Genomic DNA, 107966 nt, shown 5'->3' on the forward strand with positions numbered 1-107966 from the left:
CAGGTTGCTAAGCAATCCCCTGACTGAATGAGGAAGGCCAGCTGAGGAGGAAGGAGCTGGGTTGGAGCTATACAGCCAGGAAATTGGCAGCAGAAAGGCGGCTGCAGGGAAGGAGTTTGCAGTCACTCCCTGGGAGAAGGGAGGTGTGTCTGGGGCTAGAGGCAAGTACCCTACAGTTACTCAGTGGGAGGGGGGAGTTTGGGCTGGCAAACGCAGAGAGGTAAGCAAGGCTCATGGAAAAAGCCACAAAGTATGAGGTAGGTCAGACTGGCTGCCAATGAGAGGGCCCCTGAGCTGGGAACCAGAGTAGAGGGAGGGCCCGGGTCCCCCTACCAGCCACTGGAGGAGTGGCAGGTTTCAGCAGTAATGGGAAGACTGCCATTTCATATGGAGGAACTTTGATACACACACCCTGGAAGGGGGAAAACACATGGTGACTTGGCTGGAGGGCCAAGTCATGAAAAGGGAGCCCCTTGAGTGGCAGACAGCAAGAGGACAATGGGAGAGACACTGACGGAGGAGGGCATAATGCCTGGCCAGAGCTAATCCCCAGGGCGGCCAAAAGGAAGCATCACTAGTGGTCAGTGCCCCCCTGGTGACGCGCCCATATAAGTACCTGACTCGAAGGAGAGGTAACCTGTCACGGAGCGTGACACCTCACGTGCATCGGCTGTCTGTGTTACTCCGCTGTAATTTGGACTCCTGAACCTCACATGGATGGTATTTTCCTAAAACATAACCTTGTCTTATTGGTCAGCCCAGCAAGCTAAGAGCACAGTCACCAAATAAACATGCTGTCAGGTACAATCACTTCTTCTGACTAATCTACTTGTATTGGAGGTGCCTGAACTGACTTGCCTGCAGCACAGTACCTCCTTGGTAATGATTCATGGCAAGACTAACATGGAACTCAAGAGGGCATCTCTGTGGCCCCATTAGGTAACACTGCTACTCACAGCAAGTTGCCTCATTTGAACATTAACATGCAATGCAGAACCTGACCCTGCGGGGGACACAGAGATTTAATGGTAACACTAGACAATAATCTAGTTCATGTGGCATGTCTGGGAGGTGAAATTCTGGGTTCCCTCTAATACCAGACATCTTGCAGACCTAGCACTCTTCAATAATTCGTGGCCTGCCCTGCAAGGAACACTGCCCCCTGTGGCCACAGCTCCATCGTGATGACTGTCACCGTTCTGAAACAGAGGCAGGATTTGGGTCCTGGGTGGGTTTTCAGGTGTTGGCCGCACAGTCAGGGGAGGTGGCAGGAGGCTCGTCTGAAGGACAGCGATTTGGAGACACATTTTCATATTTGGGTTCCTCCTCAACAACAGTCTGTTCATTTGTTTCTAGGCTTCTGGCCTCTTCAAGACTTTCACTCTTCTTGGGGTCCCCTGTAACCCCATCTTCTCCTTCCTGAGCCACTAGTCTTTCAAATATAGGAGATGTGGGGATGAGAGGTTCTCTCTTCACAGGAACATCTATCTGGTGTCTATCTGTAAGGAGCACAGGTGACTCACAGGGCTCCAGACCTGTTGTCTTGGAGCTGTCCTTGTGTGGAGGGGCTGGCTGGGGGAACAGGTCTCTGGAGTCCCTCTGTGGGCCCAGGGCCCTGCGGGGAGGTTTCTGGATGCTCTCAGTACTTTTCCTCATCATGGGCTCCTCCCTGAAAGCCCTTTTTACTCTCTGGAAGCTACCCAAACGTTTCAGTACAGCCTGAACTGTCCCCTCTCTGCTTCCATTGGCACTCTCATTGGGCTTGGAGGATTTCCCTGCTGTCCCCACAGTCACGTAAATGGTTGTGACATTCTGCTCCTTCCCCCTAACATCCAAAGTGTTTGGATTCAAAGCTGACTCAAGGGCCTCGACTCTCTGGGCCACATGACTGCCACTGGACACTGCCATCCTATGGCCTCCTGGGGTACCCCTGGGGGAGGGCCGGTGGCTATCCTCAGCCTCGGAGATGGGCTCTGGGTTTTCGTAACAGTCACCTGGCGACCCACCCTGCTGGGGCCCCTCCTCTGGGTCAGCATGGTGCTGGTGAGAGGGAAGTTTGGTGAGACCCCAGGGGGCTTTGGGCTTCCGAGTGGTATTTGGTGTCTCCATGGGACCTCTTTGACACTGAGGGCCAAATTTAGTTCCTTCTGCAAAAGACACCGAGGGCCTCTTGGCTCTGGCAATGCTGGATGTGCGGGGGATGGTGAAAGGCTGGGAGACGTCCTCGGAGTTAAATGCTGATGCGTCAGGAAATTCATGACACTTGGAGCTGCCTTCCTGAAGCTCAAAGCCTGCCACTGCAGGAACATCTGGAGAAGAAGGAAGGAAAGGGGGGTTAGGCTGCTTCTCCCTTGGCTACACAGGCTTCCAAGAACTAAGTCACCAGCACACCAACAGGCTTCTCCTTAGTTCAGGGCTCAAGGTTAGAGCATGTGGCCTTTATCCTCTTCACCATGACTGAGGGCTTCTAGGGACTAGAGTATCCAGAACTGGCACCATTTGGGTTGCACTGCCTTCTTTACTCCCAGACTTGATTCTAGATTTATGAGAGTGGATGGTGGGCAAAGGTGCTGAGTTAGCTTTTTACACACTGATGCCACAGGGAGCCCAGGGCAGGGGAGGTGGGGGTGTCTTAACTGGGGCAGCCATGGAAGCACAAACAGCTGCAATGAGCTCTGAACTTATTTGAGGGAATGCGTTGTAAAATCAGCACTTTTCTGAGGACATGTAGTTCTGGGACATACAATAGCATATTTCCATTTCACACTAAACTGATGGGAAGGCCAGAAACAGAGCTCAGCCTCCCTGTACGGAAAGGAAAATAAGGAACTAAAAATAATTGGTGCCTGTGTGTAACCCAAGTCCCTTGCAAATCCCTCCCCCAAGTACACATGGAATGAAATTCACCCTGAGCAAAGGGCCTCTGTCCCACTGGGAGGGAGAGTTGAAAATGAGCCTTAAGGAAATGGTGAAGCAACTGGGCAGCGTTACCTTCTCTGGCAGGGACACAGTAGGCTGGGCCCTCATCGTCCGTGTCAAAGGAAGAGGAGAAGGAGCTGTCTGAGGCCCAGGCAGCAGAAGGCGGTTCAATGAAGCTGGGATTGAAGGGAATCTCTGTGTCATGGTGGGAGACTGGAAGGGAAGCAAGACTATGAGGAAGAAGCAATCCAGCTCTCAGGATCACATGCTGGTCTACATGTGTTCTAGTCTGTACTGTACCAGGGATGTTCCATGGGGCAGTCACCTGGTATCTGGCTGGCACAGCTTGCTCGTTTGCAATGGCACTTACAATACAAATGGAGAGATACAGTTCCTACCCTAAAGAACTCTGAAGACACAGACAAAGCAGGGCATAATAAAGAGTGCATCAATCAGGGATCAGTGCTAATAATCCTGTTCTTACCTGTGACTCGGGGGAGTTTGTAGCCACTCAGTGAGAGGCAAGGTAACATGGAGCTGAGATTTGCCAGCACCCCCTGCACATGATGTTTCATTCTGGAGACCGCATCACCATCAGCAACAGCCATCCTTGGAAAGAAAGAACAGAGATGTGTGGCAGAGATGACTGGCTTTCCAATTAAACAAAGCTCACTCCTGTCTTGCTGGGAAATGGAGTTGGAATCAGTTTGGGAGAAGCCTGCACATGTGGCAGCCCCATTTCTGACCAAGTCCTGCAACCTATCAGCTAATGCAGTTTGAGTCATGGGCTGATTTATCCTGTATACAGAGCTACATGAGTTAAAAAAGTAAAAGTAAAATGAAGAAACATGAAATTTTGAAGTAGTTCCCTGTCAGGCAACAGAACCCAAGGAAGATGCTAATGACTCTTTATATGTCTTGAGGCTAATTTTAACTGTCCAGAAAAGGTTCCTCTTGCTTCTAGGGCCTTTCAGAAGCAATGGGCCCAAGACAGGTGGCTCTTCTCCTTGCCGCTACATTTCTACAGCACCTGACACTTTTCAGTAATACCTGTCTCTGGCATCCAACTGGCTGGTTCCACAGCAACAGCAACAGCAGGTGACACAGAGTAATAGGAGGAGTAATGGGATGAGAATGCCAGCTATCAGGGCTCCCTGGTGCTTTGATCCTGCATGGAGAAACAGTGTGGAACACAGTGAAATTCTTACTTGGCTGGCAAGTTCAGAGCACTGGGAAACTGAGAAAGCCATCCTGGAGGAAGGATCTCTGATCTGGGGGTCTGCCACAGTGGTCTCAGAATGTACTAAACAGATCCAGTCCTGTCCAAATCGTCCTGTGCATACCGCTCCACATCATAAGGACAGTTAGGGAACTCAGCCCAGACCTAGCACCCAGCTCGCTGAACCAGCAGATCTTTTGGTATCTGCAGAGAGAGAGTCTCTGAGTGAGCCCCAGAGCTCTCACTCCTCATCCAGGGAGAGGCGGGAGCTCAGGACAGGCTAAGATGTGCTCAGTGCTGTTTGCTCCTGTATGCTCTTTCAGTATAACACTGATGATACTACATTATAGGAGAGTGTATTTCCACCAGGCACAGCCCAGTTAGCAAAGCCATAAGCGAGATGGGGTGCTGATCTCACCACTCCCAACCAGGAATGTATCTGTACATTAAAATCAAGTGGACTCTTGTCCAGACACATTTTCTATGCTAAAGAGTCTTTGACTTACTATGGCACATTCAGGAACATAAGGAGTTGCTCTCAAAGATCAGACCTTGGGCCATCTATTCCAATTGTTTGCCTTCAGAAGAGGCCAGTGCCAGATGCTTCAGATTGGCACTTACCAATGTGGCCAGAATCACCCTTCCTAAGTCTCCTATTAAATTTCAAACTTTCCCCTGCAATATTTTATTCAGATGCATTTCCACATTTTTTAGAACCTGGGTCCACACCTGGATGATAAAGTGAGTGTGAGCGCTTCTCCATAGTGCAATTATGTCCTTCAATCAACTGCTACAAACCAAGCAATTCTTCATCTATCTACAAAGAAATGACTTTACAATCAAGGCTGGATCCATCTCTCTGCTGTAATTTCATGTGACAGACTCAAAGAAACACCTTCACTCTAAACATAGTTAACCATTTTAGTTCCACTCTGACATACTCCTGATGAATGCTATGGATGAAAATATCACCCTGTGCTACAGGATGGAAACAAGGACACAGGGACAGAAATATCAAAGGCCCAGAACAAGATAAAAGGCTTGTGAGGCACAATGAGCTTCAAACATGTGGGCTCTGGTTTTCTGACTAACTTTGAATCCCAGTCCAACCTGTTGTGGTACTTGAATCTGGCATGATAGCTCCACTCAGCTACACAGGCTTGGACAGTGCAGAGGGGTTACAACAAGGAAACCAAAGCCACAGAAATGAGATAGGAAAGAGCTCATTTCCTTGATCTACAGAGACAGAGGAGAAGAGGGAAGGGAGTTTCCTGGAGGCTCATGCTGCATGGCAGTAGAGGTACTGCATGACACTGTGCAGAGCATCTTTGCTGGGAACCAGCCTGCGTTCTGGAGCCCAGAGGGCACCTTGGCTTCCACAGCAACCTTTGGTGTCTTGCATGGTTTATATTGGGGGAGAAGGAACCAATTCTCTCCTCTGGGCAGGAGAAGAGCTGGTTAATAGGGAATGAATGAAAAGGTGCAGTGCAGGATATCACTTACTGAGCACACAGTCCCCAGAGTGTGTGTGGCAGGGGGAAGAACAGTTCGCTCCAAAAAAACCCTCTGGGCAGGTCTCATTGCAGCTGAGGGGAGAGACAGAAAGAAATGGAAAATGCTCGTTTGGAAACATCCCAGCCTCTGCCCACTGCAGCTCCCTTCGCTTTTACCTGGTGCCCCAATAGCCAGCCTGGCAGATACACTCCCCAGCCACTGGATCACAGCTCCCATTAACACAGTCTGGACAGGTGAACCGGCATCCATCTCCAAATGTTCCAGCAGGGCAGGGTGCGTCACAGCTGCAAAGAGAGGGGAGAATCTGGCTGCTGGCTCATGGGAGAGAGACTGGCAATGCAGAGGGGCTGTAGCTTAGTCTGAGGGTCAGCAGCTCTGTCACGGTGTCACAGTGCAGAGCCTGCTTTACATTTGCACTGATATTAACGTTGTTCCACAGGGCCCTGGCTTGTTCCTAATCCTACTTGAGGATGGGAACAGTGATCTGGTGGTTAGGGCACTAGAGAAGGACCCAGGAGTTCTGGGTTCTGTTCCTGGTTTTGACAGACTCCATGAGTGACTGTGGGAAAGACATTTAGCCCTTCTGTGCTTCAGCCCTTCTGTAAAATAGGGATAATCTTCCCTAACTCACGGCGGGGGAGGCCAGATACTGAAGATACTACAGGAAAGGGAGCCATAGACAAGCCTGTAAATATATACGGCTGATTGTGTTGTAGAGTCCTACTGGGGATGCACGGGGCGTCTCTGACTTCAACAAGACAAGTATTGAAGAGAGGTTGGTTGCTGTTGATTTTCACTGTTCTCTGGTATCACATCTGACGCCAGGATTTCTGCAGACAGCACGGAGAGAGACATCCCAGCGAGTCTGAACACTGCCTTGCTCTGCACACATTAGGCCAGAAGGGAGGCCATGCCACTGAACAGCTTGCTGGGTAATCTCCGGCCAGAATCCCTAGCTCAGGTGTCTGACAGCTGTCCGTCTATCCATGGATAATCATCACACAGTGTCTAAGCTACCGTACTGTGAATGAAGCTTTCAGACAAATATTTTCTACTTTACGCTCAAGGAAACCTGAGGACAGAGGATGTCTGCTACAACAGAGAATTGAGCTCCACAAGGTAAACATCACACAGGAAAAGAGGGGTCCGTACCTGGGTCCTGTCTTGCCAGGGTCACAGTTCAAGCAAGCCCCTGTCTCTGGATGACAGGTCTCCCCTTTTCGACAGCTGGGACACATCTGTGCACAGTTCTCCCCATGGTATCCAGGCGTGCACAACTTCTTACAGAGGGTACCGTTCCAGCCAGAGTCACATGCCAGGCAGAACCCATCCACAGGAGAGCAGGGCTGGCTCTGCTTGCAGTGCCCACAGCTGTACAGTCAGAGGTGTAAGGAACAATCAGCATCAGAGCTGGGGGAACAGTGGCCCCCACATCCCAAACCAAAAGAAATCGGGCAGAGAAACAGAACATGCTCCCACCAGCAACAGCCCTGGGAACAAAGCAATCTGCTCCCAAAAGAGCTCAGGTCGCTGACAGCCTGCACAGCCCTCACATACACCGGCCACAGTGCTTCCACACACACAGCAGTAGGGCAGAGGCATCAGACCCTTTCTCTGAGACAGGTGTCCACTGCTGGCATTCCTCAGAGGTTTCCCTCTGTACAGCTGTGATATTGTCCCCGCTGAGCCTAAGTGACAATGGAGGCAGTTGCACCCTATGGAAACATTCTACAGAGTTTAATAGGAATGATAACATCCCATGAGGTCTTACTGGAATTTAACAGGGTTTTGAAGATATTACTCGAAAACCCTATAGAATCTAACGGAGAAAGAAATCCTCTCTGTAGGCCCTGAATCAGCCTACAGAAGAGCTATCTATAGTTTTCTACTAAAGTCTACAAGACTTTCCCATAGGGGGCAGTCCTGTGCCCCATTCCTCAGCTGATCACGGCCAGGCCTCCCTGGCCACTGGCTCAGGAAAGGCTCTCCCTCACCAGCCAGGAGACCAGCTCACAAAATAATATCTCCCCACACCCCTCCCAGAGTATGAATAGGGCAGCCAATCCAAACCCTAGCTGCCCCTTTCCTCTCAGTCCCTTTATATGCAACAGCTGCAGCCTACAGTCTAACAAGCATCAGCTGCCCACTCCCTGAACTCCTCCCAGTCTGGTCCTAGACTCTTGCATACCCAGCAGGGAACACAGGCTTCTGGGCATTGGCACTCCCTAGGCAGCCCAGATTTGTGCAGTCACCTTTGGGCACTATACCCTATCACAAGCACGCAGAGTGATATTCCTCTTACCTGTATCTGCACTGAGATCCGTAATAACCGGCAAGACAGGGATCCCCACAGCTCCTGCCCTGATAGCCAGGATTGCAGCTGCAATGCCCATCAAGAGGGTTGCAGTTCCCATGCAGGCAGTCACAATGATGTTGGCACAATGGCCCCCAAAACCCAGCCCTGCACTCACACCTGCCTGAGTCTTGGGCACAGGGTGAGAGGTGGCAGTTGCATCTCAAGCTGCATCTCCTGCCCCACCAGCCCTGGGTGCAGACGCACTGCCCTGAGACAGGGTCACAGTGGGAGCCGGCCACCCTGCACAGACACTGCTTCTTGCAGTTCGGTCCCCACCAGCCTGGCTCACAGTGACAGGCTCCAGTGCGGGTGTTGCAGTGGCCATGAGGCCCACACTGGCATGGGAACTCGCAGAGCACTCCCCAGCGGTTGGCATTGCAAGTGCACTGGCCGCTCACAGGGTCACACTTCCCATTGGGATGGCATGAACAGCTCTTCTTGCAGTCCGAGCCCCAGTACTGGTCAGGGCAGCCTACAAAGGGAACAAGACAGATAACAGATAGCAACAGGCAGGAGTACAGGAGTCTCTGTGCCACAGGGAGGAGAGCAATCTGGCAATGGGTTTGGTGTTCTTTCCCTAGGGGGCGTTGTAAGCCATGGAAGGGCACAGGCTGGTAGACCCTTGTAGGTCCTATGCTGCAGGGAGACTAAGGAGTGGGGACTACCAAAGAGACACCCCACACCCAACTGGGAGGAGACATCAGAGCAGCATGCCCCAAACACTGGATCTGCTGTGCTGTAACCTGTGGGTGTAACTGCTTGTGCTCATGGATGGGCCAGAGGCTGCTGGGCACTCGGAGCACTTAACTGTGACCATGTGCCATCATGCTGGGACCTCTGGCCTGAGCTCACCTCCTGGGACCCAGCCAACGTCCTGGTGGGTGCAGTGAGCACTGTGTCACAGATGGAGTCTCTGGGATCACAGGGGATTTTCTGTATGTCTAAGGGTGAGAGTCTGCCCTGCCCCCTCCATGCCCATACTCACGGGAGTTGCAGTTGGCTCCAAAGAAACCAGGTTTGCAGAGGCAGATCCCAGGTCTCACACACACTTCATCCACCTTGCAAGCATCCTCCCCTTCACACAGCGCTGTCAACAGCAGGACAAGCTAATCAGGAGTCAGGCTCCCCCAGCACCAGGCCGCTGGCAGGCACTTAGCCAGGGAGAGGAAGTGCAGATAGGCTGAGCACCAGCAGCTTCTCCAGAGCCGCCAGGGGCCAAGGCCCTTTGGCCTCCAGCTCCTTGTCCCCGTGGATTTGGATCAGCCACCTAACCTGTCACTGACTCCATCTACACATCAGCACCCCCCTGTGCCCTCATGTGTGGGCTCCAGAGAGAGGTGGGGGATTCTGCTCCAAGCCCTGTGGTGCCTGGGACACAATCTGCTCCAACTGGCCCCAGCCCTGGCCTTCAGCCAGGAAGTTGAGACTGAGGCTAGAAACAGCCAATACCTAGAATACCTTGAGACTGAGGCTAGAAGTGACCTACAGGTGATGGCTTCTGGGAGGCTTTTTGAGGAGAAATGGCTGCCTCACATCCTATGGAGTGAACAGCTCATGCAGCACTTAGATGCTGGGATGATGGGCTCTGTAGCAAATCCTGAGGGAAGGGTCATTTGAGCAAGGGTTAAAGGGATGGGGGCGGAAAGCAGCATGGCTCCCCTTTTCTGTGAAGAGCAAATGGGAGGTTCCCCCCACCTCTCCCCAGCTTGGGAGAGCAGCTCTCCCACCGGCATGGCTGGTGCTCGGAGTGCTCCCCTCCTACTTCAGCCTACGTTAATCCTGCACATGGGCGCAGCTGGACAGATGCGATAAGGCACAAAGCTGCACTTCACGAGAGGCCTTACAGCTCTGCAACCCTTGCCTTGGTTTGCATCATGCCCCAGCAGAATATCCTGCACCTGAAATGAACACCCTTCAGCCTCTAGGGAAGAAGCAGGAAGTGGAAATGAGGTATAGCCAGGGGGTCACAAATGGCTCCCTCATCCCCCAAAAGCTCCTGTAGATAGCTCAGTGCAGCCAGGGCATAGCTTTAGTACTATGCATAAGGTTTAAACCCCCCTCACCCTCACTTTCCCACAATATCGTTGGACTCTGAGCAACAAAGAACTGAGATACAGGAAATGCACACCAAACAGCCTGAAACGGGCTGGTCAAAATGACAAAGGCCTGAGATGTAAAGCCACTGATGACTCACCAGCTGTGCAGTCCCTGCCTTCCTGTTTCCAACCTCGGCAGCAGACCAGACCTGCAGAGAGGCTGGGGAGGGGAGAGACCCATTAGCATAGGAGCAGGGTGCTGGGTAGCAAGGGCTCATGAAAGGGGCAATACTGGGGTGGAGAGAACGCTCCTATGTTTGCATTAAAGCCCATATTATCTAGGAGGAACTAAGGATCAGCCGGAAGTCCCTCTCCCAAGGTTCAGCCTGGAACATGCTGAAGGATGGGCATGCTTTTGGAGGCATTGCCCTGGGAAGGACACCAGAGGAACGGGAGGAAGTAATGGGCAGGCTGCAGGACTAAGGCTGTCCTGACTGGTTCTGTCAGTGCTGTCTCCCTGTGCTTAAGGAGACACCCAGTGTTTGCAGCTTATTTGTATAGGAGTCATGCAAGTCTTTAGATTCTTTCACCTGCTGGTAGCAGCCAGTTGCATAGGGGCCACCGAGTAATAAAAAGAATAGGAGTACTTGTGGCACCTTAGAGACTAACAAATTTATTTGAGCATAAGCTTTCGTGGGCTATAGCCCACTTCTTCGGATGCATAGAATGGAACATATATTGAGGAGATATATACACACACATACAGAGAGCATGAAAAGGTGGGAGTTGTCTTACCAACTCTGAGAGGCCAATTAAGTAAGAGAAAAAAACTTCTGAAGTGATAATCAAGATAGCCCAGTAAAGACAGTTTGATAAGAAGTGTGAAAATACTTACAAGGGGAGATAGATTCAATGTTTGTAATGGCTCATTCCCAGTCTCTATCTATCTCCCCATGTAAGTATCCTCACACTTCCGAAGAAGTGGGCTGTAGCCCACGAAAGCTTATGCTCAAATAAATTTGTTAGTCTCTAAGGTGCCACAAGTACTACTGTTCTTTTTGCGGATACAGACTAACACGACTGCTACTCTGAAACAAGTAATAAAAGACTCTCCTAGACAATACCCCGATGGTCGAGAAAGAGGGAACCAGGGCCAGAAGGCAGGGACTACAGGAGGCTTCTGCAGGTAGGCTCCTATTGAGTTCACAGAACAGAGCAATCCCAGGCAAAGAAATCAGGCAGCTCTAGGCCCTTTTTGTTTGATGGATAATATCTAACTCATAGTATGTAACAGAGAGTGGTGTTAGGGAGCTGGATTTGCCTCAGTTCCACAGACTCATGAATACTGTGATACCATAAGGTTAGTTTTATGTAGTTACAGTTTAAAACTCTAAAAACCATGGCAGTACTCTGCCTTCTCACCACGTGGTCGCCTGGTGCTTTCTGGGCTTTAATTGCTGTCTGTGTTAGATAGTGAACTCCTTGGGATAGGGACTGTCTTACTCTCTCTGTGCAGCACTAAGCATATTGACGCCACCTGAGATATAACAGACTAAAAACTAAACCTACCCACACATTCAGCTATCTCTGTGCTATTAAACAAACCCACACTTCTGCCTGCATCATCCCTCTCACACACCAATGGATTTATAACTGCTATTAAACACACACTACTCTGCACATGTGATCCCTCTCTCACACACACACACAGAGCTATCCCTGTTATTAAACAAACAGTCCTCTGCCTGTGTGATCCCTGTCTCTCTCACACACACAGAGCTATTACTGTGTCATTCACCAAACACACATTTCTATGTGATCCCCTCGCCGCACACACAGCTATCTCTGTGCTATTAAACAAGAATATTTTCCTTGTGCAGTTATACTCTCTTGCAGAGATCTCTATGCTGCCACACACCCATTCCCTTTTATCCCTGGGTCATACAGTTCCAGCTCAGGGAGCTTATTCTATTGAGTATGTTAGTCAAAAGATGAGAGTGAATTAATCTCTGCTGCAGATTTATTTCTTCTCGCCCTGTTGTGGGAAGGGAGCGCTGAGATGGGTATGGAGCGAAAGGGGAAGGTGGGCAAAGAAAGGTATCGGGCACCTACCTGGTGGCCTTGCACACATTCTTCCCATTAGGGTCCAGCTCTTGAGCAGAGCTCCCAATCCATGGCCAGAAATGGAGACACAAGAGTAACAACAGCAGCTGCGCCATCTCGGTCTGGATACTGGGTGCTGCTGGCCACAAGGGGCTTCCAAGCCAAGGCGTGGGCTGTATGCAGCTTTCTTGTCCGTTGGTTGGTTCTGTCTGCCTGTCTTCCTCTCAGTTTCTGCCTCACCCTCTCTTTGGCCTCAAGTTTCCTCCTTGCTTTTTCCTGAGGAAATGCAGGAGGCGAAAAAATCCCTCACATCCAAGGAGCCAGAAGGGGTGGGAAGGGAAGTGGGGGCAGGGCAAACGCTATATCCCACCGCTCACTGCAGGGCAGAAACAGGGGAGCCCTTAGAGCCAGCGTCATGGTGAGGAAAGTTACTTGCTGCTGGCAAAGCCCAATAGCTGCCACAGCAGCAATAAGAGGGACAAAGCCAAGCTCCCCACCCCCCACCCCCAAACACCATCTCAGCCTGCCCCCCTCCACTGCACTGAGTATCACGTTCCCTACCCCCATCTCCGCACATCCCATCCACGCCCCACACCACGGCAGACCCCACCTCATGCCTCCCTCCACCTGGCACTGGGGCTGGAGCAGCACATGAAATCAGTGGTGTGGCCAGGGTCCAGGGCCCTATGGGCTCTGGTGGGGACTGCTCTCCTTGGCAAGACAGAGCACGCCCCAGTTTTGCCCTTTTAACTAGGCAGGAGCCAGTTTGCGGAAAGCACAGAGCACGGACCGGAACGTTTCCGGCAAACGGCCATCCGGCTGTCTCCCAGGCTCTTTCTGTCAGCATTTTCACAGGAAACACCTTTTTCCTGCATGGTGACCTGGAGGAGGTCAGGAGGTTCATTCAGTCCATGGGGAGACTCCTAGCTACAAGGGGAGGAGGGAGGGCAGGGCACTTCCAGGCGCTGGCCTGGACTTTTACCTCCTCACAGAGCAGGAGCCGAGGGAACAACAAATCCAAACAACCAAAACCAGCTCTGTCCCGGCATGGTAGCTGGAACATGGTCTGAGGGCTCTGCTCTGCCCCAGAGAGGTGACCAGGCAAAGCAGTGCTGGCTGGACTCCTGCAGCCTCCAAAGTTGATCCCTGGCAGGGTTCCCAAGGAAAAAGGAGCACAGAGCAGTGTGGTAGGCTCAAGACCATGGAGAGCAGAGATAGCAAAACCATTAGCTCCTGCCTGGGCCATGTCTTCAACCAGGGGAGAGCTGTTCTTTACGGGAGATTTCTTAATGCTGTGTGCAGTATGGTTTTCAGTCTCCCGAGGGATGGGACTCCCATCCCTCCCTCTGGACACTACCAGTCCAGTCAGCCAGGGAGTCCCTACAAGAGCAAGAAGAAAGCACAGGCCATGCCAGGCGCTTTGAGCAACACTCAAAGGATTTATTTCTGGTGCTGATCTCAATTCTAAAGCCAGACAGTAATATACCCAAGAGAGATCCCCATCGCCCCAATAATAGAGAAACTCCCAAAGACTAAAACACCTCTATTTCCTGAGCACTCGCCAGTGCCATGCACTAGTCACTGTTACATGTTCCTAGTGAAACACAGACGAGCCCTGGCCAGAGGCTCTATTGCACCTTTTCTCTGGGGTCAGTGTATTGCAGTGTCCTGCCGTGAGGTCATGAAGCAAATACATCCACCGAGCCATAGTTTGGGTACATTGGTGCTAGAAGAACTGGTGCTTGCCTGAGAGCAGCAGCCAGCAATGAGGGAGCTGAGCTGCAAGTGCAGCCTGGCTGCAGCTGCTGGCTGGGGCAGCCCAGCTGGGGTGTGAGAATACGTGCTGGCCACAGTGGCCAAGGCATGAGTGCTGGTGGAGCATGGGTGATGGCTGGGGCAGCTGGGGTGCAAGCTCAGGTAAGGCGCAGACTTAGGAGGGTGGCCAAGAGACAGCATGGCCAAGCACTGGCTGGGGTGGCCGAGCCGCGAGCGCACAGACGGTATGGGCATTGGCGGAGGAAGCTGAGGCGTGAGCACAGGTGCAGTGCAGGCATTGGCTGGGGCAGCCAAGCCACAAGCAGATGGGGAGTGGACATTCAACAGGGGCTGAGCTCCAAATGCAGATGGGGCACAGGCATGGATGGGGCCAAGCTGCAAGTGTGAATGGAGCCTGGGCATTGACTGGGGCATCTGAACTGCGAACACAGATGAGGTGTGGGAATTGGCTGTGGCCAGAGCCATCTAACCCTACACACATCAGGCTTTCACTGTGTCTTGTGCAGCTGCATCTCCAGGGCTGACTGCTGCGATGGGGGACCAATGTGTCTAAAGGAGCTGAGGGTACTGAGCCTCCCATGAAATTGTCTCTGAGAGAGGGGCCGGGAGGGGCAGGTGCTGCTGATGGGCCATAGGCTGGCATCCTGTTCAGCTGAGGTCAGGGAGGAGGCACCACTCTGTCAGGGGAGCCATGTGTGGGTTTGTTCTCTTCCTCCTGCTCAAAATGCACATCCTGTGAGTCAATGATTTCCCACACTCCTGAGCAGCCTGGGTTGGGGGGGTCTTTGCTGCTGCTGTGATACCACAGACCAAAACTGCAGGGAAAGCAGAAAGAGAGTGGATGAGCAGGGGCAGTGAACTTCCCACGAGAGAGCGACATCCCCAAAGCTGCTGTCAGAACCACTGTTCATTGGAGACACCTGGCAGCACCAGGGACAGGTTCATCCATGAACACCTGGGGCCAGTACGTAACGTGAGGGGTCCTGTCATAATCCGGGAGCAGCAGCTTTGCTAAGACGGTGCTTAAGTGTGTCCCTCAGCTAGATTTAATTTTTTTTATATTTTGCCAGGTCTGTGACCCCCCCCACTCACCTACACACATACTTTAAGCACTGCCTGGCACTCCAGAACCTGTGTGATACAGGCTGGGACTGTCTTGTGGCATCACTGACCCTGGAGGAGGCAGCAAATCACACTAGGGCTTGAGAATCAGAATGGCAAGCCTGGAGCAGGCCTCTCAGAGCACTTGGCACACACACCAGCCCCTGATGCAGTGTGTATGCACAAGCCACTGGCTCCTCCGTACGAAGGTGCCAACTCTTCAGGGCAGGGACTGCACCTCCTCATACAGTGCTCAGCACACTGTTCTCAACAGATAAAGCCTCACAGGTACTGTAGTAATTTATAATGCCCTACGGCAGTGGTCCCCAAATTTTTGAGGACTGTGCCCACCCTTAACCCTCTCCACCCCTCTCCCCCCGTGGCCATGGCTCGGGGGGGGGGGGGGCGGAAACAGGGGTAAGGGGCCTGAGACTGGGGCCGCAGCTGGGGATGGGTCTGGGGCCAGGAGCAAGGCCAGGAACTGAGCCGCAGCCAGGGGGGAGGGGGGAATCGGAGCCGCAGCTCGGCTGCTGTGGGGGCCGGCAGCCAGATGCAGCTCTGCTCCCGGTCCCACCCCAGCCCCCAGCCTTGGCCCTGGGTGGGAACAGAGGCACTGCAGGGGCCAAGGCTAGAGGCAGGAGCAGAGCCGCAGCCAGGCCCCCAGCTGGGTGTGGAGCCATGCCAAATCTGGGGATGGGGCCAAGTGCAGTGCAAGGCATGGCTGGGGGCGGGACCATAGCAGAGCTGAGATGGGTGGGGAGGGAAGGCACTCCCTCCCCACCCCTTATGGGGGCTGGCCCAGACCCGCTGTGCCCCTGGAAGGTCCCTGGGGGGGCACACCCCACACTTTGGGGACCTCTGCCCTAAGGGCTAATTATTCCTCTAACCATACGAATACCTCCTCAAATCAGTATATCGGATGCAAACTTACAAGCTCTTGATTTTGGATTCACGTGGCTGAGAGTCCACACAATCTGCACTCTCATCTTCATCACTAGGGTGCAAAAGAGCAGAGAAATGGTGAGTCACAAACCTTCTGACCTGCTCACTTATGCTTGATACCAAATCAGTAGAAAGGAGATTGCCAGATCCCCCTTCCCAAACCACAAATAATACGCATATGGGGGAAAGGAGGGCAACAGCCCTATCACACAAATCATCATGGGAATCCTGCCCAGCGCAAAGGATACCCATAGCCAGATTCAGCTCCAGAAGGGTTTGATTTCTGTAAGTTGTTCCCTAGAAAACCCCACAGCGTGTCCAGCATCGGACATTGCCTTGTGGATGCAGTGCAGAACTGAGGCCCTGACCATGTGTGCCCAGTGCAGATCCCAGGGCACTCTGCAAGAGTAAAGGTTTTGGATGCGATGCAGGATCCTGGCCAAGTTCCAAAGGGCAATCACCTTCTGCCTCCTCCCTCCCACATGTTCAGCTGGACAAGGATTCTCCTTCATTTTCTGCCCTAAACAGGTGAGCAGGGCTGCTATGTGGCTGTTAAATAGCTACTGCAGTTTCAGTATTTGAAAGAACTAGAGATCTCCTGGGTCCCACCCAGTCCATTTCTTGAAGCCAGGGCAGGATTGTTCCCTACAGTCTAGGGTCTCTAGCAACAGAGCTTCCACTGCCTCCCCTGAGGGACCATGCCATAGCCCAATACTTCTTATTGACCCGGAGGTTCTTCTTGCCATTAAGCCTATGTTTTTTGCCCTTAGTTATTTTTCTGCCCTGATTCCTAGCTACTCCACCTTCTACCACCTTAAATATTCCCCAGAAGTTCATCAGGGATGGGAAGAGTCAGGAACTGCTCTTTCCGTTTTGGAAGGACTGTGCTGCGTTTTCTCGTCTCCAGGTTATTTCTCAAAATGAAGAGTCAGCAGCACCATTGTTCCACTCTCAGCAATGGCTGCATGTCAGTGGTGGGTGCAGAGATTCTTTTCCAAGTTTCATACAGAATCACAATTTACACTCGGCACAATTCCGCTCAGTGCTCTTCACCTGCAAAGCACTTTGCAAACATTAACTACTTCATCTCCAGCGCGCCTCCGAGAGCAAAGCACTTTCAGACTTTTCAGTGTTCACATTGCTGTATAGGTGGTCACAATGTTTTTATTGTTAAATATTTAAACACATGTAAGCAAATGAGCCAGACACACACATTCCTCCCCAGAAGCTTAGACCAGGCACAGCTTTGCATTTTCAGCACTTGGGCAGTTTGGCTCCAGGGTAACTGAGGTTCAAGGAGCTAAAATGGCCTTCCCATGATCCCTGTAAGTGGCTCACCCCAGAGCAGAAGCCAGTCCTCCTAGTCACCAATCCTTTCTTCTAACCACTCCACACACACACACCCAGCTTTCTACTAGCTGAGCCAGCTGAACAGAAGTGACTCCAAGGCCTAGTCCTTCACTACCTGGACTGCCCTGTGATGGCAGGTAAGGCACAAGCGCACCTCCTTTCTTGGTGAGCTGGAGAAATTCTGAAGAAATTTTCACCATTATTAGTGTGACATTAGCAGGCGAGATGCCAGCTCTTGCCCAGGCTGCAGGCATTAGCTAAGGACTGATGACAACCTCATAACTGGAGACCAGACCAGGTCACCTATATGTTAGTTGTGCTCTAAATAGGGATTAATTTTATAAGAATGTATTTAGTTTAGACTCTATTAAATGCTTGTATATTGCTGCATGTATTAATCTCACTTATAATATCTATAGCCCCTGTTATAAGGTAATATTTAATATGGGAGAGAGATTCTGTAACTGTAAAAATGTTTGCTCTGAAACTGTAGCCCCCCTCCTCCGTCCAGTCAGGAGAGAAACATTAGCAACTGTGAAATACTAGTTATTGCTCAATCTCGGGTGGCTGAACGCCACTTGTCCCTCTAAGAAGTTGGAAGCCGACCGCTCGGGGGTCGCATAACTAGTTAGCATGCCAGAGTCTCGTTCGTTATCGGAATTACTAGTTTGCCACAGGAGGTGTTATCTCCAGCCTAACAAAAGAAGGCCCATAGCATAGATACCAGACAAACCATGGTGGACCATCAGAGGATAAAAGACTTTGTTGATTGTCCCCCACACCCATGAAGGGGAGACAAACTCTTCTCATCATGTTGAACTCTGGGGGACAGGAATAAAAATCCCTGACAAGAAGAAACTGCATCTTTTGGCTGTTTGAACTCTGAAGAGCCAGAGACTCTAAACTAAAGCCAAAGATCCCCAGAGGCTGCCACCTGGGTCTGCCTTGAAAGACATTTTGAAAAGAGATCACTACAACTCTGTCATGTTTAGGATTTAGATGGTAACTTGTTTGCATGGATACATTTGCTTGTTTTAACCTGTAAATAACGCTCTTCCTTTTTTCTTGTTAATAAACCTTTAGATAGTTTATTACAGGATTGGCTATAGGCCTTTGTCTTTGGGGTAGGATCAAGAGTACCAGTTAATCTAGGTAAACAACTGGTCTCTCAGGACTGGAAGCAACCTAAACGTGGTGTGGTTTTTGGTGTAAGTGACCATAAGTCCAGTTTGTCTGGATGGCAAGATCGACTGGAAAGGGTAAGGGGACTTTCTGTGACTCCATAGTTAGTAAGACTTCTATAGTGATCCAGTTCACATTTGTTACTGGCTTGGTAAAATTGCACTATAGAACACACCACCAGTTTGGGGTGTCTGCACTCTCAGTCATGAACCATTCCAGACACCATAATATTTGGCTCAGATTCTGCTTCCCTGGAGTCAGCTCTGCAGGGTTCCTTAGTATAGATGGGCCTCTGTCTGCAATGATGAGAGCTGCTCTGTGCAGGGTTCAATCACACAATACTGAAAACGTCAGCAGCTCAACTGCACCGGGGCTCACACTGCTACTAGCAGGGCCCAATACAGCATCACAGGGGTCCATAGGAGTAGGAAAGGAGAGCTATGTCAGATGGCTAGTGGTGGGCACCAACGTTGAGGTTCTCAGCAGCATCCACACTTGAAAATCCTGCTCTCAGTGACTGTTTCAAAGGTCTACATTGACAGCAAAGGTGTGAGTGCAGCATGACATACCTGTGTTAGCTTTCCTCTAGCTGGCACAGCTAACCCTGGCAGTGAAAAGGGGGCAGCATAGGCTTCAGCACTTACTAACCACCAGAGTACAAATGCAGTGAGGAGCCTGGGCACGTACTCTGGTTGCTAGCTTATGATATCACATCTTCACTACTATTTTAACACCTGTTAGCTAGATCAAAGCTGGGGCTGGGGTAGATGCCTATCTGTGTTACAATCACATCTTCACTTGCAGCATGGGGGTACCTTTAACAGCTAAGTCTCCTTGCTTTTCAGTGGGACAAGTGATCCATCCCCTGTCGCCCATTCCCAGCTTCTAGCAAACAGAGACTAGGGACACCATTCCTGCCCATTCTGGCTAATAGCCATTGATGGACCTATCCTCCATGAACTTATCTAGTTCTTTTTTGAACCCTGTTATGGTCTTGGCCTTCTCAACATCCCCTGGCAAGGAGTTCCACAGGTTGACTATGCATTGTGTGAAGAAATACTTCCTTTTATTTGTTTTAAACCTGCTACCTATTAATTTCATTTGGTGACCCCTAGTTCTTGTGTTATGAGAAGTAGTAAATAACACTTCCTTATCTACTTTCTCTACACCAGTCATGATTTTATAGACTTCAATCATATCTCCCCTTAGCCATCTCTTTTCCAAGCTAAAAAGTCCCAGTTTTATTAATCTTTCCTCATACGGAAGCCGTTCCATACCCCTAATCATTTTTGTTGCCCTTTTCTGAACCTTTTCCAATATATCTTTTTTGAGATGGGGCAACCACATCTGCACACGGTATTCAAGATGTGAGCATACCATGGATTTATATAGAGGCAACATGATATTTTCTGTCCTATTATCTATCCCTTTCTTAATTATTCCCAGCATTGTTTGTTTTGACTGCCACTGCACAGTGAGTGGATGTTTCCAGAGAACTGTCCACCATGACTCCAAGATCTCTTTCTTGAGTGGTAACAGCTAATTTAGACCCCATCATTTTATCTGTATAGTTGGGATTATACTTTCCAATGTGCATTACCTTTGCATTTATCAACATAAGTTTCATCTGCTAGTTTGTTGCCCAGTCACCCAGTTTTGAGAGATCCTTCTGTAGCTCTTCACAGTCTGCCTGGGTCTTAACTATCTTTAGTAATTTTGTAACAGCTGCAATTTTTGCCACCTCACTGTTTACCTGTTTTTCTGATCATTTATGAATATATTGAATAGGACTGGTCCCCATACAGACTCCTGGGGGACACCATTATTTACCTCTCTCCATTCTGAAAACTGACCATTTATTCCTACCCTTTGTTTCCTATCTTTTAACCAGTTACCGATCCATGAGAGAACCTTCCCTCTTATTCCATGACCGCTTACTTTGCTTAAGAGCCTTTGGTGAGGGACCTTGTCAAAGGCTTTCTGAAAATCTAAGTATACTATATCCACTGGATCCCCTTGGTCCACATGCTTGTTGACCCCCTCAAAGAATTCTAGTAGATTGGTGAGGCATGATTTCCCTTTACTAAAACCATGTTGACTCTTCCTCAACAAATTCTGTTCTTCTATATGTCTGACAATATTGTTCTTTATTATGGTTTCAACCAGTTTGCCCAGTACTGAAGTCAGTCTTACAGGCCTGTAATTGCCAGGATCACCTCTGGAGTCCTTTTTAAAAATTGGCATCACATTAGCTATCCTCCAGTCATCTGATACAGAAGATGATTTAAATGATAGGTTACAGACTATAGTTAGTAGTTCTGCAATTTCACATTTGAGTTCATTCAGAACTCTTGGGTGATACCATCTGGTCCTGGTGACTTATTGCTGTTTAATTTATCAATTTGTTCCAAAACCACCTCTAATGATACCTCAATCTGGGACAGTTCCTCAGATCTGTCACCTAAAAAGAATGTCTCGGTTCAGTTCAGTCTGCAGGGGGTAGAAGGCTCCCTTTCCCCCACTGGCCATGACAATGCAGAGCCACAGAACAGAGAGGGAAGGGCTCTTTGCTAGTGGAGATAAGTGGGGCAGGGGTGCTGCTGACACCAAGACCAGGCCTTAGCAGGAGGAAGATTAGCTCACGTACTGCAGAGCACAGCTTCATGGTCAGCATAGGCAGGGACAGACTGCATCACGCAGCCCTGCTCATGGGAGGGTCCGACCAGGGCTTGCTTATGACAATGATCATAGCGGTAGGGGCAGCTGTGGATGCTAACTTGATGGGTAACAATCCCATTCAAAAAGTAACAGCTCTAGTCACAGGAAGAGCCGGGGCTAGCCAAATCCCAGAGGCTGCAGAGATTAGGAACCAGCAGCCTGCCATATTCAGCCAAGACACAGGTTTTGGAGTCTATACTAGGTTTGTTAGGGCAGGTCAATAGTCCAACCGCTGCTTGAGAGGCTGTTAGGGACACAGCCGTGCTAACCCTAGGCCATTGATAGCCCTCATAGGGCTCTGGGGGTAGCTGCTGCTTCCCTATTTATTAAAGGATAAGATTCCAACAATACAAGGGCGGCTAAGCAGGCTGCGGGGAAGGGTATGCATGCAGCCAGAAAAACTTTCTCTTTCTTGCTTTGCCAGAGACCTGGCCAGGGCTAACCCCCCCTCTGTACCCAGTCACTAGGGGACTCCCCCTTTAGACCTGCATTAGGAAAAGCCACACACACCCTACAGTACCCCATGCTGAGTCTTCAGCAGGAAAAGGTGTTAACTTGCATTAAGAACACATGAGGTAAATCCTACCAAAGAGAAGGCAGCTTGTATTTTCACATGAGTGCAGATGTTGATTTAAAGCCTATGGGGGAGCCACGGGTTGACCTTGACCTATTAATTCAATGAGCACTATGAGCTGCTTTGTCTTTGCTAGGAGTTCACCGGTTAACTGGAGCTAGAACACACTTTCTCCCCGGTGAAGAGAAGGCCTTCGCCTACACAACCTCTGTAGGTTCTGGTCCCCCATGACAAATGTTTGTTCCAGGGCACAGATAAGGCTGTAGGCAAGTCTCTGGTTCCTTACATCTGGTCACTCCCTACTGGGAGTCTAGTCCCCATGGGCACTATGATGCTTCCTTCTATCATGTGCAGTTATGTTAGGATGTTGGCTTCTCCCTTCCCCTCTGTGGATCTCTCCCCCAAGCCAAGAGTCACCTCTCTGCAGAAGAGGGTAAGGGAACAGCAGTTATCAAAGCCCTGTAGAAAAGCTAGGCCCATTTCAGATCTTTATTCAAGACAGTTTAAAAACCATTGAGCTGCATTCCACACACACCCCAGCCAGTCCGTTCCGGGGTGATGAGGACGCAGCCTGCAGAGCATGGAGTGGAGTTATGGACAGTTTACAACAGGTACTCATGAGTCGCTCTGTACTTGCAGGAGTGGGTGCTACTCCCGTGAATCCTGCAGACCCTCCATGGAACATCCCAGCTGCCATCTTCAATACCACCCCTCAGGACAGCTTCTGACAGCATCATGCAGGACCCTGCTCATTGGCCAGTCCTTCCCAGCACTTCTGGCTGCCCCAGCCTCACACTCCCTTCACCAGACTCCACTACAGCAATGAGTGGTGTCCAACAGCCCAGCAGGCCACATATGACCCAGTGACAATGAAACATACTGAGTGCCCTGTGATTAGGAGTTTCTGGTGCCCAGGCATGGTGATACCAGGGACTCCTGTGCTGTGCAGCAATGCTCCTCCTTGAGTCCCAGCTGGCACGCGAGGCAGGTACTGGAGGCCCTTCCCAGGCAGAGGCAGTTCTCTCCTTCCTTCTGAGCAGCAGGAGAGGTGTCGTACCACGGCCGCCAGTGTCAATCCAGTTGTGGAATGAGCAGGAGCTACCCCAGCCCGAGCACCCAGGCCCCTGCAGCCAGCTGCAGACTCACCTGCTTGCTGGCTCCTCCACAGTCCCCAACATCTTGGCTCGGATTTTTTTCCGCTGTTTTTTGATGGTGGATTTCATGGCCTCCAGCAGGAAGCTTGGGATTCGCTCATCATTCAGCAGCTCCCTGGGGAAACAAACCAGCCAGTGCACAAACGGGCTGGGAGACACCCAGCTCCACAGCCTCCGGGGAGTAGGCAAGGAACATCCCACAACTAGAGTGACCTCTCCAGGGCTCTCAGCCTTCAGCAGAGACAGGAACAGTCACCCCCTCCCCTGAGAGTACCTCAATCCGGGCACAGAGGAATTCAATCCCAGACAGGTCATCCTGTAGGCCTCTCAGCCCAGGCAGGGTGAGATGAGAGACTAGTACATCCCCCATCCCTGGGGAGCGAGGGGCAGCAGGGCAAGGTGTAAGGACTCCAGTCAGAGACCTTAACCTAGACCATCTACAGCCACACAATTCACCCCTGCCATGGGTTGGGGGTGGGGCCTGTGAATCCACCTCGAGGGTGCCCAACCTGCTGGGTGAAGCAAAAGGGAAGTGTCAATCCCTCCACTCCCCCAGGGGCCTGTGTCTAGTTGGCCAGGGTTACAACCATCTCAAGGCAGCCCAGCACTCAAATGCCAGTGATGCAAACCAGAACCTTAGTCCATCTGGATGGCACAGATGCAGCCCACCAGGGCCAAGGGACCCCCGCAGCAGAAGGGGAAAGTGTTTTGTTCTTTCTTGAAGTGAATGTGGTTCTGGTCACCCAGGAACATGCTTCCCCTTTCCCTATAATCAGGCTGCTCTAGGTATGCTGGATGGTGCCCTCTCCCACGCTCTGTGGTCCTGCAAGATCCCTAGAGGTGCTCGCTGTCTGTGGAGACTTCCCTACAGTCAGCGCCATGCCCCACAACCTCCAGTCTGATGCAGGGCTACGGGCATGCCAGCTCTCTGCCCTGCTGCAATGCTCACCGTTGGTAATAGGCCAGCTCCTCCTGCACCAAGAACAGACTGGTCTTGAGCTCATTCCGCTCCTGCAGGATTTGCTTCAACTCTTCTTTACAGAAGCAGCTCGGAGCAGAGTTCCTCCCCCAGTCTTGGTGCTGCAGCTCCTCCACGGGTGCTGCTGCTCCATCCTAGGGATTCAAAGAGAGGGAAAAGCTGAGCAGAACCTGGGAAGACAGGTAAGCAAAGGCCCTGGCAGACCCTCTTGCTACAAACAGGGTGCAAGCCAGGTGAGGAAGCTTGCTTAAGATGCCACAGGGTCCAGGGGAGATGCCACTGCTGACGAGAGTCAGGTGCAGATGGGGGAGCACATGCAAGACAGTCTCCTTCCCCTTGCGATCACTGATTAGCTATAGAACTAACATATAGCTAGACTTCATTAGCTAGGTATTTAACGAGTCTGGGCTCTAGTCTAAAGCTGGGATATTTTAAAGCGAACAATGTTTGGTTTTCCAGCACCTATCTAAAATGTAGAGAATCTCTGGTTGCGAAGTGGTCTCATGTGCATCACACCTAGCCATCAGGATTTTCTTGAAATGCCCTCTCTGGCTCCTCTCCTTCACAAATACACACTGACAACTTGAGATAGAGCAGACGCTGCTCTGGCCAGCACAGCTCTTCAGAGGTCAGGAGGATTCTTGTCACTGTATCGGAGAGTCTCAAGGATAAAGTTTACAAAGAGGCAGTGATGTGCACAACCACACAACAATGCCATCTCATGTGAGAGCCATCTCATAAGGACACTGGACTCAATTCTTTACTGTTTACGTCCATTTGAAGACCATGAAATCCAGTGGGGTATGGGGAGAGCAGAGGGAAGTTCACCTCACTCTGCTGCATCACAAGCCTGTCCCAATAACGCCCCACTCCCTCTCCTGAGGGGCAGGAAAGGTGCCAATTAAGTCCAAGGCAAAATTCTAATGAGAAGCTATTAATAGGGAAATTGGTTAGCTCATAGAGGGCTAAATATTAACTCTAGGAAACCGTTTCCACAACAGAGTTTAGACATGGTCTGCGATTCCCAAGATGACCACTGATGCTTCTTAAAGATAGATGTGTTTGTTTCCCTCCAGAACCCTAGGATATCATCAGATTTTAATGCTATTTCAGTTTCTCCAGAATTCTTGGGTATGAGCCATCTGGGCCTGGTGACCTGTCCTTAACTGTATCAATTTGTTCCAGTAGTTCTTCTGATACATAGGTCTCTGATAGCACCTCTACTTTATTACCTGAAAAGAATAGGTCTGGGGCAGATATCTTGCCAGCATCCTCTGTGGTGAGGACTAAAGCAAACAAGTCACTTTATCACTTCAATATCCTTACCTTCCTTAACTCCTCCTTTTACTCCCTGCTAAAGCAGCAGACCCACTGATTCTCTCACAGGCTTCCTAACACCAACATCAGTCTTTGGTTAAGCCCTGAAGTTTAGAGACTTAGAGCCCATACAATGATCATTCTGACACATCCTGACCCATTAGTGATTTACTGCAGCTTCATGCAGTGGCTAAGAGTTTATTCTGCACTAGAGATTCCCCAGAGAATGGATATTGCAGGGCTCTGGCTCACTCACCATATTGAGCCTGGGGGATGCTCCAGATGCAGCCCTGGTCAGTCTGTCAATTTCCCTCTGATTTTCCAGCACCATGGTCTCCAAATCCTCCTTCTTCTCCAGAGAACTCTTGAGCTGAACCTGGACCACAGCCAGTTTATGACGCAGGTCCTCATTCATGGACATGAAACGATTTAACTGCTCCTGCAGCTGAGAAACCAGATACAGGCAAGTGTGAGACAGCTGTGCATACAGCTGCAGGATCTGCTCCCGCACAGGGACACACAAGTGTGCGCACGGCCATGGGCCACTCCCAGGAAAGGCAGAGGGTTATGGGCACATATAGGTGCTCAGATACTACAATACTACTATAATCTGCTCTTATAGCAAACACTTTGACACATATTACAGGGAGACAATGGTGCGTGTAAGAACAGATCACATAGCATGGCTCTCCCACTCTCACAGCACTGGAATAAGCCACGGGCACTCTGCCTCTTACCGCCTCTGTGTCATGGTTCTTGCAGACTATCTCGTGGGCTTGGGCCCGAATCTCATCCCTCTGCTTGTCCACCACCTCCTTCAACCGCAGCATCACTTCTCTCTCCTTCCGTAAAGTGCTGTCTAAAACCCAACACCAAGAGATCAGTTGCAGCTCTGCCCTCCTGCTGAGCTCCATGCTTACAGACATGGCTACTCTAGAGAGTTTCACAGAACCCCCCCTCTTGCACCATTGCCAACACTGTCTCAGCTGCATTGATGTTTGCAATGCTGGCAGCTTCAGAGTAAATGGGCTCCTGCCTCCCACAGCCATTTTATGTAGCACATGCTAGACAGGCTGCCAATAGGGTTAGATGACAAATTTCTGAGAATGGCTGCTGGAGCCAGAGCCATCCACACTGGGGCTCCCAATGTGGCTAACCCTCGTGAGCCTGAGTCAGGGCTAGCTACCAGGGAGTCTGCAAGATCCTCTACTGAAAGTGAGGCCATAGTACCTGCTGCTGGAGTAATTCAGATTAAGGCCAGAAGGGACCATTATGGTAATTTGGTTTTAACCCCCACACCATCACCTGCATAACACAGGCCAAAGCCTTGTAAACACCCTCCCCTCATCTCTTCCCTATGAAGGAGCCAGACTGCCCCCACACCATGCATCATCACCCAGTGGAGGCAGAAGTCACTGTGTAATTTTCTCAAGCACCAGTGAAAGATGGCAACTGAACTGTGACCACAGCCTCAGCAACTCCTTCCTCTCCCCCTTCGGGAGCTGACATTACTGGCACTGCCCAGTTAAATAACCAACTTACAGAATCTAGATATCACAAAGACTCTCAGATCACCCACCCTCAGGGTATACACCTTCTTGGTATTATCCAAATATTTCCCCCTTTATTTCCTCCCATTGCTCCTTGTATTACCCTCACACAGCACCCTGAATGCCTCCTCCCTGGTGCGCCCCCATGTTACATGGCTAACTCCCAATGGGCCCTTCTAGTCCCCAGCCACTTAGGTGGTTCTCTCCTAGCTTCTTCTCTCTCACCCACTGTATCTTTCTTACATTGGGGTACACAGTAGAGAACATGCCTTTCCACACTCCACCTGGAGGTGCAGAGCAAGACCATCTCCTCCATGACAGGCCAGTCAACACTACACTCACCATTCTTCTGCATTGTCACATTGCCAACTCCTTCCTGACCCTAACCAGGCAGGTAGACAGCAGGGACTGACATCACTGAGGCCTCCTGTTAATTTATATGTTAAAGCCTGCCAACCGTGCAAGCTGCCAGCCCATATAACACCTCCCCCTCACAGTTACCGTTGTCCTCACTGTTTCTTTAAACACACTTATTACTTCTTTCTTTAAGCTGTAAGCTCTTTGGAGCAGGAACCATTTCTTACTATGGATTCAGGCATAGTGGGGTCTTAATTCAATTAGCTCCCACCAGCTCCAATTTGGTAGTAACAGCCACCACCTCTGTGGCTCCAATTTCAAGTGCATTGCAGTAGAGAAGCAGGCCCTCTGCTAAGTCACGCTAGTGGGTGCTTCCTCTTGTACTATTACTCTATTTCTTCTTTTTACTTACAATTTTAAGAGTTGGTTAGTTTAGATTCTGACTTACTCATCAATTACTAGACTCCCTGGTCACACGAAGGGTGGCTTTACCAAAGGAAATACAGTCAACCACCCACACTGAAAGATGCAACTGAAACAAACAAGCTAGTATGGACAAGGGTAAAATTCCCAAACAGTAGCTGAAGCTTTCTTGGGCAAGGGACGATAGTCCAGGAGTACATTCAGTGCATAACTACTACAGTGATGGGTGCTCTGGAGCTACTCAGGATAGAGGGACACTCATTTTGAGCTTAACATGTCCGATCCTAAGGGTATGTCTACACTGCGAAGTAGTCAACAAAACTTTTCAGAGTAACAGCCGTGTTAGTCTGTATCCGCAAAAAGAAGAACAGGAGTACTTTCCTTTTGAAAAACTTTTTTTTTTTTTTGAAAAACTCAAGAAAAACTTTTGTCTTTCACAGGTACTTAAAGCCCCCCCCCCCGCGAAAGACAAAAGTTTTGCCAACGCAAGTGGAAGTGTGAACGCGGCTCCTGCTGACAAAGAGCATTTACACACGCCAACTTTTAGCGACAAGGCTGTCGACACAATCTTGTCACTAAAAGCTGTGTGGTGTAGACAAGCCCTAAGGAGGATTTGACACGAATACCTCAGTTAGGGAAAAGGTAGAAGTAGCTCCAACCTCTGACCAGAAACCACTTCCCCAAAGCGCAGGCAGAACAGCTCTTGAAACAAGACATGAAAGGGACAGGCTGGGGTGTGTTTTAAAATACAAATTTTACATTTATAAAGACATGCAGATTCATACAACCACCTCCCTGAATAACTTAAGGGGAAGAATGTCTTGTGGTTGAGACAGCAGCTGGGACCCTGCAGACTTAGGTGCTGCTCCCAAGCTCTGCTAGATGCTTTCTATGCAGTGACAACTTTAGGGTGGGTAAAGGGTGTGTTTAGTAAGAGATCCTACAACCCATGAACCACTGCTAGCACCTCTGGGAGCCCTAATATAGACAAGGCTTCTAGTTAAACTTACTAGAAACTGTCACGCCCAGCCTCGTTCAGAACTCCCCAGTGCTAACACCTGTGCAACTGAACAAGGGGTATTTTTCCTAAGGTCTCTAGTATAGACAGCATTACTCTGTGCCTCAGTTCTCCACCCACAAAGTGGACCACCACCACCACCCTGCCTCCAAGGCATTACACGGACCCATTCAGAGTTTGTAGCTGCTCAGAAACCAGAGTAAAGCCTTTACACAAATATAACCAGAGAATCCCAGAGATCAGTGGCCTGTGAACAAGGGCACTAACTTGATTTCTGTAAGCAAGATATGCATTCAGATAACTACAGCTTCACCACCACAGAAGGAACATCACTGCACTGACCCCCAGCAGCAATGACAGCCGTGGAAGGGATTCAGCAGCAGCTCTCCACCCTCCTTCCCCAGGGACACCCACCTTCCTGGGAGTGGCTTTCTGCAAGTTGTGCCAGAAGCTTTTGGTTTTCTTCCTCCAGCTGGGCCAACCGGTTCTGGAGAACATGCTCTTTCCTCTGAGCTTCAGACAACTTCTGCTCCAGGTCCTGAAGGGCAAACCCAGAGAGATCAGCTCCCTCCCTGTGCCATGCCATATCTACTACACCTTTACTGATGGGGCACCAATGGGGATCGCACATGGGGCACACTGCTCCCATGGCCCTTCGGCTCTGCAGCCAGACTGCTGTGGCGGTCCTGCTACCCGGCACAGCTGCCAGCCAAGCGACCCGCACAGGATGTCGCGAGCAGCCTCCTGGGAGGCGGGAGGGCTTGGGGAGAAGCCAGACTCCGCTCGCCGGGAGAGCTGCCATTACCGGGCACCGGGCAGGGAGGGTGTCCCGAGCCGAGCCTGTCTGCCGGGGTCTCTGCAGGATTCCCTCTGGGGCCCCGGGCCCGGCCGCCGTGGGAAGAGCGGACACTGGGTGGGTCTGATGACGGGCACCGCCAAGCCCGCCACAGGCGGGTACCAAACCCGCTGGCGGAGGCCCCGAGCCCGCCCCCAGCCGCGGCGCTCGCGCTCACCTCAGCCCCGGGGGCCGCCGCCTCCTCTCGCCGCCGCTCCCCGCGCAGGCTCGGCCCCGTCCGCAGCAGCGTCTCGGCCGGGTCGCGGCAGCCGGACTCAGCCCCAGGCGGGCCCGCCAGCGCCTCCAGCAACTCCAGCAGCCGCACCACCTGCGGCACCAGCCCGGCCACCGCCTCCGGCCCGAAGCGCCCCGAGAGCCGCTGCAGCTCGGCCCCCAGCGCCCCGGCCATGCGGTACACGTGCTCCGGGGCCAGGCGGCCGGCTGGTGTCCGCCACAGCGGCTCCTCCATCGCCCCGGCCGGCCGCCCGCGACCCGCGACCCCCGGCCGCCTTAAAGCCGCGGCGCCGCGCACGCGCCCGTCCCGTCCCCGCGGGGCCGCGCGCAGGAGGGGCCCGGTCGGAGTGAGGGGGAGGGAGTTTGCTCCCCCCGCCCAGGGCCCGCGGGGCGGAGCCGGGACACCGCCCCGGAGACAGGCGCCGCGCTTCCCTCCGCGCGGCCCTGAGGCGTTCGGGCCGTTAGCGCGGCGCGCGGCAGCCCCGCCCCCAGCGGCCTCTCGCGCGCCCCGCCCCGCCCCGCGCGGGGAGCGCTGCGACCTCCCCCCCCCCCCGCTCCGCCCCGCCCCGGAGCGCTGCGACCTCCCCCACCCCCCGCTCCGCCCCGCCCCGCGCGGGGAGCGCTGCGACCTCCCCCCCCCCCGCTCCGCCCCGCCCCGGAGCGCTGCGACCTCCCCCCCCCGCTCCGCCCCGCCCCGGAGCGCTGCGACCTCCCCCACCCCCCGCCCCCGCTCCGCCCCGCCCGGGGAGCGCTGCGACCTCCCCCGCCCCCGCCCCCGCCCCCGCTCCGCCCCGGAGCGCTGCGACCTCCCCCACCCCCCGCCCCCGCTCCGCCCCGCCCGGGGAGCGCTGCGACCTCCCCCGCCCCCGCCCCCGCTCCGCCCCGCCCCGGAGCGCTGCGACCTCCCGCCCCCGCCCCGCCCCCCGGCTCGGTCCCGGGCGGCGCCCGTAGCCGCGCTGGGCCCAGGCGGTCAGCGCTGGGGCAGGTGAGGCCGGAGCGTGGCCCAGCCCAGCCCCTGCTGCAGTGTCTGACCCCCCCAGCGTCACCCCCGAGCCGGGGCAGAGCTGGCCCCTTTCAGCAGGAGCCTGCGCAGGGCTCTCCGCGAGTTCGGCCACGTTCTTCCGGACCATCCTCCTCCCTGGGCGTCGTGTCCTGCTCCGGTCCATGCAGCAGGCTGCTCCCAACGCTTATGCTCCTAGCCCTGAGCTTTGACCACCTCCCTCTTTCCATCCCTCCCCTGGCTCCACAACACAGGGCTTGTGTCCATGCTCAAAGGCCTCCATAGCAAATCTCACCCCATCATTTCTCATTCACTGAAGCACTGCCACTGGCTGCCTCTGATCAGTGCAGTCTCTATCACCGCCTTATGTTTTCAAACAAGCCCCTTCATGCTCCGATACTGCCCCACGTTTGGGAGGATTGAGAATAAATGTGAAATTAAAGAATGGGTTCGCTTGAATTTGGTATAAAGAGAATGTGTTGTAAAGAAAAGGCCTTCCTTCCACGTGTTAGTCAGGGCCTGAAACTAATGAGTTATAAGACCAGAAGAATGGAGTAGGGAGAATGTCTGGTTTAAAAAACAATGAGATAAGGGAAAGTTTCTAAAACAATACGGATGACTGCAGATAGTTTAAACTAAGACAAAGAATCTGGTCTCCTACATGGACCTTCCCAACCCAGAGTGTTATCTTAAAAGTAAAACTTATGCAAATCCCGATCCAAGGCAAAAGCTATTGGTCAGCAGGAAGGCGGGGAAGGAGGAGAAAAGACTTTGGAAGAAAGGAGGTTGTAAATCTTATTAGAGTAAACTGTCTCAAATTAGTTGAGTGGAATTGGCTATGACATTTGTTTGTTGAAGGGTATGAAGAGTTATGAATTTGAGGGTTCTTTGTCAGACCCCTACCTACTCATGCTGGAGCACACCAGGATGAGATGGTTTTCCCTAAGTCTGGCCAACGTGTAAGCAGACCAATCACATGCTCACAAATACTCTCTCTGTATTGGATGTAGTGACTTATTTTTAGGAAGTTTAAAGTAATTGTATAAATACCATTCAGCCTTTGGATTTAATAAAGAAATTTCTGGTTAAGTTAGTGTTGTGGTAATACCTTGCATCATAAATAATGCCAACAGAGGAGCTCCCCATAAATATGCATAACACTACCTCACCATTATCCTCCTCCAAATCCCTCTTTAAAATTCCCCTTTGCTGGGATGCTTACAAAAAAAGAAATTGACAACAGCTAAGCTCCTACTGTGCTGGGACCACATACTATGCTGATCAATGTGGTCTCATCGTTTCCTTGTACTCCTGTCTGTCCCCATCTGTTTCATCTTTTACTTAATGGTAAACTCTTTGGGACAGGGACATTTCCCCCCACCCCCATTTGTACAATGCCTAGTACAATGGATTCCTGGTCCACAACTAGGGCTCCCAGATGCTACAACACTTAAGTAACAGGCACAATTAAGAATCTTCGCATGAATGACTTCCAAGGTCACCGGAAATTGGTGGCAGAGCCAGACACTGAACCCAGCTTTCATACTGATGAGGCGCAAGGACAATATAGAGTTCCCAGTTATATAAAATTTATTAAGCCATTCTCCAAAATCACAAAGTACATTTGGACTGACACTTTACACAAATCCTGCCATCAGTGACTAGACACAAAAGCATCTAAAGCAATGAACACTGAAAGCCATACAGGGGAATGCCTGCAGATCACTAACTCTTCTGGGGCAAGGTACCCACTGTTGAATATCAACAGTACTAAGTCTTTTCTGTGTCTGGGTGAGTTCTCGGAGCCCAGGTCTATGCATAGAGATCCTCTCGGTCTGCAGAGTAGACCTCCCCTTCCTGCAACAAGGCGAAGTTGAGGAAGTGAGATGGGCGATGAACCTCATGGTAAAACTCCTTGGGATTCGCTAGCTGCAGCTCATACTTCATGTTGGGATCATGACGAACACCTGGAATTAAGCAGTCCCATTTCAGTCCCCATGCCTGAGACTTCAGCCATTTCCACCCACACAGCTTACCCTGTTCTTCACAACCCCCTGCAGGAAGCTACTAATCATGTTTAAGGTACAAGACTGCTGTGATTAACACATGATGAGCTGGACAGGTTTCCTTCCTCTTTAGCTTTCATAGAATCATTGCAAGCCCCTACTAGAAAAGAAATCTCACCTGTAGTTGGGCGCAAGTATCAAGAGACTTGAAACGGGGAGGGGGGTGGGGGAAGAAGGGGGGAGTGAGGCATGTTCTCACGCACACACCCCGTTTCTTTAGGCTGAGCTCTTTGCATATATCAGAAGTGACTTGCATCTCTTCTGTCCCCCTCTATTTCAGGCACTCCTTGGAAATTCCAGGCCCCTTCCTCATGCCAAGAGCTGTGTTCCCCATTCTTGTGCCATGCCACCCCTATTCCCCCTATTATTGTTCTTGGTGTGGGAAGTCATTCAGGGTGTCAATGTGTTAGAAGCTATTAGGAGGATGGGCAGAGAGGAGACAGGGATACTGTTATCCTGGAAGGCATTAAATGGTACCATCAGCCTGTTTGATCTACAGACAGATGTGCTTGAAACTGGCTCTACTAAACAGATAGCAGGAGCTCTGTGACCCATTTCTCCCCTTCCAGTTTTCTAATTTGCCAAAAAACAAACAAACAAAAAAAACCACACATACCCCTCAATAGGATTCTGCCCACTGATGCCTAGAACTTTCCCTGAAATTCTGGCCTTCATCAGATGAGGCATTCAAAAGTTACCATGTCACAGACAGACACCATGGAATTGAGTGTAGGGCTTTGAAAACTCAGTCAACAAGCTGCTCAGATGTGATACAGGGCTCAGAGCACCAACCACATTCCCATTTCCCTTCCCCTAACAGCCTGAGGAGGTGCACAACCTCCACTTCTCCAAGGACAGTCGGCTAAGTAGGGACTCACCCATGAAGTTGTAGTTCCAGGATCCCTGTGCTGGTACCATGAAGAAGCCAAGGAAGCGGTCTGACAGCAACATCTGCACCCTCTCATAGTGGGATGGCAGGTAGCCCTTAGGGTTGTTTCCTTTGTCTGTGTTCTGCCTGCCCCACTCATAGCCACTGGGAGTCAGCTTGTAGGCGGTCAGAGTACAGGAGCCTGGGGTAAAACTGAAGAGAAGGAAAGTGGTAGTGACCAAAACTGCAGATCAGGTGAACCCTGAGATTGAAGGGAGGAAGCTAAATGCAAACATTTCCCCCCCAGCTGAAAGAATACTACCTCTAGCTCAGGGATGGGCAAACTTTTTGGCCCGAGGGCCACATCTGGGGATGGAAATTGTATGGCAGGCCATGAATGCTCTCAAAATTTGGGGTTGCAGGAGGGGGTGAGGGCTCTGGGGTGGCGCCAGAAATTGGAAGTTCAGGGTGCAGGAGGGGGCTCCGGGCTGGGACCAAGGGGTTCGGAGGGGGATCAGGGCTGGGGCAGGAGGTCGGGGCACGGATCCAGGTGGCGCTTACTTCAAGCAGCTCACAGAAGCAGTGGCATGTTCCCCTTCTGGCTCCTACGCGGAGATGCACCCAGGTGGCACTGCACGCTGCCCCATCCGCAGGCGCCACCCCTGCAGCTCCCACTGGCCGCGGTTCCTGGCCACGGCATGCACAGAGCAGGGCAAGCCCCAGACCCGCTCCCTAGGTGGAGCTCGAGGGCCAGATTAAAACCCCATAGTTTTCCCACCCCTGCTTTAGCTCATAGTCAAAGTGATCCACTTCCAGAAAATGAGTGCAACATGTTGAGCCAGTCTCCTACACCATACCTCCCAGTCTTATCTTACTTTAATCTAGGTGCTAATCCTGCAAACACAAAACAGACTATGATATCCACCCGTGCTCCCAAAGACAAGCAGCTCACAGCATGCACATTCCAAACCTGGCCACAGCTTATCTTCAGAGGCCTGGATTTAGATTATTTTTCCTGTATCTGGCTCAGGCAGCCCACAGAAGCCAGGACCCAGGGGATATTTCTAGTGAAGACCTGGCTGCCTTGTGCACCTGCAGGTGATGATGATGGTTTTCTCCCCATCCCATGAGGGATTGTCAGCCATGACCTTGGCATGTGTGGTGACATCCTGCGGCGAGAGCTGAGGGGACTCATTCGGTTGCGTGTGAATCCACCCCAGGGGCTCCATTTCCTAATGAGAGAAGGCTCGTTAGAGGCAGCAGGGCTGGCTCCAGGCACCGGAGAGGGGCGGCCACTCCGGAGAGGGGCGGCCACTCCGGAGAGGGGCGGCCACTCCGGAGAGGGGCGGCCACTCCGGAGAGGGGCGGCACGTCCAGCCATTCGGTGGCAATTCGGCGGACGTTCCCTCACTCCAACTGGGAGCAAAGGACCTCCCGCCGAATTGCTGCCGCAGATCGCGGCTCTTTTAGTTTTGTTTTGTTTTGTATGGCTGCTTGGGGCAGCCAAAACCCTGCAGCCGGCCCTGGCACACACACACACTATAGCCTCACTGTCTATCAATCATTTGATTAAAAGCCTCCCTTTCCCCAAAGCGGAACGGGCCCCAAGTGAGGGACAGAGGAATGAGACTCACCTTGAGGTACTCATGTTGCGGCAGCTGGCCAGGGAGATGCACCGTCTGATGAGTTCCCCACTGGGGCACCATCACAATGCACCGGATCTCCTTCACTTGGGGATTATCTGGAGGGCTCACACCATACAAGTACCCTGCAATCTAGAAATACGCACAAACATCAGTAAAATCCCTGGGTATTTTCCCTGTAAGGCCATGACAACAGGGTGCACCCACTCTACCTTGCGTTTCCAAGGTCAACAGCCCTTTGTTTGGGGATCCTCACAAGCAGAGGGAACATCCCAATTTTTTTCAGTGGTAGAAATAATTACTACACAAGATTGGGGACATGGAGTTTTTGGAGCTGAACTGGAATTCAACTAGTGTGTGTAGCGCCATCACTGATGCTCAGTGGAATTCTCCTCCACCTCTGGGCCTTAGAGAATCAGAGGCAGGGTTGAGCCTCCAGGACTGGCATATCCCAGTGTGATGAGCTGGCTTTTAAATGTAGGCTTGCTGCACACACTCACTTGGGCCCTGAGGTCTGAGATGCAGATGAATTTCTTCAGCACATTCTTGGGAAGGATGTAGGTGTAGCCAGTTTCCTTGATGTCATCAGACGAGACATAGATGTGGTTTGTTCTCAAGTGGAGATTGGCAGCAGAGATTGCTCTGTGAATAAGAGATTATCCAGCAGCTCAGTAACAGACCTCACCTGACTGCACTCCTCCTTCCCACCCAGCACAGCAAGCCCCAGACCCCTTCCGTTACCTGACTCGCCACTCCGTCTTGGAGGAGAAGGTCTGAGTTTCATAGTTGCTGGTCGTGGAGGTGATGATTTCGTCACCATGCTTGTTAACAGTGCGGGTTTGCGTGGCCGTCAGCTGCGACTGCTCCTTGGTTTGCTTCTCAATCTCTGCAATCTGTTGTCTCTGCTGAGAGGGGGCAGAGATCTCCATCCCCAGGATAATATCTCGGATCTCCGACTGCGTCAGGGATGCCACATTCACGCTGAAAAAGAAAACTCACCTGTGTGGCTAGATGTTTTAAGATGTATTCCTGAAACCCCCTCCCCCACTGAGACACGAGCTCACAGAACACTAGCTGGGGGAGAGTGGAGCAAGACCCAATCGGGGAGAGGAAAGTGGCTCACAGGGACATATTGATTGCAGCCTACACCTCAACAGCCCTTCAGCGGATGCAGGCACAAATGCTTGCACTGTACACTTGCCATGGAAGTTTGGATGCAGACACTTCATCTTCTTAGCTGAAAGTGATTAACAGGAATAACTAGCTTCCCTATTGGTCCAGCACTTCCAACGATTTATGGGGGGAGAAAGCAGGGGAGGCCAATGGGCCCCCTTTCAGCCTCCCTCTGCCAGGTGGAGGAGTCTGGAAGTACAGTTGTTACTGTGGCAGGGAAAGGGGTGGTAAGGGCTGGTCCTATGCTGACAGATCTCTGCTGCTTACTTGTTCTTTTTCCCATAGTCAGCGAGGATCAGGTCCTTGAGCTGCACCTCCACCTTGATCCACTCCTCATCTGTCAGGGTGGGCCAGATGTGGTGAGGCTCTGTTATGGTGGTCTTGTCTGGTTTCAGGATCACTTTGGCACGGTCATTGTTTACATGCAGTGCCCGGAGAATCAGGATCAGACGTGAGAATGCCTATGGGAAGAGAGATGCAGCCATTCAGCAAGGAGAAAAGCCTGACATACAGGAAGATATTGGTGATTTACTCCTGCCTCAGGGGACAGTTATGTTGCAGATACAACACAGACAGTTCTGAAGTGAACTGTCATTGACTTGGAGAAAAACCCAAGCACAGTCTGGTGCCACTGCTGGGACTGAGGCTTCCTGGTACAGCAAGTCCCTAACATAAGAACGGCCAGACCAAAGGTCCATCTAGCCCAGTATCCTGTCTACCGACAGTGGCCAATGCCAAGTGCCCCAGAGGGAGTGAACCTAACAGGCAATGATCAAGTGATCTCTCTCCTTCCATCCATCTCCATCCTCTGACAAACAAACAGAGGCTAGGGACACCATTCCTTACCCATCCTGGCTAATACCCATTAATGAACTTAACCAGCATGAATTTATCCAATTCTCTTTTAAACACGGTTATAGTTCTAGCCTTCACAACCTCCTCAGGTAAGGAGTTCCGCAAGTTGACTGTGTGCTGAGTGAAGAAGAACTTCCTTGTATTTGTTTTAAACCTGCTGCCTATTAATTTCATTTGGTGGCCCCTAGTTCTTGTACTATGGGAACAAGTAAATAACTTTTCCTTATCCACTTTCTCCACATCACTCATGATTTCATATACCTCTATCATATCCCCCCTTAGGCTTGGTCCACACTGGGGCGGGGGATCGATCTAGGAAACGCAACTTCAGCTACGAGAATAGCATAGCTAAAGTCGACGTTTCCTAGATCGAACTAAGTTTACTTACTGCGGGTCCACACGGCGCAGGCAAGCTCCCCCGTCGACAGCGCTTCCTCCTCTCGGCGAGCAGGAGTTCCGCAGTTGACGGGGGAGCGCTTCTGGGATCGATTTATCGCGTCCAGATGAGACGCGATAAATCGATCCCAGAAGATCGATCTCTACCCACTGAATCAGGCGGGTAGTGTGGACCTAGCCTTAGTCTCCTCTTTTCCAAGCTGAGGAGTCCTAGCCTCTTTAATCTCTCCTCATATGGGACCCGTTCCAATCCCCTAATCATTTTAGTTGCCCTTTTCTGAACCTTTTTTAGTGCCAGTATATCTTTTTTGATATGAGGAGACCACATCTGTATGCGGTACTCGAGATGTGGACGTACCATCGATTTATATAAGGGCAATAATATATTCTCAGTCTTATTCTCTATCCCCTTTTTAATGATTCCTAACATCCTGTTTGCTTTTTTGACCGCCTCTGCACACTGCGTGGACATCTTCAGAGAACTATCCACGATGACCAAGATCTTTTTCCTGACTTGTAGCTAAATTAGTCCCCATCATATTGTATGTATAGCTGGGGTTATTTTTTCCAATGTGCATTACTTTACATTTATCCACATTAAATTTCATTTGTCATTTTGTTGCCCAATCACTTAGTTTTGTGAGATCTTTTGAAGTTCGTCACAGTCTGCTTTGGTCTTAACTATCTTGAGCAGTTTAGTATCATCTGCAAACTTTGCCACCTCACTGTTTACCCCTTTCTCCAGATTATTTATAAATAAGTTGAATAGGATTGGTCCGAGGACTGACCCTTGTGGAACACCACTAGTTACCCCTCTCCATTCTGAGAATTTACCATTAATTCCTACCCTTTGTTCCCGGTCTTTTAACCAGTTCTCAATCCATGAAAGGACCTTCCCTTTTATCCCATGACAGCTTAATTTCGCAAGAGTCTTTGGTGAGGGACCTTGTCAAAGGCTTTCTGGAAATCTAAGTACACTATGTCCACTGGATCCCCCTTGTCCACATGTTTGTTGACCCCTTCAAAAAAACTCTAATAGATTAGTAAGACAAGATTTCCCTTTACAGAAACCATGTTGGCTATTGCTCAACAGTTTATGTTTTTCTAGGTGTCTGACAATTTTATTCTTAACTATTGTTTCAACTAATTTGCCCGGTACGGACGTTAGACTTACCCGTCTGTAATTGCCGGGATCACCTCTAGAGCCCTTTTTAAATATTGGCGTTACATTAGCTAACTTCCAGTCACTGGGTACAGAAGCCGATTTAAAGGACAGGTTACAAACCTTAGTTAATAGTTCCGCAACGTCACATTTGAGTTAAGAACTCTTGGGTGAATGCTATCTGGTCCCGGTGACTTGTTAATGTTCAGTTTATCAATTAATTCCAAAACCTCCTCTAGTGACACTTAGATCTGAGGAACTGTCACAGATTGGTCACCTACAAAAGCCGGCTCAGGTTTGGGAATCTCCCTAACATCCTCAGCCGTGAAGACTGAAGCAAAGAATCCATTTAGTTTCTCTGCCATGACTTTATTGTCTTTAAGCGCTCCTTTTGTATCTCGATCATCAAGGGGCCCCATTGGTTGTTTAGCAGGCTTCCTGCTTCTGATGTACTTAAACATTTTGTTATTACCTTTGGAGTTTTTGGCTAGCCGTTCTTCAAACTCCTCTTTGGCTTTTCTTATTACATTCTTGCACTTAATCTGGCAGCGTTTATGCTCCTTTCTATTTGCCTCACTAGGATTTGACTTCCACTTTTTAAAGGAAGTCTTTTTATCTCTCACTGCTTCTTTTACATGGTTAAGCCACGGTGGCTCTTTTTTCGTTCTTTTACTGTGTTTCTTAATTTGGGGTATACATTGAAGTTGGGCCTCTATTATGGTGTCTTTAAAAAGCGCCCATGCAGCTTGCAGGGATTTCACTTTAGTCACTTGTACTTTTTAACTTCCGTTTAACTAACCCCCTCATTTTTGCATAGTTCCCCTTTTTGAAATTAAATGCCACAGCGTTGAGCTGTTGAGATGTTCTTCCCACCACAGGGATGTTGAATGCTATTGTATTATGGTCACTATTTCCAAGCGGTCCTGTTATAGTTACCTCTTGGACCAGCTCTTGCGCTCCACTCAGGACTAAAGCTAGAGTTGCCTCTCCCCTTGTGGGTTCCCGTAGCAGCTGCTCCATGAAGCAGTCATTTAAAGTATCAAGAAATTTTATCTCTGCATTTCGTCCTGAAGTGAAATGTTCCCAGTCAATATGGGGATAATTGAAATCCCCCACTATTATTAGGTTCTTAATTTGCTAGCCTCTCTAATTTCCCTTAGCATCTCATCATCACCATCACTGTCCTGGTCAGGTGGTTGATAATAGATCCCCAATGTTATATTCTTATTAGAGCATGAAATTTTTATCCATAGAGATTCTATGGAACATGTGGATTCACTTAAGATGTTTACTTCATTTGCTTCTACATTTTCTTTCATATATAGTGCCACTCCCCCCCTGCATGACCTGTTCTGTCCTTCCGATATATTCTGTACCCCGGAATAATTGTGTCCCATTGATTGCTCTCAGTCCACCAGGTTTCTGTGATGCCTATTATATCAATATCCTCCTTTATCACAAGGCACTCTAGTTCACCCATCTTATTATTTACACTTCTAGCATTTGTGTACAAGCACTTTAAAAACGTGTCACTGTTTATTTGTCTGCCCTTTTCTGATGTGTTCGATTCTTTATGTGAATGTTTATAATCTGATCTGGCCCTTACATTATCCTCCTTCCATCCTCTGCTCCTGACTATAACCTAGAGAATCTCTATCAATAGACTCTCCTCTAAGAGAAGTCTCTGTGCGATCCACATGCTCCTCCGCAGCAGTCGGCTTTCCCCCATCTCCTAGTTTAAAAACTGCTCTGCAACCTTTTTAAAGACTATCAACTATAATACAAATAATTCGCAAAGCAGCCATTCAGGGTGCATCCCAGACCTTACCGTGTAGGAGGAGATGGTTTTCAGCCAATCATCATAAAGATTGAAGAGAACCATTTGGGGCTCAGTAGCCTTCAGGATGAGATCTCCAAACTTCTCAACTTTCAGGCAGGCCTGGAAGGGCAGCTGCAGCTCTGATCCTTTGATCACAATGTTTGGGAAATCCAGCAAGTGCACCTGGAGTTCAGAGAGAGAGAGAGAGGGAGAGAAAGAACAGGAATAAAACCACACATTCTTCAGTATCTCCACCTGCCCCTATAGATTGTAGAACCCTGATCTAGAGCTCCACCATGGAGCTGCTTAAGGGATTAATGCCTGTGCAACACCATATTTAGTGCATTGATACAGAAAACTCACTCCTCACTTGCCCACTCTGAAGTAAAACAGAGAACCCCCTGCTCTACAATGTCTAAAGGATTTTATAACAATGCCCATCTCCATAGTATCTGATCCTTTACCTCAAGTGGGTCCAGCATGCCCTTCCTGGTGACTATGATCTGCTTGGGCTGCTCCTCCACAGGGAGGGAGCGAATCAGGGCAGCCACTTCCTCAGCAGTCTTCCACTTGGCCAGCTACAGAGGAAGACAAGGTTAGAATACGATTGCACACACCACCCACCCTTCACAGGAGAAAACAGCCTGACCTTTGGGGATGAGAGGAACCCTTGAGTAAGCACCACAGCGTGGGTCAGCACAGTGAAATGCTCCTGTTAATGAGTGTACTGGGCAATTACACCATCTCGCTGTGCTCCACCAGCACATCCCCAGTCTGGCTGGGGAAGTGAACGGATTATAGAGCCTAAGGGGAGTCAATTCAACCAGTCACTTTGTGACGAGCCCTCTCAGCCTCATGTCACTGGCACTCCCTCCGTCTGGGAGGGCTGGAGGCACAATCCACTAGAACAGCTGCTGTGAGTGAACTATTTGCCAAGCCCTAGTGCTGGTGGGGGAAGGCAGACAAGTTAGGATTCCAGCCCGTGGGCCCTGCTTAGGAGTGCAGGCTCTTTACACCCCCAAAAAGCCCAGAGCCCCGACAAAAATGCACCACTAACAGTGAAATCAAGTAGTCCTGTCCTATAGTAGAGATTAGGCTTAGATCTCATTTTATTGGGACTTCCCAGTGCTCCAGAGACCTATCAAGCTCCCACATGGAGAAGCCTCCTGCTCACTGTTACTAAACAAGTCTCTGGAAGCAGCTGTGTGATTCCCTGGTCCTCTGTCCCGCACACGGTCCCTGGCTCTTACCTGGCCCAGACGCTTCTGTCCTGCCCACACAGATGTATGGATGATCTTTAGGAAGAGTTGCCCAGTCCTGGGATTGAAGATGAAAATGGCCCCATTGATGGGCTTTGTGGTCAAGTTCCCTTCAAAGGTCTGGAAAAAAACACCAAGGTGAAAACGCTAATGTGAGCTGTATGTGCTGGAACCAAACAGTGACAGGACAGCAAACACCTGTGTAATGAGTTCTGGTTCCCAGCCCCACATAAATGTAACAGCTTCTGTGTATGCATTGCACAAACTTCCATGTCCATTAGTTCCCAGGCTCACCAGAATCCAGACTATGTCATCCCTGCCCCCAACTCCCGTAGGCACAGTACATTAGCAGACAGCCCTCCTTCCTATTCCCTCGTCAAAGGTTCCTCCCACCTTCCCCGCTCACCTTGTGAATGGTAACTCTGTACACGTTGGTGTCATCTACAAACCAGATGATCTGATTGGAGAAGAGCTCCCCATAGTTCTGGGAGGAGAGATAGGGTTCTGTGGGCTCTGATGAGTAAAGCTGCAGCCCCTTGCGGATACGCTCCCTCAGTACGTACAGTGCCGGGTTTGCCTTCATAATCTTGGCCATGGCCTGCTGAATCAGAGGCTTGCTTCCAGGGAACCAGTTCCCATAAGCACTGGGGAGGAAGCAACACAGCACTGGGTCAGTAGCAGATTTCACCACAACTCCAGCTCAAGATCTGAAAGGCTGCTGCAGCCTTTTCCCAGAGAAGAGGCTTGGAGCATTGCCCCTCCCCACACGGAGAAGAGCAGATGCTGCAGCAGTCAGCATGTCCCATAGCAGAGACGTGGTCCATCTCCGGCCCCAGCGCACTGCTCTCCTCACCATGTCTTTGGGAGTTGTTCATCTGGCTACCCCTCCCTTTGCTTCTCCACACAATGACAGGGGGGAAGCCATAAAGAGCACAGCAGTAAGTATACACACAGCAGTCCCCAAAGCAGCTGCAGCTGCTCCACTGGTGCTGGGGATCCCCATGGAAGTGGCCTGGCCTTCAGAAACTGCTCCCCATTCCCTTAGTTAGCACTGTAGACAGACATGGCTCCATCTTTCAGGCCCAGAGTGAGCCTGCAGAGAAATCCCCCAGTTAAGAATGCAAGCGACCCCAGGACTGGGCCAGTAAAACGGATTTGCTGTGACCCAACCCACCATTATTAAAAACTTAGCAGTTAGCTAGGCCTCACCCCATTCATTGCCTGTATCCTTCCCGCCTCACCCCCTCCCTCTCTGCTACCCTTACTGGCACAGAGCCTGCTCTATTTGTTCTGACACAAACCCAAGGCGCCCTTGGCACTGTGAAAGTTTTGGCAATAAAGACGTTGAAGTCCCAAGGCTAGGGGTCATACCTGTGCAGGTTATAGGCCAGGTCAATAGCAATGAGCACGCCAGTGGGGGAGGGGTAGATACTCATGTTGTCCGTGGTGTAATCCAGGAACTTGGCTCTTGCGTAGCGCTCAATGTCATGGGAGTCATAGTCGCCCCAGCGCAGCTGGATATCAATCCAGTATTTCTGAGTGGTGGTACTGTCCATCACATCCCTGGGGAGTAGAAAAGAAAAACAGCCATCAACTCCTACCTCCCAAAGGGCAGCTGCAGCCAGACCCTGCTGCAGTTGTGGCAGCATCACCTTTGGCAAATAGCACTTACTGCCAAGTCTCAGCACTAAAGCCAGTTGTTAATTATGCAGAGGCAGCCAGACCCAGTTTAGGGAGACTTCACTGTCACTTCGGTGCAGAGATGCTTGATGGGACAGTGATCTGAAGGAAATCAGCCTCAGTTTCATATTGGCTCAGATCAGGAAGAATTGCTATTGGTCTTACATTTAAGTGGAAGGGGTCACCACCCCCTGAGGAAAGTCTCAGGTGAGGGCTCAGCCACGTGAAATCTGGGGTGAGGTGCACCTGTAAAGGGACCGACTCCAGTCCCTATCTTAGGGCCCCAGGACAGCAGGGTCACCAGCAGCTCTACGTTTAGTGCTGTAGCTCCTTTAATGTTGAGTGGTGGAAGTGAAGTGCTTCAGGGAGAGGGACAACAGCAGAAGTGGCACACAAAATGCTTCTGGCAGTGCCCTCTCTAGAAAAGCCAATGCAGATGCAGAGGAAGAAGAACATTGAATGTCCTGAACCAGAGCCACAACTGTCACCAAGTCATTGCTGGTGGGCAGGCCTCTGTCCTACTAGGAACCCAAAGAGACCCCTGAATGCTGAGGGACATGGGCTCCATGCTCAGGGGCTCTGCACCCCACAGAAAAAGGGAGGAGAGAGACTGGACAGCACTTACTTAGAGTCTGCAAGCAGCGACGGCCGTGACACGTTCCATTTATAGGAGGCAAAGAGGAGGATATCTGCACAGGAAGAGTTCATCTTATAGGACTTCCTGGGGTGGATGGTCTCCTTCTGCACGGTCTCAATCTCTAGAGCATCCAGCTCCTGATCGAACACCTGGGGAGACAGCAATCTGAATGAGGCAGAGAGCAGTGCATGGGAGGGCAGGAAAAACCCCTACCCCAGCAATAGCAGCAAGCACAGCACCAGAGAAAGCCAGCTGTGTCCCCCCTGCCATCTCCTTCTGCCTGAGGTCACTGGGGGAGGTGCAGTCCTGCTGAAACTCCCACAGCAGAATAGATGCTAAATGATGGGATTTCCCGGGCAATCTCCACTGCAGACGGCAGGCTGTTGTAGGCTAACTCCTTGTTCCCCAAAAATTGGAAAGGGGCTTTCTGGGGGCACAGCTGGTAACAAAAAGCCTCCTTCCAGCACTGCAGAAACAGAATTATACACATCTGCACCCCCTTCCTCAATGCCCCACTCACTTGACACAAATCCATTACAATGCTCTCGTGAATCTTTTGCCACAAGTGGGCTCGGAAGATCTGAATGAGGGAAATCTTCAATGTGGGGATCTTGCCATGCATGAAGATACCTGTCAAATCCAGTTGCACCTGAAACCCGACATACACCTGACAAGAGAACAGCAACCATGAAAACATGTCACATCACAACCAGCCCCAGGCCTGGGTGAGCCCAAGATCAGAGGATTAAGTCAACTGCTGCTCTAAGGAGACATGTATTTTTACAGGTATTAGAATCTGAAGTTACCCTTTAGAGTGTGCTTTGAAGGACGGTGAGAATTAAAGAACTTGCCTCAAACACAACTCATCTAATTGTCTTCGACAGAGATACAAGTCCATGGAGAAGGACTTTACTTACATTGGCTCTGTTAATGGTAGGAGACCACCAGAGGGTGAATCGTCTGTTGGGGATCTGGTTCAAACCCGATCTTTGGGCATTTGTCAACTTCTTCCACTTCATTGACTCCTCAAAGCCACTGGCCTTCTCCCTGAAAGGAACAGATGCAATCAGCTCTGTAAGAAAGCTATCCCGCCCCAGGGAAGGGAGAGTGGCTTACTCGCAGCGAAGACCATATATAGCACAAAGTCGGGAAACGTATGGCTGGAAAGGGCCTTGAGAGGTGCATCGGCACAGGAGGCTGGACTAGGTGGCCCTTTCAAGGCTCCTCCCAGCCCTGCATTTCTAAGATTTTAGCAGGAATGTTGAAAGACACAAGAAGTAATTCTTCCACTCTACTCCACGCTGATTAGGCCTCAACTGGAGTATTGTGTCCACGTGTGGGCACCACAGAAGAGCAACAAAAATGATTAAAGGTCTAGAAAACACAACCTATGAGGGAAGATTGAAAAAAATCGGGTTTGTTTAATCTGGAGAAGAGAAGACTTTGGGGAGACACGAGAATAGTTTTCAAATACATAAAATGTTATTACAAGGAGAAGAGAGAAAAATTATTCTCCTTAACCTCTGAGGATAGGACAAGAAGCAATGGTCTTAAACTGCAGCAAGGGCAGTTTAGGTTGGACATTAGGAAAAACTTTCCAACTGTCATCGTAGCGAAGCACTGGAATAAAACTGCCCAGGGAGGTTGTGAAGTCTCCATCACTGGAGATTTTTAAGAGCAGGTTAGACAAACACCTATCAAGGATGGTCTAGATAATACTTAGTCCTGCCATGAGTGCAGGAGACTGGACTGGATGACCTCTCGAGTCCTACGAGTCTATAAGGTGGGATCAAGAGTACCTAGACCATCCCTGACAGGTTCTTAAAATTCTCCCATGATGGGCATTCCACAATGTCCCTTGAGAATCTATTCCATTACGTAACTATCCTTAAGAGTTAGAAAGTTTTTCCTAATCTCCCTTGCTGCAGAATAAGCAAATTACTTCTCATCCTACCTTTAGTGGACACAGCCCTTAAAATATTTGAAGCTTTAGCAGGTCCCTACCTCAATCTTTTCTCCAACCTAAACATCCTGTCCCCACTCCACCCCTTTTAAAACTTTTTTCCCCCCATGAGAGGTTTACAAAACCCGACTTATTTTTGTTGCTTTCCTACTGACTCTCCCCAGTTTGTCCACATTGCCCAAAACCAGAGAGAATACTCCAATCAGAGGCCTCACCAATATTGAGTAGAGTGGGACAATTGCCTCCCGAGTCTTAAATACAACACTCCTGTTAATACACCCCAGAATACTACCTTTTTTTGGGGGGGAGGGGGGGGGGGGCAACTGCACTATGTTGTTTCAATTTGTGATTCACTATAACCCCAGATCCTGTTTAGAAGTACTATTGCCTAGATAGTTATTTCCCAATTTGTATTTGTACATTTGATTTTTCCTCCCTAAGCGCAGTACTTTGCATGTGTCTTTGCTATGCTATAGTGAGACTGTGTTGGGGGAGAGGGGTAGCATTAGCACTACAAAGGAGAGAGAAGTTTTCTGCAGAAAGTCTTCAGTGACTAACAGGCCTTTTCCTCACCAGAAGAGACCCTCCCAGGTTGGGAAGTAGGTTCCCTTGAAGAGGGTGTGCTCCAGGATCCCCTCCACTCCACCCAGTGCTTGGATCATATCTGTGCGGTAGTTGTTCAAGTTCCAGAGCTTCCCATCATGGCGCTGATGTGTCCACCAAAACGGGTTCTGTTTCAGGACCTGTATACAACAGAAGAAGGATGTCAGTGTAAAGAGGCTCTGCACTCAGCCCAGCTATTGAACCCTGCAGCACCCACACTGGATCTCTCACTAGAGCTAGGAACCAAGAGGCCGGTGTTAATGAGTAAATTAGCTGACCCACTGGTGGAAAAAGGAGGGCAGACCCAGAACGTGAATTCACAATGGACAAGTCAGCCTGGATTCAAAAAGATGTTTAATGGCTTTCTACTGGTCAGTATTTTAAAAGTGATAAATAGGGAGAATTTATATTAGGAAGCCAATATTTTGCAAAGAGTGCCACTGAGTCCACATGCCGATTCTCAAGATCTGGTCACTCAGCACCCAACAGAGCTGTGTTCTGTATGCCCCTGCATACTCCCAGCAAGGAGAGTGCTGTTTAAGGATGGGGCAGGTTACATTTCCTGACTTTTTTCATAAAGGTCTTTAGCAGTCCCAGCTCATGGGTCTAGTTCCTTCCTACAGCAGAGAGACCAGGAAACGGCACCTGCTGTAGTGCAAAGGGGAGAGGAGAAATAGGCTCCTCCACCTGGGCTGGCAGGTGCCTGGCACCCAGTAAGTTTCAGAGCTTCCAAGGGCAATTCCCTGTTGGTACCTGGTACTGTTTGAAGTCTGTCCTGACCCTCCAGCCTTTATCATAAGCAAGGGTGTGCCGGTCTTTCTGGAAGAGGGTATTAATGCGAGGAATCCCTCTGTCCCATGAGTCCTCTAGATCCTCCAGAGTCAGACGCCTTGAGAGAGAGAAAAAGAGAGAGAGATTTCAAAACAATGGATTTAAGCCCAAAGACTCCAGCCAAATAAGATCCTGGCTTCAGGAGTTCTTAGTAACGGAGAGGTTTCTGCTATGTAAAGCATCTGCAGGTTCATAAAGTATCTGCTGTAGGCTACTATGATCAGTGGAAGTTGGACTTCAAAAAGCTGCCCCAACATTTGTACCAGTGATCCATCCTTGTGCTGTTGCTCCATGATGAAAGGAGATTACACTCGCTAGCATCAGTCCTTTCACCAGAGCCTCATGTCCCAGTGTTTCTCAGACGTGGCCACCAGGGCCTTTTCTTGCAGCCACAGCTATCTTAGCTGTGATTGGGGGAGCGGGGGCGCACAAAGCAGTGGCCCCTCTCCCAGGGACACCAGCAGCGGTGGGGCCCTGCCCCTCTCCAGAGGGGGGAACTCTGGACATGCAGGCAGCTGGTGAATTCCCTACTTTCCCAGGGGTAAGGGAGGCTGGCTTCGGCCACAGGGCTTTGTCCACACAGTGGCAGGCTCTGGTCCCAGGCTCACCACCCCCACCATCATCCCTGGGCCCCGCTGCATCCCTGCCCACCTCCCCATTCAGGGCTTAAAATTTGTCCCAGGGCTTATCGGGGCTGATTAAGTCTGCTGTGAAAAGTGATATTAACATACAAACAAATATCACTTTTCACAGTAGAAGACTTACCAGCTACCAAGTCTTAGAAGAAGAAAAAAAAAAAAAAAAAGACAAGAACATGCAAAGCGCCTTTTGTGTTTCCATTCTGTTTAGGTCCAGTAAAGAATAAAAATGTACAGTTGTCTCTATTACTGAGTCTGAAAAAACCCTACATAAATAAATTACAATGATTTGGATATGCAGATGTGCATATTTAGTTGTTTTTCTTAAAGCTAATTAAGTATTTTAGGAAAAATTGTCAGCGCGGCCATCAGCAAGAGTTGGTGGCCACATTCTGAGGCCACCAAAAAATTTGTTTCGAGAACCCCAGCTCTAGACTGTCTTTCTGCTGGGAAGCATCATCCATGTCCCAGTTACCTTGCAGAGGCTGGCCCCACCAGCTCTGGGAGATGGAATGTGCCATTACAGAAACCCAGCAGGGCCTTTACGCTTGTAGTTAAGCAGAGTTCTGAAGACAAGCGGGGTCTCCAGGATTCTGCTTCCACGCCATTCCATACTCTGCCCCACAACTAACCCATCTGAGTTCAGAGTGGAAACGCACCTGTTCTGGGCAATAGCCTCCTGCCTCTTGAGGGCGTATTCTGCCCACACTCTCTGCGAGTCAATGAACTCGCTCTCCCATGGCTGGATGTAGCGGTACAGATTTGGGATCAGCTGGTCTTCCTCATGGCTCATCCCTGAGCGGAAGTGAGTGATGCCGACATCTGTCTGCTTGGACCATCTGTAGCAAAGAGGCAGAGGCAACAAGTGAGGGAGGGTGGTGGATCTGTCATGGCTAAGTACACCATCAAGGTCATGATGGAGCTGACAGACCCCTATAACAGGGCACAAAGGTTAACGTACAGGGCGGAAGGTCCCAGTAATACCCTACAAATCCCGCCAGAGCCCCCAACCACTAGTGGCATTCTTGGAATAATTATTTCCCTTCTCATTCTCAGAATCTTGCACCGAGCAGTGTGACTCACCTCAGGTCAGACTGGGGGATAAGAACATGGCCCATGGACAGCATGCCCAACCCCCCCAGCTCTTTGGGGGTGTAGAATACCACTGGGGGGAAGCGGCTTGGCATCTTGGAGTTCAAGCCAATTTTGATTCGGGTCTGAATCTTGTTCTCACACTTCACCAGCAGGTCAAGCAGCTCCTGCGTGTTCACGACAGCCTCCCGGAAATATGTCATCAGGCCAATCAGGGCTGTGTTCCATTTGTTCACAATCTAGAGACAAAAGCAAAGGGTCGTCATCTCAGCAACTCCAGACAGTGCCTAGGGATAGCCACGTCAGACACCCTCCTTGTTACCTTTGTGAAGGTTGTGGAGCCGGAGGCCATGAGTATCTGCCTCACTCGGTTGTGAAACCTCTGCATAGACTCATCATCGACACGCAGAAAGCACTGAGCTGTGCGCTCCTTGGTCACCTGCAACAGAGGCACATGGACAATCAATTCAACTTAACTGGGAGTCCCCTATCCAACAAACATAATGAGATGATTTCCACCCCTTCTACACCATCATTGAAAGGTATCACACACACCCTCTCTCCAAAGGGTGTAGGGGGGTGCCGGTGAGAACTTCAGGAGACTTCTCTGCCCTCATACTGCAGTTAAGAAGTTACCTTTCATGGCACCAGCACAGCTTCTCTGCTCTTCAGTCTTCATGCCCACCCACTTTCTAGTTCACGCCAAGATCCAATCAGACCCTCGATCTCTTCTGGACAAGAGCTAACCCAGCCAGCCACTTGGCTCTAGCATACGCACTAAACACGATTAACCTTAGCAGCCGATGCTCTAGGCCAGCGGTGCAGAACCGACAGCCCACCAGAGTATTTCGTAAGGTCTGCTTCAACACAGTATATTAATGGCCGAATCATTACTGTCGGTCATCATGTTTACATCATTTTAGCTTACACACTTGTGTAAACAGACCGGATGTTTTTATGTACAGCATTATCTAAATACATACGAAACAAGCTGAACTTAAAACAGCAACCAGTACAGGTGACCGGAAATCTTATTAAAACATGCAGAATCTGCTTGACCCACACAAAGTTTATTTGGGTCTCCTGCATAATAAGGTTGGGCACGACTGCTGGCTACCTCTATTACCATCTCCAAGGGCAGCATGAGCCAGCAAATCAGTTCTACTCAACCCACATTAACGCAGGGCATGACCACCATCCACTCTGAGCCCTGTTCTGGGACAAACTGCTGTTCCCAAGCCTGCCAGCCACTTTCCCTACCTCATTCTGCAGGTTCCACACACCATCCTTGTGGGTGAACTCCTCATAGCTGGTGCGGCACTTGGGTAGGATGCGGCACTCAAAGCCACACATGTTGAACAGCAGGTTGGGATTGTCCTTGCTATAAACAGATACAAAGCTGTTCTCCCACTGCACTGTGGTGACTGAGCGAGGCAGGCGATTCTTAATGTCCCAGAATACAGCACGGCCACTGAAAGGCAAAGAACACAGTATGAGCCCTGGCTGACAAGATACCCAATTAGTGGGGTGAAACAGAAACATGGGTTAGTTCCTCAATCCCCCCACACCCTCAGCAGCAAAGTATGAACACAGCCCATCCCACATCCAGCACCCCATTAATAGGGATTAGAGCATGAAGCTCTGACAGATCCAACACCATCTTTCCCTGATGAGGGGGGTGATGCAACACTAGCTAGGGTTATCCTGCAGCTGCCCGACTTCTACGGCAGAGCTGCCCATGCACCCAAATCCTCCTTGATGCTCATGTCAGATGACTTACAGATTCACATCGTGCTTCATGAGCCGCATCCGGGCATCTCGGGGCCAGCACTTCTTGTTGTTGTAGCCCACAATGTTCTCATTGTTGGGATCGGGATGCTCTGTCAGGTAGCGCTGGATCAAGTCCCTTGCCTCATCTGCTGTAAACCTGGAAATTCACATTAAGGGAGGAGTGGGTTACAGGATTGAATTCACAGGGCAATCCCCATTCAGCCTGGACAGGAAAGGAGAACCCCGGAAAAAATGGTGAATAGCAAGGGGATGTTTGTGGACCACACTAACAGATGCACAATTTCTGCATCCTCCCGCATGAGGTGCGTTCAGAAATTGCATTAACACAGACAGTACATGTCATGTTCTTTCATGCATGTTTCTGTGACTAGACATCCAGAGGTCAATGTCTGCTCACTGCAAAATCAGAAAGGCTACACCCAGCACACGCTGAGCCAATTTTAAAAAAAGTGATTCCTCACGTAGAACTATGGACCTGCCATGCCCGAGCTTTGAGAAGCCGGTTCAGTTACTGCAGCTCAAGAACATGAACTCAAATGGGGCCAAAAATCGGCTTTACCACACAGGCTGAGAAAGAGCAAGAGCAATCTCAGCCAAAAGGGTCATTTCTCCTCAAGGGTATAAGCTGCTTTTAAGAGCTTAAAATGGAAGCAGCCCTGACATGTGACATCACTGCTACTGCACTGCACCCATGGAGCCGGGTAAAAGCTTTCCTGGTCTCAATACAGTTGGCTAGCACACAGGGCAGTATTCCAGGAGGCAGAATGTGCTACAGCACCAGCCACTTCATTCCATCCGCTGGAAGGGAGCACTGATAGTCCTAGGTTTGGACTGGAGAAGAACCAGAGCCATTGCTCTGTGGATCAGTACCGTCTCTGCAGGCACAGGAGAGCAGCAGGCAGAGAAGGGAAGGCACCCAGGCAGTGTCTCCTACCTGAAGAAGATGTGAATGCGATCAATGTATCTGCAGAAGAGGCGGATGGGATGAGCCACCTCAGTGGCAATATCTTGGAAGCTAAGGAAGTCATTTGGCATCTGTGGTGGGCCAGCCATCTCGCTGGCTCGGTGAAGGCCCAGTACCAACAGGTCCATCACCAGCCCATAATACTGAACGATGAAGGAAGCAAACTGCAACCCCCGAATAATCCCGTAGGAGTTGGTGTGGTTCATGTCCTGAGGAAACAGAAGAGAGCTGTGAGACTCTGACTCAACTACGCCCCCACAGACCTTTCAGCAGGGCTCTCACCCATCTGATGCAATTAAGTTAATGGCAGTTCAAGGGCTACTCCAACAGTCACTCTTGAGCAGAACTCTGGTTGTGCTCTTAGCTCCTCAATCCTTCAGCCTGCTCCCCTCTCACCCTGGCAAAGTCTCAACTTCCCCAAGGAGATGTGTAGACAGGTGAGAACTCTATAGCCCTCCCACTCCTCCCCCATTTCCCACAGACTAATTGGTACCTTGTAATTGATCACCACATTGTTCTTAGCTGTCATGTAGTCAGCAATGTTATGATCAACGATAAGACGCAAGAGCCTGTTGAGCAGCGTCAAATCAATCTTCTCATACATCTTCTCAAATCGGGACTCCAGCATCACATTACATTCACCCTCACATGTTTCCCAGACATCCTGCAGATTGTTAATGCCTGAGGCAACACAAAAAAGCCAGTTGCACCATCAGCAATGATGCTGCTCCCTCACTCCATTAGCACCATCCTAGGGCGGGACAGAACATTTTCAAGCTCTCCACTGTCATGCCTTTTAGTCGGTCTAGTCTTTTATTGAAGAACCGTACAGAAAAACGGGGACTAGGGAGGAATGTAGCAAATCAGGAATCTTCCGAGAGGGTGCCCTCACAGTGTATAAAGGTGTTTTTAAATTTACTGAATCCAGTTTCTGGCAGAATATATAGCTACTGTGCTGAAAGCAAGCTACACGCTACTAAAAGAAAGACATTTAAACCACTTCCAAGAGGACACTCTAGGAATAGGCAGCTGACCCCCACCTCCACCCCAAAGAATCCTACCTACATGCAAGACAGATGCCTACACTGACCTTGGCACCATTTGTACACCAGCAGTGGAGGCGGTTCAGTGTCCGCAGGTTTGATCCAAGGAGGGAAGAGTCTTCGCTTGTCAGCCTCATACCACAAGTACTGATCCAGATAGGCATCTGTAATCTTCTCCAGGGGTTCAACATCGTAAACAGGAACCAAGTGACTGTAGAGGTCCATGAACTCAATACCAACCTAATCAAGAGGAGACACCAGGCTGGCTCACACTGAGGACAGGGAAAGTAAGGGGTTGATCCAACAAGATTCTAGGTGCGAATTAATCTCTGCATGCAGAGAGGTAACTCAACCCTAGGCACTCTGAAGATACTGCTAGTGGCTAGAGCCAGAGTATAGACCAAGACATTTACCTCTTTAAAGGCTCTCTGAGTCAGAAGGTGTCGCTTGATTCTGGACAGAGCTTCGTGGGGATTATCATACGCCTGCTCAATAAGACCCAACTCCTCTCTCTGCGACTGATTCAGACGGGATTTCACACTGAAAACAAAGAGAATTGCTCCTATGTCCACACATTGATAGACAGAATGACAACTACTCCATGACCCTCAAGGGAAGATTCTCCACAACCCGATTGGACTGTAAGGCACCCTCGAATTACAACTGCTCCCATATGCCCACGCTGCACACGACTCCTATGAGATGTCCAGCACCTGTTCCCACCCATGAGGAGAGCCTGTATGAAAACTCAATAAGCCACACTAAAAAGCCTCAGTACTACGGTATATGCTGGAGCTTTCATTAGTCTATCAAGAGAAGCAACTATCATGTTCAAGCTCAGCTATAAACTGATAACCAACAGCTTCAAGGGCATTACCCAATGCAGGTATCAGGCATTCGGCAGCCAGCAGCACCTTTTCCAGTCCTTACCTGTAGGCTTCCTTCAGCCTTTCCAAGGCCAATATGAGTAGCTTGGTGTCATGCTTGTAGGAGAGCGGAGGGAAGGGGATGGGTGAGAACCTCCTGCTTTCCAGCCAGTGCACAGTGGTGGTATATACTGCGACAGCCTCCTCCGCAGTGATGTAGGGGCCATCCTGTAAACAAACCGCAGCAGCACTGTCAGCAGCCATCAAACCCCACTACAGAAAGTCCCAAGCTCTGGCCACCCCTAGCCAGCATCCCAGCCCCACCTTCAAGTAATTATGCTGCCTCTCCTGCTCAGCTTTCAGGTAAAGCCTGGTCAGCCGACCCAGGTTCTTCTTGCACACAGTCTTGTCCACAGTGGCACCCCGGCGGATCCGCTCTCTGTTGTAGTGAGCTGTGTTAGTCCACCAGTCAGCTTTCGCCTTCACGTATCTCAGGATCATGTTTTCAATAGGAGTTGGGAGCCCAGGAACCTGGGGAGGAGCGGTAGAGTTAGAGAAACAGGAGTTCTCCCCATGACTGACTGAAATTAAACTGAAGAGAAAAGCCATGTGAGGTACTTGCCTTCCAGGGAATGTTGGCCTTCCAGCACCTCCAGGCCTCACTCAAGTGCTGCAGGATGGTCCTAGCTTTGTTCTGCTTGATCCCCTCTGGCATCATGTCTAGAATGTCATGCATAACTGCAGCTCTCAGCTCCAGGTCAAAGTGAGATTCCACACGCTGCTTTGTTACAGTCTTTGCAACGCCCTTTGAGTGTCGGCCTGGAAGAGAAAAAACACTTCAGGAACCTGGAGACCAATGAGGCAGTGTCATTTTGCCTTCCATTGTGAGATCCACACGCAAAAAGCTGCTACAGAAACTCTGTAGCACAAGACAGCTGGAGTCCAAGCAAGTGGCATAGAAATGAACTGCACAAACAGCAAAAGTGAAACACCCACAAGACCCCAGACCACTGTGCTGAGGGGAGGACAGTTAATAGGCTATGGGCTTCACAGAGAACTCTATTAAACATCAGTTCCACTGGGAGTCTATATGGACTCCCGGGAAACTGATGTGCCCTAAAAATTAGTGAATTGCTCTCACTATTAACATGGAACCTGGGCATGAAATCTTAAGTGCTTTTCTTGGACAAGGAGGCTGGAATTAGAGCTGACAAGGAAATAGCATTTACCTTCACCAAAGCGCCCCCGCCATCTCAGTTTCACTTATTGCACATACCTTCAAACTGCCTGGCCAGCAGGTTGCCCAGCCACCGCTCCAACAGTGGGGTAATGCCTCTCATGAAGAACAGCCATACTCTCCAGCCTGGAGCCCAGAAGCCACAGCCGGGCCCCTTCCCCACAGGCCCCTAAAGAAGAGAGGCACAATAACCGCGTTAGACATTCCAGGAGGCCTCCCTTCCCACACAGCTACATTGGGGCAGTCACTAATGCATGAGGAAGCAGTACTCACAGTGTTAAATCTGTAGTAGATGAGATGCTTCAGGTCCTTGCACATACGAATCTGCCTCATCAGTTTGTACTTGTACCTGTACATTCCTGTCAGCTGTCCCACATGGGCAAAGATATACTGCAAGCCATCTGCCAACTGAAACACAGCGTGCATGATTAGGAGATGGCAATGCACATTACCCAGAGGCACTCTTTGGAAGCCACGCTCTTTACACTGCCAGAAGTAAAGAGTGCACTGTGCTGAGCAGAACTCCTGGGGGGCGCTCAGCCCTCACCACACGTAAATAGATCAGGAATTGAAGTGTGATTAAACTGCCTCAGTCTGAGCTATTCCTTAACGGAGCGTCAGTCCACTCCCAAGCCTCTCTCATACTGCTCCAATTGCTCCTCCAGGGCAGTACACCAGTCAATGGCAATCATCCACAGAAGTCAGCCACCTGTTCCCCTCCCCCAGCCCCTGACCACTTTTATTACCAAATTAGGCTCACCTGAAATGCATCCACATTTCCCAATCTGTACTGGACATGGCTATCCACCACCAGTTTGGTCAAACGCAGAACCTCTCGGCACAGATGGAAAGCATTACCAAAACGAGACTTCTTTCTTTCCTGGGAAGAGAGAGACCAGGGTACAGGGATTAGAAGACATATTGCTATGTAGTGGCCAGGCAGCTTCCAGTCACTCAGACAGTTTGCAAAGTGAACAGCTCAGAGTCAGCAACAATAGCCCTTATATAGCATTTTACCTCAAGGCACTAAACAAATAAGCAGCTTGAAGTAAACTTAACAGGTTTGCTATCTCCTGCTGCGCAAAGACCACTAAAGCTGCTGCTACACTAGCCATCCAAGACCTTTACTATAGAGATTCCTGCAGCACCAGACAGATGGACTTGGGACTGGAGAACGTCACTGCAGAGGGGAGGACATGGACTAGTACCTTGGTGGTGAGGGTCTTGACTGGTTTGAGGTTGAAATTGTAGTCCAGATGGAGATAGTTGAGGTTCTTCCTATGAATCAGCAAGTTCAGCATATTGTAACCCTGGCGGCACACCTGCAGGCCAACCTCCACCCAGTCCAGCTTTGTTGACTGGAAGAACTTTGTTGCCTTGAAGGAGCGGAATAGGTACCTGGAGATAGGGAGAGAACAATGGAATCAGCTGCACCCTCAAGACAAACCAGAGAGAAGCTCTCAAGGAAACAGGGCATCACTTACCTCTTCTTCTGAGCCTTGGGAGGCCTGTGCTTGAGTGCATTCAGAACATAGTACTTCAGCAGCTTCTGGTAGGAGACCCTCACTTTCACTGGCTGCCCTGCTGGGCAGTGCTCTCGATACCTGAGGACAAAGACCACAAACTTCAGCGCTCCAAGGAACACTCATTCTCATTCCCCAGATTGCAAGTGATGTCCTGCAGAGACAGCTAGCCAACAAAGCTGTGCAAGGTCTCCAGCAGCACTGTTACCACCTGTGGCTTTTTCCATTTCACCTTCACCATACAGAAATAGGCTGGATAGGAAACGGTGCTATTCAGAGCCTCTCTGCACAACTTCCATGCTTAGGAGAGCAGTACGGCCCCAGTACCTTGGAATCAAACCAAGTCCGATTCATCAAGGAGCTGGAAACTGCACTAGTTCCACTATTGTGGCAGCACAGATATCTCCCTTAATGCCACAGGCACTAAACCACCAATGCCCCCAATAAAGAATGTTACCAGTTCTTGACCAATGGGATGTCTAGAGCTCTGCGTGTCCTGCCAGATCTTAAGTTAAAGGGTCGAGGGGCCCACAGCAGTGCAATGCCATTGGCCGTGTTGTCCGTGTACAGCGGAGTGTCCTTCAGGAAAGGCTCCACAAATTCTGGTAACTCAAACTCTTCATCATCATCAGGCAAGGGTTCCTGACTCTAGAGAATGGAAATCCCAGACATAATCAGCCCCACACTTGCTTCAGCTCAATCTCCCAAAAGTCCTAACCAAACACTGGAACTGGCATGGCTACACAATGGCAGAGGAAGGGCATGAGATAAACCAACAGTGTGACTAACACAGGGGACAATGCAAACTCTACATACACACTGATGGTCTCTGAATCAACTCAGACCTCAGGACACAGATCTAGATCTAGTGGTAACTCAAGGGAGAGGTCCATTCAATGCAAAGCTGCACTCAAAAGGGCTAATAGTTTAAAAACTTTTTAAAAACAATGGGGTGAATAGATGCTGGCTGTATTATACAGGAGCTAAGAACACAAGTGTAACACTATACACATCAGTGGTGCATCTACACCTGAATATTAGGATCAGGTTTTGGTTAACTCTAGCAGTAGAAAAGGACTTGGGAAGAGCAATGAAAATAATGAGTCGATGGAAATGGTTAAGGAAGAAGTCAGTGAGTGAAGATTTCTCCTGTGGACAAGAGTAAGAGGAGACAGGATTGTGGTATAATCTATGTATTAGGCTATGTCTACACTCCAGCCAGGATAGAGGCTCTGAGATCAATCCACCGGTGGTTGATTTAGTGGGTCTAGCGAAGACCCGCCAAATCGACAGCAGATCACTCTCTGGTCAACCCCGTACTCTACCCCTGAAAAGAAGAGTAAGGTAAGTCAACTGGAGATTCCCCACCCCCACCCCCCGCGGTGTAGACCCCCACGGTAACTTGACCTAAGGTATGTCAACTCCAGCTATTTTATTCACGTAGCTGGAGTTGCATAGCGTAGGTCGACTTACTGCAGTAGTGTAGACATACACTTCTTCACTAAGGCTAATTTGGTGTCCCTGCTCTCAAGTGCTAGGAGGCAGTAAGAGGATCCTTGAAAGAAAGGCAACAAGTTTAAATGGAAGAAAGGAAACGCTTTATATGCTATAAGTTAAGTTGTGGAACTTGCAGCTGCAAGATATTACTGAGGAACAGTAAGATTCAGAAAGGATTAGGGATTTATATGAAGGACCTAGTCTCCAGACTCATCTGCAGTGCCACAGAGCAAGTGATCCTCCTACTTGGAACGATAGGTTTGATCACCAGCTGGGGTCAGTCCTTTTACAGAGTTTATGCTTTTCCCTGAAGTATCCATGCCTGTCACGGTCAGATAAGGTTACCACACTAAGCTGGAGTCCCTACTCTCAACATATGGTCTATGCTAGATCAAAAAGACCCTCTTCCATCACTCCCAATGCAGGGCATCCCTGGCTCATGGGCACTCGAGCAGTAACTCACCTTGACAGAGTGCCTGTGAGAGATGGGATTGATCAATGGATCAAAGTAAAATGCTGGCAGGTCAGGATCCTCTGTTTTAATGAAGACCACATTAGGAGTGTGATACCTGCAAGATACAAGTATTAGAGCATCTTATGAGTCCAGCAACTTCTCCACACCCCTGCCTGCAGTGGACACTCTACTCACCAGGTCAGGTGCACATGGTGCGGTAGGTTGTTGTACAGGTATGGGAAGGCAATCTTGTACTCTGTCCTGATTGGCTGTCTGATTATTATTTTATTGATGTCATTGAATTCATTCCAATCTTCATCCCTTTAATCAGAAGAGAAGAGACTGGTAAATGAAAGTGCAGAATGTGGCAAGAAGGCAAAGGTCTTGGCTCAGAGATGCAGGGCAGTGTCCCCGGACACCTTGCTAAACTCCTTCAATACAGATTCAGACTCCAAAGCAGCATGTGACGAAGACCCGCTAATGCCACTTCATCGGGATCTAACCCACCAGCGTTTCACTTGGGGAAGACATCACGTTGAGGCTCCCACCCCCAGACCAGGCAAGTACTTCTTCCCCTTCCCACCAAAAATCATCACTTACTGCAGGTTAATATCTCGGACCAGAGGCTCGAACTTGGGCCCCCCAGGAATAGCCATGTTCAGAGCCTTGGAAGTGAAGAAGGCCTTCAGATCAAACAGGTAGAAGTAATTGTCATCCACAAGATCTGTCAGCAGTTGATTAGCTAGCCGGTATAATGTGGACATCATGGGAAGAGTGAATTGCCACCGCTGGTATGTAGAACCGTTCACATACCTGCAAAGGGAACAATGCACAGATCAGCACTGCAGGGCTTTAAGGCTAAAAACCTGCTGAAACCCATCCTTCTCCCCATCCCCTTTACAGGAACCAGGAAGAAAACAGCTATCTCACAGGCCCCTCCCGAACAGAAGCGAAGGCTGCATGGCCATTCAAACCCACTGTAGACAACAATGCAACTCCACCTGCTACTGACCAGGTGCTAAACTCAGCTCTTTCTCCCCAAGACAACTTTCCCCCTAATATCCAAGATTTAGGCATGAATATTTGGGATCGTAGACAGCAGTCCCAGGCAGCACATAATATTACCGAAATTTCCCCCAGAAAACTTAGTCAACAGGTTAAAGAGCTTCTGGTATGCTCTAGTCAAGCATCACGTACGAAATACCCAGTGTACTGGTATGGCTGACTCAGTCCTTCATGCTTCCAGGGAGATAAACAAAGTTTCATTCAGTTGACTGTGCAGAGGTCTTTCAGAAGAGACCTTAAAGGCTTGGGCTTGCCCGCTCTGCATCAACACTAAAGGTCCCAGACCAGTTTTCATAAGAGTAGAATTTGCCCAGGTGTCCGTGGCAAAACATCTCCCCGTATTTCGCAAGCCATCTAATGTCCTTTTCCCCAAGGCTGCTGTGTACAGAGTTTATACGATGCTTTGGAACTCTTTACAATGAAAAAGTGCTACCAGAAAACGGTACCCACTTCCTGTTGTCTTTCAATGGCTGGTGGTCATAGAACCAATCCAGGACAGGGGCATCTTCCTCTGGGTCCAGCTCAAGCTGTATTGCCTCCAGAGGCTCCACATCCAGGATGTTGTCAGCATAGTCAAGAGGGGGCTCTTCATCATCAAATGGGGGGAACCTCATCCTTTTGAAGTGACGCCTGTCTCTCTTCTCTCGTCTCATCATGATCCACATTGACCTGGGATGGACCAAGAGCATTAGATATAGCCTATACTGCAGATTCAAGAGAGCCAATGTGCAATTACTGCAAGTGCTTACCCCCACTGTGAGATGTAGACTGGTTCTATGACCCATGGAATCTCATTCACGAAGGAGATAGCACCAGTGATGTGGTACAAGACCGGAACATCTCGGATTTGTTCCCAGGGCATTGGCATGTTCTCCAAGAGCTTTAGGACAGCATGGGGCATGTACTTCAGGGCACTGCATAAAAATCACTTGAGTTAGTCAGTATTCTTATAAACAGACAATGACCAGCCTCCCCACTTCTTATTGAAACCCAAATTCAAGCTAAAAGGGCACTGAAACTAGATGTTTCACAGGCCTCTCCAACTAATATGACATTACAGCAATGTCTGAGGGTGCCTGGTCACTTGACATCACTTTTACGTCACACAGGTGCAAACAGAGCTTTCCTGCAGAAGCAGTTTCAGATACAGTGACGGGGTTAGTGCTAAAGCGACAATCCCCCACATAGTCATGTGCCCTCATTGTGTACAGTAACCCTGAACTGGGGCTTTAGAGAAACTGTTTAATTCTAGGGTGGCTGCCTGGGTTTCTCTTTCTTAAACTTAATAGGCAAACATAGCAGTCTCCCCTCAATGAATATCTAGAGCTCCAGAGGACTAAACAACTCATTTCTTATGTAGCTTTCACTGACAATCAACTGAAGTCAGACTTTAAATGTGTGCTGGCTCTTCCTCCAGTGGGGACAGTTTGCCCCATTTACAAACCCTGTTAGGAGAGCCCAAATGGCAAGAGCTTATGGTTTTCCAAGTCACTGGAGGAACTGATCAACCCCACCTTCAAGGCAGCTCCTTTTCTTTCCTTTCAGTGTATTCACAACAGAGACGTTCCCATGGGGAACCACCTGCCTGCCTCTTCTACACAGAATGCAAAATGTAGTTTGGGGCTTTCTAAATCCCAGAATGCTCTGGCTCACCATCATTGCTTAGACACACCAAGTATGCACAAAATTCGCTGGGGAGACTGGCAGTTAGTTGGGCAAGGGAAAGAAGCTTAGCACAGAGGCAACTGGGACCAGAATTCTGTAATGCTGGTGAAGTGCTGTGGCGAGGACAGAGGGAGGCGCTAGCTAGCTGATCAAAACATTCATTGTGATGGTCAAGACACTGGCATGCTTCCAGAAATCCCATGGTAAATTGGGATATTAATCAACCTAGTAATGGAGAAAGAGAAAATCCAATATCTAAGAATTACTATGCATTCCTATGGTGATAGGTAAACTTGTGATAGGGAACATACAACTATTTGCATCTTTAGAACTTGCTGCTTTATTCCTGTGAACATCCTTCCAAAATTAATGGACCATTAATTAGGGTTAGACTGACCTCACACTTGGTAAGGCAAATCACATCTTTTCATATATTTATACCTGCTCCTGTATTTTCCACTCCATGCATCTGGGTTCTAACCCACGAAAGCTTACGCCCAAATAAATTTTTTAGTCTCTAAAGTGCCACAAGGACTCCTTGTTGTTTCAGCCAAACACTGTTCTGCTATGGATCAGCAAGGAAAGTGTTTATGTCGATTCTAAAATAGTTACGCCAAAACATTCACCACAATGAGTGAACTACCCGATTCATCTCAACACTCTGCAAACTATCTACAGGCTCAAGAACTCAGACATTAGTTACATGTGGAAGGTTTTTTGAAACCAAAAGCCATTGGGCTGTAAGTACTGATTTAGATTACTGTAGCACCTAGGAGCACATTCAGGAACCAGGACCCCATTGTGCATACACAGAACAAAAACATGGTCCTTCTTTGAGACAGGGAACCAACAGCTTGGGGACACCGCACATCCACAGAAATTCATCTTATGAATTACTAGGGCCTCTGCGTATGGCCAGGAGTTAGCAATGGATTACAGCTTGCTAGGACTGGCCCTGAGTCTGAAAGGCAGAGAAACCCATCTCTTGCATTTGGATTATCCAACCACTGGGCATAACTGGCATCCTTCTCTCCTCCTTCAAGACTTTTTTTTTTTTTTTTTAAACTAAAGAAAAGAGCTACTTCTGCACAGTTGCATTTACCCAATAACTCAAACGCAATCGCCTCCCCATCTCCCACTATGTATTTCTGTTCCACTGAATACTTAGTTAGCTCACAGAGTCCATCTTCCAAGCACTTTACAAGAGCTCATACTGTAGCATTCTCTTCTATGCACACAGTTAAAACTGAAAGCTCTCCAGGGAAGGTCTCGTATCTCTCAGTGGCCTCTACAGACTAGCGGATACCTGGGGCATTGGTGCAGTGTACTGCTTATAATTCCACCCGTCAGGAATGGAATACCTGTACCATGTGTGCCCTACCCACCACCCACCTTTCCCTGGACATGGATTAGGATGCTCATTGCTCTCCTCACCCCAAATAAACCCGTTTGTCATGCCGAAACTTCCTGTTCGTCATGTCACCATGGTCCCGGATAATTTTCCTCACGTGTTCTGGGGGCATGTCCTCCTTCTGGGCATCCACAAAACCAAACTTTCTCTTCTCGGCATACCGCTTTGCCTGTAGCTGCTGCCATTTACGGGCTGCACAGACAAGAACACACACAGTCCATCTCAAGCCATCGCACTAAGACACAAGAGGGTACTTCAAACCAACATAAGCCCAAAATTATATGGATAAATATCCAGAGCTCTACTAGCAAGTTAATGCAAACAGTGTTTTGTAGGGGATAAAAAGCTTCATCTTTCAGGGTTTATACCATGTCTAACTACCAGGGATCAGGAAAAGGTTATCTCAGACCTGCCTACAGTTGCGTTCTTTCACCTTCCTCTGAGTTATGTAGTGCTGGAGACAGGACACTGGCCCAGATGGACCCTAACATGATCCAGTCTGGCAGTTCTTTGTTCCAGTGCAACCACAGCCTTCACATTAACATTCGCCTTGTGTTATATTGGCCCTGGTGTATCTCCACTGTTGATAGCAAAGGGGTGCAGGTCATCGCAGACTAGCTGCTGTGATTTTAAGTTGCTACGTTGTTTACTCTGAACAGTGTTAAACTAACTACTAAAATACATGCAGCTGACAGCAGCCTTTTTAGGGCAGCTCTCACAAGTTGTAATATAATAGTGGGGAAAACCCAGCAAAACAAAGACAAGGGCAAATACTCATTCACCACAAATGAAGTGAACTGAAGAGTTTAGTGAGCAGAATACAATGGCTGAATTCTCTTTTGGGCACGGAGGCTACCTGGCCTTTGGATGGTTGGTACAAGGACCTAGGACTTCTCAGTCATGGCTGCCAGGACTGTGTGCACGCAGACACCCCAACCCCACAAAGGCCCTGCTGTGACAAATTTCAATAGCTCTTGCACCTTTCTCCTGCAGCTTCTCTTCAGACATGTAGTCAGGCAGCGGAGCCAAGGGACTGGGCACCGGGGCACAGCCCCCACGGTAGGGAAACACTCCAGCCATGGAGAGGCAGGCTAGGGACCAGAGAGAGGAAAGGCAGGCAGGCTCAGGTCAGGGTCTTCCACAGAAAAGAAACAATCCTACACCCCACCCCACCGTCTTCTCCCCCCGTGCCCCCCCGGCACACCCCGCCCCCCTTCTCCCCCCGCGCCCCCCGGACAAATCCCGCCCCCCCTCTCCTCCCCCCCCCCGCGCTCCCCGGTGCACCCCGCCCCATTCTCCCCACGCGCCCCCCCAGACACACCCCACCCCACCTTCTTCTCCCCCCGTGCCCCCCGGCACACCCCGCCCCTTCCCCCCCCGGACAAATGCCGCCCCCCCCTTCTCCTCCCCCGCGCTCCCCGGGGCACCCCGCCCCCCTTCTCCCCACGCGCCCCCCCAGACACACCCCCCACCCCACCTTCTTCTCCCCCGCTCCCCCTTCCCCCCCCAGCACACCCCATCCCCCCTCTTCTCCCGCCCGTGCTCCCCGGCACACCCCGCCCCCCTTCTCCGCACGCGCCCCCCCAGACACACCCCTCCCCCAGCGGACCTCTCTCCTTTCAGGCTCTCGTGTCTCGCCCCAGCTCCCCGCGGCCTCTCTCGCTTCCGCCCGCAATGGCGGCTCCGGATCGTCGCCGCCGCGCTCCAGGGACCCGGATGGACTCAGGAGGGCGGGACATAGCAGAGCAGAGTGACCAATCAGCTCTCGGGCTGGGGACTGATAGGCTCCACAGCCTATCGGAATTTGCTAACCGGCTAGGAGGTGGGTCCAATCACCGGAAAGGGCAGGACTAGCTGGGTCAGGCACGCGGATATTCTTCCGGTCGGAGACCTCCCCGACCCAGCTCGCGTAGAGCCACGCCCCCTCTAGGCCACGCCCCTCCATGAGTGGCTGGCTGCTCCCCCCTGCGCCCGGAGGCGTTTACTCGGGATCCTAACGATGGTGCCGCAGATGGCGCCTCTTTGCTGTTTGGCTGCTGCTCCTGCGGGGGTGGGGCCACCCTATCTACGACCCCCCCATTGCCTCATCGGTGGGACGGGGCTGGCAGAAGCCTGCAGTGCCATCCCCTATCCCACTGATAGCCAAGCCCCCATCCCAGGGGTGGGCAAACTACGGCCCCTGCGAGCCGCACCCCACAATGCGGCCCTGCTCTGGCTCTCCAGCTCGGGTGCAGGGTCGGGGTCGCAGTACACGGCTCTGGGAAGCTGCGGCATGGCCCCGCTCTGGCTCCTACATGCTCCAATGGCCCCCTCCAGCGCTCCAATGGGAGCTGCAGGGGCGGTGCCTGCGGATGGGGCAGCGTGCAGAGCTGCCTGGCCAAGCCATCACATAGGAGCCGGAGAAGGGACATGCCACTGCTTCCAGGAGCCGCTTGAGATAAGCGCTGCTCAGAGCCTGCACCCCTGAGCCTCTCCCCACGCCTCAACCCCCTGCCTTAGCCCTAATCCCCCTCCCGCTCCCCAAACCCCTTGATCCCACCCTGGGATCCTGCACCCCAAACCTCTCATCCCCACCCCAGAGCCCATCCCCCCAGCCAGAACCTACACCCCTTCCTGCACGACTTCCCCAGCCATGATCGCCCTCCAAACCTCTCAGTCCCAGCCCAGAGTACCCTCCTACACCCCAAACTCATCCCCAGCCCCATTCCAGCACCTGCACCCCCTCCACTATCCCAACCCCCATTTTGTGAGCATTCAGGGCCCACCCTACAATTTCTATTCTGCAATGTGTTTGCCCACCCTGCCCTATCACCATCCCTAGCACTAGGATTCAGACTGCCCTGCTCTTAACAAGAGCAACCCTACTGGGTCAGACTGTGGTCCATCTCGCCCCAGCTCCTGTCTTCCCACTGTGGCTGGTGCTAGATGCTTCAGAGAGAATGAGCAGAACAGGGCAATTATAGAGTAATCCATCCCTTATTGTCCAGTCCTAGTTTCTGGCAATCAGCAGTTTAGGGAAACCCAGAGCATGTGGTTGCATCCATGACCATTGTGGCTAATAGCCCTTAATGGATCTATTCTCCATGAACTTAGCTAATTGTGTTTTGAACCCAGTTGTACTTTTGCCCTTCACAACACCCCTGGCAAAAGCTCCACAAATTGACTGTGCAGTGTGTGAAGTACTTACATTACTTGAAACAAACAAAAACGGATCTCTTTTGAGATGGGGTGACCAGAACTGCACACCGTATCCAAAATGTGAGCATACGATGGATTTATACAGAGGCATTATGGTATTTTGTGTCTTATTATCTGTGCCTTTCTTAATGGTTCTTAACATTCTCTTAGCTTTTTTTAACTGCTGCTGCCCCCCTGAGCAGATGCTTTCAGAGAACTATCCACAGTGACTCCAAGATCTCTTTCTTGAGCAGTAACAGCTAATTTAGACCCCATCATTTGGTATGTAAAGGCAGTCAGTCCCCCTAAGAGCAGCTGCCCTGTCATCATCACTGGTGTGCACTGATATGTTCATTATGGATGCAAACATCAGAGACAGGAAACCCAACCCTGAGGCTGAACCCCATCTCCCAGCCCCTTGTGAGCTTCAGCCTTGGGACAGTAAGCCAGGATGAATCAGACAGTTTCCTACTTGACTGAGTAGCCCAAATAGAAGTTGGGTGAAAATAATTCAGAAAGCCCTACAGTCAAGCAGCTGCATGAACAACAAAGGAGTACTGGCCAACCCCATGAACAGGCAGGTAGCTGCATGCTGGAGCCTTTGGGGGCTCTAACAAGACCTTTAGAGGTAGACCTAAATGCAGCCTGTCTGTTGCAATAATAAAGCCTAGAGGTAACACGCAAGGTACACCTGTGAGGGGTAGGGGTTGTCACTTTAATCTGTCTGCTAAAAAAACTCCCAGGGCCCTGGCTGCTTAGAAAGTTTCCTGGACACTCCTGTATGGTGCTGCTGCCTCTGGTGCTATAATCCCATAGGCCAGCGTGTAAGAATGATTTTGCGTGTGGAAACTGGGGGATGATGCTAGGGGAGGAAGATGCTGCATTGTGAACAAGACAAGGGCTGCAGGGAACCAAAACCTTTTTGGCTCAATTATTCCCCATAAACTAAAGGGGGCTGGATCTGTCTCCCAGCATTCACCCCTAGGGCATAAGAGTCTTGGCACAACCCAGAGGCAGATCCCACAAGATAGATGCATGCAACAGTTCCTCCCAGAAATGTCCCATACAGAACACCCATGGGCAACGGTACCTGCCAGAACCCCACAAAACATATGCAGAAAAAAAGCACTTGCCAGAACCACACCCATCTCCATAAAACTGCTCTTGGTAGCCCAGCCCCTGTGGCACCTACAGTATTGCACCCCAGAGAGCAGCCAGGCCCGTGCAGAGTGCCCAGGTGCAATGGGACTTGCCCATAAAACCACACCTCTCAGAGCCAGGTACTTCTAGAAATTGTGGCTATAGTACAAGGGTCACACTTCCCCCACAGCTCCAAATGCAGCAGAATAGTTCATATGCCTAGCATTAGCATTAATCCTTTTATAGCAAACAAACACTGCCATTATCCCCCAGGCTCATTGCGAACACAAGCACCGCACACCTGTTTGACAGTTATTTTAAATATATTATCTTGCCAAGCCCATGGCCTGTTACAAAAGACAAATAAGATTAATACCTTTCTTAAACCCACAAAACACTGTGACAACCTTCTTAGCAGCAGGTCCTCAGCACACAAGGTGCTGAGCACATTAGGGTGCTCAAGGCAATGGGAATTCAGGTCATTCTGCATCTCGCCAGATCAGGACCTTAGTCCTTAACATACAGTACAACAGAGGAACCTTGGAAGCAGGTGTGAAGCCAGTGTTTCTGAATGAATCAGAAGGTATGAGGCAGTGAAAGCAAGGTTGGCCCCTGCTCTCCCTCTAGAGCTGGCAATCATCACAATCCCGATCCTGGTTCTTACAGGTCCCAATGCACTGTTGTCCTTCTCACTGGGACCACGAGTCCCCATCGCTGTATCTCTTCATCCCAGGACTGTCAACTCGGAGAAGGACTGAATAGCATCAGACTCTGCTTGTAGATAGCAACTGGCCACATACCAAACTGAAAATCCATCACATCGCCCACTCCTTAGCATTCCCATTGTAGGTGATCTGCACGCACTTATTAGATGAATCTCTCAAAATATCACAGTATCTTTGGTTTCCCCAGTGTCCATCAGAGGGTCCCAAGCCCTCTACAGAGACTTCCTGATTCCATGTGTCCCTACATTTGAGGTACCCTAGAGAAATCCTGGGTGCTCTGCCAGGGGAGATGTTGGGAACCCTTTAGTCTATACAGGTTTCAGAGTAGCAGCCGTGTTAGTCTGTATCCGCAAAAAGAAGAACAGGAGTACTTGTGGCACCTTAGAGACTAACAAATTTATTAGAGCATAAGCTTTCGTGGACTACAGCCCACTTCTTCGGATGCATATAGAATGGAACATATATTGAGGAGATATATATACACACATACAGAGAGCATAAACAGGTGGGAGTTGTCTTACCAACTCTGAGAGGCCAATTAATTAAGAGAAAAAAAACTTTTGATATGCAAACTAGACACAATCAACTCCGGTTTGAATAAGGACTGGGAATGGCTGAGCCATTACAAACATTGAATCTATCTCCCCTTGTAAGTATGCTCACACTTCTTATCAAACTGTCTGTACTGGGCTATCTTGATTATCACTTCAAAAGTTTTTTTTCTCTTAATTAATTGGCCTCTCAGAGTTGGTAAGACAACTCCCACCTGTTCATGCTCTCTGTATGTATGTATATATATCTCCTCAATATATGTTCCATTCTATATGCATCCGAAGAAGTGGGCTGTAGTCCACGAAAGCTTATGCTCTAATAAATTTGTTAGTCTCTGAGGTGCCACAAGTACTCCTGTTCTTCTTTTAGTCTATACAGGGATCTAGCCAGAGCACAGAATGTTGTGAGTAAACAATGCCACATGATTAAAGGGAGGTAACAAACAAGTATCTGACTCAACAAAATTACATTCTGCAGAGAGTGGGAGAATACAGAACAAATTACTATAGAAAGACTAATAGGTGGGTAGAATGCATCACATAACAGGATTGTAAGGACTGAAGGCAGGCATGTGAGGTAGTACGAAAGGCACAGTCAGGAGCAAGGGCTGAATTGGGGAAGGAAACAGTGAAACTCTTCCAAGTATCACCCATTTGGGGACCAAACTGAGATCACTCCCAGGCTGCACAGACATTTCAAGTGATTATACATGCTCTGCTGGGCTCAGTACTGCTTTACAGCTTGGTGGCTCCAGGGATCAGATACAAAAAACAAGGGGCTGCAGTCTCCTCAGCTCTAGGCACATCCCAAGCTCCCTCATATGTGAAACCAAGATAAGCTATCACTCACAACACATTGTACAGATCTTCATACTATGAAAAAGAGGGCCGTTCACACCTCTCTGACGTGCTGTTCCAGGCTGTCTGCAGACTCAGACATCACTACATTCAGTTCACATTCACAAACCACACACCAGCTTGATGAACTGGCCCAATTCAACCCATGGTTGGGGAAAGGGATGGAGAGAAAGGGAGTGATTAGGAAAGAAGCTTAGAGCACAACAGCCGGGGGGGGTGGTGAAGAAAGAGAGCAGATATGTAAGCAGGAGATGAGTGGTGATGACGTTTGAGCTACATGTAGAAGAAAGGAAGTCATATTGAAGGAAGATGTGGCTGGAACAGCAGGATAGCAAATGATTCTCAGTTGCCACTGATGGCAGTCTTTGGAATGATTACAATTGGGAAATACAGGAAGCCAGGTTATGGGGCCAAGCAAAAACCTCTGAGCAGCTCTGCCAGAGGGGAAGGGGAGGACATGATGAAGGATCACTCAGAAGAGCACTGACTTGCAGGTGCCCAGGAAGGTACAATCATCTGTGTCAGGCCACTGGCCTGAGGAGGTGTCAGGAAGGACTTGGGAGAGGAATTTCAGTGCAGTGAAGTGGGGAAGTCAAATTTGAGGAGAGAAGAGGCAACATGCTGCCCTGAAGGGCAACAAAATACAGTTTAGAACAGAACTCAATCCAGGATGTGGGCCCGTCTAAACCTGTGGCTCTGCATCTGAGCAGCACACTGGGACAGAATGCAAATGCTAACTCAGTCTTTATTGGTACTTAGATTGGAACCTCTTTGGGGCAAGCACCTCTTTTTGTTCTGTGTTTGCACAGCACCTAGCACGGTGGGGTCCTGCTCCACGACTAGGGCTCCTAGGTGCTATGGTAATTCAAATAAATCACTCAGCACCTAGAGCAGAGTTCACTTGCTGTACAGAACTGGACACAGACAGGGCTAACCCAAGGAGAAAGGGCTGGCTGCCATCTCTGCCATGGGTGCTGTAAATGGGAACTGGACACAACATATGACTTTTATGGTGATACCAAGTGCCACAGGCTCACATGCCCAGTGGGGTAAGATTATTTGCTGAGCAGTTTTCCTACTGGTGACAAACCAAAACCCTCAACTCCAGATTCTTGCCTGCACCTGCAGGCTTTGCTGCACTTCCCAGCCTGCAGAACAAATGGAAACATATGCAGGTCTGGCCACACCTAGCTCCCAACTGATGGCTGCTCCCATACAGTTTGTCTTCTCCCCACCATGGAGAGAAACATACCTGGGTTCCCCAGAATTTGCTGCCTTTTAACCTGCTGAAATTCCACACACCTTCCTAGAAGATGAGCGTCTCAGTCTCAACATTTCTTAGCCAGTTGTTTCAGACTGTCCCCCTGCAGCATCAAAACCAAACAAGGGATTTCAAGTGAAAGGAGAATGGTTGTGAGCCCATTCAAACCAGGACTGCTGCTGGACCTAACAGATTTCTCAGAGCTGGTACACGTGAGCCTGGGCTGGAGAACTCCCCCTTTTATATAAAGGGCTTGGTCAGAGAAGGAGTTTGGTCAGAAAACTACAGAGACAGAAAACCACTGCCATACTTGGGACCCAGGGGGAGTGGAGTTGAGTTCTGCCCCCGGGGACATCTAGCCCTGTAAAGATTTTACGGGGTCTGGGAGGCTGACCAGAGGGCTGCCATATCACCTGAGAGTCTGATGAACAAGGATGGATGTAAAAAGGGTTTAAAAACTTTAAAGTCCTGCCAGACTCCACCTCCCTCCCCTCCCCTCCCCCACAACTCAAAGTCAGTCAAAGCAAGCGTGGCAGGAGCATGTGGGGCAGGATGCTAGGGCTGGGAGGAGTCCATGACAACTCCATACCCCCCCACCCCCATCACACCAACTTTTCTCTGAGGTTCAAGAAGTCCAAATCACTTCTTTTGCTCACTTTCCTCCTGTCCTTGTCCTCACGGCAAAGGCTGCTCCAAGACAGGAGCCCAGGAGGGCGCAGATAACAATCTGTGGGCAGACAAGTGGGTTCACAGCCTCCAGAGCCTGCTGGACTCTTTACTCCTTTTAGATGCCCAAAACAGCCACAGCTGCAAGACATCCACTTCCCCTCTGCAGCTGGTCAGAAGATTCCACACCATCCTCCTAGACACAGACCAGGTCAGTGATTCAGACTCAATTACTGAAACTTATTATATCTAGGAATGAAACTGCAAATCCGGATAGAGCTCCCGCAACTTCACCCCTTTGGTCTGCACTAGCTCCCTTCCGAAAAGCGTCCAATTAAAGCTTTCTGTCCTGATAGCCAACACCCCCATGGATTGGCTCAACCTACCCAACAGTTCATCTCTCACTCCATTACCATGACCTCCCATCACAACTATGTTCCCCTGGGACAATTAACCTGTCAGCCCCTAAGGGGAGGCTCATAAGTGCAGAAAAGAACTATCACGAGGGCTGGAATTGGACTGTGCCGCTCAGGCCTGCACGAGATGAGACCACAGGCCTCACAGGTTAAGAGCCAAATGCGAACTGTAGATGTTCAGCTTAGCACTCCCTCCATGAGATTTCACACACAGTGTGGGGCTTGGGAGAAATTGTTTTGATACTTTTAACTCTTATGAATTATGGTGACATAGACCATGCAGGTACCTAGAGGGCCCTGAGGATTTCCAGCCCAGCTGCGCAAAGACAAGGAGTTTCAAAAAGCTAAGATGATTTTCTAAGTTCACACATCAGTACTGTGGGAAGGACAACCCTCTCCTCCCTGTTCTCATCTAGGCCACGGCCCCATGCTGCTGCAGAATCCTCTTCAGAGCTCCCTCAAGCAGCCACCTGTCAACCGATCATCCCAGCAGAGGGTGCACGGGGAAAACAAAGCCCTGAATTCTGGCCTGGAAAGGCCTTCCTTCCTTGCCGTGTCCACTCGGTCTCCCCACAGCTGTCAGGTGGTGTTATAAAGCAACTGCGACCACCAGGAAGGCCCAAGAATCTCATCTTGAGAGGACTGTAATTGTCCTCCATTCCTTCAAACAAGATACTGACGCACTCCTGTCCACATCAGTGCTTACTCTCCGCCGGCTGCAGTCCCTCCTCTCCGACCCCTGGGCTGCTGATTTCCTGGACAGCCTGCAGGGCACTGGGGGCAGGACTATTTCTCCTTCTCCCGCCACACCTCCCGGCTGGACTTGAGGAAGTCACTGCGCAGTAAGCGGTAGAAGAGGATGATGTTCATGGGTGTCATGATGGCCATGCCCACTGTGCCCACAGTATATGTTGCCAGCGGAATGTTCTCACGGTTTAGGACCAGCCAGCGTGTCATCCAGGCCAGTGTGGTGATGCGAAACACTACGTAGGTGCCCAGATTTATGATGCTGTTGAGCCGGTAACAGGTGGTGTGCACCAGGTTGGCCATTAGCAGGATCTGTCGCAGATGCAGGAAGATGGAGTTAATCTCTACAAGCAAAGCCACGAGAGCGAATCCAATATATTGATGAACCAGCACTGCCACGCTAAAGCAGATAATCACCTGAATGTGAGAGAGAGAGAAGAAGGGGGTTACCCAGCAGTCTGATCTTCTGCCCCAGGGCAGGGAAATGGTGAAGTTACCTGTCAGGAACTAGTTCTCGGCCACCACACTCAACAAAGTGGGACTGATGCAGGCGAAAGAGGCAGTGGCTGCCATGCAGGACTACACCCCCCCAAAGTCTTTCTTGCCTGCTGGTAGGCCTGGCGCTACCAGGGGCAAAGGGGACATTTGCCTTTCCCAACTATCTTCCAGGGGCCCAAAACCATTGTCAGAAAGGCCAAAACATGTACAAAGTTATCCACTGCTAAGCAGTGGAACAGCAGCAATTTGGTGAGTCTTCACCCTTTGTGTAAATCAGTGCAAAAGACTGAAATGGCAGCAAAATTTTTACTTTTGTAAACTCTTAAAATCCAAGATTTGTCAAGGGTCTAACTAGCCCCTGGACTCCTGGAAGGTTGCTTGTTTTTTAAATAGAGACATCCAGGGACCCCAAAATACCACCTGCCCCCTCTGCCCAATAAGGGACCTTACGACAGCCCTCCTGCAGGGCTTAGAAGCTCTGTTCTCATGCTGTAAACCCTGCAGGACCCTGATTCCCATGACTTTTCCATCCCATTTCCATTAAGTCAATAGCCTGCTGGTATCATCCCATCCCTTTGTACAGTGCTGGACAACCTCTTCTGATGTAAGCTGAACAAACGGGCGAGGAAGGGCAAACCGAGGTGCTAGACCCTCAATACGGAAGAGGAGAAAGGAACACCAGGAGCAGCTACTGCAGCCAGAGACCTAGCCCTGCATTTATGGCCTGGGGAATGTTGTTTGGGCCCCAAGCAGGGAAAGTTGGCCCTACTCCAACAGGAATTTCCTAGCACTCAGCAAACAGGAAAAACAGATGAACAGCAAGATGAGAAGGGAAAACTCATAGTCCAGGGCTGCAGTTAGTGGTAGAACTAAGCAGCACACAGAGGAGCTCAAGGAGTTCCCTCCACCCCACCCCCACCCCCGATGCCCCCATGACAGACTCACTCTCTCAAGGGATTAAGGAACTTTGGTGCACTATGGACAGCCCTGCAGCCCCCTCACTGAAAAGTTACAGCCACTTAAGGAAGGAAATGCCAGGCGCAAGTCACACAAGGCGAGAGACGCCCAATAGAAAGAGGAAGACAGGGCACTGCGCTCTTCCCCAGGGGACTGGGATGAGCAGCTGCAAGGGTGGAGAAGTAGGAAGGATTTCATGCTCCTTGTTCCCTCCAGAGGTCATGGGGAAGAGAGATCTGTGTGCCTGAGAGAGAGTTAGGGCCCCTACCTGTCATTTATTCCATTAATGCTGCCCTCTGCACTGGCTCTTTAATGAGATTATTTGCTTCCTGCCGGTTAAGCTCCCTGGCTTGGCCTGAATTAGATGCATTATTGCAATGACCTTTTGACCCATCCAGCAGCAAGCCCAGATGACACAGCAGGCAGGGCCTTGCAGGACCCTGAGAGAGGAGCAGGTCTAGCCACTGCACCAAATCACCCTCACCCTCTGGAGTCCACCAAGCTCCTCCCATAGGTTCCAGCACAGCACCTCTCAGATCTGCCTGCCACACCTGCCCCCACCAGATACTCCTGCTCCTCCCCTGCACCCAGAGGGAAATGCAAAATGCTCATGAGCTGTTATTCAATCCATTCCTCAGCACCCTCCCACTACAGTCATTAGGGACTGAGGCCCCAAACAGCCAGGCAGGCACCATGGTACAGAGTTACTGCCCAGGCCCTGGTTCACCGTCACTGGAGCTCCCCACTGGCCTCCGCATTTACCTCTGTATTCTCTCCCCCTACTGCTGGGTAAGGAGTGCAGACAGGGCTTAAATTCTCAGAGTATTTCCCAGAGTCCACCATGCCCCCTCTCCCCCCATTCGCTACAGGGGGTATCATGGGGCTCAGGGCTTCAGCTCAGCAGGGGGCACCCTGAGGCCCCGCAAGCCCCCGAAACTGCACACACACCCCAAGGGCCACGGTCCCCCAGTTGAGAACCACAATAGCATCAAGCTGGAGTCAACGTTTGAAAATATTTACCGGAGCTCCGCTCTGGACAGCTCCAGCTGAATTTAAGCCCTGAGTGCAGGTTGTACTGGCCCTAGCCAGTGCAGGGAGGGACTGGTGGGGGAGAGATGGTGGGGGAGAGCTGATGAGGGGCAAGCAAGTTGTTTGGGTTTTGTTCTGCAGTTCACGTGCTGGAGCGTGTCAGTTCACACAGACCCCAAGCCCCTTTACTAAATGCCTGTGCCTAGGGAGATCAGTGCGCTTAATGGAAAGAGCTGAGTCCCCCGCACTGGGAACCTGCACTCATTCCGAGGTGAAGAAGTGAGATTCCAGGAACAGTATGTGGCGGGAACTGGTGCAATGACCTCTCTTGGCAGAGATTCAAGTTGTGTGAAGCAGATATGGGATGGGATGGGCTGCCTCCCATCCTAGCAGAAAGCACAGGTCACTGTTTGTATAACGCTGGATTATTAGTTATGAAACAGCCCCAGCCTGGGAGTCTGCAATGAGAACAGCCTTCCAGTCTTCTACTTTCTCCGCCCTATGGGATAGTCCCCAGCCCAGTGCTGCCAAGACCCCACCAGACATCACCCTAGGCTCTTTCTGTGAGCAGAAGGGTCTGCTCCCCTGGCACTAGCGCACCCCCAGTTTGACTAGAGGGAGCGGGACTGGGCGAGAGTGATGCAGAATGCACACAGATGACACAGGCTCATGCACACATCAAAATTAGCGTCATCAGCTTTAGTACCAGGAGGGACTCACTGTAAGAAAAAATTACTGCCTAGTGTCTCCCTCACGTTTGTTCTTCCTTCTCTTGCCTTCCCCCTTCCCTCCACTCCTCTCTGCCCTTTCTCTGGCTGGCCTGAGGCCTCTTCCCCTCCCTTTCTAGAGAACACTTCATACTGTCAGTTGATTTTTGCTGTTCCCTTTTCCCTTGGACATTCTTCTCTCCACTGATTAAGGACTTGAGGGGCACATTCACCACCCTGGTTATTTGCCCTTTGCTAGTTAATAGCTGGAGGAGTGAGACTGGCACATCTCTTTACTCTTCATTCTGAAGTCCTTCCTTTCTCCTCACTTCATCTCACTATTTCATCTGTCCCGCTACTGTCTCCCTCTCCCAGCCCCCTCAAGTTTATACGCCCCCCCCCTTTCTACCCTGCCCAACTCAGCAGAATGTGTGAGAGAGCACTGCATATTCTCTCACTTCCCCCATGCAGAGGTGGAGACGGAATTCAGGGGCACATATTTTAGAACCTAATGGGGGCACCCCTCCTCCCCATCCTGTTCCTCATGGCTGCCGTTAGCCTGTTAACCCAGAGTGAGGAGAAGCCCTAGCCCAGGGGACAGCAATTGTAATTACCCTGATCATCTCCAGCCACAAGAATCCAGGAGTGTCATGCCTAGTTTCAAGAGTAGTGAAGCCAAATGCAGACATTTTGCACCAGATAGAATTAAACTAAAGTATTCCAGCAGAAGCAGGAGCTGAACACAGCTCCCTCCAGGCCTCGAGAATTGTCCATGAGGCCAATGGGGATCAGACGCTGACTCAGTGAACTGGTCAGATGTCCAGTCCCTGCCAGCCAACTGACTGATTTGTCTTCAGAATAGTAAGGCCATGCACCCTGAACGCCTTCCCATAGTGACAAGTGGAGACTCACCACCGAGTGATGGAAAAGCAGCTCCCAGGACTGGTGAAGCTTCTGATTACACAACATATCCACAAAATCTTGGAGAAAATATCCTGTGAAAGAAGAGAGTTCCCATCACCAGGAATCCCCATAGCAACCCAGTGCCACTTACCACTCCAGAGGAGAGAACTGGGTGTGAGCTCAGTGCAGGAGCCCCAGAAGGGCTGAGTGCTGAGATATCATGGTGACGAGCACGGTATAAAAACCCACACCAGAGCCAAAGAGCTCTGCACTTGAGGAGCCCTCGGGCTCTGCGTGAGCTCTGTGCTCCCTTCAGGAGTGCTGGGACCACAGATCCCAGGAGTAAAGAAAAACATATTTAGCATTTCAGGTACCTCCCATGATTCGAAGATGTTGGAAAGGAAGATACCTACTAGATCATCCCGTTCATCACCTTAGAAATGCATGATCACTCCCTAACACACCTCTGCCAGTTTCTTAAAACTGGACTAGACGTGCTCACGTGTCTAATGGCTTTCCTGGCCTTAGTCTGCACTCTGCCAGGACTGTTCCTGGGAAAACCATTGGCCTCACCCTCCTCCCCACCCAAAGCCAGACCCAGCAGCTGCACCTAGCATCCTTCTCTATTGCCTGGGCCGTAGCTTCCATTGCCTGGCTGTCACAGTCCCTCCCTATCCCCAAGGGTTTATGAACAAACAGAAGCATATGACACACTCTCTTGAAGGAGTATGGTCAGTTTCAGCAATACCTCCTGGAAGGGGCAGGGAAAGGAGGCACCAGGGTCCCATCCCAGACTGGGTGTTTTGGGGGAGGAGTGTCCCAAGTAATTTTCATACAAGTAATTATGCGCATCTGGAATTATCAACCTTTGGGGGTAGGCAGACGAGAACTAGACACCCCAATACACAATCCCTCCCCACCTAGCAAAAGAGTTTGTTAGTATGAATTGTGGGGTTAACGTAACAGCGTAGCAGGAGAAGGCAGGGGGACCCGTAGCCACTTGAAAGTTCCTGTTCAACTCCAAGGACCATCCCCCATTAGAAAGTGTGAACAGAATCTGAGTGTGGAGCCCCAGCACACTGAGACCCTGCAGGCCTTGCCACCAAGCTTGGAGCCCAGGAACCTGCGTCTGGGAGTCAATGGCACTGACACCTCACCCACTCCTAAAACATCAGACACAGGAATACTGAGCAAGTTGCAACCTCAGTCCTCTCCACCCCCACACAAGGTCTGTGTTAGCTTCCTTTGTGGGTGAGGTGAAGTGACTCCAAGGCCAAAGAGAGAGTCCAAAAGTCCAGGAACAGAACTAAGCTCTGTGCTCAGTGCCCCTTTCAACACACACACACACACACACACACACACACACAGAGCATGCATTATCAGTTCAAAGCTGCCCCAGCGCCCCACAGTCTAAAAGTACAGACAGCAGCAGTCCTGGTGTGACCTTACAACCAAGCAGGGCATCAAAGCTGCCCTCCCACTCTTTCCCCACATTTACTACAGGCACCCCTCTGCTCAATGAAAGCCCCTAGCTGATGGAACCGCTGGACAACTCCCCACACCTGGCCACTACCCTCCTATGAAGAAGGGCAGCAATCAGGGTTGAGGCTTTGTGCCTAGGGTCTCTACCCAGTCTGGAGTCAGTAACTTTTGACTCTAGTTCTTCAAGGTGCAATGCATTGGTAGTAGCTATTCAGACAGTGTTCTGGGTCTTGTGGTTAGCAGATGGGAGCTGCCCAGCCTGTTAGCATGCCTTCCATAGATTCTGCAGGCAAAGCAGGGAATACCGAGCAGTGCTGCCACTACCTCACCTCATGGGGGAAGGAACAATGGGGATGGATCGGCAGAAGGAACTCACTGTCCCTGCTGAGAATGGGGCAATTGTTGGCTTAGGGTGATCATATGCCTGGAGCAAGAAAAAGACATCACCAGACCAGGGTGGCCCAGTACCAGGCAAGGCTGCATTTACTTGTTTGTCCCCAGAGATTCAGGGGCTGTTGGGATCTCACCAGTGAAAAGAAAACCAGATCAGTTACAAGTCAGAGAACACTGGACCAGAGGACAAAAGAGGAACTTTCAGGCCAAACAATCACAACTTCTTACGGTGGAAGACAAAGGAAGGTAGAGAGACATGCTCTGTTCGCAGCTCCCGCCTGCACACCCCAGCGAGAATTGCTCTGGGCCAGTCCAAGGGACTTTGCCCTCCAAGGAACAAAGATATATCCAGACAATTAAAGCCTGTACACAAACTTGCAGCCAGGGCTGGCCTTCCCCAAGACCCCCAGCTCCTGCAGCAGCCTGGACACAACCAGCGCAAGGTGGGGACGCTCTTGGAATGAGCTTTCAGGTTGGCACACGAACACCTGTTTCGCTGTGGGGCCACTCGGCCAGAAATGGTCCTCAGATTCCCATCCAGCCGGCGGGGCTTGCCTTGCTCCAGCCCAGGCGCCCTCCACAGTGGTTCCAGCACTCCCCATGCCGCACCAGGCAAGCCTGGAAAGTCTCCCTGTGCCAGGGCATTGCCCCAGCCGGTGCCCCCTGCTCCGGGCTGGCACCCGCAGCTGGCAGACGAAAGAAGAGCCGCCCAAACCCGCCGCAGAGGGTTAGCGGGGCTGCCCTAGCCTAGCCCAGAGCCGGCCCAGGGCAGGTGCGGGATGCTGCGGGGACTCGCTCACCTATAGATACCGAGACCACGCTGCGCGCAGCCGGCGAGTGAGTTCCGATCAGGTCCTCCGCCATCTGCGGGTGGAGATAGAACCTGCCGGGACGAGAGCTCAGGGTGAGAGCCCAGCCCAGCCCCCGCCCCAGCGACATCCGCATCGCCCCGGCCCCCGCGGCCCCCAGCAGCGCCCCTGACCCCCACGGCCCCCCAGCCGCGCCCGGCCCCTCACCCCAGCAGCGCCCCTGACCCCCACGGCCCCCCAGCCGCGCCCGGCCCCTCACCCCAGCCGCGCCCCTGACCCCCACAGCCCCCCAGCGACACCCGCTCGGCACGTGCCTGCGCCCCTCACCGCCGCATCGCCCCGCCCCGGCCCCCGCGGCCCCTCACCCCAGCAGCGCCCCGGCGCCGCTCAGCAGGCTGTGCGCGAACGAGGTCCAGATGTTTCGCCACTTCCAGCGGTTGCGGAGCGCGGCGCGCGGCGGAGGCACCAGCCGCTCCAGCCCGCGGTTCAGCAGCCGGAACGCCGCGAAGGAGCCGCCGACGAGCAGGAGCCCCGGGCTCAGCCCCATGGGGGCAGCAGCCGGGCTCGGTCCGCGGCGGGAGGCTAGTGCGGGCCCTAGACCGGGGTCGCCGCCGGGGCGCGCCTGGCTGCGGGGAGCGGCAGCTTCGAGCCTTGTGTAACTTTCTTGTAACCACCCAACAAACTCCCGGTCCCGCGGCCTCCCATTGGCCCGGAGCGGCTCCGCCCCTCCACGCGGCACGCAGGCCCCGCCCTAGGGTGTGCCCGGGCCGGGCCGGGCATCCCCGCTTGGGCACCGCCGGCTCTGGGCGCCGCGGGGCACGAGAGGGGCTCTCACGCCCGCCCTGAAACCGCCCGGCTGGCGCGTCCCCTTCCACTGTGCGGCTGCGGAGGGGATCCCGGCGCGGGGGCTGGTTGCTATGTGCAGGTGGCACCTAGGGAAGCTATATGGCATCTCCGCGATTCCCTGGGAGCCGGGCCAGAGCCCACGCTGGAATTATTACTCGTGTCTCTTCGGGCAGTGCCTAAGGACCGACCAAAAATGGGGCCTGTGGTGCTAGGCGCCAGTCCCTGCCCAGACACTGAGCCCCTTTGGTGAAGCGCCTGGTTCAGGGAGATTGAGAGTCTCCCATAGACACCGGTGTGGGGAAAGGGCTCTAACACATATACATGCACATTCTATTCACATTTGCAGTGTGGCCAACTCAGCACTTTATTATGAGACTCCTAATCTTTGGTCTTTTTCTTATAGCTCCAGTGCCTGCAGCCAAATGAGTCAATGAGAACTTAAACTTTCCCATACATACAGTGTGTTTCTAGCCCTCATGGTCATGGGGAAATACATTGAAAACATGACCTACAAAACCAACATTTATTAGTTTAGAAAACCTCACAAGTTTTAAGACAAGCTTATGATGTTTGGGGCCCTGGCTAATTTCCCCCCTCACATTTAGGGTTGGCAATACCATAGGGATTGGGAGGACCAGCCAGGGGCACAGTCAGGATCAGGACTCCATTGTAGCAGGTGGTCTACGAATGCCTAGACATGATTCCTGAAGAGCTTTATGAGCTAGGAAGAAAGAGAAACTAGCGATACTATCTGATGTTGAAGGACTCTTTAGCTATGTACGGTTACAATAAAGTATTTTCATTTCATCTGTCAGCCTGCTCCATTGGCCCTTACCACAGCTCTGTACTCATGTGCTTGTGAACAGGGGAAACATTCCATGGCTGGCAGCTTCCTCCATATATTACTGCCTTCTTTTAGTATATTAATAGAAATAGAAGGCACTTGTAACATTCCTCCAGGTTTGGCTAAACTCTGTTACATGCTGAAGTGAGAATTGGGGGTAAGTCACCTTTTCCAGAAAGAGACATCTGGGAAGATGTGACTAGATAGGGAAACTTTGTGGTATTCCAGCTATGGACTGAAGACCCTGGCACACGTCTGCCTGGAGTGCGCCAGGTTGCAGCCCCTTTTCCATCTCCTTCAGAACCTTCTCCTCTGGTTCTGGATGCACTTTTCCCCACACCTCCTGATTTATGCATGCCCTAGCCATGTGCTTGGAGTTGGAATAATAGTAAGTTGGTTCCATATGGAGAATTCCCATTCTTCCTTGTCCTAGTTAAGGACCCTTTTTCTTTCCTAACCATAACCAGTACTCCTCTTCCATCTCCAGTATCCAAGAGAGGTAGCAAGCAGATCTGACATGTCTTCCTCACTGGAATGCCACAGTGTCTATCTACACGCAAACCATATCGAGGGACTAATTTTACCGAAGCTGATAATAGCTTTGGGTCTGGAAGGCCCATGCCTTTTTCCTTGTGGGAAGTCACTGCTACAGAATAATCACTGATACTTAAACGGACACATCCTGCAGTAAAATTGCTTCACATCTGAGATCATAGCCCAAGGGAAGAGACCAACCTGGTTTTGTTGGCACTGTGAGAAATAACCTAGCGCCTATATCCATCTCCTGGGCTTATATAGTCTGTGGGCCAGGATCATTAGTTAGAGCAGATGTGGAATTGGTCTTGGAACTCTTGAGACCAAAAGAAACGTGTACTTAAGGTTTTGCACATGACAGTGCACTTGCTCTCTCCATGGTCAAATTAGTGATTGTTCACAAATGGAAAATACGGGTCCAGATCCTCTGGTCCAGCCAAGCTGAGCTAAGTTTAGGACAGAAATAGGGGAGATCCAAAGATGACTTTAAAGTGGGTGCTAGTTTGGTCCCTGCTGTAAAGTAGAGCAGACTGAAGGTCTGCTGGAAGAGCAGATCAAGTGGGGTCCCGCAGGGATCGGTTCTGGGTCCGGTTCTGTTCAATATCTTCATCAATGATTTAGATAATGGCATAGAGAGGACACTTATAAAGTTTGTGGATGGTACCAAGCTGGGAGGGATTGCAAGTGCTTTGAAAGATAGGATTAAAATTCAAAATGATCTGGACAAACTGGAGAAATGGTCTGAAGTAAATAGGATGAAATTCAATAAGGACAAATGCAAAGTACTCCACTTAGGAAGGAATAATCAGTTGCACACATACAAAATGGGCAATGACTGCCTGGGAAGGAATGCTGAGGAAAGGGATCTGGGGGTCCTAGTGGATCACAAGCTAAATATGAGTCAACAGTGTAACGCTGTTGCAAAAAAAGCAAACATCATTCTGGGATGTATTAGCAGGAGTATTGTAAGCAAGACATGAGAAGCAATTCTTCCGCTCTACTACGCTGTGATTAGGCCTCAACGGGAGTAACGGGAGTATTGTGTCCTGCTCTGGGCACCACATTTCAGGAAGAATGTGGACAAATTGGAGAAAGTCCACAGAAGAGCAACAAAAATGATGAAAGGTCTAGAAAACATGACCTCTGAGGGAAGATTGAAAAAAAATGGGGTTTGTTTAAGACTGAGAGGGGACACGATAACAGTTTTCAAGTACATAAAAGGTTGTTACAAGGAGAAGGGAGAAAAATTGTTTTTAACCTCTGAGGATACGACAAGAAGCAATGGGCTTCAATTTCAGCAATGGGAGGTTTAGGCTGGACATTAGGAAATACTTCCTAACTGTCAGAGTAGTTAAGCACTGGAATAAATTGCCTAGGGAGGTGGTGGAATCTCCATCATTGGGAATTTTTAAGAGCAGGTTAGACAAACACCTGTCAGGGATGGTCTAGATAATACTTAGTCCTGCCATGAGTGCAGGGGACTGGACTAGATGACCTCTTGAGGTCCCTTCCAGTCCTATGATTCTATGCTCAGCTGCCCAGAGCCTCCAGATGCCAGCAGAGGATCAGATGGAGTCCGCAGTGTAGCTGACATACCTCCCTTTTTCCTGCTCATGTCCCTACACTGGTGAGTGGGAGATGTGATGGGGCATAGGTGGAAAGTAGTCCCTGGAGGGCCCAGTATCTGGGTTGTGGTTATCAGAAACATTCTGCTGGAAACTTTGGCTTTTGAAAGTTAAAGGCTTGGGGACACGTTGCCTCAGAAAGAGAGGCAAACAGTTTTCTATTCCCCCTCCCCAGCAGGTAACTGCTACACCAAAGTCAAAGTAGTGCATAGCCTGGCCTGCAGCTGGCATGGTGGGTGGGGTATGTGGCATGTTGGTGGCCAAACTCTCCCTCAGCTCTTCATTGAACACTAATCACCCGGAGCCAGGGGTCTCATCCAGTCAGAGGCAGCACTTTGTAGCTACTGCTTGCTTGTCAGATTGTCAGAGGTGCTGAACACCTGAGACTCTCACTACATTCAAGGGGAGCTCACAGAGGCTCAGCACGTCTGGAAAATCAGACTGCATGGTTACAGGTGCCATACAAATACCTCAGATACCAACAGCTTGCCAAGCAAAGTCCTGAGTAATACAATATACTGTGCTGGGCCTTTGCAAAGGCTCAGAAAGAGGCTAACGTGACCCCAAGAGACGGAGAGAAATTGCATTTGTATAGTCTTGGTTTTGGAACTATTTTGCATATGATGAAATAGCAAGATTTTATACCATCCCCCTCCTCAGCTAGCTGATAAGCCTTTGTACTTCAGTTAGCACTTTTCAGCTCAAGTCAATTAATGTAATTAGCCACAGCAGCAGAATAATTATAGAAATTGGACTTGAACTCTCGCTCAGCCATTCCCCCACAACCTTCCCCCTCATTACCTATTAAAGCAATGTTTCAGAGTAGCAGCCATGTTAGTCTGTATCTGCAAAAAAAAACAAAAGTACTTGTGGCATCTTAGAGACTAACAAATGTATTAGAGCATAAGCTTTCGTGGGCTACAGCCCACTTCTTCGGATGCATATATGCTGTAGTCCACGAAAGCTTATGCTCTAATAAATTTGTTAGTCTCTAAGGTGCCACAAGTACTCCTGTTTATTAAAGCAATGACACACTCCAGCCTTCCCAAAGGAGGAGGAGCATAATGCCTGGTTGCCAGGATACAGACCTTCTGTGACTTGTGACTGACAGGGATATTGTGTAACTTGTTGAGAGCCACAACCCAGATGTGCGTTGGCTGCAGGAGACAGGGACAGACTTGTCTCTCTTGAGAAGTGAATGCCTCAGTTCTACACATCAGGTGCAATACAGGAGGTTGCAATTTCTCGGCTCTGGTGAGAAAAAACACTTCTGGGCTCATGTGAGTATTTATAATGCCTTTCTGTCGGTAAATGGAAATGGTAATGACATCCGTGTTGGGTGGGTGTTCCATTGCCAGGCTTTTGAGGTAGCTGTCGCAGGAGTTAAATTGTTGTTCCTGTAAGAGTTAGTTGCACCTCTTTTTGCAGTGAATCAATCTGCTTCTGTTTATGTTTCATCTCCCTTGATGCACCAACCACAGACCTCACTTCGAAGCAGCTTCGCTGCCTGCTCCAGGGACTACTCCCTGGAGGAAAAAATTGGATTGAATCCCACAGGCCTCTGCTACCTGCTCTCTGTCTCTAGTTTACTGATTACCAAGACATCAGCAAAACTAAACAGCCAAGGCTCCGAAGTACTGCTGGGCAAAAATTTTTACCAAAACTTTTGGTAACTAACTGAAAAACTAACTGAAAAATGCATATTTGGGTTGACTGAAACATTTTACAATTTTCTGCAAGTTGTGCCAAATTGTTTTGGCCCCCAAAAAGTCCAAACATCTTGATTCTACATTTTCAGAATGACTTTTTGTTTTGAATTTTGCTTCAATTGTATTCCAAAAAATAACAAAAATAAATAAATATGAAACTAAACAAAATGAATCGTCGAACCAGAATTACATTTTCAACTTTTTTTTTGTTTCAATGACAAATGCTTGTTTTGGACCAACCCAAATGTCATTTCGTATCGATGTTTCAGGTCAGCTACAAAACTGAAAAATCAGTTATTCTCCCAGCTCTACTCCTAGGTTCCTTTCAGGCTATAAGCCCTGTTTGGTTATATTGTGCACAGCCAAGGTCACTGTTTGCACTAAACAACTAATACGTGTCACAGGTGCGACACTTCCATTTAGACCAACTACTGCAGCAATCTTGTTGTTGTGGTGATTGTGCTGTAATCACCTGCCCTATTGTGCTCCCTGCGTCTTCTCCTCCACAGTCACAGATAGAATTCTATCTCGTTTATGAAGGAGGTGGGCAAGTCTAATGTCCTCTTCCAAGCCAAAACTCAGAACCAGTACTTCATCTTCATCCTCATCCTCCTTCACCTACCAGCTACCTCTCCACAATCAGCTCTTCTTGAAACCTTGTCCTCCCTTTGCTTCCCTGACTCTGCCCTCTCTTGGTCCCTCTTTCAGTGCGTCCTTCAGGGGATCCTCCTCATCTACCCGCTGACTTTCTGTGGGGCCTTCACAAGGCTGCATCTTTGGACCCCTTCTCTACTTTATCTCCCTCTACACCTTAAGTCCATCTGCAAAGACAGATTCAACTACCACATCTGTGCTGACAGCTACCTCTCTACTCCCAAGCTGTCTCCTTCTGTTTAAACTAAAATCTCCGCCTGTCTCGCTGACTGCTCCTTGCGGATGTCTAGCCATTATCTCAAGCTCAACTTGGCTAAACCAGAGTTCCTAATTCCCCCCCCCCCCCCGCCCCAGCTTTTCAAGCAGTCACCACTACCTCCTTGTTTGATCACTGTGGACAGCCAGGAAGCTAAATATTCTAAGTCCATATTCCCTTGCTTCTCCCAGACGTTTGGAATCTTCCTTGAATGTTCTGTAGTCCACCTGCTCCCTACCATCCATGCGCTCCAGATCTGGTTGCCCCCTTTCCTCCTTCCAGCAGCCAGAAGGCGAGGATATGGCATACCACCCTAAGTTCTGCAGGAAGGCATCCTGATTTTTGCAGCAAACTGGAAATGCATCAGAAGTCTAAAATATGTGGAAAAACTTCCACAAAGAAGCATTTCATAAGACAATGAATGCTGTTATACAGTAGATCATGCAATGAAAATTAATTTTCTGGATATTTTTCTACAGATGTCCCACCACCACAGAATTTCCAGTTTGCTAAAGGCCTGAGGGGGCCTTGTGACAAATGTTAGTTTCCATGTGCCACAGAATGTAGTGGGCTGTGACGCAACCTACATGGAGCCCTCATCATACCCCTTGCAAGCAACGGGGTAAATAGAGAAATTCCAGTGCTCCGCATCAGTCTGTACCACTTGCTTAAGACAGAAGGATGTGCAGGAGCAGACTGGCTAATTCTGGATTTGCTGGCCCACTGCCATCCGACAGCTAACAGGAGGGCTTTCAGCCTGCTGTGGTAACACAGGGAGCATTCCCACTGCAGTGGCTTGCAGAACCAGTTATATCCTGGCTCCAAATGCAATTATCTGGCCCCAACCCATTCAGTGAATCAGCAAAGCCCAAACAGGCTGCAGTAGCTTGGTTTGCTCTGCGCCCTCCCCGGGGCTGGTGCGAATTGTAGGAAATTACCCAAGAGAATGGCCCAGCCAGTCAAAGGTGCGGGCATGGGCAGGTGAAAGGGCTATTGTGGACACCAGGGATGCTGGGGGCCTCTAGGCTTAAGAAGGGTGTATCTGGGCCCCAGCCAGAGAAGCGTTTCTGAGGGTCCTAGGCCTTGTCACGTGTGAGTGACCAAAACTGAGCGAGTCAGGCTGTGTGTCCCGCAAGCAAGGCACAGACAGAGCAACAGCTGCTGCAGAGAGCTTCTTACCTGGAGTGCTTGTTTGCAGCAAAGGGCAGCACCAGATGCATCCTGCTGTCTGAATGAGGATGATGCTGTGTCTGGTGGGCTGGGGGAGAGGGTGAGTCTCCCTGCCCTGTTGCTCCCAGGCCCTCATTCCCATCACCCAGCGGCTGGGCTCCATCCTACCCTGCCCACGGAGGCCTGGCTTTCTCACAGTTCCCAGGTACCCACCCCTCTGTCTGTACCATCACCTCAGGCTGTGAGCGAGGCCTCAGCCTCGCCCCGCCCGCCAGGGCTGAGGCATTGGTCCTTCTCACCTACGCTCTCATCCCAACTATCTCTGCCAACTGCAATGAAGCTTTCTGTGCCCTGGACTTGGGGGCCTGCCTGCTCTGGGCCCAGGACTGGGGGGTCGAGCCAAGGCATTCCTGCTCAGAATGGCTGTGCCTGCAGTTCTGGCCCCTCTGTTTCCAGAGGAGGCCATGCCTTGGGGCAGGCAGTGCCGGGTTTACAATGGCACCAGTGGCGCCATGGAGCTGGGTCCATGCTCAGAAGGGGCCCCGGCCTGCTCCGCTTGCACTGCGCCGAGACCCCACCAGCCCGCTGGCTCCTCCCTGACCATCACTTGCTCCTCTCGGCCTGCTCGCCAGCCAACCAAGCACTCCTTTCTGTCTCCTGGTCGGACCCCAGCGCACCTCCGGCTCTGGGCAGTCTCTGCTTCCCACCACCTGTTGAGCCCCACCTGTCTCCCCGGAGCTGAGCCACCGGGGACTGGTGCAGAACCCTGGCCAGTCTGTCAGTTTGGGGGAGGCAGTGTGGGGGGGCTTGGCTGGGCCCCTCCAGGCAAGTGGGTCCTGATGGAGCCCGGCCGGGGCAGGCCCTGGTCTGGCTGATCGCGCTACTCCAGAGGGACCGGAGTGACTCCCCGCCTTGGGACCAGCCCTGGCTGCACTGCCGGCTCAGTCCGGCAGACAGTCACCTCCCAGCAGGGCCGGTGAGTGCAGCCGGGAGGCAGGGTGCAGGGGAGTGGGTCTCTTCGGGGTCTGGGGGGTGCTGGGCTGTGAAGGGGCGGGGAGGATCTGTGTGTGTTGGGGCAGTAGGGAGTGGGGGTTCTGTGGGGGGTGCTGGGCAGTTGTGGGGCTGTGGGCAGGGGGGCACTGGGCAGGGGTGGTGTGGTGCAGGGCGCTGTGCATTTGTGGGAGGGTTGGGTGGGGGCGCTGGGCATAGCGAGTTCAGGGGAGCTCTGGCCATAGGGAGTTGGGGGGGTGTTGGGCGGGGCGGCTGTGTGGCGTGGCATGGGCCCACCCCTGACAGGAAGGGACATGCTGGCAGCACAGGGCCGGGCAAGACACGCTGCGTCGGGCAACTGCCGGTTTGTAAATAGTGCCCTTGCACGGGGCTGGGCAGAGCGGGGTCGCCCTGCGCCAGGCTCCATTGCCCCCGTGGGGGCTCACAAATATATTTGGCGCTGGGCTCACAAAAGGTTAATCCTGCCCTGGGGGCAGGGACAGGGAGCAGGGAGATTTGCTGAGCACTGCCTTTAGGAGACCTGTGGGGTTCTGGTGCATTGGTGGGGGAAGGTGTAACAGAGGGTGGGAGGGGAACAGGGCCTGGGGCTGCAGTTGTGGTGTCACACTCCCAGGGTGCACCATCAGGCTGAGACAGGTCTGCAATCTGCCAAGCGGCCTAGAGAACTATTCCCAAAGTCACTCTGGGGTCTGTGTCTTCATGCTGAGGTGCATCGTTACATGGTGATGAGGTCATAACACAGATGTCACGTCAACAACTCTGAGAGCAAAATGACCGAGCAGCAGCCTTCCCAGAATGCTCTGCTGCAGCACCCCATTCCCATCCCTGACTCCTCTCTGCTCTGTCTTCAGCCAGCCAGCTGCTGAGACCAGCGCCCACAAGCATGGACACTGAAGACAGCATCACAGAGCAGGTCTGCCAGGAGTCAGACGTCCAGGATGGCGAGTGAGTGTCGATCGCGGCAGGCTGGGGGCAATGTGAAAGGCCAGTTCCCATCACCAGCACTTGCTGACAGACCTGACCCAGGCCCCCTCCAGCTGAACTCAGCCCAACCTCTGTGTGACACCCAATAGCCCCCCAGCCCCACCCACACCCCCTGCTGGCACCCTGCATTAGCACAGGGGGGGTGGGTCCTGCCTCAGCAAAGCGGCCCCAAGAGATGGGTGTGCTGGGGGCTTCTGTTTCTGCTCTGCTCCTCAGCAACAAGGCTTCATTTATTCCTAAGAGGTGGCTTGTCTGGGACTCCTGTCACCCAGGAGGGGGAGGCAGGTTAGGAAGAAGCCAGCCCCGCAAAAGCCCACTGAGAGAGGCGGTAGTGGGCCCGGAGCCAAAGAAACACCAGCCCCATTGCCGTGGTTATTGGAGGCTCTCGCGGGACAAGCGAGGAGTCCGGTATGGCAGCTGCCCCCGGGTGGCCCCACGGTCTAGGCATTGCCTCCGCCGTCCAGGGGTCCAGGCTCGCCATGTCGGCTTGTGCTCGTCTCCTGCAGGCTGCGGGAAGTGGAGGTTGCAGGCCACACGGTGTTGCTGGTGAGGAATAAGATGGAGTTCAGTGCTGTGGGGAGCAAGTGCACACACGCCGGAGCCTCTCTCAGCAAAGGTAAAACCCGGCGGGTATCCCCAGCGGCTGGGCAAAGCTCAGGCCAGGGGCAAACGCAAGGAAGAGGCGACGGTGTCAAAGGAGACACTGTGCAGCGGCTGGGCAGCGGCTCTCCAGGAGCTGCCGCTTTTCTAATGCTTCTGCGTAGCAGGCTGAGCTTCTGTCTCACTGCACCTCTGAGCGAAAGGGCAAGGGAAGCCCACGCTGTCGCCCCCAAGTCAGGGACAGCCCAGCCCCCCGGTGGGAAGTGGACCAGGATTCAACTGCTTTTCAGGGGGCTGCCTTGCAGTGCCTCAGCAGGGTGTCATTGGCCTTGTCTGTGGACACTCACCAGACGGTTGTGTTTGGCTCCCTCCCCACACATACCAGGGTGCTTTGAAGCAGGGGTTCTCAAGAAATTTTTTGGTGGCCTCAGAGTGCAGCCACCAGCTATGGCTGGTGGCCGCTCTGATAATTTTTCCTAAAATACTCAATTAACTTTAGGAAAAATAAATAAATATGCACATATACATGTCCAAATCACTGTAATTTATTTATGTAGGGTTTTTTTGCAGACTCAATAATAAAAATAACGTACCATTGTCTCTGTTCTTTACTGGACCTAAACAGAACAGAAACAAATAATGTGTTTTGCATGTTCTTGTCCCTTTTTGTTGTTTCGTTTGCTTTTTGTGGTTGCTTATTTTTTTAAGACTTGCTAGGTAGTAAGTCTGTTTCTGTGAAAAGTGATATTAGTATTTTGTTAATATCACTTTTCACAGCAGCAGACTTGCTAGCTCGCAGGGAGGCAGTGAAAAGTGATATTAATAAACATACAAATATCACTTTTCACAACAGACTTACTCAGCCCTAGCAAGCCTGGGGACAAATTAAACCCTGGATGGGGAGGTGGGTAGGGAGGCAGCTGGGGGTCAGGGGCAATGAGGGGGGGGCGAGTCCGGGGACCAGAGCCCTTCAGCTGCGCAGCCGGGGACTGGGGCCAGAGGATGCAGTGGGGACAGGGGTTATGTTGGGAGTGCGGGGGGGAGGTGAGCTTTGGGCTGGCGAGCTTGGGGCCGGCAGTCACTGCCACATGGCTGGGGGCTGGACTGCGTGGCCCCACGGCTGGAGTCTGAAACCCTGCAGCTGGGTGTCAGAGCCCACTGCTGCACGGCCAGAGCCCAGGGTCAGAGGAGGCAGCAGGTTGGGGGCGGGCGGGGTGAGTCTGGGGCCAGGATCAGGGCTCAAAGCCCGTGGCCAGGGGATGGAGTCTGCCGCCACACGGATGAAACCTGTCGCCCGCCATCCCGGAACTGAAGCTCAAACCCCACTGCCTGCCTGCTCCTCCAGCGTTTGTGGCTCCAGAGGGGGACAGGGCCCACCCCCTGCTGGCAGCCCTGGGGCAGGGGCTACTGATTTGCCCCCCTCATCACCACCCAGGAGGCCATGGCCACACGAAAAGCCCCTGGTGGCCACATTTGAGAAACGCTGCTTTAAAGCCTCCCTTCTTCTGAGTAGGCTGCAGCACTGACTCTGTTTGGCCTCTCGGTCTTGCTTCCTGGGCACACGGTGTCTGTGTGGTACCCCTTCACAGAAGTGGGACCTCATGTCTGGCTACTCTAGCCTCCCAGGACCATTGCTGACCCCTCTCCCACTCTTTTCAAGAGCTCCCACCTTGTGGGCACTCTGGTTCACAGCTTACCCTTTTAGAGACATGTGCCAATGGACGCAAACAGACATCTTTGCACAGGGATTTTGGAAAACAATCACTCTTTACTGGGCTAAACAGTTACACCAGCACGCCATTTCCTGCCTCAGTTTCCTCACCACTCTCAAGCATTCTGTGGGAACTAAGCAGTCTCCTAAGGAGTCCAGGGTCTTTCCTCTCCCCATTCCCTCCTGCACATGGCTTCTCTTCCAGAACATAGAGTCGCTCTCTCTACGCCCTAAAAGCAGTGGCTTTCTACACCCTGAAATGCCCTGTGAGAGGCCCTTTTTATAACTTTCAGTCCCCTTTGTCAGCTGACCTCCAATCAGCTTGAATTCCCCACGGCCAGGTGATCAGTTGCCTTGTTACCAGCCCACCAGGTAAACTGGTGCTTCTGAGCAGTACTCAGCTCACTGACCATGGGGGCCTCCACTTGAATAGAAGACCTAACGGTTTAACAACCCACCATTGTTAGTCCTGTGTCAACACCTCTGGCAATTTCAGCCTAAGATGGAGGTAAAAAGACAGCAGAGGAACCAGACCAGCCTTGCAATCCAAATGGAGTTTGCAGTTTAGTCTAGATACATGTAGAGTCCATAATATCAACCATAATTCCTAAGTTGTACACAGGATTCCCCAAATGATCTCCCCCCATACAGTACTTCTCAAGGATAGTGAAGAGGTACACAGTGCTGCTTCGCAACACCCAATGAGGAGAACAAGAAATCCTGAACCCAGTTTGCGGAAGTGAACAATTTACCCATGGTACATCACATCACAGTCCGAGCTGGGAATAGACTCCAGGAGTCCTGACAACAAGTTCTGTTCTACACACTAGACAACACTTTCCTTGGTTTGTGACTTGCAGGAGTCTTGGCGGGTAACAGACTGCGCTGTCCCTGGCATGGCGCCTGCTTCAATATCAGAACTGGAGACATTGAGGAGTATCCAACGCTGGACTGTCTTCCCTGCTTTAAGGTGACATTATCCTTGTTACTTTCCATTCTGCACTCCAGCTTGTTCTGTCTACTCTGTGTTTGCTCCCCTTTTTGCCTCATCCATTACAGTCCCTGCCACTTCACAGCCAGCCTGGGCCCTGAGGGCCTCACCAGCGATTCCGCTGAAGTGTTAGAATTCTCTTCCCTGCCCACCGCTCTCCATAGTGGTTACTGAAGAACTGGTTTTCAGGACCATTTGGCTCTAGGACCTAAATGCCTTTTCAGAAGCCTTGTTAGGCCCCTGGCCCCACATTGACTAGTAGTGCTTTTGAAAGGAAGAAGGATTCTCACAACTCTCTGAAGACAAAGCCTGTAACACTTCTGTAAGTGCTAGCAGTGTCTGTTTGAGCTGCTTTGGCATTGAAAGGTGCGTAAAGGTCACTCTGAGCTTGTCAGGTGGAGTGCGGTGTTCTGTGGGCTTGGGTGATCAGCTGGATAGAAGAGTCCAAATGTGACCTGCCCAAGACCACCTTCCGCAGAGGGGCACTAGCTCTCTTCACTCTTCAGAAGAGTGAAACACGAGACCGTCCAGCACGCTTTCTTTTTCCCTTTGGGCTGCTCTAGCTTTTTACCTTAGGCCGAAGGCCCTGGGTTGCTTCTTTGGCATCAGGTTGCCTTATTAGTTCCACATCCTCATTGGGCCTTCACTGAAGACCAGCCCACCTCCAGTGCCCACCCTCCTCCTTAGTGCCACTTGACCCCAGAGTAACACAGGCTTTGGTAGCAGCCAGCTCCTGCAGGACACACACACTCCAAAACAGAGACTCCTCAGGAAATTCCCAGCAGCCTCAGCTATGCACTGAAATCCCACTCTTCTTTGGTCTTCGCAGGTGCGAGTGGAAGACGGGAAGGTATTTATTACTGCAAAAAAAAAGGTACTGACCTCACCTGCTCTCACTGAGTAACCACAGCAAAGGTGGTCCAGGGACCAGTTACCATTGTTTGAATAATTTCTTTTCTTTCTGCCAGGACCTTGAAAGTGACCGAAAGCTGAAGGCCATGAGTGAGCGATGCCGGAGCAACGAGAACACAATGCTGCTCCTGGGTGGAGGTCAGTGAATCAGTAGACAAGCTCTGAACACAAGCACCTGTGCTTTGGTCATGTTGTTTGTATGTCAGCCCTTTGGGCACATGCTGGGTCTGCTGGGCTCTTCTCCGGGGGCGCGAGTGGCGCTTTCCTCCTGCATGGCTGGTGGGTCGTGCCAGAAGGGGTGAGACTCATGTTTCTCTCATAGGCACAGCTGCACTGGTCTGTGCAGAAACACTTCGTCAGGAAGGCTTTACAGGCAGGATCATCATGGTAACCAAAGAAAAGCATGTCCCATATGACAGGACCCAACTAAGCAAGGTTTGTGCATGGCCAGAGCTGCTCTTAAGAACTGCGATTGAGGGGATGGCCTGGGGAGGGCGGGGGGAGGACAGGAATTAGTAGAAGCTTCAGTCAGAGAACCACAGTCAGAGCTCCGTTAGCTAGGGCTGTGAGCAGAGCCCGGTTACATTGTTCAGCAAATGTCCCTGACCCACTCCCTATAGTGCCTCCTCGTGGAACAGGCTTGGACAGAAGCAGTTCTGAGCCAGTGATCTTACCCCATTCCCTGCAGCCCCCTCCTGCTATAGACGTGGTTGGCTTGGGGGGAGGACAATTCAATTTACTAATAAGAAAACACATTGCCCATTGTGAACATTTCCCATAAGGAAACTCCAGGAATCCAGATTGCAGCTCAGGTGCTGTTAACCTCTTGAACAGCGTGATTGGCTTTGTGGAGCTGCTCCTCATGCTTGTTGCTTTGCTTTTCTTCCAGGCGATGGACAAGACACTAGAGAGCATTTACCTGAGGCAGCAGGACTTCTTTGAGGCTCATGGCATAGAAGTTTGGACTGACAAAGAGGTGAAGGAGCAGCAGCAGCTCAATCTTTATCAAAAGATTAGTCCTTGTCCCTAACACTGGTCTGGGAGCAGGGGACCACTGCTGCTGAATACTGTAGTTCTCTAGAATGGTGGGTCTATTAGTCACTCTGCCTGGTCACACACCAAAATCAGGTTTACCTGCTGGGCCCTGCTGTACAGGTTTTGATGCATTGGTACATGTGGGTAGTGGCAGACAGGCAGCAGTCGCATGGGAGGGAGGTGACTTTAGAAGGGGGCATATGGCACACTGGAGGTTTGGGATGGCTGGCTCCGAACTGAACCGTAGCATTCTCCCACCTTGTACTTGGGTGCAAAGAGCAGACTGGGCGGGGGGCACACAGGTCCCTGGGTGGCTATGCGCTACGTGTACTTAGCCAGGCTGTGGAACGGAGGAGTGAGCAGAACACTGCCCCGTGCCTTTCCGTGCTGCAGGTGGTGTCCGTGGACACGCAGGGGCAGAAAGCCCACTTCCAGGATGGGGCCGTCCAGAGGTACGACCAGCTCCTCATTGCGACAGGCAGCAGGTGAGAAAGCGAGGCAGCCATGTTTGCTCAGCACAGGGGGCCTGAGGGGGAAGAGTGCAGCAGGCCTTTGACCTCGTGCTCACAGGGGGAGAGGGCAGGCACAGCTGCCTTTTAATAAGCACGGCAACTGTAACTGAAGTCTCCTCTCCCACAGCCCCAGGCAGCTCCAGTGCCCCGGCTCAGACCTGGAGAACGTGTGTTCCCTGCAAACCCCAGAGGATGCTAACAGGATTCTCCACCTAGCAACTGGCAAGAGGGTGGTGATTCTAGGCGCTTCATTCATTGGTACGAGACTGGCGTAGCAACTGCCTGACTTCACACAGCGAGTCAGAATAGGGTGGGGTCAGATCACTAATTGTAAGCCGAGCCTTGAAATCTATTTTCACTGTGTGCTGATTAACCAAAGGCCATTTGCCAAAAGCGGCTGCGATGCTCAGTGGTGGGTGGCCGCTCCGTGCTGTTCTGGGCTGTGCATTACTCTGTGGGGGGTGCCCCACCCCAAGCCATTCCTCTGGAAGCACCAAAAACTGCAAACAGCACTTGGACCTGGGGGAAGGGGATTTATTTTATGGAGATGTCACCTCATCCTTCAGGAGTGCAGGCTGCCTTGTTCAGCACCATCTGGGAGAGTGGGGGTTTGCTGTGCCCTGGGGAGGCAAACAGGCCCGAAATGCAGCTAGTGGGGTGCATAGGGGGATGGAGAAGTCTTTGCCCCTCCTGGTACTTGGATCCCTGGTGAATCCCAGAAAGATTGAGGATTCTAGAGAGTGATACTTGTATAAAAGCAGGCAGCAGGGACAGTATCTCTGACACACTTCCCACCCCCAGGGGTAAAAGATTTCCAGCTTCATCCCTATTTCCAGGGAGAAGGCTGGTGGTGGGGGTGGGGTACTTGTGCCAATTTCACTGCAGACATGTCCATTGTGTGCAGGGATGGAGGTTGCTGCCTTCCTTTCAGACAAGGCCAGCACCATCTGCGTGGTGGAAAGAGAGGAGTTCCCCTTCCAGGCAGTGCTGGGGCCTCAGGTCGGAGGTGTTGCCATGAAGGTATAGTTAATAGCAGACAGAGAATGCACACAGATCCAAGTGGTGTGGAAGCCCTACACTGCACACGCACAGTCACACAGTGAGTGCAAACCTCCCGCCCGCTCTGTGCCCGAGACACCACACTTACCCCTCCCTACCCACCTTGCACACAGCTCACCAGCTTGGACAGCTGGGCCTCATGTGCACACACATGGGCTATTCCCAGCCATCCCTCCCTAGCCACACTGGTCTCCTCTCAGCCCCTCTCGATTCTGGCCGATTTGCATGCCTCATGCTCATGTCTGCCCCAAGCTAATATTCCCGCCTTATGTGCTAGGGCTCCCATCTGAGCAGACTGGGGACCCAGAAGGAGGCGTGGCTGTTCCTCCATCAGCTGTAGGAGATGCCAGCTCTCTCATCCACAGGACCTGCTTGGGAAGGTGGGGTGGTACTTGGAGAACCCTAGTGGGCAGCTATCTGCCTGGGTTTCTGGAAGGGGAGGAATGTGTAATTGTTGAATTAATCAGGGATAGAACATTGATGAGAAGAGCTATTTGGGGCTGGGGTAATTCCTCTTCCTTGTTTCAGATGCTGCAGAATAAAAGAGTGAAATTCTACATGAAGGCTGAAATCTCTGAGCTGCAAGGAGAGAACAGAAAGGTTAGCAAGTCCTTAACACCAGCTCCACACCTGGACTGCTCCCAATGTGGGCCTATACCGTTCCACTCCCATCCTGTGTTCCTTCCACAGCCTGCGTAATCTCCAGTCTCCCAGAGCACTAAACTCTATACTTGTTTCACATACACAGGCACTAGCTTGCTTTCCACTGCCCCTAGGATCAGAGTCTCCTGGGCCCAGAAACATGGATTGGGTGGTCCAGGGTCTGAGGAAGCAAAGCATCATAGCGAGGGCAGGCGGGGTGTGTGTGTGTCTAGGGGGAGGAGGCTCTAAGGCAGCATCTCAGTGAATAGTGTTGCCTCTTTCCTAGGTTACAGAGGCTGTTCTGGCCAGCGGAGAGAAGCTACCTGCAGATGTGGTGGTGGTGGGAATAGGTAAGAGACTAACCAGTACACCTTTGCTTCCCGTAGACCCCATCCGTATCTATGCTGCCCCTTACCTTCCAGGACCTCTGCATATCCAACACTAGCTAAAACCCAAAGCAATGCTGCCCACCGTAAAACAGAGCCTGGCTAGCTCACCTTCCAAGACTAACTCCCAAGAGAATAATTACTCTCTCTACCCTAGCCCCAACCAACCCCAGCCCCCCCGAGGTACCCTGAGCAGGACATGCTTGTGACTTGATTGCCTCACATTCTCCCTTCCTGTAGTGCTGCTCCAGTAGTGTTCTCCCCCCCCCCGGATCCATTCTTACTCATTGCACCCGTTACCCAAATACCTTGTCCTGCTTAGAACTGGGGTTTGATTACCCCTCATGCAGCTCTCCTTGTCACCCTCCCCTCCATATGCTGCGGTTTGTTCTTACTGTGCTTTACCAACTCCAGCCCATGCGAGATTGAATGATACTTAAACAGCTGTGCTCCCCCCACACTGGCCTACATGAGCTTTCTTCACGCTCCTGCCACACCTCTTGCGTGTCTTCGTCTTTCCCCAAGGTGTCACCTCCAACTCAGCTTTCCTGAAGGACGCTTCAATTGCTATGGACCGTAGAGGGGCCATCCTGGTGGATTTGGTGCGTAAGTTCCTGCGAGGCACGCACATATCACATTTAAGGTTCCGTGCATTCTAGGTCACTAATCACCCCTTCTCCCTTCTTAGTTCATGCAAACCAACGTCCCAAGAGTCTTTGCTGCTGGAGATGTGACTTCATTTCCAGTCACACTGTTCGGTGGGATGACCGCCACCATCCGTCACTGGCAGATAGCACAGGCTCATGGTGAGGGACTGCAGCAGCATTAGCACTATCTGTGTCTGCCTCCCTTCCCAACACAGCTGGAAAAACAGGCTTGAGAAATGGTCACAAGGCTGCAAGGCCTGTGCCTGGGGCAAGTGGGCTCCAGGACATGCACAGCCACTACCTATGCACCAAACCAGCTCCACTGACCAGCCCACATGCCATGCAATGGGGCCAGCTATGACCAAATGTCAAAGGGAGGGAGGGGAAGGGGTCATGCACTTAGAGGTGGGTAGCTGCTGCTGCCAGCCGAGTCAGTCATTGGAAGCAATATCCCGCTTCCCACCTTGAGCCAAGGCAGGAGACAGACTTCAAGAGGAGAGAGCCGATGAACCTGAAGTTTTAAGTCTCCCGTGAAAGTATCTTCTGGAAAAATACATTCTCCCCTCCTGGGGTTCTCTGGGTCGTTTCAGGTCACACTGCTGCTTTAAACATGCTGAAGAAGCAGAAGGCATTGCACACCGTTCCTTTCTTTTGGACCTCGCTGCTTGGAAAAAGCATCCGCTATGCAGGTGGGAGGGGAGCAGAAACCGCCATCCCCCGCCCCATACCTGTGCAAAGCTAGGTGCTCAGATACTGCAGGGATGGGGACCTTATAAGCACCCAGACAGAGGTTTGAACCATTCTCCAAGTCAATCAGAGAGTGAGAGTGAGAAGTCCCCCACCCCCAAGCCCCTGCTTTACTTTGGGGAAGCTACAGCTGAAAGCAGAAAACCCAGTGTCAAGTCATAGCCCAGGACATTTGGGTCAGAGGTCATGTCCCCAGGGGACAAGGGTCACCCTCTCTCCCCTTGGCCACAGCCCGAGCCCTAACTGCAGGGAACATGCAGCCCAGCTCTCACCTCAAGGTCCTTCCACTGGTCTACTGAGCTGTCTCCCCCCCACACCTGCAGTTATTTGGTCATTGAGCTTAAGGGGCATGGTGGCATCGGCCCAGACCCAGGCCTCACTACATCTTCTGTGTTTGCAGGCTATGGGAAAGGATACACAGAGACTGTTGTGAAGGGAGATCTGGAGCAGCTGAAGTTCTTGGTCTTTTACATCAAGTGAGTGAATCTGTAGCCCAATTAGCTTGGAACTCTTGGCAAGTCAGAGCCAGACCCAGCTAGTGAATCTGCCAAGAATTTACTCTTCCTGTGCAGGATGCAGCACCGATGTCCATGGTGCTCAGGGGGATGGTCCTTGGCAGTACCGCAGGGGGCATGCTCCACACCACCCTTCCAAGAGTGTGCATGAGAGTGTTGCCGTCCATCCAGCTTCTGCATGGTGTGGCAGGGGCATGGAAAGGAGGGAGGAACAGGCCACCAGAGAAGAAGATTGACAGATCTTTCAACAGCCTCCCTGGTTTATAGAAAAGCTTCCTTTTGAGGTTCAATATTAAAACTGTAGGGTCCCAGAATCCAGAGACTGAGACATATCAGCCCTGGAGAGAGGAAGGGAGAAGTGGGATAGCATGTTTTCACTCTACCCGACTCTTAACCCATTCAGCACTTGATCCCCGTGGGCACTGTGCACTTTAACAGACCCGCACTTCACCATGGAGAGCCTGCACTGTCTCTGCCCATGGGGATCCCAGCTCCTGCCCAGCTCAGAGCCGATCAGAATAAAGCTGGCCCTAGACCAGCAGTCCCTTAAGCTCTAGGAGGCTGCAGTGATCTGTCACTCAGGGGGCTGGAGGGGAGAATCTCTCAATTTGCTGAAGCTTTTCTCTTTCAGGGATGATTATGTGATTGCCGTTGCCAGCCTGAACTTTGACCCCATGGTCTCCCTGGTAGCCGAGGTCATGTACTCTGGCAGACAAATCTCAAAAGCACAGGCCCAGTGAGTAACTCAACTGACCCACTAAGTTCATGCCCCATGAGGTTACTGCTGCCTCGTTAGCATCAGCCCTGCCTGGGCCAGAGCACTGTCACAGGCAGGCCTTTCCTCAGCATCCTTTCTTCTGTTGCAGGTCCTCTGATATAACCTGGATGAAGCAAGCCTAATGCGAGACTGCCTGGGGGCCCTGTAACACCCCCACAGGCGCAATCATTTCCCATACCCCCGTCCTCCCGCTTAGGAGAAATAAAAACCAGCATGAAACAGAGCAGGAGCCCGGCTTTTCATGTCTGCAATCACAACCACAGCATCCCTTCTCTTTACGTGGGAAAGTTTATTTGGGGGGGGGGGGGGGGGGGTGAGAAGGAAGGAGAAGAGAAGTGCTGGATCAACCAGACATAACTTGTCCTCTCTTCTGTAGAGGGGAAACCGTTGGGCTGAAGAACAGCAGGCTACCACAGAGTCCTGGAACTCAGCTGAAGGGTGGTCGTGGCCAGGGTCTGAGCAAACAGGGGAAGCTCGTATCCCAACCATGCAGTCAGTCTGACAGCTCTATTTTAAAAAATGCCTCTGAATATTGGCCAGTAAGATAGAGGAGCTTTCATGGAAATTAGTAGCGTATCTAACAAACAGCAAAGCAGGAAGAGGCAACTTTTCTCCAGCAAGGGGAGCTGTAGCCTAGATAAGTCTTTCACACAGCTAGAATCTAGCCCCACGTGCTCTGTCAAAGAACTAAAGCGTAATGCATTATCACTAATACTGCACCCCCACTAGTTAACATGGGCACACGGTGCCAGAGGAAGTTAGATGACATTAAATGTTTCCTAGGCTGAGGCCTGCTACAAGAGCATCACTTGGGAACCCTAAATATTGCATTAGTTTCCTCAGTGTTTCCTACCTCTAGTGATTCATGTCAGCCCCTCCCAGCCCTGGGAATCCCAACCCCCAGCCTAGGTTATGTGCCACTCTCCCCCAGCATGGAATGTTATCAGCTCTCTCGGGCTACATCTCTGCTTGGAGAGGAGACTTAACGGGAACAGCCAGATGGTGCAGGAAGGGCTCTGTGCCTGGGGGAAGAGTTACAGAATCTCCTGTGCCCAAAGTGGCTGGTAGGTGCTGCTTTCCACAGGCAATGTAACGGACTGGGTCATGGGCGGTCACATGGCAGTTTGCAGGGTAGAGTCAAGCTGTGCGAGCTGGTCAAGCTCCACTTTGGGCAACAGCATTCTGCTAGCCTAAAAATCACCCTGGCTTTAATTGGATAGAGCATTCAATCACTTTCTGGCCTAAGCTGCCCCAGTGTGGCAGTAGCTGTTGTGTTCCTTCCCAGATACAGCTGAGTTTTAGCAGTGGGGAAAAGTAGTTGTGTGGTTTGCAGAGCACAATGGACTCCTGCATGATGAGAGGGGGCACTAAAAATGGTAAAATTTAACTGTGCTAAACCATGTGGTGATGACAGCAGGGCAAGGGAAAGCGAGAAGAGTTGTCCCATTCTTTAGAGCTACATGATTTGTGGCACCTTATATTTGTCAGCACCTGACATTTCGAGAGCTGTCTGAGGAGACCCCTTCCAAGACAGCAACGGCTGAAATGGAGGAAGTGGAAGCAGAGCAGGAAGGGTGGCCCAAAGAGAGAGAGCTGCTCAGGTGGCCCCATATAGAGCAATTGCTTCTACCTCATTCAAAACCAACTCTTCCCCCCCCCCCCCAACATACTCCAGCACATGCTCAACACTGAGCAGAAGCCAGATGCCACGTCTGACCTCACAATACAGAAAACCCAGCCAGCTGCAATAGAAGGGACTGACTATGGATCAAAGGCACAGAGGGTCCCCCCCATGGTCACCTAACAATGACTGAAGATGAAATAAATTCAGCTCTGGCATGACAAGCTCCAACCCCAAACCAGCTGAGTTAGGGACTAGGAGGCGTTTAGCTTGAAGACCATCCATGGACATACTCCAGCAGTCAGGAAGCTCTGTATCAATGTCAATTGATCTTGAAATGCCTGGACTAGAGCCTTTGACAAAGCCCCTGCCTGTGCTGGTCCCAGACCAAACCAAGTAGCCCAAGCTGGTGGAAGGCAGCCTCCCATCACATGGTATTACTGCCAAAGACACATTGCAGGAATAACCCTATTGCCATGGCCTGGCAGACCACTTTACACAGCTCAGCCTCCAAGCAGTGAGAGCCCCACCTGGCTCAGCCTTCAGCTGGCCTGCCTGGACGCTCAGTCTGGCTCCTTCAAGAGCTTATTGTGCCACTGAAGCTTTTTTCAACCCTGTGACCATCAGCCATGTAGCAGCATCCTTTGGGGAACATGCTTCATAACCCATGGGTTCCAACACACAGCCTGGATGAACATAAATCCAGCCAGGGAGCAGGGGGGAGTTGATTCCTAAATCAGACCCGTTTCTCCTCCCCACCCACACTTGCAAGGTGAGGAGAAACCAGTCTGGCAGGCTCAGCTGTGCTTTCTAGCCTCCATGGGAGGGCCACTCCCTGGGAAAGCCTGAGTGATCACTGCCCAGCCCACGTCTGCTGGAAAGCAGCACCTCCAGGCTGCTTCTGCTGCAGGGAGGGGGTCCCGCCTCAGGAGGAAAGCAGCTTGCACTTGGCAAGGGCTTGGCTGGTCCCTGACCAAGAGCACCACCTGCCAAGCTGCTTTCTGGGGCTGCTCTGTGCTGCAAGTAGGGAGGACGGTAATCGCCAAGGACAACAGGCCTGGCCCCAGACCTGAGCAGAGCTATATCTGGCAGAGGAAGGTAATGGTCACTAAAGAACATGCATCACTATGGCACAGGGTATGGGGGCACATGGCAGGGAGTGGGGAGTTTTCTTCTTGCCCCAGCCTGATTACGGTGTGGAGCAGGAAGTCCTCTCAACGTGGCCAGAGTTGCTTTTGCTGTACATGTATATGAATGCCTCACCCTGCAGCAGCAAGTTCCATGGGTTACGTGGGGCAGACGTGATACTGCCCTTGTGTCATGACCACATGCATGTCAGTTCCCTTCCCGAGGGGAGCAGAGCAGGGAGTAGAGAGCCGCTACCGTCTCAGCAGCTGTGATGGTGAAGCTATAGCACTCTCGTTCTTTCCAAACTAGACAGCCTTATCTCTGGGCACAGGGATTCTCCACTAGCATGCCTCAGAGAGCTTCCAGTTCCCACGCCCCTCATGTGCCCTTCTGTTTGCTGTGACTAAAGCTGAGCACTGTCATCCAACCAACGACATTCACAGCCACAGGGGCACCTACCTGCTCTGTAGCCCTTACACAGCTCGAGCAGGCAGGGTGCCTGATTGGGGAACATTCATTGATCCCACATTCCCCAGACTATTTAGCTATTGTCAGAAGAACCCAACACACAAGCAGCCACCACATTCCTCCCATTCCATTATACTGAGGGGGTCCTGTAGGAGTGCAACCCCCCACCACGCTACCGTACATGTGGGGCAGGCCCTGGCTGTCCCTCACAAGATGCTGGTTCCTGGGGGAAAAGCATGACCACTCCACCCCTATGTCCCATCATCTCTCCAGGCACTTCTCCTCCCATCTCCACATCAGTACTACAGTGCTCTACAGCAGTGGTTTTCAGCCTTATTTGCAGACACCAACAAAATTTCAAATGGAGCTGCAGACCCCTTTGGAAATCTTAAAACAGTGTGCAGCTCCCCAAGGGTCCAAGGACCACTGCCCTACAGGGGGGCTGGCAGCACATCCCCGTGAGCCCAGCTAACTCCTATCCGACGAACCCCCATTACCTATCAGGACAGCACGGCTGTGTGACCTTGCAAGTCAGAGGGTAAGGAAGAGCTGCTCAGGAGAAGCCTGGAGTGTGGTTTCAGCAGCCCTTTGCTGACTAAACCCATCACAGTTGGCGTGAAATGGATCCCTGCTTGGCAGCTATAGTAGAGGTCAGGGACTGAATAGACCACAGAAGCCAAACTGTCCTCATCAGTCCAGGTCAAGGAAGCCTCCCATGCTGCCCCTAGCAATTAGGCTCCACGGCTGTAACCAGCACAGAAAGTTGTCTTGGAGTCAGGCATCTATTAGCAAATTAGAATATGAGGTTCTACCACATCACCCAGGGCTAGCCCAGGTCTACTGGGTGAGCCAAAGTGCACTCCCTCCTGTGACTGTGACTAGAAGCTGGTTACAAGACCAAATTGCTGGTGAGGTGAAGGCTGCAAAGATAATCAGCGAGAAAGACCTGGGCTTGGGCCCTTCTGCTTCTCTGACAGCAGTAGGTGGCATGGAAGGGTTGGCAACTTTTCCTGCATGTTTTAACATTAGGCATCAGGCTCTCATCTCCATGGAAGCCTATGGAGATTGGAGAGCGGTTAGACACCACATCCCATTTCTCCAAGGTGAGATCTCCCAGTCCAGCTGAGACCTTCACCATGTCCCTCTACTCTAGACATTTAATGGTTCAAACATAACCTCTGTACATCAAGGGCAACTGTTTAGGACTCTTTTGCAGGTCTCCACATTACCAGGGTGCAAGCACTGCACCTGTAGCGTGGAGACATACTTACTCCCCTTTATGTTCAACCTATGCCCCCCAGCCTCAGTTTCCACTGGAGACTTTCCCTGAGCGTCACACAACCCCAGGGCTCTGCTTTCAGTACGGCTTCCAGATCAGGATCAAGGAGGGCTCTTCATAGTCTGGCAAGGTGGTCATCCCTCAGCCCACGAAGTGGTTAATCCAAATTAGTTGAAAACTCACCCATCCTGCTCTCCCAATGCGTGCATCCAGCTGACATCAGAGGGCCCAAGTGACAAGACGAGAGTGGCTACATTCAACAGTTCTTCAACTGGCAGCTTTAGCTGCTAGACAGGGACGTAAAGCTTGCCACTGAAGAACTGGTGCTAGTTAGCCGGCAGTGTCGGTAGCTGAGTAGCAGCTGAGGAGGAAGCAAACAAGTCAGAATCAAAACTCAACACTTGGAAGTGAAATCAAGTCATCCAGGAACTAGAACTCAAGCTCTTACACCAATGGATGGCAGTGCTGGGTACTTCCCTTCCTGACACACCCTCTAACCACACAGCCCATACAGAAACCCTTCCTCCCATCATGGCACCCGCTGGGTGCAGCGTTTCCTACCACTGTTGCTCCTGCTCCTGGCACAGAGATGTCCTTGCTGAGCAGAGACTCATGTGAGACTAAAAACTGGAGTGGGTATGATTGAGGGATTCCTAAGATTGCAACTGACAGGGGTTTCACTCTTTCAGGAGAGATGTGCCACACAGGCTTATGGGTGTGCCAGCTGTGCTTTAGCCAATCCCAGCAGCACCAAGGCTGGAGTCGCTGGGAGCTCCTGGCTACATTTAACCTGGAGCCAGGTGTGACCTAAACTCCTCCCCAAGACTTGGCACCAGCTGTTCCTCTCGCTGCCAAACCAGCTGGTGCATAAAGAACGAAGGCATCTATGTGACGGAGGAGATTATGGCTCATTATGAGAGCCTTATAAAAGACAGACTCAGAGGAGAGTTTGGTGTATTTACTAAGGGGGCAGCCTGTGCCCCCAGCCAGAGGCATGGCAGGTTTAGGGCTACCCCACTGCAGGCAATAGAGCATTTCCCAACTGCCCCCCTAGACTGATGCCAGAAACTCAGCCTGCCAAGGAAGATACTTCAGCACCCAGCGTTCCTGCTTCCAAATTACCACCAGGGGAATTGAACGACTCTTAAGCTTTTGAGAACCTGAGCAATGCAGCACATTAGCCACTTTAGGAACACCATCACCAAGCTTCCTGGGCTGACCCTGAACTACAAGCACTTCCAGTCCAAAGATGGAACTTTCTAGGAATCAAACACTGGCAATCAAGTGACTAGACCTCCTGAGGTGCTGGCCCAGCCTGAGAGAGCAGGGGCGGGGAGAGAGAAGTGTCTTCTTTTGTCAAGAGGTCCCAGGCTTCAAGTCTATGGGACATCTGGAGACTCTTGCCTTTTCACAGTGCGTTCCGTGTGGCAAGGGCAGCAGCGTGAACAACAGAAGACCATGACCCAGGGCAAGCCACTCACTCCCAACAAGTCCAATGGCACTGGGATTTCAAGGGGCTGCAGAGAAAGCCCCAGGGAAGTCTGTGCACCGGCAGTGACAGAACCTGTCTAGGGCATAGGCTGTTCGGGACTACACAGATGGCGTCACAGACTAAGACTCATCCTGAGGGGGTGGGAACATCTATCCCGCAGGAAGGCTTCTGCCAGCACTTACCAGAGCACAAGGCGGCGATCCTGCAAGCTGCAGTGATCACAGAGCAAGGCCCAACTCTTCTGCACAGGCTGAGATGCCAAACATTCCACTCATGCCTGGTACATATGGTATAAATTCCAGCCTGTCTGCCGGCCCCTTCATGTCTGAACTTTGTTCCAAGTGCTGAGCTCCACCCCCTCCTTTCTTCCAGCATGGGGCTTGAATGCATGAATCAGCATGAAAGGAAAAGGCCCTCTCCATGCCCCTGGCTCCAGCCGAAAGCAGAGTCCTTGAGATGGAGGAGCTGCCAGACTGCTGAGTGGGAGACAGAGAAGGGATGTAAATAGTGCACAAAAGAATAATGTCTCTATACAGAGCGTCTGTCCATCTCAGGCATTCGCTCTCCCTGGAACCCCTGCATGGGGCATGAAAAGTCAGTGTTAGTCTGACAGTTACAGACATGCCCCTGGAACCACCAAGCAGAGGATAAACCTTATCTCAAGGCTTGCCCCTAGTGCTTTGTTGTGATCTAGTGACAGAAAGAAATCTCCAGTACTGTGCACGAGACTGGTTGTAAGATGTCCCTTCTGTTTCTGTCTGCAGCAGGGTGGACCCTGAAGGTCCCCCAGTGCACTCCCTCCAGCTGGTCCCTAGAGGATACCATTACAGCTTTTCTGGCAGGGGATGTGGGAAGCTGATGGCTGGTAGCATAATGCTAAGTGATAGGGAACTACTTCACCCCATGAACTGGGTCTTCACCGCCCTCCCGATTACTCCTGATCTCTTCAAGAGATCCACTCTCTAATTTAGGAATCAGCTCGCCCAGCCTTGAGGAGTCTCGCTCTTCTCCCTAGGGTGACCCGCGCACCACCAGCCACTAGCAGAACATGGATGGCAGCAGCCAGTGAGATTATCGATTAGGAGAGCCAGACAGGCGGCAACGGGAAAGCCAAGAACCAGAGATTGAATCCAGCCGCCCCCAGCACACCCAAACAAACCAGCAAGACTGCGCACAGTGGGCAGCTCCTCTAGGCTGCTCTGTGGCCAAGGGCGCTTTCCCAGGCTGCACCAGAAGGGGAGAGGTTGGACATCACCCGAGCCCTGACCCAACCCAAATCTCTGGCTCGGGCCAAGGCTCGAGTCCTCACCCCCCACAGAGCACGCGGAGGGAGAGGATCGGTCTCCACGGACCCTCAGTGCCGTGGGGCTCGGGACGGGACGCGAACCCGGAGCCCTGACCCCGCAGCTCAGGACGGCCGGACCCGAACCAGGACCGAGCTCCCGAGACAGCCAACGCCAAGAGCCGACCCACTGCGTGTGCTGCTGACTAAAGCAACATCTGCCCCGCCCAGCGGCTGCCAGGGAACAGAGCTGCGAGCAGCTCCCCGGCCTGCCTGGGAAGCCGCGGGCCCGCCTAGATCCCGGGGAAGGGCGTGAGGGGTTTGGAGCCCCCCAAGTGGCCTGGTGTCCCCGCCCCCGCCGCAGCGACTCCAGAGCCGGGCACTCTGGGGCCAAGGCCGAAGCTCGGGGCCGTGGCCTGCGCCGCGGCAGGAAGGTGACCTTCCCCGGCGGGCGCCCCCAGGCAGAGGGGCTGGCCGGGGGAGGGTGGCGCTGCTGGAAGTTTCCAAGTCGTTCTCCCCCGCCCCCACCCCCGTGTTGAAACCCTAAACTGCAGCTTGCATAAGCAGGGGCGGCTGCCCCCCCCTTACATAACACCGCCCGGGGGGGCGCCCGGGGCAGCGGCCGAGCGCGCCCCAGCCCGCGGCCCCGCCCCAGCCCGCGGCGCCCCCGCCACGGCAAGGGGCCAGACCCCACCGCGGCCCGCACGGGCCCCAGCCGTGCGCCTCACGCCCGAACCCCTCCCAGCCGTAGCCGTGCCCGAGCCCCGGGCCGGGTCCCCCACCCCCCTGGCCGGGTCCCCGGGCCAGCCTCCGCCCGCCAGTCCCCCGCTCAGACCCCCCGCCCCAGCCCCGAGCGGCTCCCCCGGGCGAGCCCGCCGACACCCACCTGCCCCGCAGCCGTCCGCTCCGTCCCGCCCGACCAGCCGGCCGCACTCACCGGCTCCTGGCTCTGATCAGCTGGCGGCGTCGTGACGCAGCCACCCACCGGCTCCTCCCGTGGCCAATCACTGCCCGCCGTTGACAGGGGTAGCCCCGCCCTCCTGGGACCACCCATTGCGCCATGGCCGCCCCTTCCCCGCCCCGGCCCTGATTGGCACTTTAGAAAGCCAGTCAGAGGCCAGAAGACCTGCCCGGCCCGCTCGTCTTCCAGCAGCTTGACCAATGGACTAAGAGCATCCACCTCCTGCCCCGCCCTCGTAGCCGAACAGACACTGGCATCAGATTCATCCAATCAGCAGTGCAGAGCTAACTTAGAAACTATCTGGACACCGCCCTGAAGCGGAGCATGCCGGGAAGTGTAGTTTGGCGCGGCAGACGCTCTCCCATCATGCATCGCGCGCTGTGAGTTGG

General features: G+C 51.2%; 5 protein-coding genes and 1 long non-coding RNA gene across 15 annotated transcripts; 1 reads left to right on the top strand and 5 right to left on the bottom strand.

Annotated features, from left to right (window-relative positions):
- Positions 1-1004: 1004 nt before the first annotated feature.
- On the bottom strand, positions 1005-14542 carry SCARF1 (scavenger receptor class F member 1). 4 transcript variants are annotated; one of them, XM_065573412.1, is made up of 12 exons: positions 14404-14542; positions 12158-12424; positions 10204-10265; positions 8995-9096; positions 7956-8481; positions 6806-7024; positions 5809-5937; positions 5642-5724; positions 3970-4087; positions 3404-3528; positions 2992-3132; positions 1005-2309 (listed from the first exon to the last, which is right to left on the bottom strand). In XM_065573412.1, the coding sequence occupies exons 2-12, from the start codon at positions 12262-12264 to the stop codon at positions 1237-1239; spliced, it is 2685 nt and encodes an 894-aa protein (XP_065429484.1). In that variant the 5' UTR covers positions 12265-12424; positions 14404-14542; the 3' UTR covers positions 1005-1236. The 4 variants fall into 4 exon arrangements, with proteins under 4 accessions (XP_065429484.1, XP_065429483.1, XP_065429482.1 ...); XM_065573411.1 differs by lacking the exon at positions 14404-14542 and adding an exon at positions 13131-13414; XM_065573410.1 differs by lacking the exon at positions 14404-14542 and adding an exon at positions 12759-13414.
- On the bottom strand, positions 13568-30149 carry RILP (Rab interacting lysosomal protein). Its single transcript, XM_005298334.5, has 8 exons — positions 29603-30149; positions 29004-29127; positions 25979-26100; positions 25498-25686; positions 23895-24058; positions 22938-23060; positions 15957-16019; positions 13568-14739 (listed from the first exon to the last, which is right to left on the bottom strand). The coding sequence occupies exons 1-8, from the start codon at positions 29891-29893 to the stop codon at positions 14583-14585; spliced, it is 1233 nt and encodes a 410-aa protein (XP_005298391.2). The 5' UTR covers positions 29894-30149; the 3' UTR covers positions 13568-14582.
- A 2081-nt stretch (positions 30150-32230) lies between these two features.
- PRPF8 (pre-mRNA processing factor 8) lies at positions 32231-64601 on the bottom strand. Of its 3 annotated transcripts, none has more exons than XR_010593822.1 (43): positions 64469-64601; positions 63840-63950; positions 62883-63051; positions 60533-60697; positions 60234-60452; positions 59319-59531; positions 58914-59039; positions 58728-58833; positions 57225-57415; positions 56729-56848; positions 56453-56642; positions 56005-56124; positions 55518-55652; positions 55284-55413; positions 54630-54826; positions 54332-54538; positions 54072-54235; positions 53555-53681; positions 53189-53381; positions 52592-52779; positions 52069-52307; positions 51124-51270; positions 50604-50814; positions 49666-49782; positions 49335-49582; positions 48911-49090; positions 47536-47671; positions 46753-46922; positions 45134-45263; positions 44737-44883; positions 44205-44365; positions 43271-43462; positions 42306-42543; positions 41891-42019; positions 41105-41218; positions 40650-40823; positions 36676-36869; positions 35977-36216; positions 35736-35877; positions 35227-35367; positions 34154-34824; positions 33603-33805; positions 32231-32625 (listed from the first exon to the last, which is right to left on the bottom strand). XR_010593822.1 is itself a non-coding variant. In XM_005298287.4 (43 exons), the coding sequence occupies exons 2-43, from the start codon at positions 63937-63939 to the stop codon at positions 32471-32473; spliced, it is 7008 nt and encodes a 2335-aa protein (XP_005298344.1). In that variant the 5' UTR covers positions 63940-63950; positions 64469-64601; the 3' UTR covers positions 32231-32470. The 3 variants fall into 3 exon arrangements, 1 of the variants encoding a protein (XP_005298344.1); XM_005298287.4 differs by having other exon boundaries at positions 34685-34824; XR_006176315.2 differs by lacking the exon at positions 34154-34824.
- Positions 64602-67480: 2879 nt separating this feature from the next.
- On the bottom strand, positions 67481-79899 carry TLCD2 (TLC domain containing 2). The gene is made up of 5 exons (XM_005298333.5): positions 79544-79899; positions 79170-79252; positions 76504-76586; positions 68482-72817; positions 67481-68281 (listed from the first exon to the last, which is right to left on the bottom strand). Exons 1-4 carry the CDS (start codon positions 79723-79725, stop codon positions 72440-72442), a joined length of 726 nt encoding a protein of 241 aa, XP_005298390.1. The 5' UTR covers positions 79726-79899; the 3' UTR covers positions 67481-68281; positions 68482-72439.
- On the top strand, positions 78611-99567 carry LOC101946222 (apoptosis-inducing factor 3). 4 transcript variants are annotated; one of them, XM_065573110.1, is made up of 19 exons: positions 78611-78812; positions 88679-88772; positions 89318-89427; positions 91983-92092; positions 92943-92987; positions 93082-93163; positions 93348-93460; positions 93915-94001; positions 94454-94545; positions 94700-94830; positions 95477-95592; positions 96160-96231; positions 96560-96623; positions 97185-97261; positions 97348-97465; positions 97897-97995; positions 98454-98529; positions 99200-99304; positions 99435-99567. In XM_065573110.1, exons 1-19 carry the CDS (start codon positions 78626-78628, stop codon positions 99466-99468), a joined length of 1812 nt encoding a protein of 603 aa, XP_065429182.1. In that variant the 5' UTR covers positions 78611-78625; the 3' UTR covers positions 99469-99567. The 4 variants fall into 4 exon arrangements, with proteins under 4 accessions (XP_065429182.1, XP_065429183.1, XP_065429184.1 ...); XM_065573111.1 differs by having other exon boundaries at positions 78720-78841; XM_065573112.1 differs by lacking the exon at positions 78611-78812 and adding an exon at positions 84090-84307 and having other exon boundaries at positions 88683-88772.
- A 4596-nt stretch (positions 99568-104163) lies between these two features.
- Positions 104164-107628, bottom strand: LOC135976575 (uncharacterized). Of its 2 annotated transcripts, none has more exons than XR_010593824.1 (2): positions 107503-107628; positions 104164-105807 (listed from the first exon to the last, which is right to left on the bottom strand). It is a non-coding gene; the product is annotated as an uncharacterized LOC135976575 (long non-coding RNA). The 2 variants fall into 2 exon arrangements; XR_010593823.1 differs by having other exon boundaries at positions 104164-105810; positions 107503-107618.
- Positions 107629-107966: the final 338 nt, after the last annotated feature.

The sequence above is a fragment of the Chrysemys picta genome, chromosome 19 (assembly GCF_011386835.1).
Source record: "Chrysemys picta bellii isolate R12L10 chromosome 19, ASM1138683v2, whole genome shotgun sequence".
In the NCBI taxonomy this organism is placed as follows: Eukaryota; Metazoa; Chordata; order Testudines; family Emydidae; genus Chrysemys; species Chrysemys picta.

Bases quoted from the DNA above. Each gene is read 5' to 3' on its own strand.
- TLCD2 (XM_005298333.5), bottom strand. From the start codon at position 79,725: ATGGGGCTGAGCCCGGGGCTCCTGCTCGTCGGCGGCTCCTTCGCGGCG. The intron at 79,253-79,543 runs GTGAGGGGCCGC...TCGTCCCGGCAG, and splicing joins GGCGCCGGGGCGCTGCTGGG to GTTCTATCTCCACCCGCAGA. The intron at 76,587-79,169 runs GTGAGCGAGTCC...CTTCTTTCACAG, and splicing joins CGTGGTCTCGGTATCTATAG to GATATTTTCTCCAAGATTTT.
- LOC101946222 (XM_065573110.1), top strand. From the start codon at position 78,626: ATGCTCTGTTCGCAGCTCCCGCCTGCACACCCCAGCGAGAATTGCTCT. The intron at 93,461-93,914 runs GTTTGTGCATGG...CTTTTCTTCCAG, and splicing joins ACAGGACCCAACTAAGCAAG to GCGATGGACAAGACACTAGA. The intron at 97,996-98,453 runs GTGGGAGGGGAG...CTGTGTTTGCAG, and splicing joins AAAAAGCATCCGCTATGCAG to GCTATGGGAAAGGATACACA.
- RILP (XM_005298334.5), bottom strand. From the start codon at position 29,893: ATGGAGGAGCCGCTGTGGCGGACACCAGCCGGCCGCCTGGCCCCGGAG. The intron at 26,101-29,003 runs GTGGGTGTCCCT...GTTGGGTTTTAG, and splicing joins AGAAAGCCACTCCCAGGAAG to ACAGCACTTTACGGAAGGAG. The intron at 16,020-22,937 runs GTGAGTCTGCAG...TTTGCACCCTAG, and splicing joins GTGGAGGAGCCAGCAAGCAG to TGATGAAGATGAGAGTGCAG.
- PRPF8 (XM_005298287.4), bottom strand. From the start codon at position 63,939: ATGGCTGGAGTGTTTCCCTACCGTGGGGGCTGTGCCCCGGTGCCCAGT. The intron at 54,236-54,331 runs GTGGGGCTGGGA...GTTTGTTTACAG, and splicing joins GGCAGCATAATTACTTGAAG to GATGGCCCCTACATCACTGC. The intron at 44,366-44,736 runs GTGAGTGGGGCA...CTGTCTCCCCAG, and splicing joins TTGTAATGGATTTGTGTCAA to GTGTTCGATCAGGAGCTGGA.
- SCARF1 (XM_065573412.1), bottom strand. From the start codon at position 12,264: ATGGCGCAGCTGCTGTTGTTACTCTTGTGTCTCCATTTCTGGCCATGG. The intron at 5,938-6,805 runs GTACGGACCCCT...CTCTCTTTGCAG, and splicing joins CCTGGCAAGACAGGACCCAG to CTGTGACGCACCCTGCCCTG. The intron at 5,725-5,808 runs GTAAAAGCGAAG...CTCTCCCCTCAG, and splicing joins GCTGGCTATTGGGGCACCAG to CTGCAATGAGACCTGCCCAG.